Source organism: Hyla sarda, chromosome 3 (assembly GCF_029499605.1).
Source record: "Hyla sarda isolate aHylSar1 chromosome 3, aHylSar1.hap1, whole genome shotgun sequence".
In the NCBI taxonomy this organism is placed as follows: domain Eukaryota; kingdom Metazoa; phylum Chordata; class Amphibia; order Anura; family Hylidae; genus Hyla; species Hyla sarda.
In genome coordinates this window covers 307594602-307738780 of record NC_079191.1, presented here as the reverse complement: position 1 = coordinate 307738780, position 144179 = coordinate 307594602, and the positions used below count along the sequence as shown (strand labels likewise).

The following is a 144179-nucleotide window of genomic DNA, read 5'->3' as shown; positions in this document are numbered from 1 at the left end:
TAACTATTAGCAGAAAAAAACTCTGTATTTTTGTAAAACGCCAGCCGGTGGATACTATTGTTTGGACTTTGACGGTATGGAGAACCTTGACAGCTTAACAGATACTAAATGGTACAATACTTGGATGTACCTATGCGGTATGCACTGATGAGGGCAGTAATATGCCTAACTATTAGCAGAAAAAACTCTGTATTTTTGTAAAACATCAGCCGGTGGATACTATTGTTTGGGCTTTGACGGTGTGGAGCACCTTGACAGCTTAATAGGTACTAAATGGTACAATACTTGGATGTACCTATGCGGTACGCACTGATGAGGGCAGTAATATGCCTAACTATTAGCAGAAAAGACTCTGTATTTTTGTAAAACACCAGCCGGTGGATACTATTATTTGGACTACTTGTTTGGACTTTGATGGTATGGAGCACCTTGACAGCTTAACAGGTACTAAATGGTACAATACTTGGATGTACCTATTCGGTATGCACTGATGAGGGCAGTAATATGCCTAACTATTAGCAGAAAAAACTCTGTATTTTTTAAAACACCAGCCGGTGGATACTATTATTTGGACTTTGACGGTATGGAGCACCTTGACAGCTTAACAGGTACTAAATGGTACAATACTTTGATGTACCTATGCGGTATGCACTGATGAGGGCAGTAATATGCCTAACTATTAGCAGAAAAAACTCTGTATTTTTTAAAACACCAGCCGGTGGATACTATTATTTGGACTTTGATGGTTTGAAGCACCTTGACATCTTAACAGGTACTAAATGGTACAATACTTGGATGTACCTATGCGGTATGCACTGATGAGGGCAGTAATATGCCTAACTATTAGCAGAAAAGACTCTGTATTTTTGTAAAACACCAGCCAGTGGATACTATTATTTGGACTACTTGTTTGGACTTTAATGGTATGGAGAACCTTGACAGCTTAACAGGTACTAAATAGTACAATACTTGGATGTACCTATGCGGTATGCACTGATGAGGGCAGTAATATGCCTAACTATTAGCAGAAAAAACTCAGCATTTTTTAAAACACCAGTCGGTGGATACTATTGTTTGGACTTTGACGGTGTGGAGCACCTTGACAGCTTAACAGGTACTAAATGGTACAATACTTGGATGTACCTATGCGGTATGCACTGATGAGGGCAGTAATATGCCTAACTATTAGCAGAAACAACTCTGTATTTTTTAAAACGCCAGCCGGTGGAAACTATTATTTGGACTACTTGTTTGGACTTTGACGGTATGGAGCACCTTGACAGCTTAATAGGTACTAAATGGTACAATACTTGGATGTACCTATGCGGTATGCACTGATGAGGGCAGTAATATGCCTAACTATTAGCAGAAAAAACTCTGTATTTTTGTAAAACACCAGCCGGTGGATACTATTATTTGGACTACTTGTTTGGACTTTGACGGTATGGAGAACCTTGACAGCTTAACGGGTACTAAATGGTACAATACTTGGATGTACCTATGCGGTATGCACTGATGAGGGCAGTAATATGCCTAACTATTAGCAGCAAAAACTCTGTATTTTTTAAAACACCAGCCGGTGGATACTATTGTTTGGACTTTGACGGTATGGAGCACCTTGATAGCTTAACAGGTACTAAATGGTACAATACTTGGATATACCTATGCGGTATGCACTGATGAGGGCAGTAATATGCCTAACTATTAGCAGAAAAAAACTCTGTATTTTTGTAAAACACCAGCCGGTGGATACTATTGTTTGGACTTTGACGGTATGGAGAACCTTGACAGCTTAACAGATACTAAATGGTACAATACTTGGATGTACCTATGCGGTATGCACTGATGAGGGCAGTAATATGCCTAACTATTAGCAGAAAAAACTCTGTATTTTTGTAAAACACCAGCCGGTGGATACTATTGTTTGGACTTTGACGGTATGGAGCACCTTGACAGCTTAATAGGTACTAAATGGTACAATACTTGGATGTACCTATGCGGTATGCACTGATGAGGGCAGTAATATGCCTAACTATTAGCAGAAAAGACTCTGTATTTTTGTAAAACACCAGCCGGTGGATACTATTATTTGGACTACTTGTTTGGACTTTGATGGTATGGAGCACCTTGACAGCTTAACAGGTACTAAATGGTACAATACTTGCATGTACCTATGCGGTATGCACTGATGAGGGCAGTAATATGCCTAACTATTAGCAGAAAAAACTCAGCATTTTTTAAAACACCAGTCGGTGGATACTATTGTTTGGACTTTGACGGTGTGGAGCACCTTGACAGCTTAACAGGTACTAAATGGTACAATACTTGGATGTACCTATGCGGTATGCACTGATGAGGGCAGTAATATGCCTAACTATTAGCAGAAAAAACTCTGTATTTTTTAAAACGCCAGCCGGTGGAAACTATTATTTGGACTACTTGCTTGGACTTTGACGGTATGGAGCACCTTGACAGCTTAATAGGTACTAAATGGTACAATACTTGGATGTACCTATGCGGTATGCACTGATGAGGGCAGTAATATGCCTAACTATTAGCAGAAAAAACTCTGTATTTTTTAAAACACCAGCCGGTGGATACTATTATTTGGACTACTTGTTTGGACTTTGACGGTATGGAGCACCTTGACAGCTTAATAGGTACTAAATGGTACAATACTTGGATGTACCTTTCTGCTAATAGTTAGGCATATTACTGCCCTCATCAGTGCATACCGCATAGGTACATCCAAGTATTGTACTATTTAGCACCTGTTAAGCTGTCAAGGTTCTCCATACCATTAAAGTCCAAACAAGTAGTCCAAATAATAGTATCCACTGGCTGGTGTTTTACAAAAATACAGAGTTTTTTCTGCTAATAGTTAGGCATATTACTGCCCTCATCAGTGCATACCGCATAGGTACATCCAAGTATTGTACCATTTAGTACCTGTTAAGATGTCAAGGTGCTCCAAACCGTCAAAGTCCAAATAATAGTATCCACCGGCTGGTATTTTAAAAAATACAGAGTTTTTTCTGCTAATAGTTAGGCATATTACTGCCCTCATCAGTGCATACCGCATAGGTACATCCAAGTATTGTACCATTTAGTACCTGTTAAGCTGTCAAGGTGCTCCATACCATCAAAGTCCAAATAAGTAGTCCAAATAATAGTATCCACCGGCTGGATAGTTAGGCATATTACTGCCCTCATCAGTGCATACCGCACAGGTACATCCAAGTATTGTACCATTTAGTATCTTTTAAGCTGTCAAGGTTCTCCATACCGTCAAAGTCCAAACAATAGTATCCACCGGCTGGTGTTTTACAAAAATACAGAGTTTTTTCTGCTAATAGTTAGGCATATTACTGCCCTCATCAGTGCATACCGCATAGGTACATCCAAGTATTGTACCATTTAGTATCTGTTAAGCTGTCAAGGTTCTCCATACCGTCAAAGTCCAAACAATAGTATCCACCGGCTGGTGTTTTACAAAAATACAGAGTTTTTTTCTGCTAATAGTTAGGCATATTACTGCCCTCATCAGTGCATACCGCATAGGTATATCCAAGTATTGTACCATTTAGTACCTGTTAAGCTGTCAAGGTGCTCCATACTGTCAAAGTCCAAACAATAGTATCCAGTGCATACCGCATAGGTACTAAATGGTACAATACTTGGATGTACCTATGCGGTACGCACTGATGAGGGCAGTAATATGCCTAACTATTAGCAGAAAAGACTCTGTATTTTTGTAAAACACCAGCCGGTGGATACTATTATTTGGACTACTTATTTGGACTTTGATGGTATGGAGCACCTTGACAGCTTAACAGGTACTAAATGGTACAATACTTGGATGTACCTATCCGGTATGCACTGATGAGGGCAGTAATATGCCTAACTATTAGCAGAAAAAACTCTGTATTTTTAAAACACCAGCCGGTGGATACTATTGTTTGGACTTTGACGGTATGGAGCACCTTGACAGCTTAACAGGTACTAAATGGTACAATACTTGGATGTACCTATGCGGTATGCACTGATGAGGGCAGTAATATGCCTAACTATTAGCAGAAAAAACTCTGTATTTTTTAAAATACCAGCCGGTGGATACTATTATTTGGACTTTGACGGTTTGGAGCACTTTGACATCTTAACAGGTACTAAATGGTACAATACTTGGATGTACCTATGCGGTATGCACTGATGAGGGCAGTATTATGCCTAACTATTAGCAGAAAAAACTCTGTATTTTTGTAAAACACCAGCCAGTGGATACTATTATTTGGACTATTGTTTGGACTTTAATGGTATGGAGAACCTTGACAGCTTAACAGGTACTAAATAGTACAATACTTGGATGTACCTATGCGGTATGCACTGATGAGGGCAGTAATATGCCTAACTATTAGCAGAAAAAACTCAGCATTTTTTAAAACACCAGTCGGTGGATACTATTGTTTGGACTTTGACGGTGTGGAGCACCTTGACAGCTTAACAGGTACTAAATGGTACAATACTTGGATGTACCTATGCGGTATGCACTGATGAGGGCAGTAATATGCCTAACTATTAGCAGAAAAAACTCTGTATTTTTGTAAAACACCAGCCAGTGGATACTATTATTTGGACTACTTGTTTGGACTTTAATGGTATGGAGAACCTTGACAGCTTAACAGGTACTAAATAGTACAATACTTGGATGTACCTATGCGGTATGCACTGATGAGGGCAGTAATATGCCTAACTATTAGCAGAAAAAACTCAGCATTTTTTAAAACACCAGTCGGTGGATACTATTGTTTGGACTTTGACGGTGTGGAGCACCTTGACAGCTTAACAGGTACTAAATGGTACAATACTTGGATGTACCTATGCGGTATGCACTGATGAGGGCAGTAATATGCCTAACTATTAGCAGAAAAAACTCTGTATTTTTTTAAAACACCAGCCGGTGGATACTATTATTTGGACTTTGACGGTTTGGAGCACCTTGACAGCTTAACAGGTACTAAATGGTACAATACTTGGATGTACCTATGCGGTATGCACTGATGAGGACAGTAATATGCCTAACTATTAGCAGAAAAAACTCTGTATTTTTATAAAACACCGGCCAGTGGATACTATTATTTGGACTACTTGTTTGGACTTTAATGGTATGGAGAACCTTGACAGCTTAACAGGTACTAAATAGTACAATACTTGGATGTACCTATGCGGTATGCACTGATTAGGGCAGTAATATGCCTAACTATTAGCAGAAAAAACTCTGTATTTTTTAAAACACCAGTCGGTGGATACTATTGTTTGGATTTTGACGGTGTGGAGCACCTTGACAGCTTAACAGGTACTAAATGGTACAATACTTGGATGTACCTATGCGGTATGCACTGATGAGGGCAGTAATATGCCTAACTATTAGCAGAAAAAACTCTGTATTTTTGTAAAACACCAGCCAGTGGATACTATTATTTGGACTACTTGTTTGGACTTTAATGGTATGGAGAACCTTGACAGCTTAACAGGTACTAAATAGTACAATACTTGGATGTACCTATGCGGTATGCACTGATGAGGGCAGTAATATGCCTAACTATTAGCAGAAAAAACTCAGCATTTTTTAAAACACCAGTCGGTGGATACTATTGTTTGGACTTTGACGGTGTGGAGCACCTTGACAGCTTAACAGGTACTAAATGGTACAATACTTGGATGTACCTATGCGGTATGCACTGATGAGGGCAGTAATATGCCTAACTATTAGCAGAAAAAACTCTGTATTTTTTAAAACGCCAGCCGGTGGAAACTATTATTTGGACTACTTGCTTGGACTTTGACGGTATGGAGCACCTTGACAGCTTAATAGGTACTAAATGGTACAATACTTGGATGTACCTATGCGGTATGCACTGATGAGGGCAGTAATATGCCTAACTATTAGCAGAAAAAACTCTGTATTTTTTAAAACACCAGCCGGTGGATACTATTGTTTGGACTTTGACGGTATGGAGCACCTTGACAGCTTAACAGGTACTAAATGGTACAATACTTGGATATACATATGCGGTATGCACTGATGAGGGCAGTAATATGCCTAACTATTAGCAGAAAAAAACTCTGTATTTTTGTAAAACACCAGCCGGTGGATACTATTGTTTGGACTTTGACGGTATGGAGAACCTTGACAGCTTAACAGATACTAAATGGTACAATACTTGGATGTACCTATGTGGTATGCACTGATGAGGGCAGTATTATGCCTAACTATTAGCAGAAAAAACTCTGTATTTTTTAAAACACCAGCTGGTGGATACTATTGTTTGGACTTTGACGGTATGGAGCACCTTGACAGCTGAACAGGTACTAAATGGTACAATACTTTGATGTACCTATGCGGTATGCACTGATGAGGGCAGTAATATGCCTAACTATTAGCAGAAAAAACTCAGTATTTTTTTAAAACACCAGCCGGTGGATACTATTATTTGGACTTTGACGGTTTGGAGCACCTTGACAGCTTAACAGGTACTAAATGGTACAATACTTGGATGTACCTATGCGGTATGCACTGATGAGGGCAGTAATATGCCTAACTATTAGCAGAAAAAACTCTGTATTTTTATAAAACACCGGCCAGTGGATACTATTATTTGGACTACTTGTTTGGACTTTAATGGTATGGAGAACCTTGACAGCTTAACAGGTACTAAATAGTACAATACTTTGATGTACCTATGCGGTATGCACTGATTAGGGCAGTAATATGCCTAACTATTAGCAGAAAAAACTCTGTATTTTTTAAAACACCAGTCGGTGGATACTATTGTTTGGATTTTGACGGTGTGGAGCACCTTGACAGCTTAACAGGTACTAAATGGTACAATACTTGGATGTACCTATGCGGTATGCACTGATGAGGGCAGTAATATGCCTAACTATTAGCAGAAAAAACTCTGTATTTTTGTAAAACACCAGCCAGTGGATACTATTATTTGGACTACTTGTTTGGACTTTAATGGTATGGAGAACCTTGACAGCTTAACAGGTACTAAATAGTACAATACTTGGATGTACCTATGCGGTATGCACTGATGAGGGCAGTAATATGCCTAACTATTAGCAGAAAAAACTCAGCATTTTTTAAAACACCAGTCGGTGGATACTATTGTTTGGACTTTGACGGTGTGGAGCACCTTGACAGCTTAACAGGTACTAAATGGTACAATACTTGGATGTACCTATGCGGTATGCACTGATGAGGGCAGTAATATGCCTAACTATTAGCAGAAAAAACTCTGTATTTTTTAAAACGCCAGCCGGTGGAAACTATTATTTGGACTACTTGCTTGGACTTTGACGGTATGGAGCACCTTGACAGCTTAATAGGTACTAAATGGTACAATACTTGGATGTACCTATGCGGTATGCACTGATGAGGGCAGTAATATGCCTAACTATTAGCAGAAAAAACTCTGTATTTTTTAAAACACCAGCCGGTGGATACTATTGTTTGGACTTTGACGGTATGGAGCACCTTGACAGCTTAACAGGTACTAAATGGTACAATACTTGGATATACCTATGCGGTATGCACTGATGAGGGCAGTAATATGCCTAACTATTAGCAGAAAAAAACTCTGTATTTTTGTAAAACACCAGCCGGTGGATACTATTGTTTGGACTTTGACGGTATGGAGAACCTTGACAGCTTAACAGATACTAAATGGTACAATACTTGGATGTACCTATGTGGTATGCACTGATGAGGGCAGTATTATGCCTAACTATTAGCAGAAAAAACTCTGTATTTTTTAAAACACCAGCTGGTGGATACTATTGTTTGGACTTTGACGGTATGGAGCACCTTGACAGCTGAACAGGTACTAAATGGTACAATACTTTGATGTACCTATGCGGTATGCACTGATGAGGGCAGTAATATGCCTAACTATTAGCAGAAAAAACTCTGTATTTTTTTAAAACACCAGCCGGTGGATACTTTTATTTGGACTTTGACGGTTTGGAGCACCTTGACAGCTTAACAGGTACTAAATGGTACAATACTTGGATGTACCTATGCGGTATGCACTGATGAGGGCAGTAATATGCCTAACTATTAGCAGAAAAAACTCTGTATTTTTATAAAACACCGGCCAGTGGATACTATTATTTGGACTACTTGTTTGGACTTTAATGGTATGGAGAACCTTGACAGCTTAACAGGTACTAAATAGTACAATACTTGGATGTACCTATGCGGTATGCACTGATTAGGGCAGTAATATGCCTAACTATTAGCAGAAAAAACTCTGTATTTTTTAAAACACCAGTCGGTGGATACTATTGTTTGGATTTTGACGGTGTGGAGCACCTTGACAGCTTAACAGGTACTAAATGGTACAATACTTGGATGTACCTATGCGGTATGCACTGATGAGGGCAGTAATATGCCTAACTCTTAGCAGAAAAAACTCTGTATTTTTTAAAACACCAGCCGGTGGATACTATTATTTGGACTACTTGTTTGGACTTTGACGGTATGGAGCACCTTGACAGCTTAATAGGTACTAAATGGTACAATACTTGGATGTACCTATGCGGTATGCACTGATGAGGGCAGTAATATGCCTAACTATTAGCAAAAAAAACTCTGTATTTTTGTAAAACACCAGCCGGTGGATACTATTATTTGGACTACTTGTTTGGACTTTGACGGTATGGAGCACCTTGACAGCTTAACAGGTACTAAATGGTACAATACTTGGATGTACCTATGCGGTATGCACTGATGAGGGCAGTAATATGCCTAACTATTAGCAGAAAAAACTCTGTATTTTTTAAAACACCAGCCGGTGGATACTATTGTTTGGACTTTGACGGTATGGTGCACCTTGACAGCTTAACAGGTACTAAATGGTACAATACTTGGATGTACCTATGCGGTATGCACTGTTGAGGGCAGTAATATGCCTAACTATTAGCAGAAAAAACTCTGTATTTTTAAAACACCAGCCGGTGGATACTATTGTTTGGACTTTGACAGTATGGAGCACCTTGATAGCTTAACAGGTACTAAATGGTACAATACTTGGATATACCCATGCGGTATGCACTGATGAGGGCAGTAATATGCCTAACTATTAGCAGAAAAAAACTCTGTATTTTTGTAAAACACCAGCCGGTGGATACTATTGTTTGGACTTTGACGGTATGGAGAACCTTGACAGCTTAACAGATACTAAATGGTACAATACTTGGATGTACCTATGCGGTATGCACTGATGAGGGCAGTAATATGCCTAACTATTAGCAGAAAAAACTCTGTATTTTTTAAAACACCAGCCGGTGGATACTATTGTTTGGACTTTGACGGTATGGAGCACCTTGACAGCTTAACAGGTACTAAATGGTACAATACTTGGATATACCTATGCGGTATGCACTGATGAGGGCAGTAATATGCCTAACTATTAGCAGAAAAAAACTCTGTATTTTTGTAAAACACCAGCCGGTGGATACTATTGTTTGGACTTTGACGGTATGGAGAACCTTGACAGCTTAACAGATACTAAATGGTACAATACTTGGATGTACCTATGCGGTATGCACTGATGAGGGCAGTAATATGCCTAACTATTAGCAGAAAAAACTCTGTATTTTTGTAAAACACCAGCCGGTGGATACTATTGTTTGGACTTTGACGGTATGGAGCACCTTGACAGCTTAATAGGTACTAAATGGTACAATACTTGGATGTACCTATGCGGTACGCACTGATGAGGGCAGTAATATGCCTAACTATTAGCAGAAAAGACTCTGTATTTTTGTAAAACACCAGCCGGTGGATACTATTATTTGGACTACTTGTTTGGACTTTGATGGTATGGAGCACCTTGACAGCTTAACAGGTACTAAATGGTACAATACTTGCATGTACCTATGCGGTATGCACTGATGAGGGCAGTAATATGCCTAACTATTAGCAGAAAAAACTCTGTATTTTTTAAAACACCAGCCGGTGGATACTATTGTTTGGACTTTGACGGTATGGAGCACCTTGACAGCTTAACAGGTACTAAATGGTACAATACTTTGATGTACCTATGTGGTATGCACTGATGAGGGCAGTAATATGCCTAACTATTAGCAGAAAAAACTCTGTATTTTTTAAAACACCAGCCGGTGGATACTATTGTTTGGACTTTGATGGTATGGAGCACCTTGACAGCTGAACAGGTACTAAATGGTACAATACTTTGATGTACCTATGCGGTATGCACTGATGAGGGCAGTAATATGCCTAACTATTAGCAGAAAAAACTCTGTATTTTTTAAAACACCAGCCGGTGGATACTATTATTTGGACTTTGACGGTTTGGAGCACCTTGACAGCTTAACAGGTACTAAATGGTACAATACTTGGATGTACCTATGCGGTATGCACTGATGAGGGCAGTAATATGCCTAACTATTAGCAGAAAAAACTCTGTATTTTTGTAAAACACCGGCCAGTGGATACTATTATTTGGACTACTTGTTTGGACTTTAATGGTATGGAGAACCTTGACAGCTTAACAGGTACTAAATAGTACAATACTTGGATGTACCTATGCGGTATGCACTGATGAGGGCAGTAATATGCCTAACTATTAGCAGAAAAAACTCTGTATTTTTTAAAACACCAGTCGGTGGATACTATTGTTTGAATTTTGACGGTGTGGAGCACCTTGACAGCTTAACAGGTACTAAATGGTACAATACTTGGATGTACCTATGCGGTATGCACTGATGAGGGCAGTAATATGCCTAACTATTAGCAGAAAAAACTCTGTATTTTTTAAAACACCAGCCGGTGGATACTATTATTTGGACTACTTGTTTGGACTTTGACGGTATGGAGCACCTTGACAGCTTAATAGGTACTAAATGGTACAATACTTGGATGTACCTATGCGGTATGCACTGATGAGGGCAGTAATATGCCTAACTATTAGCAAAAAAAACTCTGTATTTTTGTAAAACACCAGCCGGTGGATACTATTATTTGGACTACTTGTTTGGACTTTGACGGTATGGAGCACCTTGACAGCTTAACAGGTACTAAATGGTACAATACTTGGATGTACCTATGCGGTATGCACTGATGAGGGCAGTAATATGCCTAACCATTAGCAGAAAAAACTCTGTATTTTTTAAAACACTAGCCGGTGGATACTATTGTTTGGACTTTGACGGTATGGTGCACCTTGACAGCTTAACAGGTTCTAAATGGTACAATACTTGGATGTACCTATGCGGTATGCACTGTTGAGGGCAGTAATATGCCTAACTATTAGCAGAAAAAACTCTGTATTTTTAAAACACCAGCCGGTGGATACTATTGTTTGGACTTTGACAGTATGGAGCACCTTGACAGCTTAACAGGTACTAAATGGTACAATACTTGGATATACCTATGCGGTATGCACTGATGAGGGCAGTAATATGCCTAACTATTAGCAGAAAAAAACTCTGTATTTTTGTAAAACACCAGCCGGTGGATACTATTGTTTGGACTTTGACGGTATGGAGAACCTTGACAGCTTAACAGATACTAAATGGTACAATACTTGGATGTACCTATGCGGTATGCACTGATGAGGGCAGTAATATGCCTAACTATTAGCAGAAAAAACTCTGTATTTTTGTAAAACACCAGCCGGTGGATACTATTGTTTGGACTTTGACGGTATGGAGAACCTTGACAGCTTAAAAGATACTAAATGGTACAATACTTGGATGTACCTGTGCGGTATGCACTGATGAGGGCAGTAATATGCCTAACTATTAGCAGAAAAAACTCTGTATTTTTGTAAAACACCAGCCGGTGGATATTATTGTTTGGACTTTGACGGTATGGAGCACCTTGACAGCTTAATAGGTACTAAATGGTACAATACTTGGATGTACCTTTGCGGTACGCACTGATGAGGGCAGTAATATGCCTAACTATTAGCAGAAAAGACTCTGTATTTTTGTAAAACACCAGCCGGTGGATACTATTATTTGGACTACTTATTTGGACTTTGATGGTATGGAGCACCTTGACAGCTTAACAGGTACTAAATGGTACAATACTTGGATATACCTATGCGGTATGCACTGATGAGGGCAGTAATATGCCTAACTATTAGCAGAAAAAAACTCTGTATTTTTGTAAAACGCCAGCCGGTGGATACTATTGTTTGGACTTTGACGGTATGGAGAACCTTGACAGCTTAACAGATACTAAATGGTACAATACTTGGATGTACCTATGCGGTATGCACTGATGAGGGCAGTAATATGCCTAACTATTAGCAGAAAAAACTCTGTATTTTTGTAAAACATCAGCCGGTGGATACTATTGTTTGGGCTTTGACGGTGTGGAGCACCTTGACAGCTTAATAGGTACTAAATGGTACAATACTTGGATGTACCTATGCGGTACGCACTGATGAGGGCAGTAATATGCCTAACTATTAGCAGAAAAGACTCTGTATTTTTGTAAAACACCAGCCAGTGGATACTATTATTTGGACTACTTGTTTGGACTTTAATGGTATGGAGAACCTTGACAGCTTAACAGGTACTAAATAGTACAATACTTGGATGTACCTATGCGGTATGCACTGATGAGGGCAGTAATATGCCTAACTATTAGCAGAAAAAACTCAGCATTTTTTAAAACACCAGTCGGTGGATACTATTGTTTGGACTTTGACGGTGTGGAGCACCTTGACAGCTTAACAGGTACTAAATGGTACAATACTTGGATGTACCTATGCGGTATGCACTGATGAGGGCAGTAATATGCCTAACTATTAGCAGAAACAACTCTGTATTTTTTAAAACGCCAGCCGGTGGAAACTATTATTTGGACTACTTGTTTGGACTTTGACGGTATGGAGCACCTTGACAGCTTAATAGGTACTAAATGGTACAATACTTGGATGTACCTATGCGGTATGCACTGATGAGGGCAGTAATATGCCTAACTATTAGCAGAAAAAACTCTGTATTTTTGTAAAACACCAGCCGGTGGATACTATTATTTGGACTACTTGTTTGGACTTTGACGGTATGGAGAACCTTGACAGCTTAACGGGTACTAAATGGTACAATACTTGGATGTACCTATGCGGTATGCACTGATGAGGGCAGTAATATGCCTAACTATTAGCAGCAAAAACTCTGTATTTTTTAAAACACCAGCCGGTGGATACTATTGTTTGGACTTTGACGGTATGGAGCACCTTGATAGCTTAACAGGTACTAAATGGTACAATACTTGGATATACCTATGCGGTATGCACTGATGAGGGCAGTAATATGCCTAACTATTAGCAGAAAAAAACTCTGTATTTTTGTAAAACACCAGCCGGTGGATACTATTGTTTGGACTTTGACGGTATGGAGAACCTTGACAGCTTAACAGATACTAAATGGTACAATACTTGGATGTACCTATGCGGTATGCACTGATGAGGGCAGTAATATGCCTAACTATTAGCAGAAAAAACTCTGTATTTTTGTAAAACACCAGCCGGTGGATACTATTGTTTGGACTTTGACGGTATGGAGCACCTTGACAGCTTAATAGGTACTAAATGGTACAATACTTGGATGTACCTATGCGGTATGCACTGATGAGGGCAGTAATATGCCTAACTATTAGCAGAAAAGACTCTGTATTTTTGTAAAACACCAGCCGGTGGATACTATTATTTGGACTACTTGTTTGGACTTTGATGGTATGGAGCACCTTGACAGCTTAACAGGTACTAAATGGTACAATACTTGCATGTACCTATGCGGTATGCACTGATGAGGGCAGTAATATGCCTAACTATTAGCAGAAAAAACTCAGCATTTTTTAAAACACCAGTCGGTGGATACTATTGTTTGGACTTTGACGGTGTGGAGCACCTTGACAGCTTAACAGGTACTAAATGGTACAATACTTGGATGTACCTATGCGGTATGCACTGATGAGGGCAGTAATATGCCTAACTATTAGCAGAAAAAACTCTGTATTTTTTAAAACGCCAGCCGGTGGAAACTATTATTTGGACTACTTGCTTGGACTTTGACGGTATGGAGCACCTTGACAGCTTAATAGGTACTAAATGGTACAATACTTGGATGTACCTATGCGGTATGCACTGATGAGGGCAGTAATATGCCTAACTATTAGCAGAAAAAACTCTGTATTTTTTAAAACACCAGCCGGTGGATACTATTATTTGGACTACTTGTTTGGACTTTGACGGTATGGAGCACCTTGACAGCTTAATAGGTACTAAATGGTACAATACTTGGATGTACCTTTCTGCTAATAGTTAGGCATATTACTGCCCTCATCAGTGCATACCGCATAGGTACATCCAAGTATTGTACTATTTAGCACCTGTTAAGCTGTCAAGGTTCTCCATACCATTAAAGTCCAAACAAGTAGTCCAAATAATAGTATCCACTGGCTGGTGTTTTACAAAAATACAGAGTTTTTTCTGCTAATAGTTAGGCATATTACTGCCCTCATCAGTGCATACCGCATAGGTACATCCAAGTATTGTACCATTTAGTACCTGTTAAGATGTCAAGGTGCTCCAAACCGTCAAAGTCCAAATAATAGTATCCACCGGCTGGTATTTTAAAAAATACAGAGTTTTTTCTGCTAATAGTTAGGCATATTACTGCCCTCATCAGTGCATACCGCATAGGTACATCCAAGTATTGTACCATTTAGTACCTGTTAAGCTGTCAAGGTGCTCCATACCGTCAAAGTCCAAACAATAGTATCCACCGGCTGGTGTTTTAAAAATACAGAGTTTTTTCTGCTAATAGTTAGGCATATTACTGCCCTCATCAGTGCATACCGAATAGGTACATCCAAGTATTGTACCATTTAGTACCTGTTAAGCTGTCAAGGTGCTCCATACCATCAAAGTCCAAATAAGTAGTCCAAATAATAGTATCCACCGGCTGGATAGTTAGGCATATTACTGCCCTCATCAGTGCATACCGCACAGGTACATCCAAGTATTGTACCATTTAGTATCTTTTAAGCTGTCAAGGTTCTCCATACCGTCAAAGTCCAAACAATAGTATCCACCGGCTGGTGTTTTACAAAAATACAGAGTTTTTTCTGCTAATAGTTAGGCATATTACTGCCCTCATCAGTGCATACCGCATAGGTACATCCAAGTATTGTACCATTTAGTATCTGTTAAGCTGTCAAGGTTCTCCATACCGTCAAAGTCCAAACAATAGTATCCACCGGCTGGTGTTTTACAAAAATACAGAGTTTTTTTCTGCTAATAGTTAGGCATATTACTGCCCTCATCAGTGCATACCGCATAGGTATATCCAAGTATTGTACCATTTAGTACCTGTTAAGCTGTCAAGGTGCTCCATACTGTCAAAGTCCAAACAATAGTATCCAGTGCATACCGCATAGGTGGTACTAAATGGTACAATACTTGGATGTACCTATGCGGTACGCACTGATGAGGGCAGTAATATGCCTAACTATTAGCAGAAAAGACTCTGTATTTTTGTAAAACACCAGCCGGTGGATACTATTATTTGGACTACTTATTTGGACTTTGATGGTATGGAGCACCTTGACAGCTTAACAGGTACTAAATGGTACAATACTTGGATGTACCTATCCGGTATGCACTGATGAGGGCAGTAATATGCCTAACTATTAGCAGAAAAAACTCTGTATTTTTAAAACACCAGCCGGTGGATACTATTGTTTGGACTTTGACGGTATGGAGCACCTTGACAGCTTAACAGGTACTAAATGGTACAATACTTGGATGTACCTATGCGGTATGCACTGATGAGGGCAGTAATATGCCTAACTATTAGCAGAAAAAACTCTGTATTTTTTAAAATACCAGCCGGTGGATACTATTATTTGGACTTTGACGGTTTGGAGCACTTTGACATCTTAACAGGTACTAAATGGTACAATACTTGGATGTACCTATGCGGTATGCACTGATGAGGGCAGTATTATGCCTAACTATTAGCAGAAAAAACTCTGTATTTTTGTAAAACACCAGCCAGTGGATACTATTATTTGGACTATTGTTTGGACTTTAATGGTATGGAGAACCTTGACAGCTTAACAGGTACTAAATAGTACAATACTTGGATGTACCTATGCGGTATGCACTGATGAGGGCAGTAATATGCCTAACTATTAGCAGAAAAAACTCAGCATTTTTTAAAACACCAGTCGGTGGATACTATTGTTTGGACTTTGACGGTGTGGAGCACCTTGACAGCTTAACAGGTACTAAATGGTACAATACTTGGATGTACCTATGCGGTATGCACTGATGAGGGCAGTAATATGCCTAACTATTAGCAGAAAAAACTCTGTATTTTTGTAAAACACCAGCCAGTGGATACTATTATTTGGACTACTTGTTTGGACTTTAATGGTATGGAGAACCTTGACAGCTTAACAGGTACTAAATAGTACAATACTTGGATGTACCTATGCGGTATGCACTGATGAGGGCAGTAATATGCCTAACTATTAGCAGAAAAAACTCAGCATTTTTTAAAACACCAGTCGGTGGATACTATTGTTTGGACTTTGACGGTGTGGAGCACCTTGACAGCTTAACAGGTACTAAATGGTACAATACTTGGATGTACCTATGCGGTATGCACTGATGAGGGCAGTAATATGCCTAACTATTAGCAGAAAAAACTCTGTATTTTTTTAAAACACCAGCCGGTGGATACTATTATTTGGACTTTGACGGTTTGGAGCACCTTGACAGCTTAACAGGTACTAAATGGTACAATACTTGGATGTACCTATGCGGTATGCACTGATGAGGACAGTAATATGCCTAACTATTAGCAGAAAAAACTCTGTATTTTTATAAAACACCGGCCAGTGGATACTATTATTTGGACTACTTGTTTGGACTTTAATGGTATGGAGAACCTTGACAGCTTAACAGGTACTAAATAGTACAATACTTGGATGTACCTATGCGGTATGCACTGATTAGGGCAGTAATATGCCTAACTATTAGCAGAAAAAACTCTGTATTTTTTAAAACACCAGTCGGTGGATACTATTGTTTGGATTTTGACGGTGTGGAGCACCTTGACAGCTTAACAGGTACTAAATGGTACAATACTTGGATGTACCTATGCGGTATGCACTGATGAGGGCAGTAATATGCCTAACTATTAGCAGAAAAAACTCTGTATTTTTGTAAAACACCAGCCAGTGGATACTATTATTTGGACTACTTGTTTGGACTTTAATGGTATGGAGAACCTTGACAGCTTAACAGGTACTAAATAGTACAATACTTGGATGTACCTATGCGGTATGCACTGATGAGGGCAGTAATATGCCTAACTATTAGCAGAAAAAACTCAGCATTTTTTAAAACACCAGTCGGTGGATACTATTGTTTGGACTTTGACGGTGTGGAGCACCTTGACAGCTTAACAGGTACTAAATGGTACAATACTTGGATGTACCTATGCGGTATGCACTGATGAGGGCAGTAATATGCCTAACTATTAGCAGAAAAAACTCTGTATTTTTGTAAAACACCAGCCAGTGGATACTATTATTTGGACTACTTGTTTGGACTTTAATGGTATGGAGAACCTTGACAGCTTAACAGGTACTAAATAGTACAATACTTGGATGTACCTATGCGGTATGCACTGATGAGGGCAGTAATATGCCTAACTATTAGCAGAAAAAACTCAGCATTTTTTAAAACACCAGTCGGTGGATACTATTGTTTGGACTTTGACGGTGTGGAGCACCTTGACAGCTTAACAGGTACTAAATGGTACAATACTTGGATGTACCTATGCGGTATGCACTGATGAGGGCAGTAATATGCCTAACTATTAGCAGAAAAAACTCTGTATTTTTTAAAACGCCAGCCGGTGGAAACTATTATTTGGACTACTTGCTTGGACTTTGACGGTATGGAGCACCTTGACAGCTTAATAGGTACTAAATGGTACAATACTTGGATGTACCTATGCGGTATGCACTGATGAGGGCAGTAATATGCCTAACTATTAGCAGAAAAAACTCTGTATTTTTTAAAACACCAGCCGGTGGATACTATTGTTTGGACTTTGACGGTATGGAGCACCTTGACAGCTTAACAGGTACTAAATGGTACAATACTTGGATATACATATGCGGTATGCACTGATGAGGGCAGTAATATGCCTAACTATTAGCAGAAAAAAACTCTGTATTTTTGTAAAACACCAGCCGGTGGATACTATTGTTTGGACTTTGACGGTATGGAGAACCTTGACAGCTTAACAGATACTAAATGGTACAATACTTGGATGTACCTATGTGGTATGCACTGATGAGGGCAGTATTATGCCTAACTATTAGCAGAAAAAACTCTGTATTTTTTAAAACACCAGCTGGTGGATACTATTGTTTGGACTTTGACGGTATGGAGCACCTTGACAGCTGAACAGGTACTAAATGGTACAATACTTTGATGTACCTATGCGGTATGCACTGATGAGGGCAGTAATATGCCTAACTATTAGCAGAAAAAACTCAGTATTTTTTTAAAACACCAGCCGGTGGATACTATTATTTGGACTTTGACGGTTTGGAGCACCTTGACAGCTTAACAGGTACTAAATGGTACAATACTTGGATGTACCTATGCGGTATGCACTGATGAGGGCAGTAATATGCCTAACTATTAGCAGAAAAAACTCTGTATTTTTATAAAACACCGGCCAGTGGATACTATTATTTGGACTACTTGTTTGGACTTTAATGGTATGGAGAACCTTGACAGCTTAACAGGTACTAAATAGTACAATACTTTGATGTACCTATGCGGTATGCACTGATTAGGGCAGTAATATGCCTAACTATTAGCAGAAAAAACTCTGTATTTTTTAAAACACCAGTCGGTGGATACTATTGTTTGGATTTTGACGGTGTGGAGCACCTTGACAGCTTAACAGGTACTAAATGGTACAATACTTGGATGTACCTATGCGGTATGCACTGATGAGGGCAGTAATATGCCTAACTATTAGCAGAAAAAACTCTGTATTTTTGTAAAACACCAGCCAGTGGATACTATTATTTGGACTACTTGTTTGGACTTTAATGGTATGGAGAACCTTGACAGCTTAACAGGTACTAAATAGTACAATACTTGGATGTACCTATGCGGTATGCACTGATGAGGGCAGTAATATGCCTAACTATTAGCAGAAAAAACTCAGCATTTTTTAAAACACCAGTCGGTGGATACTATTGTTTGGACTTTGACGGTGTGGAGCACCTTGACAGCTTAACAGGTACTAAATGGTACAATACTTGGATGTACCTATGCGGTATGCACTGATGAGGGCAGTAATATGCCTAACTATTAGCAGAAAAAACTCTGTATTTTTTAAAACGCCAGCCGGTGGAAACTATTATTTGGACTACTTGCTTGGACTTTGACGGTATGGAGCACCTTGACAGCTTAATAGGTACTAAATGGTACAATACTTGGATGTACCTATGCGGTATGCACTGATGAGGGCAGTAATATGCCTAACTATTAGCAGAAAAAACTCTGTATTTTTTAAAACACCAGCCGGTGGATACTATTGTTTGGACTTTGACGGTATGGAGCACCTTGACAGCTTAACAGGTACTAAATGGTACAATACTTGGATATACCTATGCGGTATGCACTGATGAGGGCAGTAATATGCCTAACTATTAGCAGAAAAAAACTCTGTATTTTTGTAAAACACCAGCCGGTGGATACTATTGTTTGGACTTTGACGGTATGGAGAACCTTGACAGCTTAACAGATACTAAATGGTACAATACTTGGATGTACCTATGTGGTATGCACTGATGAGGGCAGTATTATGCCTAACTATTAGCAGAAAAAACTCTGTATTTTTTAAAACACCAGCTGGTGGATACTATTGTTTGGACTTTGACGGTATGGAGCACCTTGACAGCTGAACAGGTACTAAATGGTACAATACTTTGATGTACCTATGCGGTATGCACTGATGAGGGCAGTAATATGCCTAACTATTAGCAGAAAAAACTCTGTATTTTTTTAAAACACCAGCCGGTGGATACTTTTATTTGGACTTTGACGGTTTGGAGCACCTTGACAGCTTAACAGGTACTAAATGGTACAATACTTGGATGTACCTATGCGGTATGCACTGATGAGGGCAGTAATATGCCTAACTATTAGCAGAAAAAACTCTGTATTTTTATAAAACACCGGCCAGTGGATACTATTATTTGGACTACTTGTTTGGACTTTAATGGTATGGAGAACCTTGACAGCTTAACAGGTACTAAATAGTACAATACTTGGATGTACCTATGCGGTATGCACTGATTAGGGCAGTAATATGCCTAACTATTAGCAGAAAAAACTCTGTATTTTTTAAAACACCAGTCGGTGGATACTATTGTTTGGATTTTGACGGTGTGGAGCACCTTGACAGCTTAACAGGTACTAAATGGTACAATACTTGGATGTACCTATGCGGTATGCACTGATGAGGGCAGTAATATGCCTAACTCTTAGCAGAAAAAACTCTGTATTTTTTAAAACACCAGCCGGTGGATACTATTATTTGGATTACTTGTTTGGACTTTGACGGTATGGAGCACCTTGACAGCTTAATAGGTACTAAATGGTACAATACTTGGATGTACCTATGCGGTATGCACTGATGAGGGCAGTAATATGCCTAACTATTAGCAAAAAAAACTCTGTATTTTTGTAAAACACCAGCCGGTGGATACTATTATTTGGACTACTTGTTTGGACTTTGACGGTATGGAGCACCTTGACAGCTTAACAGGTACTAAATGGTACAATACTTGGATGTACCTATGCGGTATGCACTGATGAGGGCAGTAATATGCCTAACTATTAGCAGAAAAAACTCTGTATTTTTTAAAACACCAGCCGGTGGATACTATTGTTTGGACTTTGACGGTATGGTGCACCTTGACAGCTTAACAGGTACTAAATGGTACAATACTTGGATGTACCTATGCGGTATGCACTGTTGAGGGCAGTAATATGCCTAACTATTAGCAGAAAAAACTCTGTATTTTTAAAACACCAGCCGGTGGATACTATTGTTTGGACTTTGACAGTATGGAGCACCTTGATAGCTTAACAGGTACTAAATGGTACAATACTTGGATATACCCATGCGGTATGCACTGATGAGGGCAGTAATATGCCTAACTATTAGCAGAAAAAAACTCTGTATTTTTGTAAAACACCAGCCGGTGGATACTATTGTTTGGACTTTGACGGTATGGAGAACCTTGACAGCTTAACAGATACTAAATGGTACAATACTTGGATGTACCTATGCGGTATGCACTGATGAGGGCAGTAATATGCCTAACTATTAGCAGAAAAGACTCTGTATTTTTGTAAAACACCAGCCGGTGGATACTATTATTTGGACTACTTGTTTGGACTTTGATGGTATGGAGCACCTTGACAGCTTAACAGGTACTAAATGGTACAATACTTGGATGTACCTATGCGGTATGCACTGATGAGGGCAGTAATATGCCTAACTAATAGCAGAAAAAACTCAGTATTTTTAAAACACCAGCCGGTGGATACTATTGTTTGGACTTTGACGGTATGGAGCACCTTGACAGCTTAACAGGTACTAAATGGTACAATATTTGGATGTACCTATGCGGTATGCACTGATGAGGGCAATAATATGCCTAACTATTAGCAGAAAAAACTCTATATTTTTGTAAAACACCAGCTGGTGGATACTATTATTTGGACTTTGACGGTTTGGAGCACCTTGACAGCTTAACAGGTACTAAATGGTACAATACTTGGATGTACCTATGCGGTATGCACTGATGAGGGCAGTAATATGCCTAACTATTAGCAGAAAAAACTCTGTATTTTTGTAAAACACCAGCCGGTGGATACTATTGTTTGGACTTTGACGGTATGGAGCACCTTGACAGCTTAACAGATACTAAATGGTACAATACTTGGATGTACCTATGCGGTATGCACTGATGAGGGCAGTAATATGCTTAATTATGCGCATAAAAAACTGTATTTTTATAAAATACCAGCCGGTGGATACTATTGTTTGGACTTTGACGGTATGGAGCACCTAACAGCTTAACAGGTACTAAATGGTACAATACTTGGATGTACCTATGCGGTATGCACTGATGAGGGCCTATTAGCAGAAAAAACGCTGTATTTTTGTAATACACCAGCCGGTGGATACTATTGTTTGGACTTTGACGGTATGGAGCACCTTGACAGCTTAACAATTACTAAATGATACAATACTTGGATGTACCTATCCGGTATGCACTGATGAGGGCAGTTATATATGTGTAACTATACGCAGAAAAAACTTTAAAAAAAAAGAAAAACAGACAGTGAATAGTATTTTTTGGACTTGCACAGTATGTAGCCAGCCCCTCTACAGATTAACAGGTACAAAATGGTGCAAATGCACTACAGTCCACTGAACAATCATGTATTTCTGAACAGCAGCAAGACCCAACAGTGCAGCACCACAAAAAAAAATCCAGGGATTAAACCCTAAATTGCACTCTGTCACACAATTCTGAGCAGCAGAAGATTTGTGGAGCAAAAAAAAATAAACTCAATTGGGATGAACAATGAGGAGATAAGATGCTTCAGAAAGTTCAGGCAGCTTGGAGATCTGTATGAGGCAGCTGACAGCTATCTGCCCCTCTCTGCTGCAATGCTCAATAACGTGAATAGGTGGTTTAGCTATCAATGATCCTTCTCAGAGTAACAGCACAGCACTCTGCACTCCTGTCTTTCCCTAATGCTGATGTGACTAGCATTTGCAGTGTAATGGTGTGGTATGAGCTATTCACACACACACGCAGTCCTGTCCTCTCCATCTGAGTGCATAGATGAAATGAAGAGAGGCAAGATGGCTGCCGATTATATAGGGGCTGTGACATCACAGGGGTCAGTGAACACTGATAGGCTGCATTTCACATGTGATTCAGGGTCAGCCCGTCTACCTTCATTCCCAACACTGTTTCCCGCCCTTCCATAATCCCCTGCCCCATGTACTCACATGTGGATCTGCCATCTTAGTCCCTAATAGCCTGGAATGCCTGGAGTTTAATGAAGCGATTTGTGCGATAGAATCTCAGCGATATTCGCATTCGTTGCAAATCGAATTTTTCATGAAATTCGTAACGAATTCGTCAACTTCGATTCACTCATCTCTACTCATAAACATCTGAGTCCGGGTATGGCACGGCAGTTATGGTATAAGGTTCCGTCTCCCAGGTGGAATACAACTTGTGAGTTCTGGAGAACTTCCTTAGCCAAACCCTGTCTCCCAGTTTTAACGGTTTAGCAGATGCATGGCGGTTGTAGTCTCTTTGCTAATGTTCTTAGACCTCGCCCATTTTCTTCCCAACAATCTCCTTAGCTTCCTGAATTCTCTTTTGATGTTCAAAGATCCAGTCTTACGAGGCTTGAGGTTGAGGTTGAAGGGTGCTTGTAACCCAAAGGCTCGGTCCTTGGGAAGTTGCCCATGCCGTCCCATCATTAAGAAGAAGGGAGTGGACCCTGTGGAGCAGTGGATGGTGTTGTTGTATATCTCCAACAGTTCAGGCAATAGCCGGGGCCACTCTTCGTGCTTGGATACTGACGCTGCTCGCAGCATGTGTATGAAGACCTCGTTGATGCGTTCACACAATCCATTCCCCTGGGCTGTATGCTGGAACTGGCACAACTCCTGAAACAGTTGGGCTTCATAAGCTGTTCCCCAGTCCGTGAGGACCGACTCCGGACATCCCAGGGGCTGGACCCAGTTGGAATAGAACATCTGCACAGCAGTTTTCACCATGAGGTCCTTGACAGGCACTACCACTAGTGTTGCTCGCGAATATTCGCAATGCAAATTTTATTCACGAACATCGCATATTCGCGAATTCGCGAATATTCGCGAATATAGCGCTATATATTCGTAATTACGAATATTCGTTTTTTTTTGTTTTTTTTTCACAGTACACATCACAGTGATCATCCCTCTCTGCTTCCAGCTTGTGTGGTGTAAAGAAGGCTCTAATACTACTGTGTGAGACTGGTGTGCGCATTTTCGCATATGCAAAAATTAGAATATGCTAATTTCCGCATATGCGAAAATTAGCATATGCTAATTTTCGCATATGCGAATATTTGCTTATGCTAATTTTGTATATGCTAATTTTTGCATATACAGTGATCCCCGACTTATGATGGCCCCGACATATGATCATTTCAACATATGATGGCCTCTCAGAGCCCATCGTATGTTGAAGGCAGCCTCGACATATGATGCTGCTGTGTGTCGGGGCCATCATACAAACAGCTATCTGGCAGAGCTGACAACTTCAGCAAATGACAGATAGTTGTATAATGTGCCCCGTGTGCCCCGTTCTGCCTCCTGTTACTCACAGGCTGTCCTGCTAACTCACGGAGGCTTCCACTGTGAGCTTCATGTAAGCCCCGCCCCCCAGTGCAGCCATAGCCAATAGCCTGCAGCATCTTGCTGCAGGCATCCAATGAGCTGCTCCCCTTCCTTTCCTATAGAGCTGTAGTCGGCAGGATGGTAATGTAGGACATTCTGCCCCCCCTGAAGGTATTTAAAGAACTGTACAGTACTGTATACGATGTCACACATCACATACTATACATATACACACAATACACCCCATACATCAATGTTTCCCTATCAGTGTGCCTCCAGCTGTTGCTAAACTATAACTCCCAGCATGCCCAGACAGTCAATGGCTGTACATGCATGCTGGGAGTTGTAGTTGTGGAACAGCTGGAGGCACCCTGGTTTGTTAAACACTCCCCATACACTCCACATACAAGGGTCATCCCAGAACCAATTAGCAGTTTCCCATAGAGATATGTATTCAACATACAATGGTTCCGAGGCCCCAGAACCAATTACTATTTTTACATAGACATATGTACTCGACATATGATGGTTTCAACATATGATGGTTCTCCTGGAACCAATTAATATCATATGTTGAGGGACCACTGTATTATTTTCGCATACGCGAATTTTCGCATATGCGAAAATAAAACGAAAATATTACGAATATGCGAATATTCGCGAATATATGACGAATATTCGTCCATATATTCACGAATATTCGCGAATTTGAATATGGCCTATGCCGCTCAACACTACTAATATGGGGAAAACTGAAGCTTCTGGCTTTGGGCCTATAATTTTTTGAAGTTTAGCAGTAGCTAAGTACATGCTTAATGCAAATGTCAACATTGATCTTTAAATGTAAGGGGTTATGAAAACCTCTTGGGTACTGCAAATGCATGCTCCAGACTCATTCTGTGTCTTTCAGGAACCACTTGCCTCCCTGGTGCCTCTGGCCTTGGGCCTTAAATTTTTGGATGTTTAGCAGTAGCTAAATACATGCTTAATGCAAATTTCAACAATGATCGTTAAATTCTCGGCGCTCTGCCAGGGCCTTCTCCTATCCCGCCTGGGCCGATCCGAGGACCTCACTAACCAACTCAATAACTAATCCAATCGCTTATAGCGACGGGCGGTGTGGACAAAGTGCAGGGACTTAATAAACGCCAGCTTATGACCCTCACTTACTGGTAATTCCTCGTTTTAAGATTAAATAATTGCAATCACAGATCCCTATCACGAACTGGTTTCAGCGTGCAACACGCACCTGTCCTTGAAAGATAGAGAGACGCTAATCCGTTCAGTGGAGCGCTAGTGTGGCCCAGACATCTGAGGCCATAACACACCTGTTATTGCTCGATCTCGCAATTGATCGGGCAAGGTAAGGGGTTATTAAAGCCTCTTGGGTACTCCTGAGGCCTACTCCTCACTGCTCCTGGTGCAATGTATGGGGTAATTAAACACTCTTGGGTAGTGTTATTGTTAAATTTACTGGTAATTTTATCAGTAATAAAATTGAATTTTGCAGAATGCTAACCGTTACACAAAAGAACGCTTGTTGCGTGTGATTTTTTAATGAAAAATTATAAATAGATGGAGAGGGATTAACTCTGCTTAATCATTTTTGGCGAATAGAATCATTTTGCCATCTGATTTTTTGGAGACAGATGCACTTACACACATGTAATCATTTTTTTAACCAAATTTCAAACATTGTGTGGTTTATTACTTTTGAGAAGAATGTCTTTGGGTGGTCCACCATCCTGCATTATAAAGTCTTCTGAACTGCTGTATATGCGCTTGTTTTTAAAAAAAAAAAAAAAAAAAAAAAAGGTATTTTGTCCGACAATTTTGCGTTTTTTTGGGGTGGATTGTGAAGCCCTGGTGACGGATGTGTAGTGTGTGCTCGTGCATCAGTCAACTCCAGTCTGTGTCCGTTAGGCAATATATGGGTTACTGATGCAGCAGAGGTGGGGCCTTGGTCTTGGAATTTCAATAATTAAAACAAATTGAACATATTGTGTGGTTTATTATATTATAGAAGAATGTCTTTGGGTGGTCCACCGTCCTGCATTATAGAGTCTTCTGAACTGCTGTATATGCGCTTGTTTTAACAAAAAGGTATTTTGTCAGACAATTTTAAAAAAAAATTGTGTTTTTTTGGGGTGGATTGTGAAGCCCGGGTGTGTACTCGTGCATCAGCCAACTCCAGGCTGTGTCTTTCAGGCAATCTATGGGTTACTGATGCAGCTGAGGTGGGGCCTGGGTCTAGGAATTTCAATTTTTAAAAAAAAAAATTCAACAATTATGTGGTTCATTATTTTTGAGAAGAAAGTCTTTGGGTGGTCCACCGTCCTGCCTTATAGAGTCTTCTGAAATGTTGGAAATGCACTTGTGCTTACACAAAGTTGTGAATTAAAAAAAAAGAATTATACAATTTTGTTGATTTTGTGGCAGATTGTGAAGCCTTTGGCCTTCAGGCAATAAATGGGTTCCTGATGCCGCAGAGGTGGGGCCTGGGTCTGGGAATTTAAAATTTTTGGATTGCGGGTGCTACAAAAAAAGATGGACACACCCTAATCCGTTCAGTGGAGCGCGCCTGTGGCCCCGGACATCTGAGGGCATAACACACCTGTTATTGCTCGATGTCAGGAGAAGGGGGTTCATCATCGGGAGAAGAGAGTTGCAGGTTGCCCTTGAGTCAACAAGGCGGTAGCACGGTTGGCAGTCAGCGTGGTGTGGCAGTAGTGGAAATTCTGGAGCCAAACATGCCCAGGAGAGACCACCTGCTTCGCGGCAGCTTACCTTTCCGGGAGTTAGCGGGTTACCAGCACCGGTCGATGAAAGATAGAGACACGCTAATCCGTTCAGTGGAGCGCGCCTGCAGAGGGCATAACACACCTAGTATTGCTTTATCTCGCAATTGATCGTGCAAAGGTAGGGGGTTATTAAAGCCTCTTGGGTACTGCTGAGGCCTACTCTTGACTGTTCCTGGTGTAATGTATGGGGTAATTAAACACTCTTGGGTAGTGTTTTTTTATTTATTTACTGATAATTTTATCAGTAATAAAATTGAATTTTCCAGAATGCTAATCGTTACACAACGGAACGCTTGTTGCGTGTGACTTTTTAATGAAAATTAAAAAAAAAATACGGACAGGGATTAACTCTGCTTCATCATTTTGGGCGAAAAAAGTCCTTTGGTGATCTGATCTTTTGGAGACAGATGCGCTTACACACATATTGAATTAGTTTTTGTAAAAAAATTTCAAACATTGTGTGGTTTATTATTTTTGAGAAGAATGTCTTTGGGTGGTCCACCGTCCTGCATTATAGAGTCTTGTGAACTGGATATGTGCTTGTTCTTACACAAAGGTATTTCTTTAAAAAATGTCTAAAATGTTGTTGTTTTTTGGAGGGGATTGTGAAGCCCGGGTGTGTACTGGTGCATCAGCCAACTACAGGCTGTGTCCTTCAGGCAATATATGGGTTCCTGATGCCGCAGAGGTGGGGCCTGGGTCTTGAAATTTCAAATTTTTGGATAGCGGGTGCTACCAATGAGAAATCTTTGACAAAAATGTCATATATTGTGTTGGTTTTTGGGGGGGATTGTGAAGCCCTGGTGTGTACTCTTGCATCAGCCAACTCAAGGCTGTGTCATGCAGGCAATATATGGGTTACTGATGCCACAGGGGTGGGGCCTGGTTCTGGAAATGTCACATTTTTGGATAGTGGGGGCTACCAATGAGAAATCTTTGACAAAAATTTCTCATTGTGTTGATTTTGGAGGGGGGATTGTGAAGCCCTGGTGTGTACTGGTGCATCAGCCAACTCCAGTCTGTGTCCTACAGGCAATATATGGGTTACTGATGCCGCAGAGGTGGGGCCTGGGTCTGTAAATTTCTAACTTTTGGATAGCGGGTGCTACCAATGAGAAATCTTTGTCAAAAATTTCATATATTGTGTTGTTTTTTTGGGGGGTGATTGTGAAGCTCTGATGTGTAGTGTACTAGTACATCAGCCAACTCCACGCTGTGCCATTCAGCCACTAAATGGTCTCCTCTTGCCACGCTATGTCCACGCTATGTCATTCAGTCACTATATGGTCTCCTGACACTGATGCCTCCACCAGGCTCTGTCATTGTGCTGCTGTGCGGCAGTGATTCTAAGAGCGATGCCGGTAATCTGCATGCTATTCTGAATAACAGTATTATTTCACTACCCCAGCACACTCCATATGCATTTTACGACACGGCAAAGTGTTCTATACCCCTATAGGGGCTGTATGTAGGCTAGAAATAGCCTTTTTTTAGCATCGATTCACCGCGAATAAATTCGGATCGAAACGAACAGGAAAATTCAGCGAATTGGCCGAATCAAATTTTTTGAAAAGTTCGCTCATCTCTAGTACATACCAGGGGCCACTGGACGATGCCATTCCTTCATTGGAGGACTATCACCCATTAGGATCAGATGTTGGATCATCGTGGTCCGGCCAAAATCGGTGCAGTGCTTGCTGAAGGACTCCTGATATTGCTTGGCCACTTGAATGACTCCGCCAACCTGATCTCTGGAGATATTCTCATTCCCCTATCTGTAGCTGGGTCCACCATGTTTCTGTTCGGCTTGCAGCGTCTTCAGATGGTGTTGCGCAACTCGCCGGCCTGAGGGTGGCATGGGAGGGAGAGATGCATGCATGGACCCTACAATCTCCTCAAAACAATGCCTAATAATGTTCATTCCTAGGATGAACTCTGCTGCCCCTTTATCAACAACATTTGTGATAATGACACCTTGTCCTCGGAGGACATACTCTCCCACATGTATGGTGGACTCCCAGTACCCATGCCTGGGTACTGGTTTCCCGTTCCCTGCCATCACTTGAAAATCCACATCATCTGGTTCACACAATAACTCAGGTCCCCAATATCTACAAAACACATCTTTAGGAATAGTGGATACCTGGGACCCCGTGTCAATGAGGGCTTCTAACTGTACCCCCTCCACAATAACCTTTACATAAGGGCATGGGGCAATGTACATGGAAAGTCCTGATTTGGTGCAGGGTACATCTGGACCTAGTGATGATGCTCCTGAAGGGCAGTCCTCGACCTCAGGGGATTCCTGTTTAAAGCTCAACACTGACTTTTCCAATGCCCGGCTTTATTGCAATGATAGCAGAAAGGTCTCTGAGTCCCTGGTGGCCTAACAGGGGGATGATGAGGTGGATTGGCAGGACATGGAAGCAGGTTTCCTGGGTGGAAGTGTCTCTTGACTAGGTGAACTAGACCTGCTTAGTTCTTTAACGGCCTTAGTTAACTGATCAATGTCCTGTCATACACTCTGTAAGTCTGAGGCCGCAGGGCTTGTAGGGTCAGGTAATGGTACAGGAGCAGGCAATAATGGCTGTACTGGCCTGGTAGATATGTCAAGGTTCTGCGCTGCCAGCATTCTAAGTTGGGCCTTGTCCCATTTATTTTGTGCCCCATCTGTAAATCTGTCCATGAGCACCTTGTTACCCTGTTGGGGCGTAATGCAATCTAACCTCTGTACAGTCTCTAAAGCATTTTGCAACGCTACAGCATAGGCCCGAAGGGTCTCACCTGGTTTCTGACGTCTTTCGTACAGTCGTAGACGTACCTCGGATGGGGAGTGGGACTCGAACACTTGGTACAGTCCCTCAAAAATCTGCTCCACTGTGGCCTTGTCAACGGTTGGCCAGGTGCGGACCTCTTCCAATGCTGTTCCCTATAGCCGTCCCGTGAGTAACTGCATCTGCTGGTTAGGGAGAAAAGAATAAAAAACAAAAAAACTCGCAGGGGGAAAGGATCCTCATTATACATAGGGAGCACTGGATTCCCCAGGAAGACAGGTGTGGCTACAGGAGCTCCAGGGTTGTAATGTTGAGCTGGAGGTGAAGCGGGCAACATTCTCCTTGTAGACTGTGGTGACCCCTCTGGCGGGGTAGCAGGAGCACCTCCATCCTGTTGGTTAGGTGGTGATGATGTAGGTGCTGAAATCTCGTAGACTTGATCGGGTTTGCTGGCCCTTTAAGAGAAGCTTGAGTGCGCTGACTTGCAGCTGCAGTGGAGCTTGAGTGCGTTGTCGCTGCTGAGCAATTATGGTACGCTGGTCCTTTTAGATGGACCGCGGCATCCTGCGGCAATCCGTGCGGCCTGCTTCTGCTGTTTTTGCCACCCGCTGTGCTATCCGGAGCTTTGTCCTGGTGTCTGCAGAGTCTCTGCAGCGGAGGGGCACTGTAGTGATGTGAGCGCAGCTGCCGGAGCTTTTGAATTTAGCTGTGCCCGACGGACTTCCCGTTTGGTTTGGGGGAGAAATCCTTCCCCTCGACAACAGAGGGGGAACTTTTCGTTCCTTCCGGCCGGCACTGGAGGTGTGACTGCGGAGGATCAGTGGGGAGGAGCCGCAGCTTTTCGCATGCGCGGGAAGGCCCGGCACTAGCTTTAACCCCTTCAGGTATGACACAGAATTCTTCACCTCCCCCCTTACTTTTTCTTGCGCCCCGGTTAAGCACAATCTCAGCAATAAAGTCCCGTACACTTCTGGGTGCAATTTCGTGCACAACTTGCAATAATCCCAGACAGTTTTGTGTGCACAGTTCTGAATAGGAGGAGGACTGTGGCTCTTGCAATAATGGTAGACACCCGTTTTTCATTGCGGGCGGTCAGGGTAGCAAAGTTCTTAAAGGCACACACCCGTAACCTGTTCGTAAGACGCCAAAAGAGATGTGGTGACTGGGGTGTTGCAATGGTGAATGAAGGGTCTGGTGGTATTAATCCTTAGTTGTCACAGGAAGGTCCTTAAACAATTGTACATCACAACTGTACATCACATGACCCGGGGAAGGTCCTATACATATATATTTCCTATACATTAAATAATATATCAACATCATTTATATGAGGCGACCAGGGGTAAGCCCTGCAGGAGGGCCCTATGGAAATGGAGGGACTCTGGCTGAGGGGACTTTAGACGGGGACAGGACCAGGTCCTGTACTGGGACACCACAATGTGTATGCTGAATAGGCTAGGACAATGTTTCCCAACCAGTGTGCCTCCAGCTGTTGCAAAACTACAACTCTCAGCATGCCCAAAGGCTGTCAGGGCATGCTGGGAGTTATAGTTTTCAACAGCTGGAGGCACACTGGTTTGTAAACACTAGCATAAACACATATAACAGGGACTGCAACTCCCAGCATGTGTCATTCAATAGTCCCCACCCCCTTCACACATAGAAATCATCCCCTGTCCGAGATTTATTCCCCTGCAGTCTATACATCCCCAGCCCGTGCACTTTGTTATCCTCCCCTTCAGATAACACTCTTATCTTCTTTGTCTTCTTTCAGTGCAGACCTGCGTCCTCAGAAGACAGAGCAGGGGGAGGGGAGATGAAGAGCTGTGTATGCCCTCTCTCTCCCCTTGCTCTGGCTTCTTTCTCTCACGCAGACCTCTGTCCTCCAGGAGGGGGAGATGAGGGGGCGTGGCTTCTTTCTCTCATGCAGACCTCCATCCTCTGGGAGGGGGAGATGAGGGGGCATGGCTTCTTTCTCACTTGCTGCAGACCTGCGTGCTCTGAGCTCTGAAAGAGCAGAGAAAAAAAAGCCCTGACGCGTTGTCCACAGCGTAAGCCTAACATGGCTGACGCCGTGGATGACAGTAAGAGATCCAACACAGAACTACAGAACTTCCTGGCCCACAAACAGGTAAAAAAAAAAAGACACATGCTACACAAACATATAATACATGTCAATTGTAAAAACATGAACATTAGAAGAGGATGCAATATAGCCAAAAATCTTAACCCCCCGGAGTACCCCTTTAACCAATGGGGCACAATTCAGAAGGTGGGAAGAGGTGTCTTCGTGGGAAGGGTGAGTTCCAATCCTCTTTTGCATGCTGTTGATCTACATAAAACCATCCTTATGTTCTTTAATTGTACTTAAGTTGATGTCACTTAACCCCTTAAGGACCAGGCCATTTTACACCTTAGGACCAGAGTGTTTTTTGCACATCTGACCACTGTCACTTTAAACATTAATAACTCTGGAATGCTTTTAGTTATCATTCTGATTCAAGGATTGTTTTTTCATGACATATTCTACTTTAAAATGGTGGTAAATTTTAGTGGTAACTTGCATCCTTTCTTGGTGAAAAATCCCCAAATTTGATGAAAAAAAATAAAAATTTAGCATTTTTCTAACTTTGAAGCTCTCTGCTTGTAAGGAAAATGGATATTCCAAAAAAAGTTTTTTTATTCACATATACAATATGTCTACTTTATGTTTGCATCATGAAATTGACATGTTTTTACTTTTGGAAGACACCAGAGGGCTTCAAAGTTCAGCAGAAATTTTCCAATTTTTCACAAAATTTTCAAACTCACTATTTTTCAGGGACCAGTTCAGGTTTGAAGTGGATTTGAAGGGTCTTCATATTAGAAATACCCAATAAAAGACCCCATTATAAAAACTGCACCCCCCAAAGTATTCAAAATGATATTCAGTAAGTGTTTTAACCCTTTAGGTGTTTCACAGGAATAGCAACAAAGTGAAGGAGAAAATTCACAATCTTCATTTTTTACACTTGCATGTTCTTGTAAACCCAATTTTTGAATTTTTACAATGGGTAAAAGGAGAAAATGTATACTTGTATTTGTAGCCCAATTTCTCTCGAGTAAGCACATACCTCATATGTCTATGTAAAGTGTTCGGCGGGCGCAGTAGAGGGCTCAGAAGCGAAGGAGCGACAAAGGGATTTTGGAGAGTACGTTTTTCTGAAATGGTTTTTGGGGGGCATGTTGCATTTAGGAAGCCCCTATGGTGCCAGAACAGCAAAAAAAAACATACCATTTTGGAAACTAGACCCATTGAGGAACGTAACAAGGAATTAAGTGAGCCTTAATACCCCACAGGTGTTTCACGACTTTTGCATATGTAAAAAAAAAATTCCCCCCAAATTTCACATTTTTGCAAGGGTTAGTAGCAGAAAATACCCCCCAAAATTTGTAACCCCATCTCTTCTCACTATGGAGGTACCCCATAAGTTGACCAGAAGTGCACTACGGGCGAACTACAATGCTCAGAAGATTAGTCATATTTGGCTTTTTGAGAGCAAACTTTGGTTGGGGGGCATGTTGCATTTAGGAAGCCCCTATGGTGCCAGAACAGCAAAAAAAAAAAAAAAACACATGGCATACCATTTTGGAAACTAGACACCTTGAGGAACGTAACAAGGCATAAAGTGAGCCTTAATACCCCACAGGGGTTTTCAGACTTTTGCATATGTTAAAAAAAAATAAAAATAGATGTTGCTAGGCAACTTACCGGCTTCCGTCGGATCCAGGGAGCCTGCTGCACGACATTGCCGACCGCCGATCTCCGACGCCGATCGGCGCCCGCAGCCTCCGCAGATCGGTAAGTGGACTCCGGCGCCGGTCCTCTGTTGTTTCCCCGTTCTGCATTTTGAATATCATGTTAGTTATGGAGAAGCGGGGAATGCCTTCTCTGCTTCTTACAATAGATGCAGAGAAGGAATTCGATAGGGTTCACTGGGGCTACTTAGCTTTGGTCCTAAATAAATTTGGGCTAGGAGGTGTGTTTGGGAAAGGAGAACTGGCCTTACACATGGAGCCCTTTGCAAGGGTCTATAATTCTGGAACAAAGTCAAAAGAATTTAGCATCTCAAATGGAACTAGGCAAGGGTGCCCCCTTTTGCCATTAATATTTATTTTATTGATGGACCACTTGCAGAAACCATTCAGTCTTTATTAGACATTATGGGGGTTCAGACTCCAGATAGGTAAAAAGAAACATCGCATACATTTATGTGTTACAAACCCTGAACGCGCCTTAGCTAGTACTAGTGCCCTGCTGGAAGAATTAGGGGCACTAAGCTATTACAAGGTCAATGTATCAAAGTCTGTAATCCTAGGCACCCCACCTCTTAAGCAAACTTTGCAAACAACCTTTTCATATCATAGGTCCAATGATCAGATTACATACTTGGGCATCCCAATTACAAACCCTCTTTTGAATATAGTCAAGGTTAATCTGGCCAATTTGACAACCCGATATCGCAAGCAGCAACCACCTATTCTAAATTGCCATTATCATGGGCAGGCCATTAGGACGGTAGTGAAAATGACTGTACTACCAAAAAAAAAATGTATTGTCTCCGTAATTTACTTATTTTGATACCCAGGTACATGATTAAAGCAATGCCGAAACAACTCATGCAGTTAGTTTGGCAGAATCAGAAAGCACAAGTACAGACCAGAATATTATATCTCCCAATAAACAAAGGGGGATGGGGTGGCCAGACAGAAATATCATCATGCTATATGATTGGACCAGTTGCAGTATTAGTGGCACAACAACAATTCTAAGCAATGGATAGAAATTGAAACCCAGCTGGTTTCAGAAAATTCCTTAAGTAAGGCCTTATGAACCCAAAGAGTGAGACCTAGCTTACACAAGGTAGAGTACCCGACACAGGCAGGGATTTTTACATCTGGAGCCTCCCGATAGTTAAAGATCTGTTACTACCACTGACCATAGGTGAAATCCCCCTGGTAATAATTCAATCTCAGATTCCAGATTCTAATTATAAAAGATGGGGGGATCAAGGAATGAATACTTTGGCTGATATGTTGAGTGGGGTGAGCCACTTGAACAACTACAACAGAGGTATAATTTACCCTCTGCAGACTTTTATATATTTCTCCAATTGAGACATTTCATTGACTCAATGATAAAAATTCGAAATGCGAATATTTGCGCCCAACACTAATTATGACATCTGTATTTACATGTATATGCATTGTCTCATATAGATCCATAGCATTGGGTATACTTGGTATTATTATAATACTGCGGTCACCTTATTACATCTTATTTTTTCATACAGTGTTCCCCCACCGCTGTTTTTATCCTGTCTGAGTTTTCTGTGTGTTTTTATTGGGGTGGGTATCCAGTGTTGTTCTGGTAATTTTCTATATCATGTGACCAATAACATTTACTACTTATTTATCATGTTTGTGTAATTTAGTTTTTTCTGGATATTATTGGGGTTGATTTAGTAGGGTGTTTCTGTTGTTTAAATGTACCCCTATAGTTTGGACATATACTTTCATATTTGTGGCCTTATTTATTTATTTTATTTATTTATATAGTGCCTACAGATTCTGCAGCGCTTACAATTATGGGGTACACACAAAGACATGTAGGTTGCATTTGTGTTAGGTTTTAAAACTTCTAAATGTGCATCCCACTTTGAGACTGATATGAAGCTACTATATAGGTGGCACCTAACCCCATATAGAATGTCCAGAATTTACCCCGATAGCTCAGATAGATGTTGGCAATGCAACTTACAGGTGGTAACATTGATCCACATGTGGTGGTAGTGCGCCCGTATTCTAGAATTCTGGAGGCAAATTTTCTATATGTTATGTAAGATAATAGGTTACACAATTCCCTGAGTCCCTGAAGTGGCTCTTTTAAACCTCCGTTTGGATAACTTACCATTAGCAGACACAACAGTGATAGTCCACTGCTTAACCACAGTCAGAAATAAAATAGCGGCAAAATGGAAAGATAAAGAGATATTGGTGATTAAAGGGGTACTCTGCCCCTAGACATCTTATGCCCTATTCAAATGATAGGAAATAAGATGACTGATCGCGGGGGTCCAGCCGCTGGGGACCACCCCGATCTCGTCTGCTGCACCCCCCATATATCAGCAGCCTGGAGCTATGTTTGCTCAGTGGCTAATGACGAGTGATACAGGGGATGGGGTATCGTGACATCATGACCCACCCCTCGTGTCATTACGCCCTGCCCCTTCAATGCAATTCTATGAGAGAGGGCGTGACATCACAAAGGGGCGGGCTGTGATGTCATACCTTCAGGCTGCTGATGTACAGGGGTGCAGCAGGAGAAATCCCCAGCGGCTGGACCTCCGCGATCAGACATCTTTGGATAGGGGATAAGATGTCTAGGGGTGGAGTACCCTTTTAATGTTATAACTAGCCTGATACCCCACAATTGCCTATAGCCACTGCAAACAATAGACTTGCCCACTTTACAAAAGCATGGTCTAAATGATTGAAATTTAAAGGGGTTGTGCGCTGCCCTGCCTTTCGGAGCTCAGCTCGCAGTGTCCGGAAGTTCATTACTCCGAACGCTGTGTGCGGGCTTCCGTGTTCGCGGCCGCCCCCTCGTGATGTCACACCCGGCCCCTCGTGACCATAGACTTTCGTTGAGGGGCAGGCGTGACATCACGAGGGGGCGGCCATGAACACGGAAGCCCGCACACAGCGTTCAGAGTAATGAACTTCCGGACACTGCGAGCGGAGCTCCAAAAGGCCGGGTGGTGCACAACCCCTTTAAGCCATTGGTACCTAAAGTTTAACAACTTTTCTTTTCCCCTTACTCCCTCTCCCAACCCCCCTTTTTTTTCTCATTTTTCTTTTTTCTTTCTTCTTCCCTCTATTTTTCCTCTCTTATGGGACAACTAAGGACGTTTATTTATTAGAATATTGTGTGATGATAATTATGAGCCTAACTAGAGTTTGTTTGTCCGATAAGGATGTATATATTAGTGTTGAGCGGCATAGGCCATATTCGAATTCTCGAATATTCGCAAATATATGGACGAATATTCGTCATATATTCGCGAATATTCGCATATTTGTAATATTCTCGTTTTATACTCGTTTTATTCTCGAAAATACGCGTATGCGAAAATTAACATATGCGAAAATTTGCATATAAAAAATTAACATAGGCGAAAATTCGCATATGCAAATTTTCGCATATGCGAAAATTCGCACACCAGTCTCACACAGTAGTATTAGAGCCTTCTTTACACCACACAAGCTGGAAGCAGAGAGGGATGATCACTGTGATGTGTATTGTGAAAAAAATAAATAAATAAAAAAAAAAACAATATGCGTAATTACAAATAAATAGCGCTATATTCGCGAATTCACGAATATGCGATATTCGCGAATAAAATTCGCATTGTGAATATTCGCGAGCAACACTAGTATATATATGTATGGGAAAAAAAAAGATATGACTTGACATGATGTATCTACTGTAAATCTTGTGTAATGGCTGCTAATTTTCAGGGAATTATTTTAGCAATTTGTGAAGAATGCCCTCTATGGGGCCTAGTACATATTTGCTCTAGAGATGTGATTGGTGAATCCCTTATCTGATCAAGATAAGGGAGCCTTGTTTAACCTGCATTTGTGAGGCAAGGGGGGAATTCACCATTTGTCCCTTTTTAAGAGAGAAGAGAGCATCCCTGAACTTCTTTGTGTGATTTCTGAGTGAACAGACTGATCCAATTCACCTTTGCTTGACCCACTGGCACTTCTCCTCGTGGTAACTATAAAAGAATTGTTGGCTATTCTATAGGAGGGTGAATTTGTATTTAAGATAATTTATGTTTTGATACCCACAACTTGCGTATGAATTCATAGATTTCTGTCCAGGTATAATTTTTGTGTAACTGCAGTCACTAACATCTCTCTGAACAGAAACACGTTGATAGTACTTTTGGTTTATATTTTAAGATTAGTCCCAAATTATAGCATTAGTAAATAAAATTACCTTTTGCATAGCCACCAATAATTTATAAGATATCATTTATTAGGCTAAGTTACATTTATAATGGGGGGACATTTAGCAAAACCTGTCCTATGGAAAAGTTGCGGAGTTGCCTATAGAAACCAATCAGATTGCTTCTTTCATTTTTTAAAAAGGCATCTGAAAAATGAAAGTAGTGATCTGATTGGTTGCTATGGGCAACTCAGCAACTTTTTTTCTGGACAGGTTTTGATAAATCTCCCCCATATCTCTAAGCGGGAAAACAATATTGCATGTAGTAATATATTTTGTATCTAATGTACTTAATTCTTAAATATACCATATGCATATATGCCATACACTGTTGATATCTATGTCGCCATCTTGTGGTCAATATTAAATACTGTTAGTAAACAGTAGGGGGGGGGGGGGGGAGAAATATAAAACACTACATACTGTATATGCCGCCAGGATATAACATTTTTGCACACTGTGCCACCAGGATATAACAGTGCCTCACACTGTGCTACCAGGATATAACAGTGCCAAACACTGGGCAACCAGGAAATAACAGTGCTGCACACTCTGCCTCCTGGATACAGTTGTGCCACAGACTGTTCTGCCAGGATATAATAGTACCACACACTGTACTGCCAGGATATAATAGTGCCACACACTGTGCTGCCAGGGTATAATAGTGCCACACACTGTGCTGCCAGGATATAATAGTGCCGCATAGGGATGAGCGAATCTGACAAATCTGAATTTGATATGAATTTTAGGAAAAATTTGATTCGTAATGAATGAGAATATCGCCGCTATTTGATCGCACGAATTGCTTCATTAAACTCCATTTAGTGCGATCCAGGTTCAAGGGGCCAGGCATCTAAAATGGCAGATCCACATGCAAGGAATCCTGGGTAGGCGGGAACAAGGGTTGGCGGGATGACGTTGAATCACATGCAGCATGCAGCCTATCAGCATCCAACGACCCCTGTGATGTCATAGCTCTATATAATTGGCAGCCATCTTGCGGCCAGTCACATCATCGTTCTATTACAGAGAGAGGGACAGACAGTGTAGTGTATGTTGCACAGAAAAGCATTTTTACAGCAGCGATTCACCTCCCAGTCACATCAGTGTTCTATTGCAGAGAGAGAGAGGGACAGAGACCAGTCTGTGTTGCACGGAAAAGCATTTTTACAGCAGTGATTCACCTCTCAGTCATATCAGCATTCTATTGCAGAGAGAGGGGGACAGAGAGCAGTGTGATGCACAGAAAAGCTTTTTTACAGCAGTGATTCACCTCAAGCCCAAATGCAGCCTGGAAGCACTGATAGGGAAAGGAGTGACATTGAGAGAGAAAGTGCAATTGGGTGCAGTACACAGCGACTGGGTGTGCAGCACTGGTGTGTACAACAACTGAAAAGCTAACAGTAGCCAGCCAGGTAGGGTGAGCAGAGCACTACAAGTTTATTGTCCTCTATTAAGTGTAACCTGTGCGTATACCTAAGTGGTGTACCATTTTGTTCCTGTTAAAGTCTTAAGGGCCTAGATAATGTGAAAGGTCAGCCAAAAGAACACACCTGCTGGTGTTGTAGACAAATACTGTTTTAAGCATACTGGAGTGCATTGTCCTCCCCTCATAAGTGCATACCACGTACATACATCTAAGTGGTGTACCATTTTGTTCCTATTAAATTCTTAAGGGCCTAGATACTGTGAAAGGCCAGCCAAAAGTACACACCTGATGGTGTTGTAGACAAATACTGTTTTAAGCGTAGTGGAGCATATTGTATTCTCCTCATATACGCACAAAGTATGTCAGGCAGAGAGGTGCTAGGACGTGCACAGAGGAGTGGCAGAGGCCTAAATTCATCAGACGTAGGCAGAGGTCGCAGCAGACTAGGGCCGAGTGGCAGCAGGAGTCGCAGCTTGAGGCCTGAACTCCTGGTATCAGCTAGCGGTCGTGTCTCAACCAGCAATCCATCTGCTGTCATTGACTGGTTAACTTGTAGTGTTGCTCGCGAATATTCGCAATTCGAATATTATTCGCGAATATCGCATATTCGCGAATTCGCGAATTTCGCGAATATAGCGCTATATATTCGTAATTACGAATATTCGTTTTTTTTTATTTTTTTTCTTCACAGTACACATCACAGTGATCACCCCCCTCTGCTTCCAGCTTGTGTGGTGTAAAGAAGGCTGTAATACTACTGTGTGAGACTGGCGTGCAGAAATTCGCATATGCGAAAATTAGCATATGCTAATTTTCGTATATGCGAATTTTCGCGTATGTTAATTTTGTATATGCTAATTTTCACATATGTTAATTTTCGCATACGCGAATTTGCGCATATGCGAAAATAAAACGAGAATATAACAAATATACGAATATTCGCGAATATATGACGAATATTCGTCCATATATTCGCGAATATTCGCGAATTCGAATATGGCCTATGCCGCTCAACACTATTAACTTGCTCATCCACTTCATCCCAAGTGACATCTGACACCCCCAGTCAACAGTCGGTGGGTTCCTCAGATACAATCCTCAGTTGGCATGGCCCGGGAGTAGTCCCTGTCCTCCCATTACCTCTGTCCTATGCTGTTCCCTCCCTTACAGAAGTATCTTATGCTGTGGGTTCAGTTCCGCTATTTAGTGAGGATGATCTACTAGAGGACAGTAAGCAGCTACTGCTGGCAAGTAATGATGAGGAGAGTGGCGTGGGAGGTGGTGTTGCAAGCGTTCAGGCTCCTGAAGCAGACACTGTTGAGGAACCTGAGGTTGACATCAGTGACATGCAGACACAACTCCATGATGATGATGATAAAGCCGATTGCACTTGGGAGCCGGGTGAAGAAGAGTCTTCATCATCGTCAGGAGAAGAGAGTTGCAGGTTGCCTTTGAGGCAGCAACTGAGCAAGCAAGGTGGTAGCATGGTTGGCAGTCAGCATGGTGGCAGAAGTGGAAGGTCTGGAGTCAAACGTGCCCGGGGGAGACCACCTGCTTCGTGGCAGCCTATCTTCCCAGGAGGTAGTGGAACAGGGGTTCCTGGAGTTGTCCACAGTAGCAGTCAATCAGTGCAGACTGATATCAAATGAACAGGACGGCTCACCTCCACTGCAATCCCCACGCTCCGCACGGACTGGCCGGCAGTGCCTCCGGCCTATTACTGGAAGCAAAAAGACTTGATGTTCAGCGAGGTAGGATGCAAAACAGGATTTCTTTATTTAGGACACATGGTCAGCACATAAAACCAATGCGTTTCGGGTCAGGCAGGATTCTTAATCATGCCATGATTAAGGGTCCTGCCTGACCCGAAACACGTTGGTTTTATGTGCTGACCATGTGTCCTAATTAAAGAAATCCTGTTTTGCATCCTACCTCGTTGGACATCAAATCAGTACAGACTGTTGGGGGGAAAATCAGTTACTCAGCGGTGTGGCAGTTTTTCATCAAGCATCCGGAGGATGTTAACCTGGTCAAGTGCAAGATGCGTCGACAGAAGGTGAAGCATGGACAGGGTCTCAATGTTGGCACCACGGCCCTGCGTCAACACATGCAGCATCACCATAACGTGGTCTGGGAGAACCGTGGCTCCGATGTGGTGGTATAGCCTACTGCATCATCCAGTGGCATGCCTCTCCCTGTTTCAGCCAGCCAAGGCTCCGCCATCTCAGCTGAAGGGAGCTGTGTGTCATACCAATCTTCTGTCACTCCAGATGCTCCTCCTCCTCCTACTTCGAGTCAGTCATTCCGCCAGCAATCCATCTACGAAGCCATGTCCAAGAGACAACATAATGCGCTCACTCATCCAACGGCGCAGAAGCTGAATGTTCTCCTGTCCAAGTTGCTGGTGCTGCAGTCCCTCCCTTTTCAAGTGGTGGACTCTGCACCTTTCAGAGAACTGATGGCTTGTGCCAATCCGGGGTGAAGAGTCCCAAGCCGTCATTTCTATGTGAAGTAGGCAGCACCAGCCCTGCACAATTTTGTGGAAGAGAAGGTGGGCCAGTCCTTGAGCCTGTCGGTATGTACGAAAGTGCATGACAGCACCGACGTGTGGAGCTGTAACTACGGTCAGCGACAATGCATGTCCTTTACGGCTCACTGGGTGAATGTGGTTCCAGCACAGCCACAACAGCAACTTAGACAGGTCACGCCGCTTTCGCCTCCACGCTCTCAGGCCGTTGGTCCTGTGACAGTATGAGACTCCGCCTCCTCATCTTCCACCATGTCCTCAGCCTCCACTGCACGGACAATTCTCAGTGGCCCTTCAGCATACCATGTGTGCAGGGCGCGGCGGTGTCACGCTGTTATTCACATGGTTTGCCTTGGTGAACTGAGTCACACAGGGGAGAAACTGCTAAAAGTCATTCATCAAGAAATCAAATCATGGCTTACTCTACAAAAACTGGAAATGGGAACTATAGTGACAGACAATGGGAAGAACATCTTGTCTGCACTGTGACAAGGAAGCCTGAGACATGTGCCCTGCATGGCACTCATGCTCAATATGGTTGTCAAGCCGTTCCTGAAGTGTTTCCCCATCTGCAAGACATCCTAACAATGGAAAGGAAACTTTGCATGCACTTCAACCACTCGTACAATGCAAAGCACACCATCCTTGATCTGTAGCGTCAGAACGGTATCCCCCAACATAGTCCTATTTGCGACGTTTCCACACGGAATTCCACCCTCCATAAGTTGGACCGACTATACAAACAGAGAAAAGCCATCATCAATTTCTTAATGATCCAAGCAGATAGGGGGACTTCCCTGTGTAACTTCAATGTTAACCAGTGGTAGTTGGTTGACATTGAAGTTTGCTCAGGCCCTTTGACGAAGCTACCTTATTAGTCAGTCGCCAGGATTACGGGATGAACAACGTCATTCCACTGCTTCATTTACTACAACATGTGTTGGAAACGATGGCTGGTCAGGGCACTGGAGATGTGGCGCCTACATCTCACATCCACATGAGCCCTGTGGGGGCTGAACTGGAGATGGAGGAAGAGGAGGGGCACAGTGGAGCACAGTTTAGGTTTCGTCAAATGGGCATTTTTTCTAGTAATCTGACAGGAGGAGCAGGAGCAGCCAGAGGAGCTAGGTGGTTATGAGGAAGGTGAGACAGAGGACCCAGACATACCATGGTAGTATGCAGTGGAGATGGAGGCAGCGTGTCCCTCTGAGTCACTTGCACAAATAGCATGATGCATGCTCACCTGCTTGCGTAGTGACAGCCGAATTGTCACCATTCGGCAGCGGGATGACTTCTGGATCTCCACCTTATTTGACCCTCCCTACCGTCACAAAATAGGGTCTTTTTTACACCCACTGAGAGGGAGGACAAAATGACCTACTACAGAGGCAGTTCGCCGATGCCTATCGGCGCCATTGTCCATCCTCTCGCAGGTCTGAATCGGGGGGGCCCTGTGCTCACCTACCACTGCCACTCCTGCTGGGGAGGGGTGGGGTGGCAGGAGCAGTACCAGCTCCATCAGCAGCAGCCTAAGTCTACAGTCACTGATAAATAGCTTTCTTCACCCGCATAGGGAAGCAACTCATCAGCAGCAAGTACACCTGGAGCAGGACCTGGACCAGCAGGTGGTGGCATACCTTGACATGCCCATGCCAACACATCTTGAAGATCCGCTGGACTTCAGGGCAGCCAAACTTGATTCGTGGCCGCAACCAGCAGAGTTTGCCCTGGAAAGGCTGTTCTGCCAAGCCAGTAGTGTGCCATCAGAGCAGGTGTGTTGTGCGGCGGGGGCCATAGTCACCCCAAGGAGAACTCGTCTGTCCATGAAAAATGTGGAGAGACTGACCTTTGTGAAGATGAATCAGGCATGGATCAGCCAAGATGTCCAACCACCAATGCCTGATGCATGAGAGTAGATTGACCATGGTGCCACACTAACACTACACAAAGATGGATAATGCCAAAAAGATTTAAGGCGCTGCTCCCCAATTACAAACATTCCTCCGCATCAGACCTTTTTTCACCCACTTTCGTCACCGTGTACTGGTATTACCAACCACTGTGCCACTCTGTCACCGGGTCACTTTCAGGACTCCTGAAGCTGCTGCTGCCACCTCCAGGCTGTCTCATTCAGCGACTATATGGTCTCTTCTCATGCTTCAGCCAACTCTAGGCTGTGTCATTCAGTCACTATATGATCTTCTTATGCTTGAGCCACCTCCAGGCTGTGCCTTTCATCCAATATATGGTTTACTGATGCTTTAGCCAGCTCCAGTCTGTGTCATTCAGCAACTACATGGTTTAGTGATGCTGCTGGGCATAGGACATTACCTATATATGTTTATGTTAGCACTAGGTACCATACATCTTCAACGTAAATTTAAAAATTCAACTTTTATTCTTAGAGATTCTTAGAGGCCCTATTGTCTCCTCATCTGCCGCCAACTCCAGGCTGTGCCATTCAGACACTATATGATCACCCCATGCTGCCACAAACTCCAGGCAGCCATTCATCCACTATATGGTCTCCTCTTACTGATACCACCTCCAGGCTCTCATTCAGCCACTATATGGTCTCTTCTCATGCTTCAACCAACTCTAGGCTATGCCATTCAGCTACTATATGATCTCCTCATGATGCCACCTCCAGGCTCTCTCATTGTGCTGACTTGTAACATGTGACTCCTTGTTAGATTTGGTCCTTTGTACCCACACACCGGGGCCCGGGACACTAACACTTGGGAGTTAAAAGCTCAATTTCAAAATCCTCAATTTAAATTTAAAATTTTTAATTTAAAAATCATAAATTTCAATGGTCTCCTCATGCTTCTGCCAACTTCAGGCTGTGCCATTCAGACACTATATGGTCGCTTCATGCCTCAGCCAACAACAGGCTGTGTCATTAAGCCACTATATGGTTTACTGATGCTGCTGGGCCTTGTTCTGGGCCTAAAAAAATTTTATGGTAGCACTGGCTACCCTAAATCTTTAATTTAAATTTAGGTTTTTTTCTTAGGGATTGTGAAGCTCTGGTGTCTACTCATGCTGCTGCCACCAACTCCAGGCTGTGCCATTCAGACACTATATGGTCTCCTCATGCTTCAGCCAACTCCAGGCTGTGTCATTCAGCCAATATATGGTTTACTGATGCTGCTGGGCATGGATCTGGGCCTAACAAAAATGTTATGGTAGCACTAGCTACCCTAAATCTTTAATTTAAAGGGGTATTCCAGGCCAAAACTTTTTTTTATATATCAACTGGCTCCAGAAAGTTAAACAGATTTGTAAATTACTTCTATTAAAAAAATCTTATTCCTTCCAATAGTTATTAGCTTCTGAAGTTAAGTTGTTGTTTTCTGTCTAACTGCTTTCTGATGACTCATGTCCCGGGAGCTGTGCAATTCCTATGGGGATATTCTCCCATCATGCACAGCTCCCGGGACGTGACATCATCATTGAGCAGTTAGACAGAAAACTTCAGAAGCTAATAACTATTGGAAGGATTTACATTTTTTGATAGAAGTAATTTACAAATCTGTTTAACTTTCCGGAGCCAGTTGATATATATAAAAAAAAGGTTTGGCCTGGAATACCCCTTTAAATTTAAAAATGTGTCTTTTTTTTCTTAGGGATTGTGAAGCTCTGGTGTCTACTCATGCTGCAGCCACCAACTTCAGGTGGTGCCATTCAGACACTATATGGTCTCCTGATTCTTCAGCCAACTCCAGTCTGTGTCATTCAGACAATATATGGCTTACTAATGCTGCTGGGTCTGGGTCTGGGAATAAAAATGTTGTTATGGTAGCACTAGCTACCGAAAATCTTCAATCTAAATTTCAAAATTCATCTTTTAATCTTAGGGATTGTGAAGCCCTGGTGTCTACTCATGCTGCTGCCAACTCCTGGCTGTGCCATTCAGACACTATATGGTCTCCTCATGCTTCAGCCAACTCAAGGTTGTGTCATTCAGCCAATATATGGCTTACTGATGCTGCTGGGCCTTGGCCTGGACATAAACATTTTGTTATGGTAGCACTAGCTACCATAAATCTTCAATTTAAATTTCAAAATTCATCTTTTATTCTTAGGGATTGTGAAGCCCTAGTGTCTACTCATGCTGCTGCCAACTCCTGGCTGTGTCATTCAACCACTATATGGTCACATTATGCTGCCAAAACTTCCACACTGTGTCATTCAGCCACTATATGGTCTCCTCATGCTGCCATCACCTCTTCTCTGTGTTGAAAAAATTTGGCGAATCGGCCAAATCAAATTTTTCACAAGTTTGCTCATCTCTACTTATATAGTTGCTGCTTTTCTTCTCCTGTTTGATGTTGTTGTTTTCAGTAACTGGGTACATCCGTACTATTGTTATTTGTGTGGTTCCCGTCTCTGCACACATTTATTCATTATTAGACAGAGAGCACAGCAGACAGTTTCACACATTATAAGATTAGATACAGGGGCTCAGCAAACAGTATCAGACATGGGGAATTAGATAAACAGCTCAGTAGACAGATCACACATAGGGGATCAGATGCACAGCCCAGCAGACAGATCACACATGTGAGTATTATACACACAGCTCAGCAGATAGATGACACATGACAAGGGATCTCACAAGATCAGCTCTTCTTTGTTCTCTCCAGGAGGCTTGGGATCTGAGGACAGGAATGTGGCTGAACTTTTCACCTCATTTTCAGATGCTAGGAGCTCAGCAGCTGAAGCAGGGACACGTCGGGGGTCAGAGCAGACATGCGCACAGCATGTCTGCTCCCAGCAGCCCCTGCTCTTAAAGTGCCAGGGTCCCTGTCCCAGCTGATAAGACTTAGGGCCCAATGCAAGGATTGTAGTGAGTGCACAGAACTGAGCAGCCGGAGCCGCAGAGTTTTGTTTTAATTTTTTTTTTTAAAGTCTAGTGTTGTGGCCAGCTCAGCCCTGGGGGGGGGGGGGGGGCACAGCATGATTAGGGGGGGGGAGGGGCATCATCCTCTAAACTGAACTGACGGACACCCTTTAACCCCTTAAGGACGGGGGGCATATCCATACGCCCCGTTTTAAAGTCCTTAAGGACTGAGGGCGTATGGATACACCTGTGGGAATTCCGGTCCCCGCCGGGCTGGGACCGGACAGGGGTGACTGCTGACATCTATCAGCAGGCACCGCATGCAAACCCCTGGGGGGGGGGGGGGGGGGGTCCCGAGACAGACCAACTCAGACTAGCGATTTGCGGCTTTTCCGGGTCAATTGGTTAGAATTGCAAAAAAGGTCTCAGTCCTTATGGTGAAAAAGGGCTCAGTCCTTAAGGGGTTAAGGATGAACATAATATTATTAGAAAATAAGAATTTATATTCTTTAAATTCATTGTCTTATTTTAGGCTACTTAATTCCCTTGTATTAATAAAAGTTCTATATAGACTGATACTATCTGTTATATGCCCTTTTGCTCTGTATTGCTGTAGAACTAGTCAATCAGTAACCATTTTGAGGCTTTCACAAAAAGTTAACACAACACTTTCCACTTGCATTTATGAAAACATCAAGAAAAGAAAAACCTAAGGAACTACAATGGATAGACACTTGAAGAACATTCTTGTTGTATCGTTTGGATTTTTACTGTTATTTACAGCTTTTGGCGGGCTTCAGAGTTTACAGGTATGTAAATTGTAAAATAGGTTTACTACGTAATTTTTTTTTGCAAATTGTGTTTTAAAAGGACAGTTAAATATGAGACTAGGGGAACAAAAACCATAACACTTAGTAGGTGCTTTACCATGCAAAAGGAAGATCTAGAAACGGTGGACACCTTTGGGTATTTTTCTTTTTTTTTTTCACTGAAAGCATTTATTTTGAGATCACAATACTAAGCAAGCTGCAAAATCCTGTTCACAGTCAAATTCAACTTGGATTTGATCATAACATGAAATGATTTCTCTGGAGGAGGTAGAAGTGGCTGGAGACTGAACTGTCTAACTGCAACCAGCTATGCACTATGATCTTTAAAAGGCACAGCAGCCCAAGAAATTATTGAGAAGTTTTAATAAAACTCATAATCAATATTTACTCTGAAATACAAACATTTGAGGAAAAAATGCTCCAAAAGTGTCCATAGCCTGGGCCAAACCACTACAAGCATTATATTAAAAAAAAATTTAGTCCAAGGCCTATATGTTAAAAGGCAAAAATAAAAGCATTTCTATAACTTTAACAAAATAATAAAAAAAAATTATATACCAGGTTGCTTTGGTGTTGTCACGATGCCGGCTGGCAGGAGGTGGATCCTCTGTGCCAGAGAGGGATAGCGAGGACCGTGCTAGTGGACCGGTTCTAAGACACTACAGGTTTTCACCAGAGCCCGCCGCAAAGCGGGATGGTCTTGCTGCGGCGGTAGTGACCAGGTCGTATCCACTAGCAACGGCTCACCTCTCTGGCTGCTGAAGATAGGCGAGGTACAAGGGAGTAGGCAGAAGCAAAGTCGGACGTAGCAGAAGGTCGGGGGCAGGCGGCAAGGTTCGTAGTCAGGGGAGATAGCAAAGTTCTGGTACACAGGGTATAAACACACAAAAACGCTTTCACTAGGCTCTAGGGCAACAAGATCCGGCAAGGAAGTGCAAGGGAGGAGACTAGATATAGCCAGGAAACAGATGGGAACCAATTAAGCTAATTGGGCCAGGCACCAATCATTGGTGCACTGGCCCTTTAAGTCTCAGGGAGCTGGCGCGCGCGCGCCCTAGAGAGCGGAGCCGCGCGCGCCAGCACATGACCGCAGGAGACGGGAACGGGTAAGTGACCTGGGATGCGATTCGCGAGCGGGCGCGTCCCGCTGTGCGAATCGCATCCCCAGCGGCCATGACAGGGCAGCGCTCCCGGTCAGCGCTGACCGGGGAGCTGCAGGGAGAAAGGCGCCGTGAGCGCTCCGGGGAGGAGCGGGGACCCGGAGCGCTAGGCGTAACAGTACCCCCCCCCTTAGGTCTCCCCTTCTCTTTATCGGGTAACTGCCTCCCCTGGGATGAGGACACCGGGAAAGGAAGGAGGGATTCCTCAACGGCAGGCAGAACCGCAGGAGTAGGAATGGGGAGAGAGGGCAGAGGGCGAGACCTGGCACGGGGCAGTGTGACACCAGGACGGGGGCCATGGGGTGGCACAGAGGCTTGCCTGACGGGACTGGGAGGGGGGGAGGGGCATTTCCTGTGGCAGGCAGAGTCCTTAATGACCTTAGGGGGACCGGAAACAGGAGGAACCACAGGGTCACGGCAGGGAGTACTGGGAACCGGTTTTAGACAGTTCTTGGAACAAGAGGACCCCCAACTCCTGATCTCCCCAGTGGACCAATCCAGGGTAGGGGAATGAAGTTGAAGCCAGGGAAGTCCAAGGAGAATTTCCGAGGTGCAATTGGGGAGGACCAAAAGTTCAATCCTCTCATGATGAGATCCGATGCTCATAAGAAGGGGCTCCGTGCGGAAACGTATGGTGCAATCCAACTTGGCTCCGTTGACCGCGGAAACGTGGAGTGGCTTGACAAGACGGGTCACCGGAATGCGAAATTTATTCACTAGGGACTCTCGAATAAAATTTCCAGAAGCTCCAGAGTCCAGGCAGGCCACGGCTGAGAGAGAAGAGCTGGCTGAAGCAGAAATCCGCACGGGTACCGTGAGACGTGGAGGAGCAGACTTGGAACCAAGAGACGCCACACCCACGTGAGCTGGGTGCGTGCGTGCGTTTCCCAGGCGTGGAGGACGGATAGGGCAATCCACCAAGAAATGCTCGGTACTGGCACAGTACAGACAAAGATTCTCTTCCTTACGGCGATTCCTCTCTTCCTGGGTCAGGCGAGACTTATCCACTTGCATGGCCTCCTCGGCGGGAGGCCCAGGCGTAGATTGCAACGGATACTGTGGGAGAGGTGCCCAGAGATCTAAGTCTTTTTCCTGGCGGAGCTCTTGGTGTCGCTCAGAAAAACGCATGTCAATGCGGGTAGCTAGATGGATGAGTTCTTGCAGATTGGCAGGAATCTCTCGTGCGGCCAGCACATCCTTGATGCGACTGGATAGGCCTTTTTTGAAGGTCGCGCAGAGTGCCTCATTATTCCAGGATAATTCTGAAGCAAGGGTACGGAACTGTACGGCATACTCGCCAACGGAAGAATTACCCTGGACCAGGTTCAACAGGGCAGTCTCAGCAGAAGAGGCTCGGGCAGGTTCCTCAAAGACACTTCGGATTTCCGAGAAGAAGGAGTGTACGGAGGCAGTGACGGGGTCATTGCGGTCCCAGAGCGGTGTGGCCCAAGACAGAGCTTTTCCAGACAGAAGGCTGACTACGAAAGCCACCTTAGACCTTTCAGTGGGAAACAGGTCCGACATCATCTCCAGGTGCAATGAACATTGCGAAAGAAAGCCACGGCAAAACTTAGAGTCCCCATTAAATTTGTCCGGCAAGGACAGGTGGAGGCTAGGAGTGGCCACTCGCAGCGGAGGAGGTGCAGGAGCTGGCGAAGGAGATGATTGCTGAAGAAGTTGCGAATGTTGGCGCACAATGGTGGACACTTCCGACAGCTGGTGGGTTAGATGGGCGATCTGTCGGGCGATATCAGAGACAACTGGCAGGGGAACCTCAGCGGGATCCATGGCCGGATCTACTGTCACGATGCCGGCTGGCAGGAGGTGGATCCTCTGTGCCAGAGAGGGATAGCGAGGACCGTGCTAGTGGACCGGTTCTAAGACACTACAGGTTTTCACCAGAGCCCGCCGCAAAGCGGGATGGTCTTGCTGCGGCGGTAGTGACCAGGTCGTATCCACTAGCAACGGCTCACCTCTCTGGCTGCTGAAGATAGGCGAGGTACAAGGGAGTAGGCAGAAGCAAAGTCGGACGTAGCAGAAGGTCGGGGGCAGGCGGCAAGGTTCGTAGTCAGGGGAGATAGCAAAGTTCTGGTACACAGGGTATAAACACACAAAAACGCTTTCACTAGGCTCTAGGGCAACAAGATCCGGCAAGGAAGTGCAAGGGAGGAGACTAGATATAGCCAGGAAACAGATGGGAACCAATTAAGCTAATTGGGCCAGGCACCAATCATTGGTGCACTGGCCCTTTAAGTCTCAGGGAGCTGGCGCGCGCGCGCCCTAGAGAGCGGAGCCGCGCGCGCCAGCACATGACCGCAGGAGACGGGAACGGGTAAGTGACCTGGGATGCGATTCGCGAGCGGGCGCGTCCCGCTGTGCGAATCGCATCCCCAGCGGCCATGACAGGGCAGCGCTCCCGGTCAGCGCTGACCGGGGAGCTGCAGGGAGAAAGGCGCCGTGAGCGCTCCGGGGAGGAGCGGGGACCCGGAGCGCTAGGCGTAACAGGTGTACATATTTCGTTATTTTGGAGGAGTATTAAAGAGTACCGGTCACCAAATAAACTTTTCTAAACTAACTCAGGCTATGTTAACTAAATACTCCAAACACCCCTACAGCTGTTAAAAAAAATTTCAGAGCTTTAAAAGGGTACTCCGGTGAAAACCTTTTTTCTTTTAAATCAACTGGCTCGGGAAAGTTAAACAGATTTGTAAATTACTTCTATTAAAAAAATCTTAATCCTTACTGTACTTATTAGCTGCTGAACACTACAGAGGAAATTATTTTCTTTTTGGAATGCTCTCTGATGACATCACGAGCACAGTGCTCTCTGCTGAATTTATGATAATAATAATAATAATAATAATAATAATAATAATAAGTCTTTATTGTTGTCCTTAGTGGTTAGCTGTGCTAACCACTGAGCCACCATGCTGCCCTTAGCATACATCTGCTATGCACGGTTGCTAAAATGGACAGAGATGTCAGCAGAGAGCACTGTGCTCGTGATGTCATTAGTGTTCCAAAAATAAAGAAATTTCCTCTGTACCATTCAGCAGCTAATAAGTACTGGAAGGATTAAGATTTTTTAATAGAAGTAATTTACAAATATGTTTAACTTTCTGGCACCAGTTGATTTAAAAGAAAAAAGGTTTTCACCGGAGTACCCCTTTAACCCCTTAAGGACCCAGCCCATTTTCTCCTTAAGGACCCGGCCATTTATTGCACATCTGACCACTGTCACTTTAAGCATTAATAACTCTGGGATGCTTTTACTTTTCATTCTGATTCCGAGATTGTTTTTTCATGACATATTCTACTTTATGTTGGTGATAAAAATTTTGTCAATTCTTGCATCATTTCTTGGGGAAAAATTCCCAAATTTGTGAAATAATTTGAAAATGTAGCTTTTTTTTTACTTTGAAACTCTCTTACTTTGAAACATCCCAAATAAATTATATATTGATTCACATATACAATATGTCTACTTTATGACTGCATCATAAAGTTGACATGTTTTTACTTTTGGAAGACATTACAGGGCTTCAAAGCTCAGCAGCAATTTTCAAATTTTTCACAAAATGTTCAAAATCTGTATCTTTTTTAGGGATGAGTTCCCCATAAATGAGCCCAAAATAAAAACTGCACCCCTCAAAGTATTCAAAATGACATTTAGTAAGTGTCTTAACCCTTTAGGTGTTTCACAGGAATAGCAGCAAAGTGAAGGAAAAAATTCTAAATCTTCATTATTTACACTCGCATGTTCTTGTAGACCCAGTTTTTGAATTTTTATAAGCTGTAAAAGGAGAGAAATCACCCTAAAATTTGTAACCCAATTTCTCTCGAGTAAGGAAATATCTCATATGTTTATATCTACTGCTCTGTGGGTGCACTATAGAGGGCTCAGAAGGGAAGGAGCAACAATGGGATTTTGGAGAGTGAGTTTTTCTGAAATGGTTTTGGGGGGGCATGTCACATTGAGGAAGCCCCTATGGAGCCAGAACAGCAAAAAAAACAACACATCATTAGACCCAGGTGTATAGGGCACATAAACAGCGGTCACACCAGCAACTAGAGCTTAGGTGAGTGTGCACATAAATGATAGTGACTCACGGTTTTGCAGAAAGACTTTCTTTCAAGTTTATTCAAGTAATTCCAGGTACGTTGTCTCGCAGGACATCAGGTTAGCAACGATAATTCATAGCAGCATAGATGATAACATGCTCCGTGCTCCTTTCAGTCTGGCCCAACATTTCGGGGGCATGCCCCCTTAGTCATGTGCAGTAACTGACCGGAACAAGAACGTATAAATAGCAATATAGCAACCGTGAGTATTAACCCTTTAAATATTAAAGGGGATTGCGGTGTAAACTGACCCCAAATTTACTGCCAGACGATGCGGTTTTCCACCAACGGTGGTACGCTATGAACAATAGACATTCATTGGATCTTATGCTATTAACCGTGCAGCACTTACAACTGGCCATAGATCCATTAAAGGACATGTCCGGTGCTCACTTTTCTTATTGTATCCGTTCCGGGCTGCAAAAAAAAAGAAAATAAGCTTTCTCTTGCCTGCCTACGCTCCCCCGCGGTGCTCCGGTACAGGCGTTCAGTCCCCGGGCTATATTCTTATTACTTCCTGTTAGCCCGGAACGTCACACGGAGCTTCAGCCTATCACTGGCCGAGGCGGGACATTGCTACGGCCGGTGATAGGTTGAAGCTCCGTATGACGTGTCAGGCTAACAGGAAGTAAGAAGAATACAGCCCGGGGACCGAACACCTGTACTAAAGCACCGGGGGAGCCTAGGCAGGTAAGAGAAAATTTGTTTTCTTTTCTTTTTCAGCCCGGAACGGATAAAATAAGAAAAGTGAGCACCGGACATCTCCTTTAAAGAAAGAGATTAAATAACCAGAAACAAAACTCAAGGAATTAAAATCATAAACTGAGTTTGAAATAATTAGAAGCGAACTTAATTGTGAAATGGAAAAATTAAAAACCATCACATCACAAAGTAAATTACAAAAATTTGAGTGGGACATGCGAGATTATTTACATAACCGGGTGTACACATGGGCCGAAGAATGCCGGCAACAACGGTCTGTAAGACAACAGCAAAGAAACTATAGCAATGTCTCCTCTACGGAGAACTCAGATGCGGATAACGTATGAACACCCGCTCAGGACAAGAACCACCTCGTTTTTTAGGTCAGGGAAAGACTACCAAAAAGAAGGATCAAACATCGACGGATATAGGAGAGACAACAGCGGGGACATCTACCCAATCAGAAAAAGAAAAAGACGAAGACGACAAGTCAACAAAGTGAATGACTTAGTTATTAACATTTCAGATAAGAAGTTATTAACATTTCAGATAGGAAGAACTCCAACTACTAAATAAGGGATTGAATTACGTCCTCTTATATGAAAAGTCCAAATTTGACTTCAAAATAGAATTCTACAAATTTTGAAGAAACATCCATATGCAAATGTTTCTATTTGATATAAATCGTACAATAGATTTAAAAAAGTGGTTTTGACGAGATCCCACTATCTCTCAGAAAAAACTCTACCTATGATCCTCCCATTACTAGTGAGAGTCTTGAAGTGTTTAAAAACACAGTGATAAAAGAGGTAGAGAATCAATGGCAGGATATCCCATATGTAAGAACTAATCTGAATAAAGCTGAATATGTAGCGCTGCAGTCTCTAAAAAATGACTCCTCCCTTGTAATAAAGAGAGCTGACAAGGGAGGGGCCATTGTAGTTATGAATAGGTCTTATTATATGACAGAAATATATAATCAACTGTCGGATGACAAAGTGTATATGAAATTAAAGAAGGACCCTACCTGTGAATTTAAAAAGACAGTAGACTCCTACATCATGCAAAATGTGGAGAATGGTATAATTTCCGAAAAACTGGCTAAATCTCTCATAGTGGACTATCCCAGAGTTCCTGCACTGTACACACTACCGAAGGTCCACAAGGATCGCGACAGGCCACCGGGGTGCCCGATCGTATCGGGATCGGGCTCCCTGTTGCAGCCTCTGGTGAACCTTGTGGATAGTTATTTACAGAAAGAAGTAAAAAAATTACCAAGATGTTTACGTGACACCACAGATTTTTTGTTGCGTTTGGAAAAAATTGGTTTTCAGGATGTCACCTATCTGTGTACTCTAGACGTACAAAGCTTGTACACTAATAACCCCCAAGAAGAAGGATTTGAGTGTATTAGAGAAATTTTAGCGAATAACCCTATTTTGAGTAATAGAATGCTAGCTTTTTTGATGACAATACTTGGTTCTCACAACGAATTATTTCCGATTTGATACAGAGTTTCAATGGGGTCCTCAGTGGCCCCATCCCTAGCCAATGTATTTATGTGTAAGTTTGAAGATTTATATATTTTCTCCACAGGTTTGCTGAAGATGTCGTCGACGTGGCTTCGCTATGTCGATGACGTGTTCATGCTTTGGTATGATACTGAGGAATCATTGCTGAGTTTTGTGAATCAATTAAATCAGGTACATGAAAGTATCAAATTCACCCTCACGTATAACAGCTCAAAAATACATTTTTTGGATGTAGAGATCGCTAAGACAGAGACAGGTTTTTCCACTACTCTATACACAAAACCAACTGATCGAAACAATATGCTGCAAAAAAATAGTCATCACGCACCCAATATCTTCAATAGTTTATTCCGCAGTCAATTCATTAGAGCCTGTCGTATAACAAGTACCGATGTAGAATATGATAAAACTAGAGAGAATATAGTAAAGAAATTTGTACAGAAAGGATATAATAAAAATAAAATTAAAAACGAGAAAGAAAAGGTAAAACTACTAACTAGAGAACAACTTAGGATGAGATCTGCTAAAAAAGAAAAAGATAAGAAACAGATTCTATATATAGCTACATACGACAAAAGGAGTAAAATAGTTAAAAACATGATCACTAAGTATTGGGGACTATTGAAAAATGATACAAAATACGGACATCTATTTAGTACACTACCTATGTATGTACACAAGAGAGGTAAATCCATTGGAGACCAACTTATCAAAAGTGACATCCTTAAAAAGAAAAAAGACAGACAGACCTTCCTGGCAGCTAAAAAATGAGGCACGTACCCCTGCCTCTCATGCTCCAACTGTAATAACGTTATCAAGGGAGATACCATCAGCCATCCAAGCAAAGGTACTAAAATTAAAAGCAAGGGCTTTTTTACATGTAATTCGGATAACGTTATTTACTTGTTGAAATGCCCGTGTGGCAAGGGGTATGTCGGCCAAACCTCTAGAAACATAAAAACTAGAATTATTGTGCATAAATCAGCTATTAGGAGAATGCTACAAAAAACAGCACAAGAGATATTGGATAGTGTTCACACCAAATATGGGGAAACTACCGTAGCCCGGCACTTTAAGGAGGCTGGACACCAAATTTCAGAACTTAGATGGTTGGTGTTGGAGCAGGTACCTATTCAAACCAATGAGGACTTAAACCGTAAAAGGCTATTGCAAAGAGAAACATTTTGGATAACTGAACTTGATACACTTACACTGAGAGGTATGAATGAATGCTGTAATTTTAACGCATTCCTGTAATGCTGCATAATTCTGTAGCGCTGCAGTGATGCATGATATATTGAAGCACTCTAATAGTTATATAGCAGCTTTTCCCGTTTATTTGACATTAATGAACATATCATAAAATATTTAAAGGGTTAATACTCACGGTTGGTATATTGCTATTTATATGTTCTTGTTCCGGACAGTTACTGCGCATGACTAAGGGGGCGTGCTCCCGAAACGTTGGGCCAGACTGAAAGGAGCAAGGAGCATGTTCTCATCTATGCTGCTATGAATTACCGCTGCTAACATTTTTACAATGGGCAATAGGAGAAAATGCCCCCCAAAATTTGTAACCCCATTTCTTCTGAATATGGAAATATCCCATGTGTGAACATTAAGTGCACTGCAGGCGCACTACAATGCTCAGAAGAGATGGATCATCATTGACCATTTGGAGAGAGAATTTGGTTGGAATAGAAGCCCAACAAAGCCCCCCCCCCCCCCGTGGTGGCAGAACAGTGGACCCCCCACATATGTGACCCCATTTTGGAAACTACACCCCTCACAGAATTTAATAAGGGGTGCAGTGAGCATTTACACTCCACTTGACAGATCTTTGGAACAGTGGGCTGAGCAAATGGAAAATAAAATTTTTCATTTTCACGGACCATTATTCCAAAAATCTGTCAGACACCTGTGGAGCGTAAATGCTCACTGTACCCCTTTTAACATTTTGTGAGGGGTGTTGTTTCCAAAATGGGGTCACATGTGGGGTTCCATTGTCCTGGCACTATGGGGGCTTTGTTAACACACATGGCCTTCAATTCCAAACAAATTTTCATGCCAAAAGCCCAATGGTGCTTCCTCTCTTCGGAGCATTGTAGTTCGCCCGCAGAGCACTTTACATCCACATATGGGGTATGTTATTACTCAGAAGAAATAGAGTTACAAATTTTAGGAGGCTATTTTTCCTATTTTCCCTTGTGAAAATGAAAAATTTAGGGTAACACCAGCATTTTAGTTAAAAAATATTTAGTTTTTGTTTTCCCATCCAACTTTAATGAAAATTGTCAAACACCTGTGGGGTGTTAAGGCTCACTATACCCCTTGTTACATTCCGTGATGGGTGTAGTTTCCAAAATGGGGTCACATGTGGGAATTTATTTTTTTGCATTTAAGTCAGAACCACTGTAAAATCAGCCCCCCCTGTGCAAATCACCAATTTAGGCCTCAAATGTACATTGTGCGCTCTCACTCCTGAGCCTTGCTGTGCATCTGCAGAGCATTTTACACCCACATATGGGGTATTTCCGTACTCAAGAGAAATTGTGTTACAAGTTTTGTGGGTCTTTTTTTCCCATTTACCTCTTGTGAAAATAAAAAGTATGGGGCAACACCAGAATGTTAGTGTAGATTTAATTTTTTTTTTTACACTAACAGGCTGGTGTAGACCCCAACTTTTCCTTTTCATAAGGGGTAAAAGGAGAAAAAGCCCCAAAAATTTGTAACACAATTTCTCCCGAGTACGGAAATACCCCATATGTGGCCCTAAACTGTTTCCTTGAAATACGACAGGGCTCCAAAGTGAGAGAGCATTTGAGGACTAAATTAGGGATTGCATAGGGGTGAACATAGGGGTATTCTATGTGAGTGATTCCCAAACAGGGTGCCTCCAGCTGTTGCTAAACTCCCAGCATGCCTGGACAGTGAGTTGCTGTCCGGAAATGCTGGGAGTTGTTGTTTTGCAACAGCTGGAGGCTCCGTTTTGGAAACACTGCCATACGATTCGTTTTTCATTTTTATTGGGGGGGGGGGGACAGTATAAGGGGGTGTATATGTAGTGTTTTACCCTTTATTATGTGTTAGTGTAGTGTAGTGTTTTTAGGGTACATTCACAGTGGCGGGGGTTTACGGTGAGTTTCCCGCTAGGAGTTTGTGCTGCGGCGGAAAATTTGACACGGCTTAAACTTGAAGTAGGAAACTCACTGTAAACACACCCGTGTGAATGTACCCTGTACATTCACATGGGGGGTAAACCTCCAGCTGTTGCAAAACTACAACTCCCAATTTGCACTGACAGACTGTGCATGCTGGGAGTTGTAATTTTGCAACAGCTGGAGGCACACTGGTTGGAAAACCTTTAGTTAAGTTCTGTTACCTAACTCAGTATTTTCCAACCAATGTGCCTCCTGCTGTTGCAAAACTACAACTCCCATCATGTACTGATCGCCAAAGGGCATGCTGAGAGATGTAGTTATACAACAGCTGGGGGTATGTAACTACAACTCCCAGCATGGCGAGACAGCCGTTTGCTGTTCTTGCATGCTGGGAGTTGTAGTTTTGCAAGATTTAGAGGGCAACGGTTTAGAAACCACTGCACAGTGATCTCCAAACTGTGGCCCTCCAGCTGTTGCAAAACTACAAATCCCAGCATGCCCAAACAGCGAACAGCTGTCTGGGCATGCTGAGAGTTGTAGTTTTGCAACATCTGGAGGGCTACAGTTTAGAGACCACTGTATAGTGGTCTCTAAACTGTAGCCCTCCAGATGTTGCTAAGAAACTCACCGGCTTCTGTCGTCTTCACCAGGGAGCCAGCCACACGTCATCGCCGCCCGTCGATCGACGCCGCCTCCGGCGCCGGTCACAGAACAGTTCCGTTCTGCCCGGACTACTGTGTGTGGGCAGAACGGGGGACCCGAACTTTAATCCCCCCGCCCCTGATCAGCTATTGGTCGGTCGCTTCTAACTGACCAATAGCAGGGATAGGAGGGGTGGCCACCTCCCTCCTATCCCTTCAGGGGGATCGTGGGTGTTTTGGACACTCCCTATCCCCCTTATTATCTGGGTCACCGGATCACTGGAGACCCGTATGATCCGGAATCCCCGCAGATCGCCGGTCTGAATTGACCGGCAATTTGCGGTGATCGCCGACATGGGGGGGGGGGGTACTCAGGAGCCCCCCCTGGGCATTTGCACAGGATGCCTGCTGATAGATATCAGCAGTCATCCTGGTCCGGTCCCCGCCCGGCTTGCGGTGGGGACCGAAATTCCCATGGGCATACAGGTACGCCCTGGGTCCTTAACCCCTTAAGGACCCAGCCATTTTACACCTTAGGACCCGGCCATTTTTTGCACATCTGACCACTGTCATTTTAAACATTAATAACTCTGGAATGCTTTTAGTTATCATTCTGATTCCGAGATTGTTTTTTCGTGACATATTCTGGTAACTAGTGGTAAATATTTTGGTAACTTGCATCCTTTCTTGGTGAAAAATCCAAAATTTGATGAAAAATTTGAAAATTTTGCATTTTTCTAACTTTGAAGCTCTCTGCTTGTATGGAAAATGGATATTCCAAATAATTTTTTTTTTATTCACATACACAATATGTCCACTTTATGTTTGCATCATAAAATTGACCGTGTCATGCGCGGCTGATCCCGGCTGCTGATCGCAGCCAGGGACCCGCCGGCAATGGCCGACGCCCGCGATCTCGCGGGCGTCCGCCATTAACCCCTCAGGTGCCGGGATCAATACAGATCCCGGCATCTGCGGGAGTTCGCGATTAAAATGAACGATCGGATCGCCCGCAGCGCTGCTGCGGGGATCCGATCATTCATAACGCCGCACGGAGGTCCCCTCACCTTCCTCCGTGCGGCTCCCGGCGTCTCCTGCTCTGGTCTGTGATCGAGCAGACCAGAGCAGGAGATGACCGATAATACTGATCTGTTCTATGTCCTATACATAGAACAGATCAGTATTAGCAATCATGGTATTGCTATGAATAGTCCCATATGGGGACTATTCAAGTGTAAAAAAAATGTAAAAAAATGTAAAAGTAAAAGTAAAAAAAAAGTGAAAAATCCCCTCCCCCAATAAAAAAGTAAAACGTCCGTTTTTTCCTATTTTACCCCCAAAAAGCGTAAAAAACATTTTTTATAGACATATTTGGTATCGCCGCGTGCGTAAATGTCCGAACTATTAAAATAAAATGTTAATGATCCCGTACGGTGAACGGCGTGAACGAAAAAAAATTAAAAAAGTCCAAAATTCCTACTTTTTTAATACATTTTATTAAAAAAAAATTATAAAAAATGTATTAAAAGTTTTTTATATACAAATGTGGTATCAAAAAAAAGTACAGATCATGGCGCAAAAAATGAGCCCCCATACCGCCGCTTATACGGAAAAATAAAAAAGTTATAGGTCATCAAAATAAAGGGATTATAAACGTACTAATTTGGTTAAAAAGTTTGTGATTTTTTTTAAGCGCAACAATAATATAAAAGTATATAATAATGGGTATCATTTTAATCGTATTGACCCTCAGAATAAAGAACACACGTCATTTTTACCAGAAATTGTACGGCGTGAAAACAAAACCTTCCAAAATTAGCAAAATTGCGTTTTTCGTTTTAATTTCCCCACAAAAATAGTGTTTTTTTGGTTGCGCCATACATTTTATGATATAATGAGTGATGTCATTACAAAGGACAACTGGTCGCGCAAAAAACAAGCCCTCATACTAGTCTGTGGATGAAAATATAAAAGAGTTATGATTTTTAGAAGGCGAGGAGGAAAAAATGAAAACGTAAAAATTAAATTGTCTGAGTCCTTAAGGCCAAAATGGGCTGAGTCCTTAAGGGGTTAAAGTTCAGCAGCAAATTTTCAATTTTTCACAAAATTTCCAAAATCACAATTTTTCAGGGACCAGTTCAGGTTTGAAGTGGATTTGAAGGGTCTTCATCTTAGAAATCCCCTACAAATGACCCCATTATAAAAACTGCCCCCCAAAGTAGTCAAAATGACATTCAGTCAGCATTTTAACCCTTTAGGTGTTTCACAGGAATAGCAAAGGAGAAGGAGAAAATTCACAATCTTCATCTTTTACACTCGCATGTTCTTGTAGACCCAATTTTTGAATTTTTACAAGGGGTAAAAGGAGAAAATGTATACTTATATTTGTAGCCAAATTTCTCTTGAGTAAGCACATATCTCATATGTCTATGTAAAGTGTTCGGCGGGCGCAGTAGAGGGCTCAGAAATGAAGGAGCGACAAGGGGATTTTGGAGAGTTCGTTTTTCTGAAATGGTTTTTGGGGGTATGTTGCATTTAGGAAGCCCCTATGGTGCCAGAACAGGAAAAAAAACAAATGGCATACCATTTTGGAAACTAGACCCCTTGAGGAACGTAACAAGGAATAAAGTGAGCCTTAATACCCCACAGGTGTTTCACGACTTTTGCATATGTAAAAAAATGTCCAAAAAATTTCACTAAAATGTGTTTCCCCCCAAATTTCACATTTTTGCAAGGGTTAATAGCAAAAAATACCCCCCAAAATTTGTAACCCCATCTCTTCTGAGTATGGAGGTACCCCATAATTTGACCTGAAGTGCACTACGGGCGAACTACAATGCTCAGAAGAGAAGGAGTCATATTTGGCTTTTTGAGAGCAAATTTTGCTCGGGGGCATGTCGCATTTAGGAAGCCCCTATGGTGCCAGGACAGCAAAAAATACCCACATGGCATAACATTTTGAAAACTAGACCCCTTGAGGAACGTAACAAGGAATAAAGTGAGCCTTAATACCCCACAGGGGTTTCACGACTTTTGCATACGTAAAAAAAAATATATTTTTTTTTCACTAAAATGTGTGTTTCCCCCCCAAATTTCACATTTTTGCAAGGGTTAATTGCAGAAAATACCCCCCAAAATTTGTAACCCCATCTCTTCTGAGTATGGAGGTACCCCATAAGTTGACCTGAAGCGCACTATGGGCGAACTACAATGCTCAGAAGTGAAGGAGTCATATTTGGCTTTTTGAGAGCAAATTTTGCTCGGGGGGCATGTTGCATTTAGGAAGCCCCTATGGTGCCACATGGCATACCATTTTGGAAACTAGACGCCTTGAGGAACGTAACAAGGGGTACATTGAGCAGTTACCCCCCACTGGTGTCTGTCAGATCTTTGGAACAGTGGGCTGTACAAAATTTTTTATTTGCACAGCCCACTGTTCCAAAGATCTTTCAGACACCAGTGGGGTGTAAATTCTCACTGCACCCCTCACTACATTCCATGAGGGGTGTAGTTTCCGAAACGGGGTCACATGTGGATTTTTTTTTTGCGTTTGTCAAAACCGCTGTAACAATCAGCCACCCCTGTGCAAATTACCTCAAATGTACATGGTGCACTCTCCCTTCTGGGCCTTGTTGTGCGCCCCCAGAGCACTTTGCGCCCACATATGGGGTATCTCCGTAGTCGGGAGAAATTGCATTACAAATTTTGGGGGGCTTTTTTCCCTTTTGCCTCTTGTCAAAATGAAAAGTATAGGGCAACACCAGCATGTTAATGTAAAAAAAAATATTTTTTTACACTAACATGCTGGTGTAGACCCCAACTTCTCCTTTTCATAAAAGGAGAAAAAGCCCCCCAAAATTTGTTAGGCCATTTCTCCCGAGTACGGCGATACCCCATATGTGGCCCTAAACTGTTGCCTTGAAATACGACAGGGCTCCAAAGTGAGAGCGCCATGTACATTTGAGGCCTGAATTAGGGATTTGCATAGGGGTGGACATAGGGTTATTCTACGCCAGTGATTCCCAAACAGGGTGCCTCCAGCTGTTGCAAAACTCCCAGCATGCTGGGACAGTCAACGGCTGTCCGGCAATACTGGGAGTTGTTGTTTTGCAACAGCTGGAGGCTCCATTTTGAAAAGAGTGGCGTACCAGACGTTTTTCATTTTTATTGGGGAGGGGAGGGGGGCTGTGTAGGGGTATGTGTATATGTAGTGTTTTTTACTTTTTCTTTTGTGTTAGTGTAGTGTAGTGGAGTGTTTTTAGTGTACAGTCACACGGGTGGGGGATTACAGCGAGTTTCCCGCTGCAAGTTTGAGCTGCCACGCAAAATTTGCTGCATCGCAAACTTACAGCCTGATACTCACTGTAAGCCTCCGCCCATGTGAATGTACCCTGTACATTCACAGGGGGGGGGGGGGGGGGAATCTCCAGTTGTTGCAAAACTACAACTCCCAGCATGCACAGTCTATCAGTGCATGCTGGTAGTTATAGTTTTGCAACAGCTGGAGGCACACGGGTTGGGAAACTCTGAGTTAGGAAACAGACAACTCCCAAAAATTCTCAGGCATGCTGGAAGTAGTAGTTCGGCAACATCTTTAGAGCCAGATGTTGCCAAACTACAACTCCCAGCATGCTTGGAGTTGCAGTTTTGCAACATCTGGAGGACTACAGTTTGCAGACCACTAATACAGTGGTTCCCAATCTGTGCCCTTCCTGATGTTGCAAAACTACAACTCCCAGTATGCCAAAACTGTCCAGGCATGCTGGGAGTTGTAGTTCTGCAACATCTGAAGGGCCAGATGTTACAGAACTACAACTCCCAGCATGCCTGGACAGTAAGGGCATGCTGAGGATGTGTAGTTTTGCAACATCTGGAAGGGCACAGTGGTCCCAAAATGCGGACCTCCAGATGTTGCAAAACTGCAACTCCCAGCATGCCCAGACGCCAAGGGCTGTCTGAGCATGCTGGGAGTTGTAGTATACAGGGTCCCATTACAGCAATGCATGTCGCTTTACGGCGATGTGCATTGCTGTAAAGAGCCCGACCGCGGCTGAAGATCAACTCACGTGTCGCCGCCGCCGCCTTCATCGCCGGGATCCGGGTCTTCAGGGACGAGGTAAGTACCGGGGCCAGTCCCCAGCACTCCTCCGTCCCCCGCCGCGTCCTCCGGTCTTCCTCCCCTCCTCTCCGGACTTCCAGGGGCCGGGCAGGGCGGGAGGAAGTAACCGACCCCACCCCCACCTGCGATTGGTCGGTTAGCTAACCAAAGAATCGCAGGAGATAGGAGGAGGTGGCAGGCTTGCCACCTCGCTCCTATACTTTAGCATGGTCCTGGCTGTCTGTGACAGCCAGGATCATGCAAAATTACCGGGCAGTATTGCCGCAGATCGCAGGGGCGATTTCCCTAACGATTTGTGGCGATCGCCGACATGGGGGGCCTACATGGCCCCTCTCAGCGTTTGCCCTGGATCCCTGCTGGAGGATTTCAGCAGGGATCCGCTTCCGATCTCCGCCGGGTGACGTATGCATACGTCATGGGTCCTTAAGGCCCATGGTGTGATGACATATGCATACATTATGGGTCCTTAAGGGGTTAAGTACTAGGGAGCCAGTGCGAACCCATATTTAAGGGATTAAAAAGCTGTGTATCTTACCTTTCTTCTTGCTCACATAGTGCAATCTCCTAGCAGGCATGACATAACTGAAGCCTGCTGGGGGACCACTTCTGTCCTCACATCGTTGCAATGCTGTGATGAATAGAAGACCTCAAGCTCTGTGCAGCAGCTTTCAGTCTGTGTATCTTTCAGTAAAGATCCTTGCAGCTCTCAGTCTGTGCAGCTTTTAGCCTGTGCAGCTGTCAGTGAGTGCAGAGAAACACTTTCTGAGTTTGGTCTCCTGCCATTACAAGCAGGAGACCAAAATCTTAGGTTATTACAAGACAGAATGTGTTCTGGCCAAAAAGAGAGACCCCCGGTGGCCAGAAGTATACAGCAAAAAAAAAAAAAAAAAAATAACTAACTAAAAATGTTTTTTTTTTCCTTTTGTTTTTTTAATGGAAGCTAATGACAAAACTTATTTCTTTGGCATAAGGAATCAAATATTAAAAGTCATGTTTAATGACACTGCCCATTTAAGTTTTTTAGGAAAAGCAAGGAAAAAAAATAATAGTATCATGTAAGACAATAATTCAAATTTACAAACACCTGAAATGTAATCCACGATGTCCTATCTAGTTACATAACATTGTCATAGTCATGTAGCATATTAGAAGAGAAAGTGCCTCTGTTACTAATTTGCAAATATTCTCCTTTGCACAATGGCGGCAGGAGCCAGCTCTTTAAGCTCCGCTGCCTTTGTCCCCTCTGCTGCCATATGCCCATCCATCTCTGAATGTGCATATACTCTTTAGAGGAAGAGGATTTACATATTCAGAGGTGGGCAGACAAATATGCTCGGAGAGCAGGCTCCTGCCTTCATTGTGCAAAGAAGAATATTTGCATATTAGCAACAGAAGCTCTAAGTCTACAGTGAGAACACAGAGCTGAGTAAGTAATTATTTACCTAAACTACTATTTAAGTAAAAAGTTAAGACCTGGCGACCAAAATGGTCACTGTTTTTTTCAGTCACTCCTCCATGTTATAGCCTACGTGATTTTAACATATTTATAAATCACTTTATTTATCAATAATAACTTCTTACCCCAGAAAATCTTCCCTTTCCTGCAATCTGGTGAAGACTCCTTGTTGTTAAGTTCAGTCTGGCTCTAGCAACAGACAAAAACAAAACACATAGCGAGTGCTATGTGCAGGATAGAGAGGGAATGAGGGGGGACAGGTACTTTATATACAATCTGTGAGCCTTAGTCAGAAGAGCCATACTGTCCCTATAAGGTATATGAAGGATTTCTTCTCATTTCTGACCTGAACACCCAATAAGTTCTGGGTAACTTTACTTTGTGTTCCTACTACTCTATGTACACAGTGCTGCCTTCTAAATGTAATCTCTTCCCCCACTACTTTTTTAGCTTACCATCAACAGCAGCAGCACCAGCAGCAGTTCAGTTCTCATTGTAACCCCTTTTTTGCTTTGCTGCTGCTCCTTAATTTCAGCTTAAAGGGGTACTTTGGTACAAAACATCTTATCCCCTATCAAAAGGATAGGGGATAAGATGTTAGATCACGGGGGTCATGCTGCTGTGGACCCTACAATCTCTGGGCCGACAGCAGCGGCGTCCGGAACCTGGGAGCGTGGAGCTCCCGTGTTCATGATGTCATGCCACACACCCTCCATTCATGTCTATGGGAGGGGGCGTGATGACTAGTACGTAGCTGCCATGCCTCCTCCCATAGGCCTAAATGGAGGTGGCACAACAGCTGTAGTCGCCAGTTCGCTCTGTGCACGAATGACCGGGCCAGCCAGTTCAGACCAGTAAAACATTTTTTATTATTTATTTTAACTCCTTGGGGATGGAGGGTTTTTTAAGTTTTTGCACTTTCGTTTTTTCCTCCTTACCTTTTAAAAATCATAATCCTTTCAATTTTGCACCTAAAAATCCATATGATTGCTTATTTTTTGCACCAACAATTCTACTTTGTAATGACATCAGTCATTTTACCAAAAAATCTACAGTGAAATGAAAAAAAAAATCATTGTGCGACAAAATTAAAGAAAAAAACGCCAGTTTGTAACTTTTGGGGGATTCTGTTTCTACGCAGTACATTTTTCAGTAAAAATGATACCTTTTCTTTATTCTGTACATCCATATGATTAAAATGATACCCTACTAATATTGATTTGATTTTGTCATACTTCTGTAAAAAATCATAACTACATGCAGGAAAATATTTATATGTTTAAAAATGTCCTCTTCTGACACCTATAACTTTTTTTTTAATTTTCTGCGTACGGGCTCATATGAGGGCTCATTTTTAGCGCCATGATCTGAAGTTTTTAGTGGTACCATTTTTGTGATCACTTTTTCTTCATTTTTTCATGATATAAAAAGGGACCCAAAATACGCTATTTTGGACTTTGGAATTGTTTCGTGCGTACGCCATTGACCGGGTGGTTTAATTAACAATATATTTTTATCATTCGGATATTTCCGCACGCGGCGATATCACATATGTTCATTTTTATTTACACTGTTTTTTTTTTTTTTTTTTTTTTAATTGGAAAAGGGGGGCGATTCAAACATTTATTAGGGAAGGGGTTAAATGATCTTTATTCTCTTTTTTTTCCACTTCTTTTTTTTTTTGCAATGTTATAGCTCCCATAGGGGGTTATAACACTGCACTAACTGATGTTCTACATTGATCAATGGTTTCTCATAGGCAACCATTCATCAATGATTCTGCCACTTGACTGCTCATGCCTGCATCTCAGGCACTGAGCAGTCATTCGGCGATCAGACAGCGAGGATGAAGGTAGGGGACCCCACTGCTATCCTACAGCTGTTTGGGATGCCGCAATTTCACCGTGACGATCCCGAACAGCCGATTGAGCTAGCCGGGAGCAGTTTACTTACATTTTTGACTCGTGTCCAACTTTGAACGCCACGTCTAAAGGGTTAATAGCACGCGGCACCGCGATCAGTGCCGCATGCTATTAGCCACGGGTCCCAGCCGTTGTTAGAGACACGGCCCGACCCGCTATGACTACGGCCGTAACCCCACGTTATAGAAAGGGAGTGGGCAGAGGGCGTACCTGTAGGTAAAAATATTTTTGCCCCCATAGAGGACTATTGTAAGCAATCATTAAATTGAACGATGCTATGCAATTGTATAGCATTGCTGAGTGTGATTGGAAGTCTTCTAATAGATTCTGGCTAAGTGGACTCTATGAGCAGATCGAGTCTGAGCCAGCATGGAGGTACTCAGGGAAAATCAATCAGATCATATATATGTTGATCGGTTATTAGAGCTGTCATTTAGGCTCTTAAACGGTTACTGTCATTATAAAAAAACTTTTGATATGTTGATCACACATGTCAAAAGTTTTAATTGCATTAGGTCTCACTCCTGTGGGTAACATATCTAGTTTTCTTATAATGAACATAACCCTATAAGTGCTATGATGGGTATTAATTACAGCAGTTAATGGGTTAATGACAGACATTGATGGTATTGCCAAATTATGCCATTGACTGCGAATGCACAGTTAGTGATCACAGTCTATCAAATGAAAGCAGCAATGTCCACTTTTGCAACCATTTTGTTTTGTTGCTGCAATGCACCGAAAAGAAAATGAATCAATTTAGTAAATTTAAGAATACAGAAATGGTGAAGATCACAACACAAATTAGGGCTCATAGAGGTTACCTGAATATTGCACCTTTACTCAATTGTGCAAATGAAAAATAGAAAATGGTCAGTCCTCAAGTGTGCCTAGTTGAAGGATAGAATCGGAGTATCAAAAAAATACAGTATAGTAAGTAGCATTTATTGAGAGATGTATCGATCGTGATACATGCTATAGTCACGATGAGTGCAAAATATTTCTTTTTAATACTAATCGTCCATGGCAAACCACAGGGGACCTTCTTTATCAAGTGTTTTATTAATATTTTTACTACTGTTAGGCCATTCCTATTTTTTATTGTTGTTTTATGTTGAAGCAGCTACAGACAAGCAGTCTGCTTTTATATAATTTTGTAATGAATATCACCTTTAGTTATTTGACAAGTCTGGATTCTGAGTAACACTTTTTATCTTGAATAGTACTATTTCACTTATTATTCTTTATTGTCATTATTACTATTCTTCCTTTTATTATTACTTATCAATCTTGTTTACATTATTTTTATTTTTTTATCTGAGTTATTTTTTCTCCTTTTTACTAAACTATATTTTATTGATACTATCGATTCTATTCTTTAACTAAGCACACCTTAGGAATAGTTTTTAGTCTAATCTAATCTCAGATTTAATTAATCTGTTCCCAAATTCTAGCCAAAGTATTATTCATGGGAAAGAAAAAAAATACACTAGTTTAAAAAAAAAAGAAAAAAAAAAGTAAACTGCCACCAAGTGGAAATCCCGCCTACTATCGTGCGTATAAACCAGCGAGGATTGATAAACAGTCTATATAGATTACTGCTCACTGTCCCTTCCCAAAAAAATTAAGTAGTGATGCGCAGTTGGGCTGGAGGCATAGAATGCTTATATCCTGCATAGCTGGAGCTGCACGTACAGTTGTATAGCTGCAGGCACAGCTCATAACAGAGACTCCCGTAATTCAAGTTATAAAACTCCAGGCTCCGGTACAATATCCAGGGGCTGTGCAAGGCTGTGCATCACTACTTACCATCTTATACTTCCTAAACTGTGGACTCTGTACCCCACCCATGGAGTGTATTTCACTTGATTAGCAGTACAGATGGGTGAACTAAACCTGTAGAACTCAAATTTAGTCAATAAAAGTTTGATTCTGCTAGAACTTGAAACTCAGGTGGTTCGGTTTAGCAAAAACCGTTAAAATAACATTAGCCACATGGCAAGGGGAGGGAAGATCACATGCAAACAGAAGAATTACAGCAGCACACTGCTAGTGCAAAGATATATGTGTAATATAACACTGTTTTCATTGAAATACTGCTATAGAGAAAAATAGAGGTTCTTAGCTTACCATTTGGCTAAATAGTGTTTACCATCCCACCACGACAAGGTCACCTCATTTAGGATGTTCACATGACCTCAGGGAATCCCATAATACCAAACAGCTCTCCCAGCCAATCAGGAGGCAGTATAGGTGTAATGTCAAAGCTATTGCCCATAGCTCCAGCAGCCATTTTAGAGATTAGGACGCCTAGCAGTGAATAACACAAATAGGAGTAGAATGACACATATATAATAACTGTAGTAAAGCTGTATTGCAGAGAGCATTCTGCATCTGTTCTGTCAGTTTTTTTTAACTGTAGAAGGCCATGCATGAAGGGTTTTGTGTCCCTTTTGTACACTTTTTACGATGCCAATCTTGCTCCTATGCTCCAAAATGCAAATAATTTTTCCCAGCCTATAAAAAGCCACTACATCCTCACAATCCTATTGCTGCTCCCAAAAAGGGATTTACACAAAAAGTTTAGATAACTTGGAAAAAGCCATTGCTTCTTTCCATATCTATGTGCATATGAATAGGGATGAGCGAATTGAATCTGACAAATCCTAATTCATTACGAATTTGAATATCGTGGGCGTTTCAATTGCACAAATTGCTTCATTAAACTCCATTTAGTGTGGTCCAGGCTCCAGGGCATCTAAGATGGTGGCTCCACATGTCAGGACATGGGGCAGGGAAGGCTGTGAAGGCAGGAACACGGGTAGGTGGGATGACCCTGAATCACATGCAACATGCAGCATATCAGCAGCCCTGTGATGTCACCGCCCTATATAATCGGCAGCAATCTTGCTGCCAGTCACTTCAGCATTCTATTGCAGAGAGAAAGGGACAGAGAGCAATGTGTGTTGCACATAAAAGCCTTTTCACAGCAGCGATTCACCTCAAGCCAAAATCCAGCCTAGAAACACTGATAGGGAAGGGAGAGAGATTGAGAGAGGAAGTGCAATTTTGGGTGTATTACACAGCAACTGTATGCTGCTGCACTGGTGTGTACAACAACTGAAAAGCTAATAGTAGCCAGCCAGTTAGGGTGAGCAGAGCACTAAAAGCCATAATCACCTGCTATTAGTGCCTAATACAGGTTGCGTAGCGGAGCGTATTGTCCTCTATTAAGTGTAACCTGTGCGTACATAGGTGGTGCACCATTTTGTTCCTGTTAAAGTCTCAAGGACCTAGTTACTGTGAAATGCCAGCCAAAAGTACACACCTGCTGCTATTCTAGACAAATACTGTTTTCAGCATAGTGGAGCATATTATACTTCCCTCATAAGTGCATACCAAGTAAGTACATCTACCTGGTGTACCATTTTGTTCCTGTTATAGTTCTTAGGGCCTAGTTACTGGGAAAGGCTAGTCAAAAGTACACACCTGCTGCTGTTCTAGATAAATTCTTGTTTAAGTGTAGTGGAACGTATTGTACTTCCCTCATAAGTGCATACCACGTATGTACATCTACGTGATGTACCATTTGGTTCCTGTTATAGCCCTAAGGGCCTAATTACTGTGAAAGGCCAGCCAAAAGTACACACCTGCTGCTGTTCTAGACAAATACTGTTTTAAGCGTAGTGGAGCGTATTGTCCTCCCCTCATATACACACTAAGTATGTCAGACAGAGAAGTGTCAGGACGTGCACAAAGGAGTGGCAGAGGCCTAAATTCATCAGGCGTAGGCAGAGGTCGCAGCAGACTAGGGCCGAGTGGCAGCAGGAGTCGCAGCTTGAGGCCTGAACTCCTGGTATCAGCTAGCGGTCGTGTCTCAACCAGCAATCCGTCTGCTGTCATTGACTGGTTAACTTGGTCATCCACTTCATCCCAAGTGAGATCTGACACCCCCAGTCAACAGTCGGTGGGTTCCTCAGACACAAGCATCAGTTGGTATGGCCTGGGGCAGTCCCTGTCCTCCAATTGCCTCTGTCCTATGCTGTTACCCATAGAGGTATCCTATGCTGTGGAATCAGCTCAACGTTTTAGTCAGGGCGATCTACTAGAGGACAGTCAGCACCTATTGCCCAGCCAAGAAGTGGAGGAGACTTCCCCCGGTTTCTTCGCTAGGCGGGCAAGTAGTGATGAGGAGAGTGGGGTGGTAGGTGGTGTTGGAAGCGTTCAGGCTACTGAAGCACACACTGTTGAGGAACCTGAGGACATCAGTGACATGCAGACTCAACTCGATGATGATGAAGCCGATCACACTTGGGAGCCGGGTGAAGAAGGGGCTTCATCATCATCAGGAGAAGAGGATGGCAGGTTGCCCGTGAGGCAGCAGTTGAGCCAGCAAGGTGGTAGCATGGTTGGGAGTCAGCATGGTGGCACCAGTGGGAAATCTGGAGCCAAACAATCCCGGGGTAGACCACCTCCTTTGCGGCAGCCTACCTGCCTGGGAGGTAGTAGAACAGGGGTCCCTGGAATCCGCGGCAGTGGCACTCAGTCAGTGCAGACTGTTGGGGGGGAAATCAGCTATTTTGTGGTGTGGCAGTTTTTAATCAAGTATCTGGAGGATGTTAACATGGCCACATGCAATTTAAAAAAATATCTTTAATCTTTTCAACTGTGAGGCCCTTTGGTCTCGTCAGGCTGCTGCCTTCTCCAGGCTGTGTCATTCTGTCACCATATGGTCTCCTCTTGCTGCTGCCACCTCCAAGCTTGGTCATTCTGCCACATTTTGTTCTTCTCATGCTGGTGCCACCTCCATGCTGTGTCATTGTGCCGCCATGTTGTCTCCTCATACTGCTGGCACATTACATAAACATTTTATGTTAATCTATTTAAAATCTTCAATTAAAATTTTAAAATATATCTTTATATATCTTTTAACATGTGTTCAATCTGGTTGTCAAGCGATTCCTGAAGTGTTACCCCCATCTGCAAGACATCCTAACAATGAGAAGGAAACTTTGCATGCACTTCAGCCACTCGTACACCACAAAGCACACCCTCCTTGAGCTGCAGCGTCAGAAAGGCATCCCCCAACATAGTCTGATTTACAACGTTTCCACACGTTGGAATTCCACCCTCCATATGTTGGACCCAATATACAAAAAGAGAAAAGCCATCACTGATTTCTTGATGATCCAAGCGGATAGGGGGACCCACCTGTGTAACTTCAATGTCAACCAGTGGCAGCTCATACATGACACCCATTTGCTCAGGCCCTTTGAGTACCCACATTATTAGTCGCCAGGATTATGGGATGAACAACGTCATTCCACTGCTTTATATCCTATAACACGTGTGAAACGATGGCTGGTCAGGGCACTGGAGACATACATACATACGAGGTGCCTACATCTCGAGGCCACATGAACCCTGAGGGGGCTGAACTGGAGGAGGAGGGTGACAGTGGAGCACATGCAAGGTTTTGCGAAATGGGTATTTTTCATAGTCATCTGACAGGAGAGGAGGAGCAGGCTGGGGAGCTACAGGGTGATGAGGAAGAAGAGACAGAGGACCCAGACACACCATGGCCATGTAGTCTCCTCATACTGCTAACACATTAAATGAAACGTAATCTTAATATATTTTAAATCTTCAATAAAAAATATCTTTAATCTTTTCAATTGTGAGGCCCTAAGGTTTCGTCAGGCTGTTGCCGCCTCCAGGCTGGGTCATCCTGCCACTATATGGTCTCCTCTTGCTGCCGCCAATTCCAGGCTGTGTCATTCTGCCACATTATGGTCTCCTCATGCTGCTGCCACCTCTAGGCTGACATTGTGCCACCACATGGTCTCCTCATGCTGTTGGCACCTTAAATTAAACTTTTTAAATTTGTATCTATCTAAAATCTTCAATTTAAATTTTACAAAATATTTTTCTATTGTGAGGCACTATGGCATTGTCAGGCTGCTGCCACCTATAGGCTCTGTCATTGTGTGCCATGTGTTTCCTTCTTATATTGGGTTTTGTGGTCATACAGTATTAGTTCAAAGTAAATGCTTCGAGCACCCGGGACATTAAACCTGTGAATCTAATCAAAATTTTAAATTTAATAAAAATAAAAAAAATTGATGTAATCTTTTCAAGACTGAGGCCCTATGGTCATTGACGTCATATATTGCCTGTGGAATTACCACAAGAATCCAATGAAACAGGTTGGAGCAATACCAATAAACCATTACTGATTAAATGAAACATTTTCACTTTCACAGACGGGGGTGTGGGGGGGGTTGGTTGCGCTAAGAGGCAGGGGCCGGAACAGGTGGTACAAGCTTTTTCACTGCAGCCACTTCTAGCTTTATGCGCCCACTTATCCAACACCACAGAAGCTGAATGTGCTCCTATCCAAGTTGCTGGTACTGCAGCCCTCCCTTTTCAAGTGGACACTCAGAGCATCGGGATGCACTGAGAGGCAGGGGCTGGGACAGGCAGTAGCTGGCCCCGCGGCGGACCACCAGCTTGATTTTGAGATACTAGTACAAGCTTTTTAACTACAGAAAATTATGCACTGCAGCAGATATAAACTATTGGAGCTGGTATTACTGCGGCTGCTGGCACCAGACTTGCCCTCCAATGGGTCCTCAATAGAGAGGAGTGAATCAAAAAAGACGAATACATTTTTTTTTAAAATTCACTCCTCTCTAGTCGTCGTCATATATTACCTCTGGAACTACCACAAGAATCCAATGAAACAGGTTGGAGCAATAACAATGAACCATAACTGATTAAATGAAACAGTCGGGGCAGGGGGAGGCGCTGATAGGCAGGGGCGGGAACAGGTGGTAGCTCAGACCGCCAGCTCGATGCTCACCAGAATGGGTCCTCAAAAAAGGATTTTAAAAAACTAAAATAAATTCTAATAAAATTAAATCAAAATTACATCAAAATATATATTTAATCTCTACAATTAGGTTGCCATATGGTCTCCCGACCCTGCTGCCACATCCAGACACTCTGCTGCAGTGATTGTAATAGAGATGCCTGCAATGTGCCTGTCATACTGAATAACAGTATTATTTCACTAACACAGCACACTCCCTATGCGTGTAACAACAAGGCAAAGTGTTCTATGGCCCTATTGAGGCTCTCTGTAAGCCAGAAATAGCTGTTTTTAATTCGAGATTCGCAGCAAATAAATTTGAACCGAAACTACGTTTTTGGGAAAGTTCGGCAAATCTAATTTTTCAAAAATTCGCTCATGTCTACATATGAACACTGCCAGGCATCTGCCTCCAAAAGGGATAATTTTTGGACATTAACCCCTTAACGACAAAGGAGATATATTTACGTCCTCCGCCGGCTCCCGCGATATGACACGGGGTCACGTGGTGGCCCCGCATCATATCGGGTCGGTCCCGGCGGCCATCATACGGCCGGGACCCGCGGCTAATACAGGACATCACCGATCGCGGTGATGCCCTGTATTAACCCTTCAGACGCAGCGATCAAAGCTGACCGCCGCGTCCGAGGCGAAAGTGAAAGTATCCCGGCTGCTCAGTCGGGCTGTTCGGGACCACCACGGTGAAATTGCGGCATCCCAAACAGCTTACAGGACACCAGGAGGGACCTTACCTGCCTCCTCGGTGTCCGATCGGCGAATGACTGCTCCGTGCCTGAGATCCAGGCAGGAGCAGTCAAGCTCCAATAACACTGATCACAGGCGTGTTAATACACGCCAGTGATCTGTGTAAAAGTTCAGCGTGTGCAGTGTTATAGCTCCCTTTGGGAGCTATAACATTGCAAAAAAAAGTTAAAAAAAAGTGTTAATAAAGATAATTTAACCCCTTCACTAATAAAAGTTTGAATCACCCCCTTTTCCCATTAAAAAAATTAAACAGTGTAAATAAAAATAAACATATGTGGTATCGCCCTGTGCGTAAATGTCCGAACTATAAAAATATATCGTTAATTGTACCGCACGGTCAATGGCTTACACGTAAAAAAATTCCAAATTCCAAAAAAGATTCTTTTTGGTCACTTTTTATACCATTAAAAAATGAATAAAAAGTGATCAAAAAGTCAGATCAAAACAAAAATGGTACCGATAAAAACTTAAGATCACAGCACAATAAATGAGCCCTCATACCGCCCTGTACATGGAAAAATAAAAAAGTTATAGGGGTCAGAAGAGAACATTTTTAAACGTAAACATTTTCCTGCATGTAGTTATGATTTTTTCCAGAAGTACGACAAAATTAAACCTGTATAAGTAGGGTACTATTTTAACCGTACGGACCTACAGAATAGTGATAAGGTGTCATTTTAACCAAAATATGCACTGTGTAGAAACGGTAGCCCCCAAAAGTTACAAAATGGCGTTTTTTCTTTGATTTTGTCGCACAATGATTTTTTTTTCTGTTTCTCTGTGGATTTTTGGGTAAAATGACTAACGTCACTGCAAAGTAGAATTGGTGACGCAAAAAAAAAGCCATAATATGGATTTTTAGGTGGAAAATTGAAAGGGTTATGATTTTTAAAAGGTAAGGAGGAAAAAACGAAAATGCAAAAACTTAAAAAACCCTGCGTCCTTAAGGGGTTAATTAAAAAAAGGATAACAAACCTGCTAGCGCAGATACAAGGCTTTTGAAGGCCCTTAGACAGTGTTTTACATAAGTTTTCGGGCTATAGGAGAAAAAAAGGTTCGGACAGAATCTGCAGAACTGAACTTTTGAAAAGTTTGCTCATCTCTACTCAGCAGGCTTCAGCATTTCTACTTTTTAAGGCCTGCTGCACACATATGTGCAATAGTTGCAGTCACACTCTAATATAAGTCAGCAAGTATGAAAAGGACCACTCCTCATTCATGCTGTCAAGAGACGGCATGCATGCATAGACAGTAAGAGACCCGTAGTCCCACTGTTTGAATATTTACTGTGTAATATTGTAATGTCTGATACTTGTCTTTACTTTTACCTTCAAATTATAAAATGCTGCAGAATCATTAAGAACAATTTAAATGAATAATTTTGTTATTATTATTATTTTACAATATTGATAATACATGACCGCCAATATTTCCATTGCGTTTTTGCTTTATTTTTTTTTTCTTTATGGATAAAACTGATTATAAGGCTTTTTAATATTTGATATTGTTACTTGCAATGACAATCGTTAATTTCTAACGATAATTTGTTTTCCCTTAGTCCTAACAGTAGCACAGATGGGGTATTCCACCCCCCGCGAACTGGTAGGACAGATGGAAGTTTTATTGAACCTAATTAAACAATCAGTAAGACACACCCACAACCCCCTGTATAAGTAAGAGGGTCATCCTCTGCCTCATTGTGTAGTAACAAGAAGAACTAAAGGTAAATAATAGAAGAAAATAACTTAACTAGGGAGGGAAAGTTGTGCTACTGTTAGGACTAAGGGAAAACAAATTATCGCTAGAAATTAACGATTCCCTTACGTCCTAACCAGTAGCACAGATGGGGAAATGGCAAGCAGAAACCCTATGAGGGAGGGCTCTCATGCCTGACGGCAGATAATACTGTCCGTCCAAATGAGGAAAAATCGGCCAATCTACTGTCAAGTCTGTAGTGGGTGATAAATGTGGAGAGTGAACTCCAGGAAGCAGCTTTGCATATATGTTCCAAGGGAACAAGACTCCTTTCCGCAAAGGAGGTAGATACAGACCTGGTGGAATGAGCTTTTACAAACTCAGGAGGCTCCTTACCTTGGGATACCATGGCAATACGAATGGCATCTTTTACCCATCTACTGATGGAGGGCTTTGAAGCTTTAAGACCTCTTTTGGGTCCTGAAAAGAGAATTAGCAGATTTTCATCCTTCCGAAACTCCAAAGATCTTCTTATATAGATCTGGAGACATCTCGAGATATCTAGGCAATGAAGAGAACTATCTTCATTGGAGGATGGAGGAGGAGAAAATACTGGCAGGGATATAACTTGATTTATATTTTGGAATGATGGAACCTTAGGTATAAAGGATGGCAAGAATCTGAGTAACACTCGATCCGGCAAAAATTTAGTATATGGTTCAAGTGCCGAGAGCGCTTGAAGTTCCCCAATCCTTTTGGCTGAAGTGATTGCCAGTAAAAAAGTTATTTTAATGGTAACAAACTTCATGTCCACCTCCTCCAAGGGCTCAAAGAGGGGAGATGCTAACCCCTTGAGCACCATCGATAAGTCCCATGCTGGGACAGGTTGTATAATTGTAGGTTTTAACCTTGAGGATCCCCTCAAGAATATTTTGACTAGTGGGTCTTGAGACAAAGGTTTATTGAGAAAGGCAGAGATGGCTGATACCTGAACTCTGAGTGTGGAAGGAGATAGATTCTTGTCTAATCCCTCCTGGAGAAAGTTGAGGATTGTGGCAACAGCTGGATTCTGTCCAGGTAGTTGTTTCTTGGAGCACCAAGACTGAAAAGTTGTCCAAATTCTTTTATAGGCTCTGTTAGTGGACTCCGCTCTGGAATGCGAGAGGGTATTCAAGACCGCACTAGAAAGCCCTTCTAGATGTGGAAGGGACTGGTCAACCTCCAGGCTGTCAGGTTGAACATTTGAAGATTTGAGCAGCTGTGAGTGTCCCCCGACACTAGTGCTTGCTCTGGGGGAAGCCTCCAGAATTGTCCCCGACTCATTTGCAAGAGTTGGGTAAACCAAGCTCTCTTGGGCCAAAATGGAATTATGGCTATGACAGAGGCTTGGTCCTGCCTGATTTTCATCAATACCCTTGGGATCAAGGAAATTGGAGGGAAGATGTAGGCCAGCCTGAACCTCCATGGGATTGAGAGAGCATCGATTGCTACTGGGTTGTCTTCCCTGTACAGGGAACAAAATCTCACCACTTTGGTGTTGAACCTTGTTGCCATAAGATCTATTTCTGGCATACCCCACCTGAGTATTATTTGTTTGAACATCTCTGGATGGAGAGACCATTCTCCAGTTGAAAGTCCTCTGCTCAGGCGGTCGGCGATCACATTGAGAGATCCCCGAATGTGAACTGCCGACAGGTGGGTTAGGTTCCTCTCTGCCCAATCCAAGATCAGACCCACCTCTCTGAGGAGGCTTTGTGATCGAGTGCCTCCCTGCTTGTTGATGTACAATACAGCCGTCATGCTGTCGGATTGGATCTTTACTGCTTTCCCTTGAAGAAGAGAAGCAAAGTGGAGGAGTGCTAATCTGATGGCTCGAATCTCGAGGAGATTGGAGGTTAACCCTCTCTCCTGAGGAGACCAAGATCCCCGCACTAACAGATCCAAGAGATGCGCTCCCCAACCTACAAGGGACGCGTCGGTAGTAAGTATGATCCAAGGGGGTTGGATCATTGACTTGCCGTCCTCGAGGTGAGACCACCATCTGAGAGAGGACCTGACTCGATAAGACAGGGAGTGGCACTTGTTTAGGCCCGAGGGCCTGAGATTCCAAATGGCGAGCACCTCTGATTGAAGAGGGCGTAGATGCCAAAGAGCCCAAGGAACCGCATCCACGGTAGCGGACATAAGTCCCAACATCCGCATGAGAGCGCGAATGGAAACTCTCCGGGGTACAGAGAGAAAAAGGGCCGATTCCTGCACCCGAGATTTCCTCTCGGGAGAGAGGTAGAGTGTCATGGAGATTGAGTCGACTATGAAGCCGAGAAACCTCACTGAGGTAGTTGGGAGGAAATTGGATTTGGCCCAATTGACTATCCACCCTAACTGGTGAAGGAAGGATACTGCTAGTTGCAGATGTTGGGACAGGATCGCAGAAGAAGGAGCTCTGAGGAGCCAATCGTCTAGGTAGGGAACGATGCTGAGCCCCTGGAGCCTTAGAGCAGCGACTACCGCTACCACCACTTTGGTAAATGTGTGTGGGGCCGAAGAAATTCCAAACGGGAGGGCTACAAACTGGAGGTGTTTTAGAACTCCCCATACCTGAACTGCGATCCTTAGATACTTTCTGGATACCGGATGAATAGGAATATGAAGGTAAGCATCCTTTAGATCCAGAGTAGCCAGGTAATCCCCTGGTGAGATGAGGTTGACCACAGATTGAATAGTTTCCATACGAAAGCGTTTGTGCTTCACATACTGATTGAGATATCTCAGATCTATAATCATCCGCCAGTCTCCTGTTACCTTGGGAACTAGGAAGACTGGAGAATAAATTCCTGACCCCCGATCTGAAAGAGGAACTTCCTCTAAGGCATTCTTCTGGATGTATTCCAGAATGTAGGTTTCTAGCGCCCCCTGTTTGATTGGTGAAAAAACTCTTGTCTCCACATAATTGGATGGGGGAATTGATTCGAGGTCTATCGAATAACCATCCGAGATTAATCTCAGGACCCAAGGATCCTGAATGTGGAGGGACCAGGCGCTTGAAAAGTGGTGAAGACGACCACCAACTGGAATCTGGGGGGCAGGATGGGAAACTGGAAAGGTCACCTCGGCAAGGAACCCAGAGCTTCGTAGAAGCCCGCAGTCAGAGCTTTCTGTTGTCTTTGGAGCCACGGGAGCGTTTTCCGCCCCGACGTTGATTACCCCATTCTCTCTGAGGCTTAGGCTGGGGGGCTGATCCGCCCCCAGAACGCCGGCCTCGACCACGAAAGGAGGAATAAGGAAGGGACTTGCCTTTCTTGTCAGAAAGTCCCTCCATAATGCGGTCCAGCTCAGCTCCGAAAAGAATGCCGGGTTCGTAAGGCATAGCACATAAGGTGTTCTTGGAAGAGTTGTCAACCTTCCAAGGTTTTAACCATAGAGGACGTCGTCCAGCGGAAGCCAGGGCCATAGACTTGGAGGCCAATTTAAGATGCTGGGTGGAAGCATCGCACAAAAAATCAACGGCCAGATTGGACGTCTTGAAGGATGAAAGAATTTCATCTCTAGGAACCCCCTGGTCCAAATCCGACTGGATGTTAGAAAGACGGGTCTTCAAAAAGTTTGCTACCTCAGAGCAAGCTATCGCCACTGATGCAGACGCAGAAGCAGTGGAGTAGGAGCGCCTCATGGCACAGTCAGCCTTCCGATCCATTGGATCCTGCAAGGAAGACCCATCCTCAGCAGGGACCACTGTCCTCTTGGACAGTTTGGCAACTGCCATGTCAACCTTAGGGACAGGGCCCCAGGAAGAAAGCTGAGATTCCTGTATAGGAAACATGGTCTTAAATCTTTTAGTTAAGACCGGACCCTTTTCTGTTTTTTTCCATTCCGTTCTAAGCACGGACAGAAGGGTATCATCCGCTTTAAAGACCCTAGGTCCCTTAGAGGCGGAGGTAGAGGCTTCCCCGGGATCAACATCCTGGTCCCCCGACCGGATGGATCTCAGAAGACGCTGGGTCTTTTCCAGCGGAAAAAAATAAGATGCAGTGACCTCCTCATCCGAAGAGGAGGACTTGGAATCTTCTCTCTCCTGATCCACAGACATCTCCATTCTGGGAGGTGAAGAAGGTCTGGCACGTTTCTGAGAGACAACGTGTTTCAGCTCCTCAATAGAGGCTTGCATAGCCGACATGTTAGAGGAGACCCACACATACATATCCTGAACTGTAGGTTCAGTCTGATGGGAAGGTAGAGACTTAGCCCTACAAGGAGGGCACCTGGAAAATTCATAATTATCCTCCAGGGGATTATTGCAGTCATGGCAAGAGAGGTGCTTGCGCTTGGCGGATCTTTTTGCCAAGCCTTCACGATCCCCTGAGCCCTCGGTCGACATATCTAGGTAAATATGAGAGGAGTGATTAGATAATGTAGCGGCAAGAAAAAATTGCGGCTAGCTAAAATATAATAAAAATACCCAAAGTTCTCAGCAAGAGACCAGGTAAGATAGAGAGATAGGGAAACAGTAGTATCCGCAAGGATGCACTACTAGACTCAAAAAGACAGGACTGTGGAAGTACCAACAGCTCTGCGCTCTAGGAGGCTGAATGGCAGCCTAGGGGGAGTTTAAATATCCTCCTGGCTGGCGCCAAAACAAAACTCCGCCCACAAGGCGGAGTTGCAGAAAAAGAAATCCTGTCTTACAAAAAACAGGAGGAAAAGGAACCCTATTAGTTAGAGGGTTATAGAAGAGGCTCCTCGCTTGGTTTTGCCGCATTATTGGCAAAAACGGCGCAAAAAACCGAGCCGGGAGCGACAGAGAGAAACAGGAAGTGACGTCAGACGCCGCTGACGCACTTCCGGCCGGGGCCGCGATTGGAGTCGTGGCTCCGAGGAATAGAAGCAGATGGGCGCAAACTAAGCCCAGAACTGCAAGTAAGAACCCCCCCCCCCCCCCCTCCAACAGGAGTAAGGGGGTCACCATCTGTCCCACTGTCCGGGAGGACAGAAAAAAACACAATGAGGCAGAGGATGACCCTCTTACTTATACAGGGGGTTGTGGGTGTGTCTTACTGATTGTTTAATTAGGTTCAATAAAACTTCCATCTGTCCTACCAGTTCGCGGGGGGTGGAATACCCCATCTGTGCTACTGGTTAGGACGTAAGGGAATAAAAATTTTTTGCACAGTAGGAAAAAAGAAATGGTCATTTTGTGCAACTAATCATGTGTAATATTTTTTTTTTGTCTAAACCTGTAATACAGTATTTGTTATTTTTATTTCTTCATTTCAGAGCAGCCTCAATGCAAATGAAGGCCTTGGTGTTGCTTCTCTGAGCATCATCTATGGAGCTCTAATTATCTCTTCAATGTTCGTTCCTCCAATTGTAATTAAGAAAATTGGCTGCAAATGGACAATAGCTGCCTCGATGTGCTGTTATATTACATATTCTCTTGGCAACTTCTACCCTAGCTGGTAAAGTATTTTAACCTAAAATGTTTTAGAGAAATAAATATGTATGTATATAAATAGATATGTAAAGAAAGATTCTGGACACTGTAGATGGTTAGTTTTCTAGCCCTTCTTTGTTGCTGGAATGCAGTGCTTTTTAGTGTGCGGCTTTAAATGCAGTACCAGTGTTACACCAAGTGGTGGCAGATGAATATGCAGTATCCTAGAGCACAATTATGTGGCTAGACTGTTGATGGTTTCTGTCCATTTGAAAAGTACTCCTGTATGTTTGATGTTTGTATGCTGATCAACTATATTTTCTATTGTTATGAAATTTTATTTACTATGCCAGTATTCCAGGCAGACAATATGCACACACATACATTACATTACAACACTGCCATCTTCTGATATTTCTTGATATTGTTCATATTGAGGGGCATTTACTAAGGGGTTTAGTCATTTTTTTCTGACTATTTTTGGCGCAAAATTGTCGCAATTGGGCCTACTCTATAAATTGTGCGACTTTCTCTAGCAAGAGCTAGAAAGTAAAAAAAAAAATTTCCCGCTTAATTTAAGCAAGTTTTCAGTTTTTACTTGCAGTGGTCAGGAATTTATTAACTGAGACAGTCGCAGTTGCGCAATAAACTGTCGCAACGGCCGTAAAAATTGACTAAATTTACTCCAGCTCCAACATGGAGCAGGAAAAGCTCCTGCCGCCCGGGCTCCGACATACTTTCTCCCCGCTACCCTCACTGCGCTACCGGGACACTGCAGTGATTTATATACCCCCCCCCCCCCCCTCTCACCTGCCAGCGCCACACAACTTCCATCTGTCTGCTGTTGCAAGACTACAAGTCCCAGCATGCCCTTACAGTGAGGACACGCTGGGAGTTGTAGTCTTGTAGCAGCGGGAGCTGAGCGGCGCGGGTGGGAGACAAGGGGGGGGTAGCGGGGAGGCCGTATGAGGAGCCCGGGCGGGAGACAAGGGGGGGAGTAGCGGGGAGGCCGTATGAGGAGCCCGGGCGGGAGACAAGGGGGGGGGGGGGGGGTAGCGGGGAGGCTGTATGAGGAGCCCGGGCGACTGCACTGTAATCTCAGCCCGGGCTCCTGCCCTGAGAGCCAAAGGCTTTGGCTGTCAGGGCATGCTGGGTGTTGTAGTTTTGCAACAGCTGGAGGGCCACAGTTTACAGACCACTGGTGTGTGGTCTGTAAACTGTAGTCCTCCAGCTGTTGCAAAACTAAACAGCTGAAGGGGACCGGCGAAAACGTTCACTTACCCTTCCGAGGCTCCAGCGACGATCGCTGACGGAGATCGTCGCGCGGCAGTGTCGCGCAGCGCTGGATCCTACGGAAGCCGGTAAGTTGCGCAAGCTTCCCAACCAGGGTGCCTCCAAATGTTGCAAGACTACAACTCCCAGCATGCCTGGACACCCTTGGGCTGTCCAGGCATGCTGGGAGTTGTAGTTTTGCAACAGCTGGAGGCACCCTTGTTGGGAAACACTGGCCTAAAACAGTGTTTCCCAACCAGGGTGCCTCCAGATGTTGCAAGACTACAACTCCCAGCATGCCTGGACAGCCATTGGCTGTCCAGGCATGCTGGGAGTTGTAGTTTTGCAACAGCTGGAGGGCCACAGTTTGCAGACCACTGGTTTGTGGTCTGTAAACTGTAGTCCTCCAGCTGTTGCAAAACTAAACAGCTGAAGGGGACCGGCGAAGACGTTCACTTACCCTTCCGAGGCTCCAGCGACGATCGCTGTCGGAGATCGTCGCGCGGCAGTGTCGCTCGGCAGTGTCGTGCAGCGCTGGATCCTACGGAAGTCGGTAAGTTGCGCAAGCTTCCCAACCAGGGTGGCTCCAGATGTTGCAAGACTACAACTCCCAGCATGCCTGGACAGCCTTTGGCTGTCCAGGCATGCTGGTAGTTGTAGTTTTGCAACATCTGGAGGCACCCTGGTTGGGAAACACTGGCCTAAAACAGTGTTTCCCAACCAGGGTGCCTCCAGATGTTGCAAAACTACAAGTCCCAGGTTGGGAAACACTGTGCCCGGCCTCCGCCCCACCTTACTGTAAGGGCATGCTGGGAGTTGTAGTCCTGCAGCTGGGGGCAGGGGACAAGCTTGTCACTTGCCCACACATCTCCTGCACCACACAACTACAACTCCCAGCATGTCCTTACTGTAAGGGCATGCTGGCAGTTGTAGTCATGCGGGGCGGGAGATGTGTGAGCAGGTGATAATAAATGTACTAACCCATTTTTTTTGTTTTCTTCTCATTTCAGATCCGTGTATCCTGTGGACTCCTTCGGATTCGGTGGACTACTCCGATGACCAGCGTTTTTCTTTGTTTGATTTTAATAAAATGGTTAACGAGGGCTTGTGAGGGAGTGTTTTTTGTAATAAAAAATTTTGAAAACCTGTTGTGTTTTTTTCTTACTTTACTAGACAGGCTTAGTAGTGGAAGCTGTCTTATAGACAGAGTCCATTACTAACCTGGGCTTAGCGTTAGCCACAAAAACAGCTAGCGCTAACCCCCTATTATTACCCCGGTGCCCAACGCCACAGGGGTGCCGGGAAGAGCCGGTACAAACAGGCCTGGAGCGTCAAAAATGGTGCTCCTGGGCCTAGGCGGTAACAGGCTGGCGTTATTAAGGCTGGGGAGGGCCAGTAACAATGGTCCCCGCCCACCCTGGGAACGTCAGACTGTTACTGTTTGGTTGGTATTTGGCTGAGAATGAAAATAGGGGGGACCCTATGCGGTTTTTTTTTTTAAATAAATAATTAAATATATTAAAAAAAACGCATAGGGTCCCCCTATTTTTATTCTCAGCCAAATACCAACCAAACAGTAACAGCCTGACGTTACCAGGGTAGGCGAGAACCATTGTTACTGGCCCTCCCCAACCTAAATAATGCCAGCCTGTTACCGCCTAGGCCCAGGAGCGCCATTTTTGACGCCCCGGGCCTGTTGGTACCGGCTCTTCCCGGCACCCCTGTGGTGTTGGGTACCGGGGTAATAATTGGGGGTTAGCGCTAGCTGGTTTTGTGGCTAACGCTAAGCCCGGCTTAGTAATGGACTCAGTCTATAAGACAGCTTCCACTACTAAGCCTGTCTAGTAAAGTAAAATAAAAAAAAACACAACAGGTTTAAAAAAAAATTTATTACAAAAAAACACTCCCCCACAAGCCCTCGTTAACCATTTTATTAACATCAAGCAAAGAAAAACGCTGGTCGTCGAAGTAGTCCACCGAATCCGAAGGAGTCCACAGGATACACAGATCTGTAGAAGAAGTAACCAAAAAAAAAAAAAAGTGTAAGTACATTTAGGGTGCGTTCCCACAGGGCGTATTTGACGCTGCGCAAAATTTATGGCAGCAGCGGGAAATACGCTGCGTATCCCTTGCTCACTATACACACAGGGCTTTCCGGCGGCAGCCCTATGTGTGTAGTGAGTTTTGGAGGCGGAGCCGCGCGTCACAGACACGCCGGCATATGGCTCCGCCTCCAAAACTCACTACACGCATAGGGCTGCCACCGGAAAGCCCTGTGTGTATAGTGAGCAAGGGATACGCAGCGTATTTCCCCGCTGCTGCCATAAATTTTGCGCAGCGTCAAATACGCTGCGTATACGGCCTGTGGGAATGTACCCTTAGGGAGAAAAAAACTGTTTTAAAAAAATGTAATAAACACACACACACAATAAACGCCGTTTACCACTTCTGAGCCATGACTACAATTTACAGTGATCCCTCAACTTACAATGGCCCCAACATACAATAGTTTCAACATACAATGGTCTTTTCTGGACCATCGCAAGTTGAAACCAGACTCAACATACAATGTTACAGACAGTCCAGATCTGTGAAACGTGTCAATGGCTGGAAGAACCAACCAATCAAAATGGGCATTCACTGGTAAAACCCCTATATTACTGAAGTGTATGCACTGACTGGTGTCTGGTATTACATGTTCTGTACACTTAACCTGTATCAGGGTTAGCTGCTCTTTTGGACACCAGGTGAGGGCGACTTTATTACTTGTTTGGGACATTGCCTGTACTGTACAGGACCCCTGAAGAAGGTCCTGTCCTCTACATAGACCAGTGTTTCCCAATCAGGGTGGCCCCATCTTTTGCTAAACTACAACTCCCAGCATGCCCGGACAGCCTTTGGCTGTCCAGGCATGCTGGGAGTTATAGTTTTGCAACAGCTGGAGGCTCCCTGCTTGGGAAACACTGACATAGACAGTAATTTACAGCTCCCAGTAGATCTTTCTTTCTTTTATATGTAAGGATTTGCTTTATCTATATTAGTTATCTACTTATTTTTCTTTGTCACTTTTTCCTATTTTGGATGACATTTTGGTGCCTTTATAACCAATTACCACGTTTCCATAGAGTTATGGTCTCAACATACAATGGTTTCAACTTACAATGGTTGTCCTGGAACCAATTAATATTGTAACTTGAGGGACCACTGTAGTTATTGAATTATTTAGATGTGGTGAAAAAGCTCCAGAAGGAAACCTAGCAGCCAAACCTATTCGGACAGCAGGAAAAAGGAACAGACTATTTTTTCTACTACATGAAGTAAATTTCCCACTTTTGCCTATGTGTGCCAAATTTATTAATGCCGTGCAACAATTTAGTAAATTTGTCGCACATAGTCAAAAATGAAGTAGAAAAAAACAGGGTAAAAACCAGACTACATAGTAAAAGATTAGTAAATGCCCCTCATTGTGAATTAAATAGAAGATTATAGAGTATAGGGAGGTGATATGTTAATTAGCCCAGATATAAACTCTGTACATCTGGAGATAAGTTGAGAGAAAAGAGGTGAGTAGAGTCAGAGAGGAAATATTACTAGCTGCTCTCTAGGCCAAGTCAACCCATCATAACCCACTACTGTGTGTGGTCTACAGCTTCTGTGAAAGGGGAAAGTGTCCCAAAGCTTGAACCCTTTTTCAGGTCCCAAGAAAAGGCATTAACTATGTACTTCTACATTTCTGGACTCAGTCAGTGAAGAGACTCTGCTAAACAAGGGCTCTGTAGCAAATATCCTAGGGCCCATATGGAGGCCTTCATCCATACCTAGGGGCTGGTAACTGCCAAGATACACCTTGTAAACTGCACAACAAGGCCATGTAATGTGAGTGAGGACATTTAGACTAGGTCCAGACTGAAGAATCCCCTGACGGAAATTAGCAGTGTCCGATACAGTCAGCACTAAGACTGCACAGACATTGCCAGTCCCCATAGAATGTAATGTATTCCGCATGGTATTCCGCCAGAAGGATGAGCAAGATAATTTTTTTAGAGTCAGAATTTCAGCAGTGGAGTGTAATTTCTAAACAGAATTCAAATTGAAAATTCTTCAGTCTGAACCTAACCTTACACATCACCTTAAGACAGCAACATCCAGCAGCACTTAAAAACATTCAAGGACCAGTGACATGCCACCAGATGTGGGAGTTTAATAAAGACTGTGTTGTGTTGAAAATTCTTACAAGTGTCCCAGTAAAAACCCATTGCACTTCTTTCTCACCTCCCTGTGTCTGGTATTAAATGTACCTACACCATTTTGGCCGCTCAACACTGCATCAGCCATGTACAGTTTTGGGGGGGTGCCCCAGGGGACTTGTTAGACCCCTCATATTAGTGCAGCCCCTCACCTTTGAAAACTATGTTGTGGCTCTAAGCGGGCACCCAGGTTAATTGTGTCACCCAGCCATCTGTGACATGTCACTTTTTTACATGGCTGTAAAAAAATGTGTCTGTATGTTTACATATTATGTGCACAGACAACCACTTTCCCATAAACTTATATAGGGCACATTAATGTTTAAAATCAATAAACAATTTGTCCATGATTTTGCGGACTAATTTTTACAAATGAAATAAACCTGAAAAAACATTGTATGATCCTAGCTTTAAATTTACTACGAACGAAAGGGAGTCAGTCACTTGGTTTATGTTGCCCTATCAAAGTTCAACATAAACTAGTGACAGAGACCCTGATCACGGTGATCTATTATTCATTATCTTTTAAGGCAGCTGTTCTCCAGATATACAGGAGAAAGAGTATTGTACTTGCCACCCCTTTGCCCACTGATAAATAGCTGTCTGTCTGTACACAGGATAGGCAGAAAGCTGTCCATACATGGCCAGTAGGCAAATGAAGAAATATCAAGTATGTTACACCTTGCTCCGGCCACTTCCCCTGGCTGTGAGCGCACTGTCCCCCTCTCCCCTGCTGCCGGTGGGGCTGGGATTCACATTGTGGGATGCGCCCGCATGCGAATCCCAGCCCGTCACTTACCACACTCCTTTGCTGCTTCTTTCTCTGCCTCTCAGCTCCAGCGCGCACGTCCCCGTCTCCTAAGGTGCATGCGCCGGAGCTTTGAAATTTAAAGGGCCAGTATGCCAATAATTAAGTGAAACATCTGACACAATCCTATAAGCCCCTGCACCTCCCACTCTTCCCTGCCGGATCTTCAGTGCCATTTGCCTGAGATTAAGTGTTCTATACTGTCTGTTTGCCTTGCCCGTGTTCTGACCCTTCCACTAGGTTATTTGACCATGCACCTTTGCTGCTTGCCTTGACCTTCTGCTAAGTCCAACTACGCCTCTTCCTCATCCTACTGTACTTCGCCTCACCCAGCTACCTGTGTGGTCGAGTCATATCGGGGGTAGCGGCCTGGGTGTCGCCTGCTGCAGCAAATCCATCCTGCCTTGCAGCGGGCTCTGGTGAAGACCAGCGGCACCTTAGACTGCGCTCTGTCATCAGCCACTCAGGTCAGTGGATCCCCATCCAGCATCATTACAGCAAGATCCAGCCATGGATCCCACTGGGGTACCTCTGCCCGAGAATCCGGATCTTGCCACCATAGTGGCTCTTCAGTTGCAGCAGTTGGCCCAGCAGGTGCAGCAGTTAAACCAGTTGTCCACCATGATGCAGCAGCTGCTTACTGCTCAGCAACAACCGCAGAAGCCAAAGCCTTCTCCTGCTCCGGTAATGCCTCCCACTCCAGCAGTCACCACAGGATCCAAGATCCGTTTGTCTCTTCCCAAGAAGTATGAAGGGGATCCCAAGTCCTGCCGTGGATTTGTGACTCAGTGCACATAGAGCTTATGGCGGAACAGTTCCCTATGGAACGAGCAAAGGTGGCCTTTGTTGTCAGTCTGGTAACTGGAAGGGCTCTGGCCTGGGCAACTTCATTATGGGATCACAGTGACCCACTCACAGCCAGTCTTCAGGCTTTCCTGATGGAATTCCAAAGTGTTTTCAAAGAACCTGCAAGAGCTTCTTCTGCTGAAACGGCCTTGCTGAGCCTTTCTCAGGGTAACTCCTCTGTGGGCGAATATGCCATCTGATTCCATACCCTGGCTTCAGAGTTATCCTGGAAAAGAGGACTCTCTAGCCATATTAAAGATGTCCTTGCTGCCCGGGAATTGCCATCTACCTTAAATGATCTCATACAGCTGGCCTCCCGGATTGATATCTGTTTCTCTGAGCAACATGAGGAACCACGTCAAGAAAGGGAGTCTGCACGACCTCGGCGCTTTCCTTACCTGGCACCAGTCTTCCAGCAACCACCGCAACCTTCTACTTTGCCTCCCGCAGTGGAGGCTATGCAGGTGGATCGGTCTTGCCTGACTCTGCAGGAAAGAACTCGCCGACGAGTTAAGAACCTATGTCTCTACTGCGCCAGTGCAGATCATTTCCTCAAAGATTGTCCTGTGCGTCCACAGTCACAGGGAAATGCTCGCACCTAGAGTTTGTGGGAGAGGCCTCCCTAGGTGTGAACACCACCTCTCCATGCTTGAATTTGTCAGTCCAGCTTTCTCTACCCTCCAAAGAGATTATTTCCGTTCTTGCCTACCTGGATTCTCGTTCCGCAGAAAATGTTATTGATGCCTCCATAGTACATCTACTCTTCCACTCCTCTGACCGGTTTGCCTTAGTTTCTTCAGGACTATGTTGACATCTTCAGTGGGAAACAAGCGTCCCTATGATTGTCCTATAGACTTATTGCCCGGGACCACTCATCCTCAGGGAAGAATTTCTGAAACTCAGGCCATGTCTAAATATATTCAAGAAAATCTTCAAAAAGGCTTTATCTGGAAGTAATTTTCCCCTGTCGGAGACGGATTCTTCTTTGTAGAGAAAAAAGACGGTTCTACGCAGACTGAATAAAATCACCGTCAAGGACCGCTACCCTCTTCCCTTGATCTCGGTGTTATTTGACCGTCTCTGTGGGGCGAGGATCTTCTCCAAACTAGACCTTCAAGGTGCCAATAACCTGATTCACATAAGAGAAGGTGATGAATGGAAGACTGCATTTAATACTCGGGATGGACATTTTGAGTATCTGGTGATGCCATTCGGACTATGTAATGCTCCAGCAGTCTTCCAGGAGTTTTTTAATGATATCTTTCGTGACCTCTTTACACCTGTGTCATGGTCTATTTGGACGATATACTCATCTACTCACTAAATCTTCAGACTCATCGTTCCCACATTTGCCAGGTCTTCGTGACAACCATCTTTACGCTAAACTTGAGAAGTGTATTTTCAAAAAGTCCAGTCTTCCTTTTCTGGGTTACATTGTTACTAGTCAAGGTCTACAAATGGATCCTAACAAGTTGTCAGCTATACTGGAATGGCCCCAACCTACCGGCTTAAAAGCTATTCAGCATGTTTTTGGTTTTGCCAATTACTATTGGCAATTTATTCCGCATTACTCAACCTTGTTAGTGCCCATTGTCTCTCTCACCAAGAAGACTTCTACTCCCAAGGTCTGAACTCCAGAGGATGAAGATTCTTTTAAAAAATTAAAGTCAACCTTTGCTTCGGCTCCGGTCCTGTCTAGACCCGACTCTGGCAAGCCTTTTCTTTTGGAGGTGGATGCATCTTCGGTTGGAGCAGGAGCTGTCTTAACACAAAAGTCCTCTAAGGGAAGAATTGTAACCTGTGGCTTTTTTTCTAAAACCTTCTCTCCCACGGAGAAAAACTATTCTATAGGAGACTTTGAACTCTTGGCTATAAAGCTGGCCTTGGAAGAATGGTGTCATCTCTTGGAAGGGTCGGTACATCCTGTCACTATATATTCTGACCACAAGAACTTGCTTTATCTTCAGACAGCCCATCTTCTCAACCCCCGGCAGGCCCGATGGTCTCTGTTCTTCTCTAGATTTCACTTTTACATCCACTTCCATCATGCAGAGAAGAATCTTCGAGCTGATGCTCTTTCCAGGTCTTCTGATGTGAAAGACCGAGAATCTCCTCCTCAGCATATTATTTCTCCTGAGCGTCTCCTCCCCACAGTGCCATCTAATCTTCAGCACCTACTTCCTGGAAAGACTTACGTGTCTCCCTGTTTAAGACTCCGAGTCTTGAAATGGGGCCATTCCTCTCTCCTGGCTGGTCATTCTGGAACTCGTAAGTCCTTACAGCTCATCTCCAGACAATATTGGTGGCCTAGTTTAAGACAGGATGTTGTTGATTTTGTCTGTTCCTGTTCGGTCTGTGCTCAGGATAAGACCCCTCGTTCTAAACCTGCAGGTCTTCTACAGCCTTTGCCTGTTCCAGGGATTCCCTGGACCGATATTGCTATGGACTTCATTACTGATCTTCTGTCTTCCAGAGGCAATACTGTTGTTTGGGTGGTAGTGTCTCATTTTGTCTCATTTTGTGCCGATGCCTGGACTTCCATGTGAACCGCAGCTTGCTAAACTGTTCCTTTGCCACATCTTCCATTTGCATGGTCTGCACTCACATATTGTATCCGACCATGGAGTCCAGTTCGTCTCTAAGTTTTGGCGGGCCCTCTGCTCACGTCTCCAAGTCAAGCTGGACTTTTCTTCAGCCTACCACCCTCAATCCAATGGATAGGTTGAGAGGGTAAATCAGGTCTTAGGAGACTATCTTCGCCATTTCATTTTTGCTTGTCAAGACGACTGGGTCAATTTACTTCCTTTGGCAGAATTCTTATACGATCATAAGAATTCAGAATCTACAGGAACTTCGCCTTTATTCGTAGTTTATGGACTTCATCCTTGTTCTCCTCTTCCTTTATCCTCTTCTTCCGGAGTTCCTGCGGTTGAGGAGCAAGTACGGAACTTTTAAATCATCTGGCAGAGGACACGTTCTTCTCTTTTGCATTCTACGTGTCTCAAGCTGACAAGAAAAGACGTTCCCCTCACAAGTTCTCTCCTGGTGACAAAGTCTGGTTGTCTGCCAAGTATATCCACTTCAGAGTATCCAGTTATAAACTGCGCCCTCGCTATCTTGGTCCCTATAAAATCAAGAAACGTTTAAATCCTGTGGCCTATTCTCTCCATCTGCCGTCCTCTCTCCGAATCCCGAATTCCTTCCATGTCTCCCTCTTGAAACCTGTCATTCACAACCGCTTCTCTAAAATAGACATTTCACCTAATCCCATCTCTGGTACCTCTGATGTTTATGTTGTAAAACAGATTTTGTAATCCAAGTTTATCAGAGGAAAAAGGCTTTTATCTTGTGGATTGGGAAGAATTCGGTCCGGAGCCTGAAGAAAACACCCTGGACCGTGATCTACTCAGTAAATTTCTGAACCGCAAATGTAGGGGGAGATCAAATGGGGGAGGGTACTGTTACAGCCTGCACTCCGGCCACTTCCCCTGGCCATGAGCGCACTGTCCCCCTCTTCCCTGCTGCCGGCGGGACTGGGATTCGCATCTCGCCTAGGGCGCACCGGAGCTCTGGAATTTAAAGGGCCAGTATGCCAATAATTAAATGAAACACCTGACACTATTCTATAAGTCCCTGCACCTCCCACTCTTCCCTGCCGGATCTTCAGTGCCATTTTCCTGTGATTAAGTATTCCATACTGTCTGTTTGCCTTGCCCGTGTTCTGACCCTTCCGCTACGTTATTTGACTACGCACCTTTGCCGCCTGCCTTGACCTTCTGCTAAGTCCGACTACGCCTCTGCCGCATTCCACTGTACTTCGCCTCGCCCAGCTACCTGTGTGGTCGAGTTGTATCGGGGGTAGCGACCTGGGTGTCGTCTGCCACAACAAATCCATCCTGAAGACCAGCGGCACCTTAGACTCCGCTCCCCGATACGACCCGTGTCATCAGCCACTCAGGTCAGTGGATCCACATCCAGCATCGTTACAGCATACATAATAAGACTACTTCCCTCACTTGGTGTCCTACATTACAAAATGTAAGTGATACAGATAGAGCAGCATAAACCTAGCAGCAGTGTCTCCTCTAGAGTAAACATGGCATGACATTCTGGAAATCACTTGGAGAGCAGGACGTTAGTTCACCAATTGCAGTCAATATGTCTGGACCGTTCTCATGTAAATTGGCAGGCTGTCTGGGACAATCCCACCTCCGGACCAAGGTTGTATATTGAAACTTGCATCAGGGTGGCATCATCCCGGGTCTCATACTGTTTACCAGACATGTGCATAATGGAAACATTTGGTTATGTTCATTTAGTTTTGTTTTGTTACATGCTTTTTCTTCTGTTGTTTTAGTTTTTTGACCAGATAATCTGCAGATACAGATTTACTCTCCTATCACACAAAAACTCACCAAAGTTAAAGGGATACTTAGAGATAGAACTTTTCTTTAAAATCCTGACAACTGGCATTTGAAAACATTTCCTGATGCCTCCGGAATCCTGCTTCCATCATCCGACGCAACCCTTTTCCTGGTTGCCAGGGGTCAATGTGTCAGACTCCAGCTCAGCTAATCGTTGGCCGTAGCTATGTCCATTCTAGTTCAGTGATTGGCTAAGCGGCAGTGTGACTTATTAAGTGCCAACACTGGTCTACTTCCAGGTGCGGGGGCCTAATGCATCAAGCTGCAACTCAGCCAATCACCAGCCGAGGTGGTACATCGCTATAGCTGGCGATTAGCTGAGCTGCAGCCTCTGGCAACCAGGGAGAGGACCGCACTAATAGATGAGAGCGGGATATGGGAAGGAGCGGGAGGTAAGTCCAAGTTTTTTTTTTTTTATGTTGGCAGTCTGTGCAGGATTTTAAAGAAAAGTTCTTTCCCAGGATACCCTTGACTCGTCTTATAAATCCATATTGTGCAGTTCTTGTATTTGTCTCATTAGAATTGTATAAGTAAATGTATGAGCAAACTGGGCTTTCCCAGCCTTCTTTCACTTTTCAGCTATTTTTAGACACTCCCCAAACTGGTAACACCTAGATGACTATTTAGTCACACATTTCAAGTAAGAACCAAGCATATTGTACAACACCGCTTAAAAAAAAAAATATTAAAAACTAATATATGTATATATATATATAACTGCAAAAAAGGAAAGCGGCACTCCAATGGCAGAAAAAAGGTGTATTTATTCACCCATCAAGTCAAGTGCGACGTTTCAGCCTCACAATGAAGCCTTTCTCTTTTTTCTGCCATTGGAGTGCTGCTTTCCTTTTTTGGAGTTGTTTAAGAAGGGTTTGGAGTTTGAACCTGTGAAGGCTGAGCACCCGATTTGGACTTTAAGTCCTATTGTACAGTGTCGGTTCCCTAATTTTTACTTTATATATATATATATATATATATATATATATATATATATATGTTATATATACCAACATTCTTTTTTTCATGGGGAATGACTGTACAGTATACACTATAACAGACAGGCTATATATCCTTTTTAAGGAATCTCATTAATCCGCTAACAGTAAAAAATTGCTAGTTTTGGCAAGTCTAAAAGAGTTAATGTCTTGGGAGTAATTTCTTAAAAATGGGTTGTCCCGAGAGTTCAAGTTATCATCTACATACAAGAGAGGGGTATATTATTTGATTACGGGAACCTAACTGCTCGGACCTCCATCTATTCCCCAAGTGTAATGTAGCATACATGCTTGACCACCACAGTATTAACTGTTTTCAAGTCTATAGGACTTCCAAACATGGCCAATTTTCTGAGAGTACTCCGGTAGAAAACATTTTTTTGCAAATCAACTGGTGCCAGAAAGTTAAACAGATTTGTAAATTACTTTAAAAATAGTAATTCCTCCAGTACTGATCAGATGTTGTATTCTGCAGAGAAAGTTGTGTAGTTTGTTGCAGTCTGACCACGGTGCTCTCTGCTGATACCTCTGTCCGTGTCAGGAACTGTCCAGAGCAGGATAGGTTTGATGGACAGTTCTTTAGTGTTGCTCGCAAATATTCTCAATACGAATTTTATTTGCCAATATCGCATATTCGCAAATTCGCAAATATTCGCGAATATAGCACTATATATTCGCAATTACGAATATTCATTTTTTTTTCACAGTACATACCACAGTGATCATCCCTCTCTGCTTCCAGCTTGTGTGGTGTAAAGAAGGCTCTAATACTACTGTGTGAGACTGGCGAGCAAATTTCCGCATATGCGAAAATTTTCATATGCTAATTTTCGCATTTGCGAATTTTCTTATGTGCAAATTTCTGTATATGCGAATTTTCGCATATGTAAATTTGCGAATATGCGAATTTCCGCATATGCGAAAATAAAACGCGAATATTACGAATATGCGAATTTAGCAAATATATGACGAATATTCGTCCATATATTTGCAAAATATTGCAAATTCGAATATGGCCTATGCTGCTCAACACTATTCTTGACATGGACAGAGGAATGCAGGAGAAGAGAAGGTCCAGCGCAGATTGAGTGTACATCAGCACTTGAAACACATCCCTTTTTCTTTTCTTTTTTTTGTTTTTTGTTGCACGTATCTGTTCTGGACCTTCTCTCCTGCTGCATTCGAAAACAGGATTACATGGTGAGATGGAGTGGATTTCTCTTTGTGATATGGACAGAGGAAGGATTACGATTTTTAAATAGAAGTAATTTTCAAATCTGTATAACTTTCAGGCACCTGTTGATTTGAAATTGACAATGGACATAAATGTACGTCCTGATGCGCTGATACTAAACGCATCAGGACATACATTTACATTCTATACATGAAGCAAGCACAGGGGCTGTGCTCAATTCATGCACGGCAAGTCCCGACTGCTATAAGAGGCAAGGGACCCGCCGTTAACGACGGACATCAGTGATCGCAGTGGTGTAGGCCATTAACCCCTCAGATGCCATGATCAATATTGATCATGGCGTCTGCGGCTTAGTGTTGTTGCGGGTGACTGATTGGATCACCCATGGGGAAAATAGCAGAGATTCGATCAGGATAAGTGCCAGAGGTCCCCTTACCTGCCTCCCAGTGGCTCCGGCGGTCTGCTGCTCTGGTTTGCCTTCTAGCAGACCAGAGAGAAAAAATCGCCAATATTACTGATATTGGTCACAGAACAATAATAGCAATCTAAAGAATAATAGCCCCCTATTGGGAAAAAACAAACAAACAGTAAAGTGGAAAAAAGACGTTTTTTGAATAAGCCCCTCCCCCAATAAAAATTGAAATCACTCTTTTCCCATTTAACAAAAAAAGTGTAAAAAAATTAACTAAATAAACATATGTGGTATCGTCACATTGGTAAATGTCCAAACTATTAAAATATAATGTTAATGATCCTGTACGGTGAACGGCATAAATGAAAAAAAGAAAAAACAATGTACAATATTTGCTGCCTTTTGTTGACATCACATCCCAGAAAAATAAAAATAAAAGTGATCATAAAGTTATATATACACAAAAATGGTACAGATCATGATGCAAAAAAATGAGCCTCATATAAACCCCGTATATGGAAAAATTAAAAGTTAAAAAACCATCAAAAAACCATTAAAAGTTGCAAAATTGCAGTTTTTCTTCTTTATTTCCCCACAAAATAGTATTTTTTTAGTTGCATCATACATTTTAGGCTAAAATGAAAGGTGTCATTACAAAGAACAATTTGTCTCCAAAAAAAACAAGCCATCATATGGGTCTGTGCATAAAAAAATGAAAGAGGAGGAGGAAAAAAACTAAATGCAAAAATGGAATTGGCCGGATCTGGCACCTGTAACGTAAAAACGAGGTGTGAATGTAGCCTAAGAGAGGGTACTTTATCTTTTGGTGCCTGGAGGAACCAAAGGTCACTCTACATGTCAAAGGACACCATTTTTATTAAAAAAAAGTACTTAGTAAGGAAGGATTTGTTACAGATTTTGCATTATATTTGGAATATTGCAATTAATGTACATCATCAATGCTAAGTTGACACATTATGTTTTTTTAAGTAATACATGATGTAAAAGGACTTATCAGTAACACCATCCAGTATCCAGAATCCTTTATAACTACTAAAAGTACAATTCTTGGAAACTACTTATATTTTAAAGCAATTGTTATGTCTTGTCTTATCAAATGTGAAATGACAATTATGTAAACATTAATATTCTAGGTATACTCTCATTCCAACATCTGTGATTTTGGGATTTGGAGGTGCACCATTGTGGGCTGCAAAATGTACATATTTGACAGTCAGTGGAAATCAATATGCTGAGAAAGTTGGAAAGGTCGGAAAAGATATTGTCAATCAATATTTTGGACTTTTTTTCCTTATATTCCAGTCATCTGGTGTTTGGGGGAATTTAATTTCATCATTAATATTTGGACAAACACCAGGTGCAGGTAAGTGCAGTATAAAATGATTTTACTCTTTATAGAAATTTACAGGACTGTAATATATAGTAAAAGATGGACAACCGCAGGAAAACTGCAGTTAGTGCAAGTTTATATAAAAAATCGTTACTTAAAATATAAGTTCATCTATAAACACAATGAGGGAGATTTATCAAGGGATCTAAGCAGCTTTTTTTGCTCACAAAAGTCGCACAAAAAGTCGACTTGAGTAAGCAAAAAATTCCAATCTGCCCGTCCTAGTCAATTTTCAGTTTTACTTTGCAGTGGTCCAGGATTTATCATTGCGAAAGTCGCACGTAAGCAAGGTCAGACCTGGTTTACAAACTTGCCTATGACAGCATTTGCAAAAACTTTTTTTTCTTTCATTTTCACAGGCACGGTGGGATGAGCGGGTAGGAGATGTACAGGAGGGTGACACGCTTGTCACCCGCCCGCAGATCTCCAGCTCATGTAACACTACTACAACTCCCAGCATGTCTTTACTGTAAAAACATGGTGGGAATTGTAATTCTGCGGCATGGGGGAAGTGTGTTAGATGGGCCGGTGGATGACAAGCTTGTCACCTGCCCGCGCTGCATGACTGCAACTCCCAGCATGTCCTTTCTGTAAGGACATGCTGGGAGTTGTAGTCATGCAGGGGGGGGGGGGGGGGCAGGTGACAAGCTTATGACCCGTTTGCACATCTCCCCCCAGCCCTGCTGCATGACTACAACTCCCATTATGTCCTTACTGTAAGGGAATGCTGGGAGTTGCAGTCATGCAGTGCGGTGCGGGCGGGTTACAATAAATGTACTAACTGATTTTCCTAGTTTTTTTCCCTTCTCATTTCAGATCCGTTTATCCTGTGGACTACGACAATGACCAGTGTGTTTTTTTTATTACTTTTGTTAATAAAATGGTTAACAAGGGCTTGTGAGGAAGTGTTTTTTGGAATAAAAGTTTTTTAAACATTTTGTTTTTTTATTTACTTTACAGGCTTAGTAGGAGAAGCCGTCTTATAGACAAAATCCATTACTAATACCAAAAACAGCTAGCGCTAAACCCCGATTATTACGCCAGTACCCACCACCACAGGGGTGACGGGAAGAGACGATACCAACAGGCCCGGAGCATCAAATATTGCGCTCCCTGGCCTAGGCGGTAACAGGCTGGTGTTACTTAGGCTGGAGAGGGCCAGTAACAATGGTCCTCGCCCACCCTGGTAAAGTCAGACTGCTGCTGCTTGGTTGGTATTTGGCTGAGAATGAAAATATGGGGAACTCTATGCGTTTTTCTTTTCATAAATAATTAAATAATAAAAGAAAAACGCTTAGGGTTCCCTGAATTTTTATTCTCAGCAAGATACCAACTAAACAGCAACATCCTAACATTACCAGGGTGGGCGAGAACCATTGTTACTGGCCCTCCCCAGCCAAAATAATGCTAGCCTGTTACCGGCTAGGCCCAGGAACGCCATTTTTGACGCTCCAGGCCTGTTGGTACTGGCTCTTCCCGCCACCCATGTGGCGGTGGGTATGGGGTAGTAATCGGGGTTAGCGCTAGCTGTTTTTGGGGCTAGCGCTAAGCCCTGGCTTAGTAGTGGACTCTGTCAATAAGATAGCTTCCACTACAAAGCCTGTAAAGTAAAAAAAAAAAAAAACACATTTAAAAAACTTTTATTCCAAAAAACATTCCCCCACAACCCCTCATTACACAATGTTGTTAATATTAAACAAAAAAAAATGCTGGTCATCATAGTTGACCAAATCTGAAGTAGCCCACAGGATAGATGGATCAGAAATGAAAATAAAAAAAAAATAAAAAAAATAAATGGGTTAGTGCATTTAGGGAGAAAACAATTGGTAAAAAAAATTATGTAATAAAACACCTACTTTTTTTTTTGCTTATATGTGCTAATAAAATGGTATTCCAAAGTGATTTTATTGGTTTTTGCTTATGTGAGCCAAATTTATCAACCCCATGTGAAAAGCATGATAAATATGTCACACATAAGCAAACCCAAAGCAAAAATAAAAGCCTACAGAACTCACTTAACAAAGATAAATGTCCACCAATGTGTTTTAAAAAATAAATAGTGTACTTTTTTATGTGTCCTGCACTCTACAGTGGCACTACCATAGAGGGCATTGCATTATAGGATCTTAGGTAAATTGTTAGGGGGGTGTCTGTCAGTTGTGTCCTATGGTCATCCCTATAATTGTGAATGCTAGCCTTTGGTTTATCCAGCAAATTTTTATCATTTATAGGAGTATTCCAGGATTTTTGCATTTGGCTGTGTTACAGGGGCTGTAAAGTTAGTGTGGTTCATAATATAATGTTAATATAATGTATGTACCTGTGTTTTATGGCTGGTCTCACAATTCTTATGTGATCTTTCCCCTGATGTTCCTTTTTAGAAGCATTCAAAATGAGTGTTGTCTTAGGCTTTTCCCAGGTTACAGTGAGGCCCAAGACATTACATCACTAGTCAGGTGTTGACTGGGAGCATGGCAATTGGTGGGGTGACCACTGGGTGGGAGGGAGATCATTCTCTATAGGGCTGCAGGGAATTGTAGCTTCAAGCATAGCATGCATGAAAGTGAGCCTAACTGTGCTGCAATGGATGGGGTGACTGATAATTGTGTGGGGGGAGGGGGGAATGACCTCAGAATTACAAACAAGGGATCCTAGGACTTGGCGTTCCTTCCCTGCAACTACAACAGAAAAAAGCCATTTCACAAAAAGAAAGCAGCAGCGTTATGGTGAACTCAAATTACAGCCATTTAGCCCCAAGTATAGATTCTTTCTAAGCATGTCCAGTACTGTCTGACAGGTAAGTACTAAAGTCACCTTATGTTGGATAACTCATTTAAGATGTGTGCCCAGGCTGCATAATAAAATAAAAAAAATACTTGGCTCTCTCGCTCCAATGTAGCATACGAAAATAGGATGCCTGGTCTATGCTGAACATCAGTTCAGCAAAGCAGCTCAGCAAAATGCAAATCAGCTATGAAATATTACCCTGTAGATTTTTTTTTTATGTTTTGCCTTGGTTCCATCACAGCACCTATTTAGCCCAGATGTTTTTAATTATCAGGAGACTGCATATGGGTTTATGCCTAGCTTTTCCACTCCTCTGCCAGGGAGCACATGGTAAGTGTAGAGATCTGTTCACACTGGTGTGGGGACCATTGTTGCTGTAGCATGGTGTCTGTGGGGTGCTGTGGCCCAGAGCCAGGTCTAGGACTCGCATTAGTGGGGCTACTGGACAACTGCGTCATTTCTTCTATGGGAAATGGTGTTGCCCTGCTTGCCCTGGTTGCCACCCAACGCTAAGCCCTTTGAGTTATGAAGTGGCAAAGTTGGCCTATACAGTTCGATCAAAATGGCTACCACCTATCGGATGTGAATTGCTCAAATTGTGCTGTAAAAACCGTAGGTGCCCTGCAATACATTTAAAAAAGTGTGTAAAAGGACCATCTTAACCCCTTAAGGACCCAGGTTTTTTCTGTTTTTGCATTTTCGTTTTTTACTCCTTACCTTTAAAAAATAATAACTCTTTCAATTTTGCACCTAAAATACCATATGATGGCTTATTTTTTGCGCCACCAATTCTAGTGTGTAACAGACAATGTTTCCCAACCAGTGTGTCTCCAGTTGCAAAACTACAACTCCCAGCATGCCCATACAGCTGAAGGGCATGCTGGGAGTTGTAGTTCGGCAAATCTGAAGGGCCAGATGTTGCTGAACTAAAACTCCCAGCATGCCTGGACAGTCAGTGCATACTGGGAGTTGTAGTTTTGCAACAGCTGGAAGAGCACGGATTGGAGACCATTATACAATGGTCTCCAAACTGGGGCCCTCCAGATGTTGCAAAACTACAACTCCCAGCATGCATGGTCTGTTAGTGCATGCTGGGAGTTATAGTTTTGCAACAGCTGGAGGCACACAGGTTAGGAAACACTGAGTTAGAAACAGACAATGTTTCCCAACCAGTGTGTCTCCAGTTGTTGCAAAACTACAACTTCCAGCATGCCCAGACAGCTTAAGGGCATGCTGGGAGTTGTAGTTCGGCAACATCTGAAGGGCCAGATATTGCTGAACTAAAACTCCCAGAATGCCTGGACAGACAGTGCATGCTGGGAGTTGTAGTTTTGCAACAGCTGGAAGAGCACAGATTGGAGACCATTATACAATGGTCTCCAAACTGGGGCCCTCCAGATGTTGCAAAACTACAACTCCCAGCATGCCCAGACAGCCAAAGGCTGTCTAGGCATGCTGGGAGTTGTAGTTTTCAGACTCCTAGAAGCAACAGTGAAGATCTTCACTGCTGCTTCTGAGGACCATATACTTACCTGCCGGTCCCGTCGCTGCTCGTCCACGTGGCCGGTCCCGCCGCTGCTCCTCGGTCCCGCCGCGGGTTCGGGTAAGGCCGCCGGTCCCTGCGTGTTTCCCTCCTATGCCGTAAGCCCCCGCAGCCATCGTCCCCCGTTCTGCCCGACTTCCAGGGGCGGGCAGTGCGGGGGATCTGAACTTTCACCCCAGGTCACTGTGATTGGTCCACAGGGACCAATCACAGTGATTGCTGACCAGGACCATCAATGATGGTCCTGGGGGGTGAAGCAGAAGTTGTCCCCTGCTGGAAACAGCGGGACTTCTGCTGGTTAACCCGTGCGATGCTGCGCATCGCCGGGTTAACTCAATGTCATTTATAAACGTCGGGATGCGCGAACGCACGGCACAACCCGGCGTTTATATATGACATTCTGCGGGAAGGGGTTAAAAAGAAAAAAAAAGTTTGTTGGATCTGATGGGTAGGCTTTAAGATATGAAAGATATAAAAGCTGAGCTGTGATTGGTTGCTATGGGCAAATCTGACAGTTTCCGTTTTTGTCTAAAAACATCTGAGCCAAAGTGTTTTTGAACTCAAGCTCTGAGGAAGAAGAGGGAAGAAAGCTACATAAAGGAGACATCTAAATGGTCACAACACAAAGCAGAACTCATCATCAGCATCAGGAAGGGCATGATCACTCAGAGGACATGGAGTCAGAATATTTGCAATACTATGTAGAAGGAAACAGCCTCCTGACACATAAAAATTTTTCTTTGCTTATCTATTTCTTTATTCCAGCATATAAAAAATATAGCAGAGCAAGGAGGTGTTTTGGCCCATCAAAAGACTGCTACAATATTAAAGCGTACCTTTCAACAGAAAAAAAAATGCTTCTATATGTTACTCACTAGGTCATGCAGATGATTTACATGTATTTTTCATATGTCTAGCATCTGTATTTGGCTTGCAAATCCCTTTGTTCTGCTGCTCATTCATTCTGACATCCATTGCTCAGGTAGGGGCATGTCCCAGGTAAGCACTGGACCTGCGTTCACTTAACATGCTTTCCCCTCTTCTGTTTTATGCTGCAGTCAGATAGGACAGGAGTGAGCGCAGAGGGTCCTGTTCTAGTCTTAACCTCACTGTAGCCTGTGCTTAGCTGCAGCCATTATGTTCTGGATGGTATGGGGACCCCTAGTGGTCTTTTATTTTTATTTTATTTTTTTTATGCCTTTTTTTTTTTTTTTAAAGTATATTAGAAAGGTTAATGTTTTACCAAGATGTACAACATAGAAAAAGTTCTTCAGGTCTTTTACTGCTAATTATATTTATAGAAAAAATTTGGATTAAAAAAACAGTCCTGCAAGGTTAAGGATATGAAAATGGAAGAAAATAAAGAAAAGACAAGGGGAAACATGTCCAATAGATAAAATTACAATTTATTTAAAATATACTAAGATGTCTTCTGCAGGGCCTTTGCATCAGACATAAGTTAAAAATAAATAAAGTAATAAAAAAGGTGTTCTAAAAATGATAATGATAATATGTAGACTTAAAATTGCTTGCAGAAATTAATTCCCCATTTGGTATACAGTCTTACTGGGAGGGCTTAGATATTAGTGTATTGTACTGATACAGTAATAGGATGATGATTTTCTCCGCACTATGATGTTAGACAGTGATACGGCGTTAATCCAATGTGATGGCTCGGGCGGCGCCATGCAGTGTTAGAAACCGAAAGTAAAGTTAGTGGGTGCCGGCATGTGCGCTCAGCAGAGCTACAGTACCTCTATTTCTGTCCCACTCTACCCTGACGGTGCAGGGCTATGTGCAGTTGTGTCTTTGAGTGGGATGGGAATTAGGTAAACATGCCAGACAGGTGCGCTATGCAGCCCTGGAGCCCCCTGATGCTCTCCCACTTTACCCTGGCAGCACAGGGATAATGTGGTATAGGTTCCAAGTGGGTAGGGGGTTGGCACCAGGTGCCTCTTACCGGAGTTGGGTAAGTCTCCTCTGGATGCGCTTCAATGTTGGCTGGTCAGCGGAGTAGATGAAGCCTGTGGAGCGCGCTCTGCTTCTCAGTTTGCGGTGGAGATTAGAGTAATGCAATTCCTCCGGTTTTGCGAAAGAAGGGGTGCAAGTGCATATGTGAATAAGCTAGACATGTTTCAGGGAGCCAGGTCCCATTTTTCAATAGCTAGTAATGGTACACCATTACCATTACCAGCTATTGAAAAAGGGGACCTGGCTCCCCGAAACACATCTAGCCTATTCACATATGCACTTGCACCCCATCTTTGTCAAAACCGAAGGATTCACATTACTCTAATACTCACTGCAAACAGAGAAGCAGAGCGCGCTCCACAGACTTCATTTACTCTGCTGACCAGCCAACACTGAAGCGCATCCCAAGGAGACTTACCCGACTCCGGTAAGAGGCACCTGGTGCCAACCTCCTACCCCACTTGGAACCTATACCGCATTATCCCTGTGCCGCCAGGGTAAAGTGGGAGAGCATCAGGGGGACTCCAGCGCTGCATAGCGCACCTGCCTGGCATGTTTACCTAATCCCCATCCCACTCAAAGACACAGCTGCACATAGCCCTGCACTGTAAGGTTAGAGTGGGACGGAAATAGGGGTACTGAAGCGCTGCTGAGCGCACATGCCGGCACCTACTAACTTTACTTTCGGTTTCTAACACCGCAAGGGCACTGCCCGAGCCATCACATTGGATTAACGCTGTATCACTGTGTAACATCACAGTGCAGAGAAAATCATCATCCTATTGATGTATCAGTACAATACACTAATATCTAAGCCTTCCTAGTAAGAATGTATGCCAAATGGGGAATTAATTTCTGCAAGCAATTTTAACAAGTCTGCATATTATCATTATCATTTTTAGCACACCTTTTTTTATTACTTTATTTATTTTAAACCTATGTCTGATGCAAGGGCCCTGCAGAAGACATCTTAGTATATTTGACATAAATTGTAATTTAATCTATTGGACATATTTCCCCTTGTCTTTTCTTTCTTTTTTTCCATTTTCATATCCTAAACCTAGCAGGACTGTTTTTTAATCCAAAATTTTCTCTTTTGTCTGGGCACATAGGGTAATGTGTATCACCGTATCCTCGGTTTAGGATTCTGTTTTATGTAGAGCTCCCAATCAATTTTTTCTTTAATTATTTTTATATCTATGACTTTCATCATGTATCATTAACATTTTTGCAGGAAATAATGTGAATTTACCAAATTATACACATTGTGGAGCCAATGACTGCCCATACATTGAAGTCAACAATGTAAGCAGTACTAGTTCTAAGAAGCCAACTAAAACTTTAATTTACACCCTTTTGGGTATTTATACAGGTAAGACTTTTGCTATGTTTTTCTTTTAAATTAAGGGACTGATAAACCCAGTGAACAACACATTAAATTAGACACATGCATGTACTGTATGTACAAGAAGACACAGCATTCTGCACTCATGGAGACGCAGTTGAGTAGGTCAGTGCTCATGAAGACAAAATAGTTGAGTTAGTCTATGCACAGAAAGACAGTGATAAGTTGACTTGGTGTAGCACAAAATGACACAGATTACTTGAGCTAGTCTGGCTATCCACTTTCTACTCTAACTGCTATAAGTCCATTACTGCCTGCTGTCTGCTGACTACTACAGCCACCACCAGTCCACCACTGCCTGCTGTCTGGTGGCTGCTACAATTACCACCAGTCCACCACACCTGCTCTTCGCTGGCTACAGCTACCACTACCTGCTTTACCTCTACCTGCTGTTTATTGACTACAGCTACCACTAGTTCTCCACTGCCTGCTGTCATCTGGCTACAACTAGCTCTAGTCTAACACTGCCTGCTGTCTGCTTTCTACAATTAACACTAGTCCTTCACCCCTGCTGTTTGCTGGATTTAACAACTACAAGGAGTCCACCACCCCTGCTGTCCTCTTTCTATTCCAACTCCACCAGTCCAACACTTCATGCTGTCCGCTGGCTACTACTACTACCGCCAGTCCACCACTCCTGCTGTCTAGTGGCAACTACAACTACCACTAGTTCCCCATTGTCTGCTGTCATCTGGCTACAGCTATCACTAGTCCACCACTGCCTGCTGCCGCTGAATGTAGATAGTACTAGTCCACTTCCCCTGCTGTCCACTGGCTACTACAACTGCCACTAGTCTACGACAATGTGTATTATACTAATACTTTGTTTTTGTTGTTTCAATTATTTTTTACATAGAAGGACCTGTTACTGGGCTTGTGTTTTGCAATAGTTTTTCTGTCCCAACATCTTGCTGTACTGTCATGTCAACAGCAAACTGAACACTGATTGGCTAATAATGCTGTATGACACAAACATAAATGTATAAATATGAATGCTACATTCACAGGCATAGTATGAGTGTTAAGCTTAGTTACTCTACATAGCTGAAAAGTTAGAAAAATCCTACAATGTTGATATATATATAAAGGCCTTATGAGACAGTTACCAAATACCTCATATTTAAGGAAATTAATTTCCAAATGGTAAAATAATTACATTTTTTCAGCAATCTAAACCCTATAGATTATAATATTATATGTTTTAAGAAAGGAAGATAAGCTCCTATTGAAATCTTTAACAAATGAACCAAATCATGCTGTATCTGGTACCAGATCCTTTTACCCAAAAAGGTTTGTCCCAAGCTCTGATTCTCCAGCACAAACTACCTTCAAATTTTATTCATTCCAGTTTCAATAAAAATCACAAAAACTGTAGATTTACATATTGGAATCCCTCTGCATGATAAATGAACAGCTACTCAGTGTCAGGGGGTTTATAATCTCTCTTGTATGAGTTTCCACTTTTAGAGGGGCATTTATCAAAATGTGAACTTGCTTTTTGTTCACTTTAAACCCAAAAAGTTGCGGGGAAAGTGGAGGCCGTGTGCCAAATTTATCACATTTGTTGGGAGGACAAAACATATACCTTAGGCAGACATATTATGAGTCATGTTTACACTCTGGAAGAACTGAGATTTTAGTGAGCTTATATTTTTTAAACTAAAAATAAGTATTTTTTTAACCCTTTCCGTCCACAGAACATTTGCATATGCCCTATCTGCGGGTACGTTCCAATGAATAAACGTATTAATACATCTTGCTGATCTTCTGCTCTGCACAGCATGCTTCAGATCAGCAGCAGGACTAGCTACAGCTATAATAACCGAGATCGCACTGTTATCAGCAGTTTTAACCCCATAGATGCCATGGTCAGTGTTGACCACGGCCCCTTAAGGATTGACAGGAGATGGGGCTCCCCCTGTCCCCCATCGGCCACCCTGCGATGCAATCATAGTGTCCAGATGGTTGTCATTAGAGATGAGCGAACTTACAGTAAATTCGATTCATCACGAACTTCTCCGCTCGGCAGTTGATGACGTTTCCTGCATAAATTAGTTCAGCTTTCAGGTGCTCCGGTGGGCTGGAAAAGGTGGTTACAGTCCTAGGAAAGAGTCTCCTAGGACTGCATCCACCTTTTCCAGCCCATCGGAGCACCGGAAAGCTGAACTAATTTATGCAGGAAAAGTCATCAACTGCCGAGCCGAGAAGTTCGTGACTAATCGAATTTACTGTAAGTTCGCTCATCTCTAGTTGTCATTACCAGCTGATGGCCGCCTAGTCTGGTCGGCTCATTTTTGCCCCGTATACGGTCTTCTGACCGGACCTAAAACCGTGGTAAACCGCGGTTTTAGATCCGGTAACAAAACCGGATACGGGACAAAAATAGGCCGACCGGAGTCACTATATGACTTCGGACAGCTCATTCAAATGAATGAGATACGGGCTGGGTGCGGCTGGAATACGGGAGTGCCCAGTTTTCACTCCCCCCAGACGGATCGTATGTAAGAAGCATAGTGTGAACCCACCCTAATACTGATATATTGCAGTATAGTAAAACAGATAAAACTAAAAATTATAACAATAAAATGTTTTTCAATAAATAAAAACAGAAATAAATAAAATGGGAAAAAAATATTATATTTGCCAATAAATCCCTGTATTACAACAAAAACAAAACATAATAGGTATTGTTCCATTTGTAATGACTAGTACTTTAAAAATGAATGTCAATTATGTTAAAGGACACCATTAAAGGAGTAGTCCAGTGTAGCACATCCTATCCCCTATCCTAAGGATAGGGGATAAGTTTCAGATCGTGGGGGATCCCACAGCTGGGCCCCCCCGCAATCTCCCATACAGAGTCCCAACTTTAGAGAGCATGTGCTGACCACCGCATGAAGTGACGGCCGACACGCCCCTTCAAAACAGCGTTAAGTAGAGCCGGAGATTGCCGAAGGCAGTGCTCTGGCTCCGCCATAGCGATGTATTGAGGGGGTGTGTCGGTCATCGCTTCGTGCGGTGATCGACATGGTCTCTCTGGCCAGCGAGCCGGGGCCCCATACGGGAGATTGCGGGGGGCCCCAGCAGTTGGACCCCCCCCACATTTGAAAACTTATCCCCTATCCTTAAGATAGGTGATAAGTTGTTCTACACTGGACGACCCCTTAAAAAAAGTGCACAATGAACATCATAAAAACATTTAAAAAAAATTATGTTTACATTTTCTTTTGCAATATTTTAAAATTTTCCACAGAGAAAGTTGCATGTATCAACATAAATTTACCCCTAATATAAAGTACAATATGTCACCAAAAAATCTCAGAATCACTTCACTTAGTAAAAGTATTTGGAAGTTATTACTAATTAAAGACTTTTTTAAAGAGATTTAAAAAAAAAAAATTAGGCTAAGGTAATAACAGACAGTGTCCTTAAGGGGTTAAACAGCTGGTAAAGAGATGCTACATACTATATTTTCTAGAAAGAAATGATAATATGCTAGTAGATTTTACTGTTTTCATTATTTTTTTTTATTAACTTATATATCAGGAAGTGGAATACTTGCCGTTGTGCTGATCTGTGTATTTTTGGATAATATCAACCTGAAAAAGACAGAAGACAACGAGGACATTAAAGATGAACCAATTTGGATAAAAATATTAGAAACACTAAGACATCTCAGGGACAAACGCCAGTGCCTCCTTATTCCTCTCACAATGTGGAGCGGTTTTGAACAAGGATTCTTGTCCGGAGACTATACAAAGGTATTTTTCTTATATATCACAAATGTAAATATATCCAATAACCAAAGAGGTTTTTCATAGGATAGGTAATGAATACATATTAGCTTGGAGGAACCAATGTTTGTCCAAATTAATAGATCATGGTGAATGATGAGGAAAATCCTGAAAGAGCCACAAACCAAGAATGCTGTGACGGCTTCGTTTTTATATTTTTACTGCTCTTTAACAAATAAATAATTATATATATATATATATATATATATATATATATATATATATATATAGTAAGGATTTCCCTCTGGGGTTAGCTTAGGGTTCGTCCTTGACACAGCCACAGGACATGTTTCTACTTCATTCAGCAGGCTAACAGTTCTTTATGCAAATCTGGCTCCTCGACAGCTTTATTAGATAGGTTGCAAGATAAATAAAAACATAACACAGGAACAAACAAAATCCTAGACCGTCCAGTCTCTAACTACACATTAAACACTTCCCTCTCTATCCACTGGTAAACTAGTCTCCCCCAGCTCAAAACACAAGTTTCCCGCAACCTTTACTCACTGATCACACACAGCGTTTGCAGCCTCTTGCTGTGTGTACTAAGACTCCTCACAATAACCCCTGCCCCCCCCCCACAGCCACCTTGCTGTCTTCTGGGGAGAGCCCAGACTATTGTTTCCTTTCCTTATATGCAGACTTCCCACACTTACCACAGGATAAAGGACTGGTAAAAACACCCTTTCATTGCCCTCAAACCTGCCTCAATGCCAATATATATATATATATATATATATATATATATATATATATATATCTTTATATGCTGAGAATTTCTATAGCATGTGAACTGGGTTGCAGAAATCCTATTCCTATGCATGCAAAGTTGTCATGGATTTGACATGGATTTTAGGTTTAAATCTGACAGATTTAAGAACAGAGGCTTATAATACAAAAGGGCAGCTCATTTCCCCCACATCATATAACTGTACAGTGTGAAGATAATTGATGTTTTCTACTCTGTGAGTTTTTTCTCACAAACATGTTTATCACTAAAACTGTTATATCTCTTTATTTTAGTCTTATGTTACCTGTTCTCTTGGGATACATTATGTTGGATATGTGATGATTTGCTTTGCAGCAACCAATGCTATTTGTTCTCTGCTCTTTGGAAAACTGTCTCAATATACTGGAAGGATATTTCTTTTTTGTTTCGGTAAGAAAATTTCAACCTATGGTAAATAGCTTTGAAACTTAGTTGTTTAAGATTATTTATATCACTTACTGATATAGAATTCTGAAATTCCCATTTGGCTGTTAATGGTACTTTAATGATAAACCTTTGTTAATATGTCCTATTAAAGCATATGGATATCATAGAAGAAATTCCCATATCATGACCCCCACAGAAACAGTGTCTCTCAATCTGGTAATGTCAAGCCGTCCATATACTACAGGGACAATCATCTGACAACTTCAGAGTAAATATCCAGCTACTGCCAGGGGGTGGATATTTGTCAAATAAAGTGATAGTCTCTTATGAGAGCACATCTTTAATAAAGTGAAGCCATCATAGAATTTCTCCTTTTTTATGGTCATTGGGTTCCACAGGTTGGACCCCCACTGATTATAAAGTGATTGCTTTGAGATGGGAGAATCCCTGTGTTTTTTTAATCAACTGGTGCCATAAAAAAAAATGGAAACAAAAATAAACATGTGGCATTGCTGCGTGCGTAAATGTCCAAACGATAAAAATATAATGTTAATTAGAATACACAGTTAATGACGTATACATAGAAAAATACCAAATTCGAGAATTGTGTGTACAAAAAAGGTATCATTTTTGAAAAAAGTTAAACAAAACAAAAACTATATAATTTGGGTTTATTTGTAACCGTATCGACCTACATAATAAAGATAAGGTGTCAAATTTACCAAAAAGAGCACTGCGTAGAATCGGAAGCCCCCAAAATGTACAAAAGTTTAAATTTTTATGTATGTTTTTTTAAATTTTGGCCAACAAATAGTTTTTTGTTTTGTTTTGTTTTGCTCTAGAGTTTGTGGTGAAATGATTGATTTCATTACAAAGTAAAATTTGTGGCAAAAAAAACAAGCCCACATATAGGTGAAAAACTGAAAGAGTAATGATTTTTAGGAGGTGAGGAAGAAGAAAAAATAGCAAAAAGGAAAAAACTCTGTATCCTTAAAGGAGTACTCTGGTGGAAAACTGGTCCCAGAAAGTTAAGCAGATTTGAAAATAACTTGTTTAAAAATCTTAATCCTTCTAGTACTTATCAGCTGCTGTATGCTACAGAGGATGTTGTATAGTTATTTTCTGTCTGACCACAGTGCTCTCTGTTGACACCTCAATCCGTGTCAGGGACTGTCCAGAGCAGGATAGGCTTGCTACAGGGATTTGCTTCTTCTCTGGACAATTTTCTGACACGGACAGAGGTGTCAGCAGAGAGCACTGTGGTCAGACAGAAAAGACCTCTACAACTTCCTGTGAAGCATACAGCAGCTGATAAGTACTAGAAGAATTAGGATTTTGAAATAGAAGAAATGTACAAATTTGTTCAACTTTCTAGATGTCATTTTTAAGAAGAAACTTAAAACGTAACCTATATAAATTGGGTATCGTTTTACTTGTATGGAATGATGTCATTTTTACTAAAAATTGCACTGCATAGAAACAACCCCCCCCCCCCCCCCCCCCCAAAAAAAAAAAAATAATAATAACAATAATTTATATCAATTTCTACCCAAAAATGTATATATTTTTTCTTACTTTACTGTATAATTGGTGGTAAAATGAATGATTTAATTACAAGGTGCAATTGGTGGTGCATTTAACACGCCTCTGTCACGATCACACCCTATCGGTCCAGCCAAGACGCTAGAGAGAGTGTGATGGTGCAAGGGTTAAAGCTGCCAGTCCTCTGGGTATCCACTACTAGCAAGTCCCAGCAAGTCAGCAAATTAACCCTGAGATAAACGTGTTTCCACCAGAGTTGCCTTCAGAAAGGTGAGCTCATATCTTTAGAGATCAAAGACCAGAGCTGATTAATTAAACATTTAATCTGATAAAAGGTATCACAGTGCTATATATGTAAAAATAAACAAATGACATACAGGTACAAAAATATATAAAAGAGTTTAGCAAGGCAAGTTCAGAAAACAAAAGATGAAGTTCTTACAGCATGATGGTATAGCAGTCCTTCAGTGAGAGTGCTGTTCTTAGGATGGTCTTGTCAGCTTGTGGCCCAGCTTTTAACAACCAACTTTTAGTCTAGCATTGTTTAAATATCATATCTGCTTTCTTTGGAGGGAAACTCAATTCCCCCGTCCCCTCTGATCCCACCAGGTGGGGCATCTCTCTTCCTGCCCCCTTATCTGTTTGATTATATGATGAGACCAGAGTGCATGACTTCAAAAGAGCCTTTGACTTCAAAGGAGATGTAAACAAACAGCCAGACCCCCAATAAAATGCAATACACAAAACACAGTCTGAATGACCTCTCACCCATGTCTTGGATAAGACATTACACAGTTACAATTATAATACACATATAGGATTTTAATAATCAGGCCTTGGGCCTGACAGCCTCATATGGGTCTGTAGGTAGGAAATTGAAAGCATTACGGCTATTAGAAGGCAGGGGAAAAAAAGAGGTACTTAAAGGGGTACTCCGCTGTAAACATCTTATCCCCTATCAAAAGGATAGGGGATAAGATGTTAGATTGCGGGGGTCCCGACCGTTGGGGAACCCCTGCAATCTCCAGGCTGGCAGCAGCAGCGTCCGGAACATGGGAGCTTGCAGCTTCTGGGTTTGTGATGACAATCCAAGTCCCCTCCATTCATGTCTATGGGAGGGGGTGTGACAGCTAATACATAGCCATCACACCTCCTTCCATAGACGTAAATGGAGGGGGCGTGGCGTCCGGCATCGTCAGTCATTGGGCACAGAGCGAAGTTCTCTCTGTGCACCAAATGACAGGGGTGCCACAGCGGAGATCGCAGTGATTCCCAGCGGTGGGACCCCCGCGATTTAACATCTCATCCCCTATTCTTTGAATAGGGGATAAGATGTTTACAGTGGAGTACCCCTTTAAGGAAAGTCACTCACCCACAGTGATCCCTTCCACATGGCTGCGCTGCACCATAGAGTAAAGCAGTAGAGTATTATACCAGACTTTATTATACCAGGCCCATGAAATGCGGGGGGAGGAATTCAGCTCATTTTGCCCCATTTCCTATCCAATCCCTCCAATTGTATGTTCAGTCACTGAACATGAAATTGGAGGGGGGGAGGGGGGAGTTGGCAATATGAAATAAGGACATGAAATTAGGGGGATTTCCACATTTGTTTATTATATATATTTAACTCCATAATCGCAATTGCACGTTTTCCCCAATTGTGTAGCCCTATTGCACACCCATGGAAAGTGAAGAGACTAGAGCTACAGGGGGTGGGGGGTAAGGAAGGAAACTAAACTAGAGAGTGGCCTTTTATGCACATTTAGTGTTGGAATAGTGATATATATTATCCCCTAAGTTTTATTTTCTTCATTATGTGGGATAAACCCTTAAAGTTTCATGCCTAATTTAATTAAAATAATCATAACAGGCCACTTCTGCCATAAAAAGACTTGTAAACCTCCACCAAAATACGCTATTTGTTACACACACACACACACACACACATTATTTTACATGTAGGTCAATAAAAGCCGAAAATTATGAAACTTGTTTTCCCTTTATCTCATATATGGCAAATACAGCTCCTTAACCGCTTCCCGCTATAGGACATATGCATACATCCCAGCACCTTACACGTTTGCGCGCTGGGACATAGGCATGCATCCTAGCGATCTTCTGCACTGCTGAGGGCAGCGCAGGAGATCGGCGGCAGGACCCGGCTGTCAATCACAGCTGGAGTCCTGCTGCAGTTGCCGGGGCCGTGATCGCACCTGCTCCCCTGCTATGGGAGCCTGTGAGATCCAGCCACAGGCTAGATAGCACAGGCTGTACTGCGTGCAGCTGATCGGGTCATACTGTGCTGCAGTACAAACGTATTGCACCATAGTATAACCTGTAAAAAGGGCCAAAAATGTTATAAAAAGTTCTTAAATAAAAGTATGAAGTGTAAAAAAATAAATAAAAATAATGCCCCTTTCCCAATAAAAGCCGTGTATTATCACCAAAAAAGATCAAAAACACAAATCATATACATAATAGTAATTTTCATGTCTATAATGACGTAATGTAAATTATCCTGTACGGTGAATGGAAAAAAAAAAAAAACGTATCGCAAAAATGATAACAAAAAATAAGCCCTTACTCAATGACGTCAGACAAAAAATAAAAAAGTTACAGCTGTTGGAAAATGAATGGCAGAAAAAGAATTTTGCTCAGAAAAGGAAAAAGAATATCCTTAAGGGGTTAATAGAAAATCTGCCCATAGGTGAAATGTAATGTAAATATTTCAGTAATATTGTGAATTATCTGATAGGAGCAAAATAATTGAATTTCTTGTTATATTTTGTTATATACATTGTCATTTATTAGCTTGCTTTGTTAAAGGGTCACTCCCATTAAAACAAATTTTTGCTGTTGCACTCCTTATGGTAAATGAAAAATATTTCTAATATACTTTGTTTAAAAAAAAATTAAGTTTTCTGTGTTTTATTTGTGCTTAAAAAAGCTCAAGAGCACATTTTCCCCCAACTCATACACAGACTTTGGACCAAAGTCCAAACACAGGAAGTGCCGCCTGGAGTGCTGAGGAGGAGGGGGGGTGTCCAACCTCATCCAATCATAGCTCCTCTCACACATAACTGCCATATGCTGTTGGTTGGACACCCCCCCTCCTCCTCAGCACTCCAGGCGGCACTTCCTGTGTTTGGACTTTGGTCCAAAGTCTGTGTATGTGTTGGGGGAAAATGTGCTCTTGAGCTTTTTTAACTATATTAGAAATATTTTTCATTTACCATAAGGAGTGCAATGGCAAACCATTTTTTTAATGCGAGTGACCCTTTAAGAGAAAACATTCAATCTCTACAACATTCATTCATTTTGTCTCTACTTTTTGACTAGCTGCAGCCACAAATTTTGGGGTTATAATTGCATTACTATTTTGGGAGCCACATCCAAACCAGCTTGCTATATTCTTCATATTTCCTGCATTGTGGGGAATGGCAGATGCTGTCTGGCAGACACAAACTAATTGTAAGTATTAAAGCATCAGTTTTTTGTTACATTCCTTTCTTGCTAAAACTTATAATAATCCAGTTTGCGTGCATCATCCTTTCATTCAAGATGGTTTTATGACTTTACTCGCCTTTCATTATTCATTCCCTGGTAAAAAGAAAACTGCCAGTAAAATGTCCCATATAAATAGGCGTAGCGTAGTGCGGCCCTTTCATAACCATTACTTACACCAAAAAGGGGCCGTACACTACACTAAAGAGTGAATCCATATTGATAACAGTCAGATACAATGATCCAGAAACTTACAATGGCCTCAGGTTATAATATTTCTAACATACAATGGTCTTTTCTGGACCATTGTGTCACGCCCCACGGGTGTGGACCCACTGTGCCACAAGTGGCAGCCGGCCAAGCAGGCAGAATAGGGCTAAACTGACACTTAGAGATAGCGCCAGACACTGCAATGCTTATAATGGTGTTTATTTACAAGGTGCATACAAAGTCCAATAGACTTTGTAGGATCAGAAACAGCAGACAGATCAGGCTGAGACCTAGCAATGCAGACAAAACAAAGTACAGTGGTCCCTCAACATACGATGGTAATCCGTTCCAAATGGACCATCATTTGTTGAAACCATCGTATGTTGAGGGATCCATTCAATGTAAAGTATAGGACAGTGGTCTACAACCTGCGGACCTCCAGATGTTGCAAAACTACAACACCCAGCATGCCCGGACAGCCAACGGCTGTCCGGGCATGCTGGGAGTTGTAGATTTGCAACATCTGGAGGTCCGCAGGTTGAAGACCACTGGTATAGGAGGTAATACTCACGTGTCCGTCACCGTCACCGCTCGTCACCGCTGCCCTAGATGTCGCCTTCCATCACTGTCGCCGCGTTCCCAGGGTGTCGCTGACGCTCCGGCAAGGCCTCTGCTTCCCTGGCATCCTCGGTCTCCGTCGCCGCCATAAAGTCACTACGCACACCGCTCCTATTGGATGACGGGACGGCGTGTGCAGCGACGTGATGACAACGATGGAGAGTGCCAACGATGCAGGGGATCCTGAAGAGGACGCGCCGGAGCCCCGAGGACAGGTAAGTGATCGTCAGCGGACCACATGGGGCACCGTAAACGGCTATCCGGCGGCAGCTGAAGCAGTCTACGCTGCCAGATAGCCGTTTATGCGATGGTCCCGACATAAAAAAAGCATTGTATGTTGATGCTGCCTTCAATATGCGATGGCCTCTGATAGGCCATCGCATGTTGAAATTATCGTATGTCGGGGCCATCGTAGGTCGGGGGGGTCACTGTAGAATCCACAATTTTGCTGAGGCCCCTAGAGGACATAGGGGTAACTACAGCAATTGCAAAAACATCAGAGCAGGAAGTCCAGGAAATACAACATGAAAAGTTAACCAGTTGCCCACAGCCCACAGTTAAAGGGGTACTCCACTGGGAGAAAAAAAAATTAAATCAACTGCTGCCAGAAAGTTAAACAGATTTGTAAATTATTTCTATTTAAAAATCTTAATCTTTCCAGTACTTATCAGCTGCTATATGCTACACAAGAAGTTATTTTCTTTTTGAATTACCTTTTTCCCTGACCACAGTGCTCTCTGCTGACACATCTGTCCATTTTAGGAACTGTTCAGAGTAGAAGAAAATCCCCATTGCAAACCTCTCCTGCTCTGGACATTTCCTAAAAGGGACAGAGGTGTCAGCAGAGCGCTGTGTGTTAAAACAAAAAGGAACTTCAAAAAGAAAAGAACTTCCTGTGGATCATTCTGCAGCTGATAAGTACTGGAAGGATTAAGATTTTTAAATAGAAGTAATTTACAAATGTAGAAAAATTCAATTGTAGTCACAGCACCGGTTAAAAATCCATTTATTAGAAATCCATTAAAAATTCAGGAGATACAAAAAGTGCAACCAGCATGCTGGAGGTCGAAACCTCCCCCTCTGACGTGTTTCCGCCCTACCGGGCCTTAGTCGTATTGCCTGGTATTTAAAGGAGCTCAAACTCCGCCCAATATCAAAAGTGAATACATAGAAGAAAACACGAACATAGCAAAATACACAGTGCAAAAACAAGAACAAAAAAACTCAGAAAAAACCTCTATACCATACATTAAAAATATATGTATATATAAAATATAATAGAAAAAAATCTATATAATAGAGAAAAGAAAAAAAGGTTTTTCAATAACTCATGACCAAATCGAGCCTATGATTCATGCCTTTCGGGTACGAGGTATTAAACATTAATATTCAATAACCTTCTCGGTTCAGAAGTTTGGAATATCTGTCTCCTCCTCGCTGTGGCTTAGTAACCCTTTCTATTCCAGTTATTGTGAGGGTGCTAACATTACCTGTGTGAACAAGGGAGAAATGTTTGGAGACGTTGGAAGGATTTCTAGTACTGTGAGTTGCTCCATATATGTGTTCTCACAATCTATCCTTAATGCGTCTAGTAGTGCATCCAACGTAGCCTAAATTACATGAGGTACAATGTATGTAATAAATTGCCCATGTAGTGTTGCAGTTAATGAAAGAGGAGATAGTATATACAGACCCTACAATGTTTTCATTAATTACTTTAGTCTGATTCATAAACGCACAACAACCGCAGTGGTTAGCACCACATTTAAAACAACCTTTCAATTGTAACCAGGTATATGAAGGGTTAATGTTAGTATTATCCTGGACATGAGAAGGTGCTAAAATGCTTTGTAGATTAGGCGGACGTTTAGCAGAAAATCTGCAGCCATTATGAACAATATTTTTAAGAATATTATCTTGTTCTAAAATAGGAAGATATTTAGTGACTATATTTCTAATGCAGTTATATTGTTTGCTATATGTAGATACGAAAGTAATATTTCTGTCACTTGAATCCTTGTTGTTTTTATTTTTATGTTTGTTGCTATTTTGTTTTGGCAGGTTTTTTTTTTATCACATAATAAATGTTCCCGATCTACACTTTGTGCTTTATGAAAAGCTGAAATAATAATGCCTGTAGGATAATTTCTTTGTTTCAATCTTTCCGAGATATTAACACTTGCAGCTTCAAAAAGTTCCGCTGAGGAACAATTCCTCTTGCTTCGGATAAATTCACCATATGGTAGATTTTTAATAATATGTCTTGGGTGACACGATTTAGCGTGCAATACTGAATTGCCCGCAGTCGGCTTCCTAAACGTTGATGTGACAATCTTTTGATTCACAATATCCAACCTAACATCCAAATAAGAAATAGTAGTAGGGTGAAAATCATAAGTGAATTTGAGTGCACAGGGATTACTGTTAAGGTATTGTAGAAAGTCTGGTACGGTCGCTACATCAGACGTCCAAATGATGATAATATCGTCTATGTAGCGACCGTACCAGACTATGTCCAAGGCAAAGGGATTAATAGTGTCAAACAAATATAACTCCTCCCACCAGGCAACAAAAAGGATAGCTAAGGATGGAGAATATTTTGCACCCATTGAAGCTCCAACACAATGCAAATAATACGAATTAAACACAAAAAAATTATGTGTCAAAAGATACTGTATGGCAGATAGAATAAACATCTTCAAATCAGAATCATAAGAAGAATATTTATCCATGTGGAATTCAATGGCTATCAGTGCCAAGCTGTGGGGAATGCATGTGTACAATGTTTCTATGTCACATGTTAACCAATTGTAATGTGGTTGCCACTGTATATTAGCAAATGTACCCAGCAGGTGTTTAGTATCCCTAATGTATCCATAAGATCGTTTCACTAACGGTTGTAAAAATTGATCCACCCATTCACACAAAGATTCGTTTAAAGAGCCAATCCCCACCACAATAGGTCGTAGGGGTGGCGGGAATTGGCTCTTTTGAATCTTTGGTAAAGAGTGGTAAATCGGTGTAATAGGGTTAACATTGCACAAAAAAATCATATTCTCTTTGCGTTAGGACAGATAGTGCTCGACCTTCATCCAAAAGACTTTTTAAGATGAGTTGAAATTCTGTGGTAGGATCCTCTTGTAGAACTTTATAAGTCCTTATATCACTTAACATTTTTTCATTTTGTTCCATATAAAGTCCTTTATTCATAAGCACCACAGCTCCGCCCTTATCATAGTCCATAGATCTGACCTCCTCAATCTTATCTTCAACTGGTGTTTCTTCATTTAAAGGGGTACTCCGCCCCTAGACATCTTATCCCCTATCCAAAGGATAGGGGATAAGATGTCAGATCGCCGGGGTCCCGCTGCTGCAGCACCCCGCTATCATTACTGCGCAGAGCAAGATCGCTCTGCACGTAATGACGGGCAATACAGGGGCCAGAGCATCGTTACGTCACGGCTCCGCCCCTCTTGATGTCACGGCCCGCCCCCGTCAATACAAGACTTGCATTAAGGGGACGGGCCGTGATGTCATGAGGGGCGGAGCCATGACGTCATGCTGCTCCGGCCCCTGTATCGCCCGTCATTACGCACAGAGCGAACTCACTCTGCGCAGTAATGATGGCGGGGTGCCGCAGCGGCGATCCCCGGGGTCCCCAGCAGCGGGACCACGGCAATCTAACATCTTATCCCCTATCCTTTGGATAGGGGATAAGATGCCAGGGGCGGAGTACCCCTTTAAGGTCATCAGAGAATTTAGTACTAGAAAGTCTTGAAAAAAACAAGCATCAGAATTTCCATATATAACATCTGGAGACAATTCAGATTGTGAAGGGACTGATTGCGTTTCCTGTGCGTTATCTGCAAAAAAATGTCTTTTCACCGTCAGGAGTCTAGAAAATCGATTAATATCTTTAATAGTTTGATAAAGATCAAAAGTGGGAACATAAGACAGACCTTTGGATAATAAGCTGATTTGAGAGTTGGACACAATGTAGGAGGATAAATTAACCACATTTACTTCTGCTTGTATCTGCCGTTCACTCGTTGAGAGTATCTTTGTGTGGTATTTTCGACCACCTCGTCTTGTGCGTTTTTTGAAGGTTTTTTCTCATTGCACTTTTTAGCATACTTAGGTTTAGATTTAGAGTAATATGAAGCAGGTTTTTTATAGGTGGTTTCATTATCAGTGGATACATCGGAGGTTTGACTGTGATTATCTGTAAAGTCATCTTCCGTTTCAGTTTGGCTGAAAGTGAAATTTTTTGATGCTGTCGATTTTTTGTTATTATTGTAGTTTTTCCATTGATATTTAGATGTTTGTTTCAAAATGGATCTGGGTTGGAATTTTTCCCATCTCCCCCATTCATATGTCATATTCGTAGCAAAATCCACTGTATCTCGTTCAAATTTGCTGGTTTTAATTTTAACAATAATGGGGGGGATTTATCAAAATCTGTCCAGAGGAAAAGTTGCTGAGTTGCCCATAGCAAACAATCAGATTGCTTCTTCAATTTTTAAGAAAGGCCTCTGAAAAATTAAAGTAGCGACTTTTCCTTTTGATAGGTTTTGATAAATCTCCTCTAATGTCCTCCATCCCTGCCATTTTTTCTTTTATTGATGTGTCCAACTCTTGAAAAGCTTTATCAGTTTCATAACATTGTAGTTGTTCTTGCAATTTTTTAATATCAGAACGGGCATTAAATAAAGCTTCCTCCTCAAACTCCATAATTAATTTCATCAGACGCAAGGAAGAGTCAGTTAGAATATCGTTCCATCTCTGAACAAAAATTTCTGATTATATGGTAGTGGGGATTTCCTTAAGACGGAGACCTCTCGGCACTAAATTCTTTTCAATATACTTCTGTGTCATACTGAGGTCCCCCCAAATATGCATTTCTTTCTCCATAAGTTTTTCTAATTCCCACATTTGTTTTACCATATCAATATCTGAATTCTGGACATCTTTCTTTTTAATAATATCTCTCAATTTCGAAAGTCTATCTGAGCAGCCCTCTACATTTTTGAGGATATGTCCTGATTTGTGTCCAGATGCAGTAGCTCCTCCATTAGCGGAGGACATGGTAACTGCTCAGCTGGATAGCACCTGTACAATTAGATTTTCAGAAGGGAGCAGCTAATCCCAGGAAAAAAATGGAAACAAAGATACAAAAATATGGAAAGCGCTCACCTTCTCCGTGCTCGTGCAATCAATCCTCCCTCACTGTCTCCAGAATAGAAACATTCAATTGTAGTCACAGCACCGGTAAAAAATCCATTTATTAGAAATCCATTAAAAATTCAAGAGATACAAAAAGTGCAACCAGCATGCTGGAGGTCGAAATCTCCCCCTCTGACGCATTTCCACCCTACCGGGCCTTAGTCATAGATACAAGGGGTAGTATTGCCTGGTATTTAAAGGAGCTCACACGCCGCCCAATATCAAAAGTGAATACATATAAGAAAACACGAACATAGCAAAATACACAGTGAAAAAAACAAGAACAAAAAAACTCAGAAAAAACCTCTATACCATACATTAAAAATATATAATAGAAAAAATCTATATATTAGAGAAAAGAAAAAAAGGCTGTTAAGGTCAATGTTAACCCTATTACACCGATTTACCACTCATTACCTAAGATTCATAACAGCCAATTACCGCCACCCCTACGACCTATTGTGGTGGGGATTGGCTCTTTAAAAAAATCTTTGTGTGAATGGGTGGATCAATTTTTACAACCGTTAGTGAAACGATCTTATGGATGCATTAGAGATACTAAACACCTGCTGGGTACATTTGCTAATATACAGTGGCAACCACATTAAAAGGGGTTAACATGTGACATAGAAACATTGTACACATGCATTCCCCACAGCTTGGCTCTTATAGCCATTGAATTCCACATGGATAAATATTCTTCTTATGATTCTGATTTGAAGATGTTAATTCTATCTGCCATACAGTATCTTTTGACACATAATTTTTTTGTGTTTAATTCGTATTATTTGCAGTGTGTTGGAGCTTCAATGGGTGCAAAATATTCTCCATCCTTAGCTATCCTTTTTGTTGCCTGGTGGGAGGAGTTATATTTGTTTGACACTATTAATCCCTTTGCCTTGGACATAGTCTGGTACGGTCGCTACATAGACGATATTATCATCATTTGGATGTCTGATGTAGCGACCGTACCAGACTTTCTACAATACCTTAACAGTAATCCCTGTGCACTCAAATTCACTTATGATTTTCACCCTACTACTATTTCTTATTTGGATGTTAGGTTGGATATTGTGAATCAAAAGATTGTCACATCAACGTTTAGGAAGCCGACTGCGGGCAATTCAGTATTGCACGCTAAATCGTGTAACCCAAGATATATTATAAAAAATCTACCATATGGTGAATTTATCCGAAGCAAGAGGAATTGTTCCTCAGCAGAACTTTTTGAAGCTGAAAGTGTTAATATCTTGGAAAGATTGAAACAAAGAAATTATCCTACAGGCATTATTAATTCAGCTATTCATAAAGCACAAAGTGTAGATCGGGAACATTTATTATGTGATAAAAAAAACTGCCAAACAAAAAAGTAACAAACAAAAATAAAAACAACAATGATTCAAGTGACAGAAATATTACTTTCGTATCTACATATAGCAAACAATATAACTGCATTAGAAATATAGTCACTAAATATCTTCCTATTTTAGAACAAGATAATATTCTTAAAAATATTGTTCATAATGGCTGCAGATTTTCTGCTAAACGTCCGCCTAATCTACAAAGCATTTTAGTACCTTCTCATGTCCAGGATAATACTAACATTAACCCTTCATATACCTGGTTACAATTGAAAGGTTGTTTTAAATGTGGTGCTAACCGCTGCGGTTGTTGTGCGTTTATGAATCAGACTAAAGTAATTAATGAAAACATTGTAGGGTCTGTATATACTATCTCCTCTTTCATTAACTGCAGCACTACATGGGCAATTTATTACATACATTGTACCTCATGTAATTTAGGCTACGTTGAATGCACTACTAGACGCATTAAGGATAGATTGCGAGAACACATATATGGAGCAACTCACAGTACTAGAAATCCTTCCAGTGTCTCCAAACATTTCTCCCTTGTTCACACAGGCAATGTTAGCACCCTCACAATAACTGGAATAGAAAGGGTTACTTAGCCACAGCGAGGAGACAGACGTTCCAAACCTTCTTTTCTCTATTATATAGATTTTTTCTATTATATTTTATATATACTTATATTTTTAATGTATGGTATAGAGTTTTTTTCTGAGTTTTTTTGTTCTTGTTTTTGCACTGTGTATTTTGCTATGTTCGTGTTTTCTTCTATTTATTCACTTTTGATATTGGGCGGAGTTTGAGCTCCTTTAAATACCAGGCAATACGACTAAGGCCCGGTAGGGCGGAAATGCGTCAGAGGGGGAGGTTTCGACCTCCAGCATGCTGTTTGCACTTTTTGTATCTCTTGAATTTTTAATGGATTTCTAATAAATGGATTTTTTACCGGTGCTGTGACTACAATTGAATTTTTCTATTCTGGAGACAGTGAAGGAGGACTGATTGCACGAGCACGGAGAAGGTGAGCGCTTTCCATATTTTTGTATCTTTGTTTCTAATTTACAAATCTCTTTAACTTTCTGGCACCAGTTGATTTAAAAAAAAAAAATTCTAGTGGAGTTCCCCGTTCAGGATCCAACATACAATTGTTTGTCATGGAACCAATTAATATTGTAACATGAGGGACCACTTGTAGCTACAAGTAGAAAAGCTTACAAGAATATAAAAATGTGCGGAATGTCCACTCTGGCAGGCACCATGACCACTTGGAAATTCATCATTTCCGAGCGGAATCCGCAGAAAGAATAGACAAGTCTATTCTTTTTGTGCTGCCGGATTTGGGATTTCCACAGCAGAAACATCTGCTGCGAAAATTCCTCTGTGTACACAGTGCTGCAGAATCTCAAGAAAGTCAATGGGACTCTGCTGCAGTGTAATGTCCATGCGAATAATCCTGCAGGATTCTGTATGGACATTCTGCCATTTGAACATACCTTAAGGCAGTGTTTCTCAATTCCAGTCCTCAGGGCCCCCTAACAGGTCGTGTTGTCAGGATTTCCTAAGTCTTTCACAGTTGACATAATTATGGTCAGTGAATCAGGCATCACCACAATCCTGAAAACATGACCTGTTAAAGGGCCCTGAGGACTGGAATTGAGAAATACTGCCCTAAGGACATGTTCACACATTCGGAATTCTGCCTTGGAATGCCGCAGGAGATTCCAGAGTATCAGATTCCCGTTGAATTCAACAGGAGCAATCTGCTGCGCTGTGCACACATCCTTAATTGCCATGCCACATGTTTCTGGCATAGAAATTCCGTTTTCCGTGTCTGCAGAAATAATGATTCTGTTCATCCTTTCTGCAGACTCCACACGGAATGCATAGCCATCGCCATTATGCCAGTGCCTGCAGTCTCTAGCATGTCCTGTCCGCACAGAGATTTTTCGTGTGGACATTTCAGATGTGTGAACATAGCCTTAGGCTTTTGCAATAAGTTAGCTGCACAATCCACACATGTTCACACCTCAGAGTTTCTATATAAAGATGCGGAATTCCTGCCAAATTATGTGGTTTTGGAATTCCTTATCTTCCTGCATATATGTGGAATTTCTGCTGAATTTATTTGCAGAAATTTCTCATGAATTTTTCATGCAGGGAAAAAGGTGCTTTTTATTCATTGCTTTAGTAAAATTTTGTGTGGCATCCGCACGAATTCCGCACAAACTCTACACGAAATTTGCATTCATTCCGCAGTCACTGTAATAGGCTTCCGCTTGCGAATCCCACATAAATTTAGGACAGGACCTTTCTTTATGCAGAATGCGGAATTCAGCATTTCTGCCTCAGTAAAACAGATGCAGAAATTCTGCAGTGCAAATGAAACTGTGTAATCCCATTGAAGTTCATAATGTTGTAAACACATGCAGAATTTCCATGCGGATTTCCTTGCAGAATTCTGCACAGAAATTCCCAGGTGTGAACACAGTCTGAGTCCAGGTTCACATGGCAGAATTTCTACACTGAAAATTCTGCATGATTTAATCGCCAATTCACTTCAACGAAATTCCTGGGATTCAGTTGTCCCATTCGCGCAGCAAAATTTCTGCTGCCAAAGTTCTACTGCATAAATTCCATTGAAGTGAATTGGATATAAATTCATGCAGAATTCTGTGCAGAAATTCTGCCGTGTGAACCCGGCCTAATGGATCACTGACAAATCTCACTCATTTAACTATAGCATAAAGGCACCAGATATAAAATATTCACTAACTGTGTAGCCAAGTTAACCCAGGGCTAAAGTCCTGCAGAAATGGATGGGAACTGAGTTCCTCCACTTTTTACACAGCAGGAACACTGTTCCCATTTGCAGGAGTCCTGCAGGACCAGCCCTTGAGTGGAAATCTTGAGCTCCCACACTTTTTTTCTCAGGACTTGACCCCTGAGTTAACCCATATAGTAAAAGTACAGACAGTGAACTGAGCACGGATACTGCACCCCATGCCAGCAAAGGGTGCATTGTAGTGCAGCATCTGAAGCCTGCATATTCTCTTTTATAGTTCATTCTCTTTATTAATCCAATCGCACTATTGCAAAGCACCATGGGGGAGATTTAGCAAAACCTGGAAGGAAGAATGGTGCAGTTTCCCATAATAACCAATCAGACTGCTTCTTTCATTTTTCAGAGGCCTTTTTCAAAATGAAAGATGGAATCTGATTGGTTGCTATGGCAGCTGCACCACTCTTCTTCTATACAGGTTTTGGTAAAGCTCCCCCTATGTGCCTGATGCTATTTATGAAGTACTGTATGTATGGCACGACTTTTGCAATTTTAGAAAACAGTTTTGTGCCGGCTATGTTTACTGTGGGGTATTAGTACAAAGGTCCCTCAACATACGATGGTAATCCGTTCCAAACGGACCATCGTTTGTTGAAACCATCACATGTTGAGGGATCCGTGCAATGTAAAGTATAGGACAGTGGTCTACAACCTGTGGACCTCCAGATGTTGCAAAACTACAACACCCAGCATGCCCGGACCGCTGTTGGCTGTCCGAGCATGCAGGGTGTTGTAGTTTTACAACATCTCGAGGTCCGCAGGTTGTAGACCACTGCAGGTTGCACTCACCTGTCCGGACCGTCACCGCTGCCCGGGATGTCGATGTCCATCGCTGTCGCCGCGTCCCCAGGGTGTCCCCGCTGCTCCGGCAAGGCCTCTGCTTCCCCGGCATCCGCGCTCTCCGTCGCCGCCATCATGTCGCTACGCACGCCGCTCCTATTGGAAGACGGGACGGTGTGCGCAGCGACGTGATGACGTCAATGGAGAGCACCAACAATGCAGGGGATCCCGAAGAAGACGCGCCGGAGCCACGAGGACAGGTGCGTGACACCATCACCGGAGCTGCAACTGAAGCAGTATATGCTGCCGGATAGCCGTTTATGCGATGGCCCCGACATACAAAAGCATCGTATGTTGATGCTGCCTTCAACATGCGATGGCCTCTGAAAGGCCATCGCATGTGGAAATTATCGTATGTTGGGGCCATCGTAGGTCGAGGGGTCACTGTAGTAATATTTCTGAGAATTTTTTTCGCAGACACATGGAACAAACCAAACTAGGAAAAACTGGTATAACTGAAATAATCAAAGACTGCACTAGTTCCAGTGAGCGGTCATCCTAGTGTGAAATTGTTTATATATGTCCAACAATACTTTCATAAAAATCTTTTAAAAACTGTGCGGGAATTAATTTATCAAGGCCAGTTTTCTTGAGTAAAAAAAAAAAGCTGCACATTTTGGGGCAGGCCTGATTTTGCAACATTTTTGGGCTTTCCTGAGTTTTAGTCACTTTTGCACCTTCTCCACCAAAGGGGAGTGGCTGTGGTATAAAAGAGGCATAATTTAAAAGTAGTTAGTTTTTAGCCACTTTTCTATATGCGACTTTTTAAAAAGGCACACATTTTTTGCACAGCCCCACTCTATAGGCAGCATACAAAATCCACGTTAAAAAAAAAAGTGTGTGACATTTTGGTCCTTTTTGCACAATTGAAACTGGCATAAAGAAAAGTATGTTAGCTTGCAATAAGGTGTGAAAAAGTCACAAACTATAAATTTCCCCCCATACATCGAATATTGCTATGCATGGCTTTGTGTGTCTTACTTCATCCACTTGTTATTTATACCATTTAATCATTTATACCTTTTATTTTCCAGCACTTTATGGGCTGTTGTTTGAGGATCACAAAGAAGCTGGATTTGCCAATTACCGTCTATGGGAGTCAATGGGATTTATGATAGCATATGCATATAGCACATTTTTATGTGTGTCAGTTAAATTATACATTTTGCTAGGTGTGCTGATACTTGGAATGGTTCTTTATGCATGTGTGGAATATGTTGAACATAAAAAAATGTTCAGTAAAATAGTTAAACAAGAATCAGATGATTCTTTGCATAAACAGACTGTAATGTAGACTACAGTATGATGTCACTAAGCCTTTGAATTTTCCACATGAGAGACTGTAATGTATAGTAAAGCTGTTCGGAACAACACTTTTGATATTTCAAGTTCTTAAAAATAACTGTATTTGTTAATATGATTATTTGAGCATTGTATCTTTTATTACAACATGAACTTCTTGAGTATTGTTGCCTTTAAATAATTTTTCTGTACATTCAGGAATTTAATTGCTTACATTACCCTGGGCATTTAAGTCAATGTGTTTTATAACCCCCCCCAGCAATCTCCTGTATATCTTCTATAAATTAAGTTTGTTTTGACAAAGTTAATATACGGTAATATCATTGTAAAATACAGAAATTTATGGGGAGATGGGTCAATAACTGTCTAATTCTTAGTCAATGTAAACTTGTGCTGTTTGAAAAACTGGTGCATCTCTATCTTATCTAAATTTGCGCTTTCTATTATTTTTGTTCAATTACGCCACAAGTGGTGCTTTTATTTATTTATTTTTTGCCACATGTTGTCACGTTGGGCAGGGATAGAGTGCAGCCCTGAGCTCACCCACTCCCTCTGTCCCTGCCTACTTGCAGCAGCACTCTTGGTCAAAAAATGGGGGGAAACGTTTTGGTCAAAAAGTACACTAAAAGCCTCCATTTTTTGACCAAGAGTGCTGCTGCAACCTTCTTTTTGTGTACTCTGTATTTGCCACAGCAGCGTGTAACCATGTATTAGGTAGTTGTGCTGGCTATGTTTCTTTTTGCTATGCAATTTAAAGGGGTAGTCCAGTGGTGAAAAACGTATCCCCTATCCTAAGGATAGGGGATAAGTTTGAGATCGCGGGGGGTCCGACCGCTGGGGCCCCCTGCGATCTCTCTGTACGGGGCCCCAGCTCTCTGCCCAGATAGCCGGTGTCGATCCCCGCACGAAGCGGCGGCCGACACGCCCCCTCAATACATCTCAATGGAAAACCTGGAGATTGCCGAAGGCAGCGCTTCGGCTCTGCCATAGAGTTGTATTGAGGGGGCGTGTCGGCCGCCGGAGGTCGACATGCGGAGGTCGACATGCCCCCTTCCCGCGGGCTGTCGGGGCTCTGTACAGGAGATCGCAGGGGGCCCCAGCGGTCGGACCCCCCACGATCTGCAACTTATCCCCTATCCTTAGGATAGGGGATAAGTTGCTCACCACTGAGTCACCACTGGACTACTCCTTTAATGGGAGTGGCACCCTCTCTAGCCGTGCACCCCTCCCTTTTTTCATAGGAGTTTTTTTTTTTTTTTATTGATAGTGGATCCAGCATGTCACCCAGTCATAGGCCATATGCCCAGCAGAGGTGAGTGAAATGAGTGTTAGTGTCCCATCCGAAATGAGGCCACCTCCGTGTGGTGGATGGGGGACATGTTTTGATCAAAAAGTGCGCTAAGAGCCTCCATTTTTTGACCAAGAGTGCTGCTGCAACCTTCTTTTTTGGATACAGTTTAAAAGAAGGTGTCAAGCGATACATGTAAAGAAATGTGAATCTTACAACAAATAGGATGCAATGAATATGAGAAGCAAATTAACATATCACATATGTACAAAAATCTAAAAGAGTGGCATATTGTCACGATGCCGGCTGGCAGGTAGTGGATCCTCTGTGCCAGAGAGGGATTGGCGTGGACTGTGCTAGTGGATCGGTTCTAAGTCACTACTGGTTTTCACCAGAGCCCGCCGCAAAGCGGGATGGTCTTGCTGCGGCGGTAGTGACCAGGTCGTATCCACTAGCAACGGCTCAACCTCTCTGGCTGCTGAAGATAGGCGCGGTACAAGGGAGTAGACAGAAGCAAGGTCGGACGTAGCAGAAGGTCGGGGCAGGCAGCAAGGATCGTAGTCAGGGGCAACGGCAGGAGGTCTGGAACACAGGCTAGGAACACACAAGGAAACGCTTTCACTGGCACGATGGCAACAAGATCCGGCAAGGAAGTGCAGGGGAAGTGAGGTGATATAGGGAAGTGCACAGGTGATCAGACTAATTGGAACCACTGCGCCAATCAGCGGCGCAGTGGCCCTTTAAATCGCAAAGACCCGGCGCGCGCGCGCCCTAGGGAGCGGGGCCGCGCGCGCCGGGACAGGACTGACGGAGAGCGAGTCAGGTACGGGAGCCGGGGTGCGCATCGCGAGCAGGCGCTACCCGCATCGCGAATCGCATCCCGGCTGGAGGCGGTATCGCAGCGCCCCGGGTCAGTGGATCTGACCGGAGCGCTGCAGTGAGGAGAGTGTAGCGAGCGCTCCGGGGAGGAGCGGGGACCCGGAGCGCTCGGCGTAACAGTACCCCCCCCTTGGGTCTCCCCCTCTTCTTAGAGCCTGAGAACCTGAGGAGCAGACTTTTGTCTAGGATATTGTCCTCAGGTTCCCAGGATCTCTCTTCTGGACCACAACCCTCCCAATCCACTAAAAAAAAGGTTTTCCCTCTGACCTTTTTGGATGCCAGAATCTCTTTGACGGAGAAGATGTCCGAGGAGCCGGAAACAGGAGTGGGAGGAACAGATTTGGGAGAGAAACGGTTAATGATAAGTGGTTTAAGAAGAGAAACGTGAAAGGCATTAGGAATACGAAGAGAAGGAGGAAGAAGAAGTTTGTAAGAGACAGGATTAATCTGGCACAAAATTTTGAAAGGACCAAGATAGCGTGGTCCCAACTTATAGCTAGGGACACGGAAGCGGACATATTTAGCGGAGAGCCATACCTTGTCTCCAGGGGAAAAAATGGGAGGAGCTCTTCTTTTCTTATCCGCGAACTTCTTCATGCGTGATGAAGCCTGTAAGAGAGAATTTTGGGTCTCTCTCCATATGATGGAAAGATCACGAGAAATTTCATCCACAGCGGGCAGACCAGAGGGCAAGGGGGTAGGGAGGGGGGGAAGAGGGTGACGGCCGTACACCACGAAAAATGGGGATTTGGAGGAAGATTCAGAGACTCTGAAGTTATACGAGAATTCGGCCCATGGTAGAAGATCTGCCCAGTCATCCTGGCGGGAGGAAACAAAATGTCGTAAATAATCACCCAAGACCTGGTTAATTCTTTCTACTTGTCCATTGGATTGAGGATGATATGCAGAAGAAAAATTTAATTTAATCTTGAGTTGTTTACAGAGAGCCCTCCAGAATTTAGACACGAATTGGACGCCTCTATCCGAGACGATCTGCGTGGGCAACCCGTGAAGACGAAAAATGTGTACAAAAAATTGTTTAGCCAACTGAGGCGCTGAAGGAAGACCAGGAAGAGGGATGAAATGTGCCATTTTGGAGAATCGATCAACGACCACCCAAATAACAGTGTTGCCACGGGAAGGGGGTAAGTCAGTAATAAAATCCATACCAATCAGAGACCAAGGCTGTTCGGGGACAGGCAGAGGATGAAGAAAACCAGCGGGCTTCTGGCGAGGAGTCTTATCCCGGGCACAGATAGTGCAGGCTCGCACAAAGTCCACAACATCCGTCTCCAGAGTCGGCCACCAATAGAAGCGAGAGATGAGTTGCACAGATTTCTTGATGCCCGCATGACCTGCGAGATGGGAGGAGTGACCCCATTTGAGGATTCCGAGGCGTTGGTGTGGAGAAACAAAGGTCTTTCCTGGAGGAGTTTGCCTGATGGAGGCTGGAGAAGTGGAAATCAGGCAGTCAGGAGGAATGATGTGTTGCGGAGAGAGTTCAACTTCAGAAGCATCCGAGGAACGAGAGAGAGCATCGGCCCTAATGTTCTTATCGGCAGGCCGAAAGTGAATTTCAAAATTAAATCGGGCAAAGAACAGAGACCACCTGGCCTGGCGAGGATTCAGCCGTTGGGCAGACTGGAGGTAGGAGAGGTTCTTGTGATCGGTGTAAATAATAACTGGAAATCTTGATCCCTCCAGCAGATGCCTCCATTCCTCAAGTGCTAATTTAATGGCTAGAAGCTCTCGATCCCCGATGGGGTAGTTCCTCTCCGCCGGAGAGAAGGTCCTAGAAAAAAAACCACAAGTAACAGCATGCCCGGAAGAATTTTTTTGTAGAAGGACAGCTCCAGCTCCCACAGAGGAGGCATCAACCTCCAATAGGAAGGGTTTAGATGGGTCAGGTCTGGAGAGCACGGGAGCCGAAGAAAAGGCAGACTTGAGCCATTTAAAGGCGTCTTCCGCTTGAGGAGGCCAAGACTTGGGATTGGCATTTTTTTTGGTTAAAGCCACGATAGGAGCCACAACGGTAGAAAAATGTGGAATAAATTGCCTGTAATAATTGGCGAACCCCAAAAAACGTTGGATAGCACGGAGTCCGGAGGGGCGTGGCCAATCTAAGACGGCAGAGAGTTTGTCTGGATCCATTTGTAGTCCCTGGCCAGAGACCAAGTATCCTAGGAAAGGAAGAGATTGGCATTCAAACAGACATTTCTCTATTTTGGCATAGAGTTGATTGTCACGAAGTCTCTGAAGAACCATACGGACATGCTGGCGGTGTTCTTCTAGATTGGCAGAAAAAATCAGGATATCGTCCAGATATACAACAACACAGGAGTATAAGAGATCACGAAAAATTTCATTAACAAAGTCTTGGAAGACGGCAGGGGCGTTGCACAGCCCAAAGGGCATGACCAGATACTCAAAGTGTCCATCTCTGGTGTTAAATGCCGTTTTCCATTCATCCCCCTCTCTGATGCGGATGAGATTATAAGCACCTCTTAAGTCCAGTTTGGTAAAGATGTGGGCACCTTGGAGGCGATCAAAGAGTTCAGAGATGAGGGGTAGGGGGTAGCGGTTCTTAACCGTGATTTTATTAAGACCGCGGTAGTCAATGCAAGGACGTAGAGAGCCATCTTTTTTGGACACAAAGAAAAATCCGGCTCCGGCAGGAGAGGAGGATTTACGGATAAAGCCCTTTTTTAAATTTTCCTGGACGTATTCAGACATGGCAAGAGTCTCTGGGGCGGACAGAGGATAAATTCTGCCCCGGGGTGGAGTAGTGCCCGGGAGGAGGTCGATAGGACAATCATAAGGCCTGTGAGGAGGTAGAGTCTCAGCTTGTTTTTTGCAAAAAACATCCGCAAAGTCCATATAGGCCTTAGGGAGACCGGTTACAGGAGGAACCACAGAGTCACGGCAAGGGTTACTGGGAACCGGTTTTAGGCAGTCCTTGGAACAAGAGGGCCCCCAACTCTTGATCTCCCCAGTGGACCAATCCAGGGTTGGGGAATGAAGTTGAAGCCAGGGAAGTCCAAGGAGAATTTCAGAAGTGCAATTGGGGAGGACCAAAAGTTCAATCCTCTCGTGATGAGGTCCGATGCACATTAGAAGGGGCTCCGTGCGGAAACGTATGGTACAGTCCAATCTTTCATTGTTTACACAATTGATGTAGAGGGGTCTGGCGAGACTGGTCACCGGGATGTTGAACCTGTTGACGAGAGAGGCCAAAATAAAATTTCCTGCAGATCCGGAGTCCAAGAAGGCCACAGCAGAGAAGGAGAAGGCAGAGGCAGACATCCGCACAGGCACAGTAAGACGTGGAGAAGCAGAGTAGACATCAAGGACTGTCTCACCTTTGTGCGGAGTCAGCGTACGTCTTTCCAGGCGGGGAGGACGGATAGGACAATCCTTCAGGAAGTGTTCGGTACTAGCACAGTACAGGCAGAGATTCTCCATGCGGCGTCGTGTCCTCTCTTGAGGTGTCAGGCGAGACCGGTCGACCTGCATAGCCTCCACGGCGGGAGGCACAGGAACAGATTGCAGGGGACCAGAGGAGAGAGGAGCCGGGGAGAAGAAACGCCTCGTGCGAACAGAGTCCATATCCTGGCGGAGCTCCTGACGCCTTTCGGAAAAACGCATGTCAATGCGAGTGGCTAGGTGAATGAGTTCATGTAGATTAGCAGGGATTTCTCGTGCGGCCAGAACATCTTTAATGTTGCTGGATAGGCCTTTTTTAAAGGTCGCGCAGAGGGCCTCATTATTCCAGGATAATTCTGAAGCAAGAGTACGGAATTGTACGGCATACTCGCCAACGGAAGAATTACCCTGGACCAGGTTCAACAGGGCAGTCTCAGCAGAAGAGGCTCGGGCAGGTTCCTCAAAGACACTTCGAATTTCCGAGAAGAAGGAGTGTACAGAGGCAGTGACGGGGTCATTGCGGTCCCAGAGCGGTGTGGCCCAAGACAGGGCTTTTCCAGACAGAAGGCTGACTACGAAAGCCACCTTAGACCTTTCAGTGGGAAACTGGTCCGACATCATCTCCAAGTGCAGGGAACATTGGGAAAGAAAGCCACGGCAAAACTTAGAGTCCCCATCAAATTTATCCGGCAAGGATAGTCGTAGACCAGAAGCGGCCACTCGCTGCGGAGGAGGTGCAGGAGCTGGCGGAGGAGATGATTGCTGAAGCTGTGGTAGTAACTGCTGTAGCATAACGGTCAGTTGAGACAGCTGTTGGCCTTGTTGCTCTATCTGTTGTGACTGCTGGGCGACCACCGTGGTGAGGTCAGCGACAACTGGCAGAGGAACTTCAGCGGGATCCATGGCCGGATCTACTGTCACGATGCCGGCTGGCAGGTAGTGGATCCTCTGTGCCAGAGAGGGATTGGCGTGGACCGTGCTAGTGGATCGGTTCTAAGTCACTACTGGTTTTCACCAGAGCCCGCCGCAAAGCGGGATGGTCTTGCTGCGGCGGTAGTGACCAGGTCGTATCCACTAGCAACGGCTCAACCTCTCTGGCTGCTGAAGATAGGCGCGGTACAAGGGAGTAGACAGAAGCAAGGTCGGACGTAGCAGAAGGTCGGGGCAGGCAGCAAGGATCGTAGTCAGGGGCAACGGCAGGAGGTCTGGAACACAGGCTAGGAACACACAAGGAAACGCTTTCACTGGCACGATGGCAACAAGATCCGGCAAGGAAGTGCAGGGGAAGTGAGGTGATATAGGGAAGTGCACAGGTGATAACACTAATTGGAACCACTGCGCCAATAAGCAGCGCAGTGGCCCTTTAAATCGCAAAGACCCGGCGCGCGCGCGCCCTAGGGAGCGGGGCCGCGCGCGCCGGGACAGGACTGACGGAGAGCGAGTCAGGTACGGGAGCCGGGGTGCGCATCGCGAGCGGGCGCTACCCGCATCGCGAATCGCATCCCGGCTGGAGGCGGTATCGCAGCGCCCCGGGTCAGTGGATCTGACCGGAGCGCTGCAGTGAGGAGAGTGTAGCGAGCGCTCCGGGGAGGAGCGGGGACCCGGAGCGCTCGGCGTAACACATATGATGCCGAATAAGACAACTTAACCAATAAACAAAAGGAGCAGAAGGTAGCATTAGGCTAGGTTTCCACAAAGTTTTTTTCTGGTGTTTGTTTTTTTCCAGAAACACAAGAAAAACTGCCACTGATTTTCCCTGTGTTTTTTCTGGCGTTTTTGCCTTTGAGTGAAAATTGCATTTTTGGCCCCTTTGGCGTTTTTTTTTTTCAAAATTTGTTGGGTTACGAAAAAAAGGATGCCAGTGATGTATATACCAGTGACCGGAGGGCAGCAGACAACCTACTATTTGTATGCTATCATCATTGTTGTGTATGTAGCTGCACAACCACCCAGGGTGAGCAGTCATTCGTTTGTACCTCACACTGGGGCTTAACAATATTACCCTTTGGAGCGCTTGTTTTTCTACTTCAAAAAGTGGAGGAGACATCCACCGCTTCCCCCGCCAGGTGGGCATGTAGTGATGAGGAGAGTGACGTAGGAGGCGGTGTTGCCAGGGTTCAGGGTCCTGAACCAAACACTGTTGAGGAACCTGAGAAGGACATCAGTGACGTGCAGACACTTGTTGATGATGATGAAGCCGATCGCAATTGGGAGCCGGGTGCAGAATGGGCTTCATCATCATCAGGAGAAGAGAGTTGCAGGTTGCCCGTGAGGCAGCAGCTGAGCCAGCAAGGTAGTAGCATGGTTGGCAGTCAGCATGGTAGCAGAAGTGGAAATTCTGAAACCAAATGTGCCTAGGGGAGACCACCTGATTCGCGGCAGCCTACTTTCCCGGGAGATAGTGGAACAGGGGTTCCTGGAGATGGCGGCAGTAGCAGTCAATTAGTGCTTACTGTGGAAAAATCAGCCTTGTGGCAGTTTTTCATCAAGCATCCGGAGGATGTTCACAGATTGCCACATGCAAGATATGTTGGCACCACGGTTGTGCGTCAACATATGCATCGCCACCATAAAGCGGCCTGGGAGAACCGTGGCTCAGATGTAGTGGTCCAGCCTGCTGCATCACCCAGTGGCACGCCGCTCCCTCTTTCAGCCAGCCAAGGCTGAAGGGAGATGTGTGTCATACCCTGTCATACCCTCCTTCTGTTGCTCCAGATGCTCCTGCTCCTCCTACTTTTAGTCAGCCATTACACCAACAATGCATCGGCAAAGCCATGTCCAAGAGACAACAGTATGCGCCCACTCATCCAATGGCGAAGAAGCTGAATGTGCTCCTGTCCAAGTTGCTGTTGCTGCAGTACCTCCCTTTTCAAGTGGTGGACTCTGCACCTTTCAGAGAACTGATGGCTTTTTGCAAAGAAGGCAGTACCAGGCCTACACAATTTTGTGGAAGAGAAGGTGGGCCAGTCCTTGAGACAGGTCACGCCGCTTCCTCCTGCACAATCTCATGCTGTTGGTCCTGTGACAGTGTGTGACTGTGTCACGCTGTTCTTCACATGGTTTGCCTTGGGTAACAGAGTCACACAGGGGAGGAACTGCTAAAAGTCATCAGTAAAGAAATCGGAGCATGGCTTACTCCACGAAAACTGGAAATGGGAACCATGGTGACTGACAACAGGAAGAACATCTTGCATGCGCTGCAACTGGGAAGGCTGAGCCATGCGCCCTGCATGGCACATGTGTTCAATCTGGTTGTGAAGCATTTCCTGAAGTGTTCCCCCCATTTGCAAGACATCCTAACAATGGGAAGGAAACTTTGCACGCACGTCAGCCACTCGTTCACTGCAAAGCACACCCTCCTTGAACTGCGGTATTTCCCAACATAGTCTGATTTGTGACGTTGCCACACGTTGGAATTCCACCCTCCATATGTTGGACTGACTGTACGTACAGAGAAAAGCCATCACCGATTTCTTGATGATCCATGCGGATAGGGGTACTCTCCTGTGTAACTTCAATGTGAACCAGTAGCAGCTTATACGTGACACCTGCCATTTGCTCAGGCCCTTTGAGGAATCCACATTATTAGTAAGTCACCAATATTACGGGATGAACAACATCATTACACTGCTTCATTTTTTACAACACGTGTTGGAAACGATGGCTGGTCAGTGTTCTGGAGACAAGGTGCCTACATCTCAAGGCCACATGTGCCCTGTGGGGGCTGAGCTGGAGGAGGAGGAGGGGCACGCTGGAGCACAGTTTAGGTTTCCCCAAATGGACGGTTTTTCTAGTAATCTGACAGGAAAGGAGGAGCAGGAGCAGCCAGAGGAGCTAGAGGGTTATGAGGAAGGCGAGACAGAGGTCCCAGACACACCGTGGCAGTATGCAGTGGAGATGGAGACAGGGAGTACCTCCGAGTCACTTGCACAAATGGCACGATACATGCTCACTTGCTTGCGTAGTGACAGACGAATTGTCACCATTCGGCTGCGGGATGACTTCTGGATCTCCACCTTATTGGACTCTCGCTACTGCCACAAAATAGGGGCCTTTTTTACACCCACTGAGAGGGAGGACAAAGTGACCTACTACAGAGGCATCCTATGTAGTCATGCCTATCAGCACCATTGTCTATCCTCTCGCAGGTCTGAATCGGGGGGTCCCCTGCACTCACCTTCTACTGACATGGCTGCTAGGGAGGCGTGGGGTGGCAGAAGCAGTACCAGCTCCATCATCAGCGGCCTGAGTCTACAGTCGCTGATGAGTAGCTTTCTTCACCCGCATAGTGAAGCAACTCATCAGCAGCAGGTACACCTGGAGCAGGACCTGAACCTGCAGGTGGTGGCATACCTTGACATGCCCATGCCAACACACCTTGAAGATCTGCTGGACTTCTGGGCAGCCAAACTTGATTTGTGGCCGCAACTATCAGAGTTTTCCCTGAAAAAGCTGTCCTGCCTGGTCAGTAGGGTGCCATCAGAGCGGGTGCTTAGTGTGGCGGGTGCCATAGTCACCCCAAGGAGAACCCGTCTGTCCAAGAGAAATGTGGAGAGACTGACCTTTGTGAAGATGAATCAGGCATGGATCAGCCAGGATTTACAACCACCCATGCCTGTGTGGCGATGACTCGGACCGTATCGGGGAGCGGAGTCTAGGGTGCCACTGGTCTTCACCAGAGCCTGCCGCAAGGCAGGATGGGCTTGCTGTTGTAGGTGACACCCAGGTCGCTACCCCCGACATGGCTCGACCACATAGGTAGCTGGGCAAGATGAAGTACCAGAGGATGAGGCAGAAGCGTAGTCAAACTTAGCAGGAGGTCAGGGCAGGTGGCAAAGGTGCGAAGTCAAATAACGTAGCAGGAAGGTCTGAATACACAGGAAGAGGCAAACAGGAAAAAGGAACGCTTAACCCCTTGGGGACGGAGGGTTTTTCCGTTTTTGCACTTTTGTTTTTTCCTTCTTACCTTTTAAAAATCATAACCCTTTCAATTTTGCACCTAAAAATCCATATGATGGCTTATTTTTTGCGCCACCAATTCTACTTTGTAATGACTACTAATAATCTACGACGAAACAAAAAAAAAAATCATTGTGTGACAAAATTGAAGAAAAAACGCCATTTTGTAACTTTTGGGGGCTTCCGTTTCTACGCAGTACATTTTTCGGTAAAAATGACATGTTAGCATTATTCTGTAGGTCCGTACAATTAAAATGATACCCTACTTATATAGGTTTGACCTTGTCGTACTTCTGGAAAAAATCATAACTACATGCAGGAAAATTTATACGTTTAAAATTTTCGTCTTCTGACAACTATTACTTTTTTAATTTTCTGCATATGGGGCGGTATGAGGGCTAATTTTTTGCGCCATGATCTCACATTTTTAGCGGTACCATGTTTGTATTGGTTGGACTTTTTGATCGCTTTTTATTCATTTTTTCATGATATGAAAAGTGACCCAAAATTCGCTATTTTGGACTTTGGATTTTTTTTTGTGCATACACCATTGACCGTGCGGTTTAATTAACAATATATTTTTATAATTCGGATATTTCCGCACGCGGGGATATCACATATGTTTATTTTATTTACACAGTTTTTTTTTATGGGAAAAGGGGGGTGATTCAAACATTATTAGGGAAGGGGTTAAATAATCTTTATTCACTTTTTTTCCACTCTTTTTTTGCAATGTTATAGCTCCCATAGGGGGCTATAACACTGCACACACTAATCTTTTACATTGATCAATGATTCTGCCGCCTGACTGCTCATGCCTGGATCTCAGGCACACACTTTATTATACACATTATTAAAATACATTACTAATAAAAAGTTTAACAAAATACATTTTAAAAAATATCACATTTTTACATTTAAATGGCCCCTTTCTACATTTTTATTATTGTTGGCTACATCTTAAGTTTCCTGCCCACCATTATAAATTGATCCCTGTTTAAAAATGTATAAAAATTTTGTAATAAAATACTACTGTATCACTTTTTTTTTTTTAATGGTACCCTATGAAACGCTAAAGTCCAAAAAAAAAGGATAAAAACCGCCTGCAAAAATGGCAAAATTAAAACCCACGTTTTTTCACTCCCACAGACTTGTATGTAAGGAAAACACCAAGATTTTCCCAAAAATGCCAAAGTCTCAACAAGAGGTCGATTTCGAAAAACTGCCAAGGAACCAAAAATAGCTGAAAAACGCCAAAAGGATAAAAAAAAAAAACACCAAACTGAAAAACGCCAAGTTGATATGGCATTTTGCAATTCCCTATTGACTTGCAGCTAACATCTGGCCACAGCGTTTAAAAAAAAAAAAATCGCCATGCCGCTGAATGAGCATTTTTATTGACGTTTTCTCTAAAAAAAAAAAACTTAGTGGAAATCTAGCCTTATTATCCTCAAAATGGAGATCTACTAAGAAGAAAGAAAGTCGTGGGAAAGCAGAAATTACAGCTTTTTATTCCAAATGCCATAGAATTTTCAGACCTGACCTTTTCCTATTGCCTAAATCTCTTCTAAAGTTTAGGAATGTTGAATTTGGGTTGCTAATTTAGTGATGGTGTGAACCTTCAAAGATTTCCAATATTGTGTCACAATTAGCTTTGCAATAACTAGTATATTACCAATCAATCAATGGTCTCTCATAACTAAGGGAATTTCATAAACCCAATAGTAAAAGAGCTAATTCCAGTAAGGCAAAAGTACAGGGCAGTAAGGCAAAAGTATAATATGTGCAATAATGACCCTCTTTGAGTGCAATTCTTTGAGGCACCTACATCTCAGTCTCACTGGGGTATTATACCACAGAATAATACCCACATGACATATACCATTCATAGAAGAATTAATGTATTTATAAGCTCAAGCCCAGTCTTCATGCAAGAAGACAGTTTTAAGCTTGAGTTCTCAGGCTTTCCTAGAACCAGTAATGGAAAGTTCAAAATTTTGGGCCATAAGTGTATAAATAAGTTCTACTCCTTACAAGGTCTAGTGAAATAGTGATAGTGGTCCTTTTTCCCCAGAGGGTGGTAATGTAAACAGGCAGGAAATGTTTGAGTCTAAGATACGTGAATAACTGTTGGAGGCAATTTGTAAGTTTTAGAGAGTATTTGGAAGGAAAGGGGAGAGCCACTACTATACAGCTGAGCAACAGTGGTTACGCCACCAGCACTCCAATGGGAAAGATCCAAATCAGCTATTGTCAAAAACAAAATTGACAGAGGGGACTGGAGTTTTATGTAAAACAGATATTGCTTTGCAAAACCCATGACAAGCCACCCAACAGCACAACACTGGCATAGACAGTAGGAACATGATGAGATTTACCTGTATATTACAGAGGTACAAATACAACAGAGCTCCCATATCTGCTTCTGAGGCATAAAAGCATTTGATCTGTACCCACAGTATGTCTTCTGTCCTATTCCACCATGTTCTCCTGCACTCTCAGGTTTTTTTCTGACCCCAGCATGCCTCAGTGTGTGTCTGAAATCATGTGTAGAGCAGGGGGAGGAGCTGAGAAAGCAGGCTGAGGGCTGGCAGGCTGACTGTGTGCCAGTGTTTGTCAAAAATCAACTCGAAATACCTAATTCTCGATGCTGAGAGGGGGAAATACCTTATAAAACATAACTTTTAATATAGTACTCTAAAATGCACCACACCTTGTGATAAAGAAAAAGTGCCCAAATTGCAAAGCAACACAGAAAGCAGTTACCACATTTTATGTGGATTTTCGATCAAAGAGAAGCATAACTATTGCCAAATGTCACCCAACGCGTTTCTGCCACTACGTGGCTTCCTCAGGGGAAATGTATACAATATGCAATAGATAGTAATACTGCTATATAACAAAATATCAATAGAGTATAAAATTCCCTCTTTGTCTGCATCTAGACTTAACTTTACTTATGAAGAACGTAGAGCGATACAACAGCTCCAAAAAAATGAAGAGCTGATAGTCAAAGCAGCAGACAAAGGGGGGAACATAGTGGTTCTTGATCGACCACAATATGTCAACATGTGTAATAATTAGCTTAACGATAGATTAACATATGAAATCCTACCTGGTGATCCGACTGTCCCATATAAAAAAGTGCTTCAGTCAATTGTGCTTCGAGCAAGGTCGAGAAAGCTTATAAACGATCAGGAATATGAATTTCTACTCCCAAAAAATCCCATCATTCCCACCTTCTATGCCCTGCTTAAGGTCCACAAAGGGGTTTCTCCCCTAAAGGGATGACCAATAGTGGCAGGGATAGGAGGTGTTGCTCAAAATGTTGGGATTTATATTGATAAGATCCTCAGAGAATTCGTACAGGCCCTCCCTTCATATACAAGAGACACTACAGATCTTCTTCAGAAATTGGAAGGGATAACAGTTGAAACTGACACCCTATTAACGAGTATTGACGTTGAGGCATTGTACTCAACCATACCGCATGAGATAGGACTAAGAGCGGTAGCCTATTTTTTGGCATTCAGGGGTAATCAGTTTAGAGCACATAACGACCTTATTCTCGAACTGTTGCACTTTGTACTTACACACAACTATTTTTTGTTCATTGGCAATCTTTTCCACCAGCTCAGAGGGACCGCTATGGGGAGCCCTTGTGCCCCCAGCTATGCGAATCTCACTCTGGGCTGGTGGGAGGCCACCCAAGTTTTTGTTGAGTCTCGGGAACAATTCAGTGAGCGAGCCCTTTTATGGGCTCGTTTCATTGATGATATATTCATACTGTGGCAGGGTACTGTGGAACAGTTTGAGGAGTTTTTAAAATCTCTCAACATCAACTCTATAGGCCTACTTTTTACATATGAGTGTAATTCATCATTCTTACCGTTTCTCGACATTTTGATTAAAAAAAACAGTGACGGGAGTCTCCGGACGACTGGATACAGGAAATCGACTGCTACAAATTCACTCCTGAGGTGGGAGAGCTGCCACCCGGGACCCCTAAAAAGGGGTATCCCGAGGGGGCAGTATCTCCGCCTCAGGAGGAACTGCTCAGAAAGGGGAGACTTTGTTCGGGAGGCACAGGACCTGAGGAAGCGATTTACAAATAGAGGTTACCCACAGTATGCCTTACGATCAGCTTACCAATATGCTTTACAAACTCCCAGAGATTCACTTTTTACACCAAAAAATTGTGACAGCATGACACCCACTATGCGAATAATAGCAACATTTGATAATGGAGCATCACAAATGCGCGAGATCTTGAAAAAATATTGGGGGATTCTCCAGATGGACCCGGATTTGAGAGATGTCATCCCAGAATTCCCCCAAATCACCTATAGAAGGGGTCGAAACATAGGAGATATGGTGACTCATAGCCATCTCACTCCTGTGGCATGGGGTCATGTGACATGGCTTGATAGAATCCCCAAACCTACAGAAAATCATCCGTGTGGACATTGTAAAGCCTGCCCTTATATATTAAAAACTAAAAACTTCAGATGTGAAGTCACAAGAAAACAATACATCATTAGAGACTTCATAAATTGCAGTACTAAAGGCATCATTTACATGGCAGTGTGTCCCTGTTCTAAAAAATACATAGGCAAGACCTTCCGAGAATTCAAGAAACGTATTCTTGAGCATATGGGGGATGTTAGACATGATCGTGATACTTCTCTGGCCCATCACATGAACCAATACCACAGGGACTGTCAATATAACATCCAATTTTTTGGACTTGAAAAAGTAAAACCACCTATAAGAGGAGGAAACTTTGATCAGATGTTGCTACGTAAAGAGTGTAGATGGATTTATGAACTGGGAACTATGGCCCCTGAAGGCCTGAACGACCAACTCAGTTATGCATATTTCCTATAATGCTCTCCCCCCCCCAATTGGTGATTATGGCTAGGTAGTTAGAGGAGGCCTTAGTGAGCCTCTTGAGTTAGCATCACCAAGATAGAATTATCTAGGGATATTGACTAGGCCAAGTAGGAGGTACGAGAGCGGGACCGTCCTTATAAGGGCGTCAATTCTGCCTAGGGATAGGGGCTACAGCTAGAACAGGGCCAGATCAGGTTCCTCAGAGCCACATCAACAACCCCAACACCATTTACTAGGGCATCCCCCCCCCAACAAAAAATAGGGGGTGGGAGAGCTTTCTATTTAAGGAAACCACTAGTTTCTTTATATAACCTGGTCCTTTCAGATTTATTGTTACATAGTGTAAATGGTCGTCCTCCTTGGGTCCTGACCCTCTGTTAGCATTGCTTTTTAGATCTCCTCCAATTTGAGCATATCTTTTACACACTATATATAATATATTATTTATATGGTTGTATATGTGGAGTGTAGGGAAAGTATGTATCCTTAATGAGAACGTGTGGGTTTAGCGTAACTTACCGTATTTATCGGGGTATACCACGCACCGGCCTATAACACGCACCCTCATTTTACCACGGATATTTGGGTAAAAAAAGTTTTTTACCCAAATATC

The 144179-nt window shown here is 43.0% G+C and overlaps 1 protein-coding gene across 1 annotated transcript; it reads left to right on the top strand.

Annotated features, from left to right (window-relative positions):
* Positions 1-39494: 39494 nt before the first annotated feature.
* LOC130360775 (protein unc-93 homolog A-like) lies at positions 39495-128183 on the top strand. The gene is made up of 9 exons (XM_056563345.1): positions 39495-39619; positions 47705-47815; positions 82254-82435; positions 97764-97993; positions 105556-105693; positions 109273-109487; positions 110544-110679; positions 115561-115692; positions 127857-128183. The coding sequence occupies exons 2-9, from the start codon at positions 47729-47731 to the stop codon at positions 128114-128116; spliced, it is 1380 nt and encodes a 459-aa protein (XP_056419320.1). The 5' UTR covers positions 39495-39619; positions 47705-47728; the 3' UTR covers positions 128117-128183.
* The last annotated feature ends 15996 nt before the right edge of the window (positions 128184-144179 follow it).

Excerpts from the sequence above, each read along its gene's own strand:
- LOC130360775 (XM_056563345.1), top strand. The coding sequence starts at position 47,729 with ATGGATAGACACTTGAAGAACATTCTTGTTGTATCGTTTGGATTTTTA. Across the intron at positions 105,694-109,272 it reads CCTTTTGGGTATTTATACAG|GAAGTGGAATACTTGCCGTT; the intron begins GTAAGACTTTTG and ends CTTATATATCAG. Across the intron at positions 109,488-110,543 it reads TGTCCGGAGACTATACAAAG|TCTTATGTTACCTGTTCTCT; the intron begins GTATTTTTCTTA and ends TCTTTATTTTAG.